Genomic DNA, 144179 nt, shown 5'->3' on the forward strand with positions numbered 1-144179 from the left:
TTTCCTCCCCCCTCCATTTCCTTTATCTTTCCCTTTATTATTATAAAAGTTGAATAAAAATTTATTGGAAAAAGAAATATAGATTGTTGTAATAATTGCTATTAGCTTTTTTTTTTCCAATAATTGACGGAATTTTTTAAAATTTTTTTTATCTTTAGGCAACTAATATATCCACACATATCTTATAACTAATTGTTTATATGAACAGTTCTACACAGTTTTACCTTTTTAAATGTAGATAAGTAAATTTTATATTTTTACACACCCAATATTATATCACAGGTGAAATCACAGCAGACTAGAATACTTTATTTCCTGTTCATGCCCATGTTCCGGCTTCTTTCTTCGTCCTCCAAACACTGTGCTTCTTCTTGCTCAATTACCAGGCATAGACAGGGGCTCTCTGACCTAGGTACCACGTATGCATCATCGCGGACCTACAATCTCTCTCAGCGATGGGGGAATTCCAGCGCTGAGATCACTGTACTATAATGAAAGAGACTTTCAGACTGACCTACTTTCTCACATATTCGCCACACATTCATTCTTTTCATATCTTCTCATTCAGAAAATCCCAAACTCCTGAACAACTATCATTTCTTCTCTTTAAATAAAGTTTTCTTTCTCATATTGTATATATATATATATATATATATATATATATATATATATATATATATATACAGTCATATGAAAAAGTTTGGGCACCCCTATTAATCTTAAGCTTAATGTTTTATAAAAATTGGTGTTTTTGCAACAGCTATTTCAGTTTGATATATGTAATAACTGTTGGACACAGTAATGTTTCTGCCTTGAAATGAGGTTTATTGTGCTAACAGAAAATGTGCAATCTGCATTCAAACAAAATTTAACCGGTGCATAAGTATGGGCACCCTTATCATTTTCTTGTTTTAAATACTCCTGCCTACTTTTTACTGACTTACTAAAGCACTTTTTTTGGTTTTGTAACCTCATTGAGCTTTGAACTTTATAGCCAGGTGTATGCAATCATGAGAAAAGCTACTTAAAGTGGCCTCTTGCAAGTTGTTCTCCTGTTTGAATCTCCTCTGAAGAGTGGCATCATGGGCTCCTCAAAACAACTGTCAAATGATCTGAAAACAAAGATTATTCAACATAGTTGTTCAGGGGAAGGATACAAAAAGCTGTCTCAGAGATTTAACCTGTCAGTTTCCACTGTGAGGAACATAGTAAGGAAATGGAAGAACATAGGGACAGTTCTTGTTAAGGCCAGAAGTGTCAGGACAAGAAAAACATCAGAAAGGCAGAGAAGAAGAATGGTGAGATCAGTCAAGGACAATCCTCAGACCACCTCCAGAGAGCTGCAGCATCAACTTGCTGCAGATGGTGTCACTGTGCATCGGTCAACTATACAACGCACTTTGCACAAGGAGAAGCTGTATGGGAGAGTGATGCGAAAGAAGCCGTTTCTGCAAGTACGCACAAACAGAGTCGGCTGAGGTATGCAAAAGCACATTTGAAGAAGCCTATTTATTTTTGGAAGAAGGTCCTGTGGACTGATGAAACCAAGATTGAGTTGTTTGGTCATACAAAAAGGCGTTATGCATGGTGGCAAAAAAACACAGCATTCCAAGAAAAACACTTGCTACCCACAGTAAAATTTGGTGGAGGTTCCATCATGCTTTGGGGCTGTGTGGTCAATGCCGGCACTGGGAATCTTGTTAAAGTTGAGGGACGCATGGATTCCACTCAGTATCAGCAGATTCTTGGCAATAGTGTTCAAGAATCAGTGATAAAGTTGAAGTTACGCAGTGGATGGATCTTTCAGCAAGACAATGATCCAAAACACCGCTCCAAATCTACTCAGGCATTCATGCAGAGGAACAATTACAATGTTCTGGAATGGCCATCCCAGTCCCCAGACCTGAATATCATTGAACATCTGTGGGATCATTTGAAGAGGCTGTCCATGCTCGGCGACCATCAAACTTAACTGAACTGGAATTGTTTTGTAAAGAGGAATGGTCAAAAATACCTTCATCCAGGATCCAGGAACTCATTAAAAGCTACAGGAAGCGACTAGAGGCTGTTATTTTTGCAAAAGGAGGATCTACTAAATATTAATGTCACTTTTCTGGTGAGGTGCCCATACTTATGCACCTGTCAAATTTTGTTTGAATGCAGATTGCACATTTTCTGTTAGTACAATAAACCTCATTTCAAGGCAGAAACATTACTGTATCCAACAGTTATTATATATATCAAACTGAAATAGCTGTTGCAAAAACACCAATTTTTATAAAACATTAAGCTTAAGATTAATAGGGGTGCCCAAACTTTTTCATATGACTGTATATATATATATATCATGTTTGAACGGGTTTTTTTTGGAGTTTTATATACCACCGTAATGTAACACTAATGTAATATATATATATATTATTGAATTAAATTAATTATCTTTAATATATAATTCAATATATTAATATTATTTTATACCACAAAATATATTATCCACAATCCTTTTTCCTTTAGAAATTCCTTTGACATTCATTCTATATGGCTCATTCAATAAGCTCACTCTCTGACACTAATACACGAAAAGCACAGGTCCAAATCCAATTCCATATATTTTTTTAAAAAAACAAACGTATTTTTTTTAAATTTATTTAAACACATTTATTTATTTATATATAATAATGATTTACAACGTCTGCAAATGTCAAGCATATTTCTTTACATCTTTCTTTTGGTTGGTTTTATTGTGTTCATATAATGAAAACGTTTTTTTCACCGTGGTTTGTCCTCATGAATAAGTTGCATACTTTAAAACATATTAAAAACTAATAAACCGCATATCTTTGGAATCTGTGCTTCTCATCATCATTTGACAGCAGTGCAGGTTAACCCATTCCTTGCCAGTTTCTCTTGATTTCTCCTTGTGGGTCTGCAGCACCCTAAGCCTCATTAGTAGTGTTGAGCGATACCTTCCGATATTGGGAAATATCGTATCGGATTGGATCGGACCGATACCGAAAAAGTATCGGATATCGCCGATTCCGATACCGGAAACCAATGCAAGTCAATGGGACAGAAATATCAGAATGAAAATAAACCCTTTCTTTCCTTGTAGGTTAATTCTACATGAAGGAAAACAACTAAGAATAATGTAGAATGTATTGGGGGAGGTGGGGGAGACAATAAAGGCATAGAGGTTTAGCCCAATCAAATGGAATAGCAGGAATTTATATTTTTTTTTAAGACGTTCTGAGTTACGGAAATATTGACTATGTTAAGTATTTTTAGATATTTATGTTTCACTACTTCCATGCTCTTCACCTTCTTTTTTACTTCTCCCACACTTTCTCTTTCATCATCTTCAGCATCTTTTTCATCCACTTCTTCTTCACCTTCTTCATCTTCTTCTTCTTTACCTTCTTCGTATTATTCTTTTTTTTTACATTCTTCATATTCTACTTCTTCATCTTCTTCATCTTCTTCTTCATCATATTCTTATTTGTGGCAGGCATTCCTGTAGTTGTTATCTATAAAAGGTTGGACATTACACCTTTCGTTCTGCCCGTCACAAAAGATTTACAACAGGATTTGTCCGCGTTCAGTTTGGCCTGCAGCAGCAGGTCTTTTCCAGGGGCACCACGAGGAGGAACGGACTCACCCCTATACACTGCTTAGTCATCTTCTGCTTATAATTTAGATATTATCTTTTGCTCTGATTTTTAGTCTTATGCTTAATGTTCTTCCGCTTTTTGTTCTGCAGCTTCTTGTATTTCTGCTTCTTGGCTTTCTGTCTCTTGTTCTTCTGTATCTTGGTGCTTGTCTTCTCTTCTTTGTCCTCTTGGTCAACTTCTTCAGGGTCATCTTCTTGGTCTTCTTCGGGGTGGTCTTAAGGGTCGTCTTCTTCAGGGGTCCTCGTCTTCGGGGTCCTCGTCTTCTTCGGGTTGGTCTTCTGGGTCCTCGTCTTCGGGGTCCTCGTCTTCTTCGGGGTGGTCTTCAGGGTCTTCGTATTCAGGGTCGTCGTCTTCGGGGTCCTCGTCTTCTTAGGGTTGGTCTTCAGGGTCCTCGTATTCAGGGTCATCGTCTTCGGGGGTCCTCGTCTTCGGGGTCCTCGTCTTCTTCGGGTTGGTCTTCTGGGTCCTCGTCTTCGGGATCCTCGTCTTCTTCGGGGTGGTCTTCAGGGTCCTCGTCTTCTTCGGGGTGGTCTTCAGGGTCCTCATCTTCTTCGGGGTGGTCTTCAGGGTCCTCATATTCAGGGTCATCGTCTTCGGGGTCCTCGTCTTCTTAGGGTTGGTCTTCGGGGTCCTCGTCTTCAGGGTCCTCGTCAGGGAGATCTAGAGTGATTACCAAGAACCATTTCAAAAAGCTTGAACTTGGAAATGTAGCAGAAGCTACAAGAAAGCTGAGGAACTACCGAGAACCAGCTGACGGTACTGGAACCCGGATGGGTAGCAGAAGGTACAAGAGCCAATGGAACTGCCGAAGACCAGCTGACGGTACTGGAACTCGGTTACTAAGCAGGAGGTACCTGTGCCAGAAAGCACTACCAAGGACCAGCAGACGTTGGTGGAACTTGGATACCGAGAAGGAGGCACCTAATCCAAAGGCACTGCCGAGAACCAGCTGACGGTACTGGAACCCGGATGGGTAGCAGAAGGTACCCATGTAAAAAAAAGTTCAAGGCCGCGAGCCGGCCGCAGTTACCAAAACCCACAGTCCTACAGGGGGTGCTTGTCCTATTGGCACTATGGAACCAGCCTTCATTGCCAGATCCCGCAGCCCACATAGGAGTCACCTAAACTGCAGGCACCATAGAGTCGGCTAACCCGACCGCAACACGACAGGACAACGCATTGGAGGCAAAGTGACGTTGACACTACCCGGAAACAGCTGGCGTGCTGGAACCAGGCTGGGCAGGAGGGAGTACCCGTGCCAAAGTCACTGCCGAGAACCAGCTGACGGTACTGGAACCCGGATGGGTAGCAGAAGGTACAAGAGCCAATGGAACTGCCGAAGACCAGCTGACGGTACTGGAACTCGGTTACTAAGCAGGAGGTACCTGTGCCAGAAAGCACTACCAAGGACCAGCAGACGTTGGTGGAACTTGGATACCGAGAAGGAGGCACCTAATCCAAAGGCACTGCCGAGAACCAGCTGACGGTACTGGAACCTGGATGGGTAGCAGAAGGTACCCATGTAAAAAAAAGTTCAAGGCCGCGAGCCGGCCGCAGTTACCAAAACCCACAGTCCTACAGGGGGTGCTTGTCCTATTGGCACTATGGAACCAGCCTTCATTGCCAGATCCCGCAGCCCACATAGGAGTCACCTAAACTGCAGGCACCATAGAGTCGGCTAACCCGACCGCAACACGACAGGACAACGCATTGGAGGCAAAGTGACGTTGACACTACCCGGAAACAGCTGGCGTGCTGGAACCAGGCTGGGCAGGAGGGAGTACCCGTGCCAAAGTCACTGCCGAGAACCAGCTGACGGTACTGGAACCCGGATGGGTAGCAGAAGGTACAAGAGCCAATGGAACTGCCGAAGACCAGCTGACGGTACTGGAACTCGGTTATTAAGCAGGAGGTACCTGTGCCAGAAAGCACTACCAAGGACCAGCAGACGTTGGTGGAACTTGGATACCGAGAAGGAGGCACCTAATCCAAAGGCACTGCCGAGAACCAGCTGACGGTACTGGAACCCGGATGGGTAGCAGAAGGTACCCATGTAAAAAAAAGTTCAAGGCCGCGAGCCGACCGCAGTTACCAAAACCCACAGTCCTACAGGGGGTGCTTGTCCTATTGGCACTATGGAACCAGCCTTCATTGCCAGATCCCGCAGCCCACATAGGAGTCACCTAAACTGCAGGCACCATAGAGTCGGCTAACCCGACCGCAACACGACAGGACAACGCATTGGAGGCAAAGTGACGTTGACACTACCCGGAAACAGCTGGCGTGCTGGAACCAGGCTGGGCAGGAGGGAGTACCCGTGCCAAAGTCACTGCCGAGAACCAGCTGACGGTACTGGAACCCGGATGGGTAGCAGAAGGTACAAGAGCCAATGGAACTGCCGAAGACCAGCTGACGGCACTGGAACTCGGTTACTAAGCAGGAGGTACCTGTGCCAGAAAGCACTACCAAGGACCAGCAGACGTTGGTGGAACTTGGATACCGAGAAGGAGGCACCTAATCCAAAGGCACTGCCGAGAACCAGCTGACGGTACTGGAACCTGGATGGGTAGCAGAAGGTACCCATGTAAAAAAAAGTTCAAGGCCGCGAGCCGGCCGCAGTTACCAAAACCCACAGTCCTACAGGGGGTGCTTGTCCTATTGGCACTATGGAACCAGCCTTCATTGCCAGATCCCGCAGCCCACATAGGAGTCACCTAAACTGCAGGCACCATAGAGTCGGCTAACCCGACCGCAACACGACAGGACAACGCATTGGAGGCAAAGTGACGTTGACACTACCCGGAAACAGCTGGCGTGCTGGAACCAGGCTGGGCAGGAGGGAGTACCCGTGCCAATGTCACTGCCGAGAACCAGCTGACGGTACTGGAACCCGGATGGGTAGCAGAAGGTACAAGAGCCAATGGAACTGCCGAAGACCAGCTGACGGTACTGGAACTCGGTTACTAAGCAGGAGGTACCTGTGCCAGAAAGCACTACCAAGGACCAGCAGACGTAGGTGGAACTTGGATACCAAGAAGGAGGCACCTAATCCAAAGGCACTGCCGAGAACCAGCTGACGGTACTGGAACCCGGATGGGTAGCAGAAGGTACCCATGTAAAAAAAAGTTCAAGGCCGCGAGCCGGCCGCAGTTACCAAAACCCACAGTCCTACAGGGGGTGCTTGTCCTATTGGCACTATGGAACCAGCCTTCATTGCCAGATCCCGCAGCCCACATAGGAGTCACCTAAACTGCAGGCACCATAGAGTTGGCTAACCCGACCGCAACACGACAGGACAATGCATTGGAGGCAAAGTGACGTTGACACTACCCGGAAACAGCTGGCGTGCTGGAACCAAGCTGGGCAGGAGGGAGTACCCATGCCAAAGTCACTGCCGAGAACCAGCTGACGGTACTGGAACCCGGATGGGTAGTAGAAGGTACAAGAGCAAATGGAACTACCGAGAACCAGCTGGCGGTGCTGGAACCCAGGGTAAATACTAAAAACAGAGTGGAGCCAGAGGTGTAATTGGAGCAAGTTTTAAATCCGTAGTACAGTGGATGTGGACAAAGCAGGAGAATTTGCCGGACACACAGCTGGGGATCAGCTGACGTTACTGAACCCCAATAACACTGGAGCAAGCGTTGACTGTGCAGACAGCACTTCTGAGCAGCAACTAGCGGTATTGGAGCCCAGGGTAAATACTAAAAACGGAGGAGCCAGAGGTGTATTTGGAGGAGGTTTTAAATCCGTAGTACAGTGGATGTGGACAAAGCAGGAGAATTTGCCGGACACAGAGCTGGGGATCAGCTGACGTTACTGAACCCCAATAACACTGGAGCAAGCGTTGACTGTGCAGACAGCACTTTTGAGCAGCAACTAGCGGTATTGGAGCCCAGGGTAAATACTAAAAACGGAGGAGCCAGAGGTGTATTTGGAGGAGGTTTTAAATCCGTAGTACAGTGGAGGTGGACAAAGCAGGAGAATTTGCTGGACACACAGCTGGGGATCAGCTGACGTTACTGAACCCCAATAACACTGGAGCAAGCGTTGACTGTGCAGACAGCACTTCTGAGCAGCAACTAGCGGTATTGGAGCCCAGGGTAAATACTAAAAATGGAGGAGCCAGAGGTGTATTTGGAGGAGGTTTAAATCCGTAGTACAGTGGATGTGGACAAAGCAGGAGAATTTGCCGAACACACAGCTGGGGATCAGCTGACGTTACTGAACCCCAATAACACGGCAGCAAGCGTTGACTGTGCAGACGGCACTTCCGAGCGCCAACTGGCGGTGTTGGAGCTCAGGGATAATACTGAAAACAGAGGAGCCAGAGGTGTAATTGGAGAAACTTTCAAATCTGTAGTAGTGAGAATGTGGACAGAGCAGGAGAAATTGCCGTCCGCACAGCAGGGGAACAGCTGACGTTACTGAACCCCAATAACACGGCAGCAAGTGTTGACTGTGCAGACGGCACTTCCGAGTGCCAACTGGCGGTGTTGGAGCTCAGGGATAATACTGAAAACAGAGGAGCCAGAGGTGTAATTGGAGAAACTTTCAAATCTGTAGTAGTGAGAATGTGGACAGGGCAGGAGAAATTGCCGTCCGCACAGCAAGGGAACAGCTGACGTTACTGAACCCCAATAACACGGCAGCAAGTGTTGACTGTGCAGACGGCACTTCCGAGCGCCAACTGGCGGTGTTGGAGCTCAGGGATAATACTGAAAACAGAGGAGCCAGAGGTGTAATTGGAGAAACTTTCAAATCTGTAGTAGTGAGAATGTGGACAGAGCAGGAGAAATTGCCGCCCGCACAGCAGGGGAACAGCTGACGTTACTGAACCCCAATAACACGGCAGCAAGTGTTGACTGTGCAGACGGCACTTCCGAGCGCCAACTGGCGGTGTTGGAGCTCAGGGATAATACTGAAAACAGAGGAGCCAGAGGTGTAATTGGAGAAACTTTCAAATCTGTAGTAGTGAGAATGTGGACAGAGCAGGAGAAATTGCCGTCCGCACAGCAGGGGAACAGCTGACGTTACTGAACCCCAAAAACACGGCAGCAAGTGTTGACTGTGCAGACGGCACTTCCGAGCACCAACTGGCGGTGTTGGAGCTCAGGGATAATACTGAAAACAGAGGAACCAGAGGTGTAATTGGAGAAACTTTCAAATCTGTAGTAGTGAGAATGTGGACAGAGCAGGAGAAATTGCCGTCCGCACAGCAGGGGAACAGCTGACGTTACTGAACCCCAATAACACGGCAGCAAGTGTTGACTGTGCAGACGGCACTTCCGAGTGCCAACTGGCGGTGTTGGAGCTCAGGGATAATACTGAAAACAGAGGAGCCAGAGGTGTAATTGGAGAAACTTTCAAATCTGTAGTAGTGAGAATGTGGACAGGGCAGGAGAAATTGCCGTCCGCACAGCAAGGGAACAGCTGACGTTACTGAACCCCAATAACACGGCAGCAAGTGTTGACTGTGCAGACGGCACTTCCGAGCGCCAACTGGCGGTGTTGCAGCTCAGGGATAATACTGAAAACAGAGGAGCCAGAGGTGTAATTGGAGAAACTTTCAAATCTGTAGTAGTGAGAATGTGGACAGAGCAGGAGAAATTGCCGTCCGCACAGCAGGGGAACAGCTGACGTTACTGAACCCCAATAACACGGCAGCAAGTGTTGACTGTGCAGACGGCACTTCCGAGCGCCAACTGGCGGTGTTGGAGCTCAGGGATAATACTGAAAATAGAGGAGCCAGAGGTGTAATTGGAGAAACTTTCAAATCTGTAGTAGTGAGAATGTGGACAGAGCAGGAGAAATTGCCGTCCGCACAGCAGGGGAACAGCTGACGTTACTGAACCCCAATAACACGGCAGCAAGTGTTGACTGTGCAGACGGCACTTCCGAGCGCCAACTGGCGGTGTTGGAGCTCAGGGATAATACTGAAAACAGAGGAGCCAGAGGTGTAATTGGAGAAACTTTCAAATCTGTAGTAGTGAGAATGTGGACAGAGCAGGAGAAATTGCCGTCCGCACAGCAGGGGAACAGCTGACGTTACTGAACCCCAATAACACGGCAGCAAGTGTTGACTGTGCAGACGGCACTTCCGAGCGCCAACTGGCGGTGTTGGAGCTCAGGGATAATACTGAAAACAGAGGAGCCAGAGGTGTAATTGGAGAAACTTTCAAATCTGTAGTAGTGAGAATGTGGACAGAGCAGGAGAAATTGCCGTCCGCACAGCAGGGGAACAGCTGACGTTACTGAACCCCAAAAACACGGCAGCAAGTGTTGACTGTGCAGACGGCACTTCCGAGCGCCAACTGGCGGTGTTGGAGCTCAGGGATAATACTGAAAACAGAGGAACCAGAGGTGTAATTGGAGAAACTTTCAAATCTGTAGTAGTGAGAATGTGGACAGAGCAGGAGAAATTGCCGTCCGCACAGCAGGGGAACAGCTGACGTTACTGAACCCCAATAACACGGCAGCAAGTGTTGACTGTGCAGACGGCACTTCCGAGCGCCAACTGGCGGTGTTGGAGCTCAGGGATAATACTGAAAACAGAGGAGCCAGAGGTGTAATTGGAGAAACTTTCAAATCTGTAGTAGTGAGAATGTGGACAGAGCAGGAGAAATTGCCGTCCGCACAGCAGGGGAACAGCTGACGTTACTGAACCCCAATAACACGGCAGCAAGTGTTGACTGTGCAGACGGCACTTCCGAGCGCCAACTGGCGGTGTTGGAGCTCAGGGATAATACTGAAAACAGAGGAGCCAGAGGTGTAATTGGAGAAACTTTCAAATCTGTAGTAGTGAGAATGTGGACAGAGCAGGAGAAATTGCCGTCCGCACAGCAGGGGAACAGCTGACGTTACTGAACCCCAATAACACGGCAGCAAGTGTTGACTGTGCAGACGGCACTTCCGAGCGCCAACTGGCGGTGTTGGAGCTCAGGGATAATACTGAAAACAGAGGAGCCAGAGGTGTAATTGGAGAAACTTTCAAATCTGTAGTAGTGAGAATGTGGACAGAGCAGGAGAAATTGCCGTCCGCACAGCAGGGGAACAGCTGACGTTACTGAACCCCAATAACACGGCAGCAAGTGTTGACTGTGCAGACGGCACTTCCGAGCGCCAACTGGCGGTGTTGGAGCTCAGGGATTACAGTTCAGGTGGTAGAAACATGAACAGAACAGGAGACCTGGATACTGTTGCTGTTATGCACACGCCCGGGCTAAGCGGCGTGTGCGTGTGATTGGTAGTGATTCCACTGGACCGTGCCGGAGAGTGAATGCCTGGAGGGGCGTGACTAAGTATTCACCCGATCCGACCAGGGTCGCACGACGGCATACGACGCCAGTGCACCAAGGAGGAACCGAGCAGAGGGACCAGGTGCTACTCCAGGACAGACCCCAGACACGGCTGTTGACCCACACAGGGGAATACAGGAACAGGCTGGTAGGCTGGCACACAGACTGGTGGGTATAGGCAGGCACGACTGGTTTGCAGGCAGGCGGGTATGCAGGCAGGGGGGTAAAGGCAAGCACAGCTAGAGTGCAGACAGGGAGGCACTAGCAGGTAGGAACACAGGCGGGATAGGACCCAGTACACACCGGGACTCAGGAACAATACAGGCAGAGGGTTACAGGCTAGCACAGCTAGAGTGCAGACAAGGCTGAGCAGGGAGGACAGGGCTCTGTTCACACGGAACAGACAGGAAGGGAAAGACAGAGCCAGATACTCACACAGTACTTGCAGAGACAACAAGCAGGAGTTAGGTACGAGTTCAGACTCTGCAGAAAAAGGAAGGGAACGGACATAGAGGCAAAACAGGTAAAGGACAGGAGAGAGTTCAGACTGGAACTGAGTGTACGGAGGAGACCGACACTGCAGAGGGATACAGGAGCGGGTCTGGGAATACGGCCCCCAGAGAGGCGGAACGAACAGGCAAGGAGCGTGTTCAGACAGGACAGACCAGACACAGGAGCGGGTCTAGGAAATCGGCCACTAGAAGGCGAGAGGAACAGGCTAGGAGCGTGTTCAGACAGGACAGACAAGAGAACACAGAAAGGAGTCAGTTCAGACACGGGAGCTGATACCGCAAAGCAGGAGACATACAGGACTCAGTTCAGACACGGGAGCTGATACCGCAAAGCAGGAGACATACAGGACTCAGTTCAGACACGGGAGCTGATACCGCAAAGCAGGAGACATACAGGACACAGTTCAGACACGGGAGCTGATACCGCAAAGCAGGAGACATACAGGACTCAGTTCAGACACGGGAACTGATACAAAAAGCAGGAGACAAGAGACGGGACCTGGCACCTTCAGAGTGCAAGCACACACTGAAGGAAACACTATGCTCAGGCAGGGATAGAAGGGAGCTGCTGAGCTATATACCAAGTGACAGACAGCAATAGGCTGAGGACGCACAAGGGGTGTGACCCACAGCAGGTACAAAAGGCAGGAAGTGATCGGGCGCCGCCCTTAAGCAGCAGAAACAGACACAAACAGACAGCATGGAGGGAAGCCAGAGAGACATTCTGGACAGGAGATCAAGTGCGCCCTCTTGCACAGTGGGAGATGGACCACCATGCAAGGACGCCGCCAGGTATGTTACAGTACCTCCCCCCTTACGCCCCCTCTTCTTCAGGCCTGCCAGAATCTTCCGCAGGGAATTCGAGGGCCAGTCGTTCACTGGGTTGGAGGGGGACAGAGACTTAAGGGTAATCTCTGCTTCGAGGTACATCTTGTCAAGCTCACAGGAAGAAATAGACGGGTTATCAGGTACATAATGAGGAAAAGTCACTGTCTCTTTGTTATCTGGTGGTATCCCGGAGGATTCAGGAAACAACTGGAGGTCCTCCGCCGGGTCAGAAGAGTGCAGAGGCTCAGAGAAAACAACTGCTTCAGAGTACACTAGGTCGGACTCACTGGAGGAAGCAGGCGAGGTATCGGGTACCGAGTATAGGAAAGTCTCTGTCCATTCACCACCAGGTGGCACCCCGAAGGGTTCTGGAGACAGCTGGCGGTCCTCCGCCTGGTCAGAGGGGTGTAGAGACTCACGGGTAACCTCTGCTTCAGAGTACACTAGGTCGGACTCACTGGAGGAAGCAGGCGAGGTATCGGGTACCGAGTATAGGAAAGTCTCTGTCCATTCACCGCCAGGTGGCACCCCGAAGGGTTCTGGAGACAGCTGGCGGTCCTCCGCCTGGTCAGAGGGGTGTAGAGACTCACGGGTAACCTCTGCTTCAGAGTACACTAGGTCGGACTCACTGGACGAAGCAAGCGAGGTATCAGATCCAGGATATAGGAAAGTCTCTGTCCATTCACCACCAGGTGGCACCCCGAAGGATTCTGAACACAACTGGAGGTCCTCCGCCTGGTCGGAGGGGTGTAGAGACTCAGGAGTAACCTCTGCTTCGGAGTACACTAAGTTGGACTCACTGGACGAAGCGAGCGAGGTATCAGGTACAGAGTATAGGAGAGTCTCTGTCCTTTCGCTACCAGGTAGCACCCCGAAGGGTTCAGGAGACAACTGGAGATCCTCCGCCTGGTCGGAGGGGTGTAGAGACTCGGAGGTAACTACCACTTTGGGGTACCCATTGTCAGGCTCACAGGACGAAGCGGACAAAGTATTGAGTACCGGGTGTAGAGAAGTCTCTCTCCATTTGTCATCGAGTGGTATCCCGGAGGGTTCAGGAGGCAACAGGGGATCCTCCGCCAGGTAGTAGAGGTGCACAGACTCTGAGGTAACCACAGCTTTGGAGCATCCTTGGACATGCACACCGGTTAAAGAGAAAGAAGCATCTGATGCCGGGTGCAGGAAGTTCTCCTGTGTGGAGTCTGGATGGGCAGAAGTCTCTTCGGCCAGGAGAACTGGTGCACTACCCACGCACATTACCCATTGGGGTTTCTCCGGGATACAGGGAGATGAAGCTTCAGTAGGGACTTCAAGGTTGGGGTCAGGAGGTCTCAGGGAGGACAGACCCTGGCGTGACGGCTTGCCTCTAAGTCTAGCACGTCTGGGCTGCCTCTTGAGGTTGAGAGAAGTATTCCGGAAAGCGTAGTCACCCTGTGAGGATTCTGGGTGGGCAGTAGTCTCATTGGGCTGGAGGACTATTGCGCTACCCACACACATTACCCGTCGGGGCTGCTCCGGGATATTGGGAAGTGAAGCTTCAGCAGGGGCTTCAGAGTTAGGGTCCTCGAAGACCATACGAAAGGCCACCAGGAAGGCCTGCAGGTCAAGGATGACAGGATCCCATGCTTCCCATAGGGGGGTGACCCATTTCAAGGCATCACCCGCTAGGTAGTCAATCATAAAGGCCACTTTAGCCCAATCGGAAGGAAAATAGAGAGGGTAGGCCTTAAAGTGTAGCATGCATTGCTCCACAAATGCACGACACTGTCTTGGATCCCCATAGTAACGTGGCGGATCCGCAGGAACGAGGGCTGATAGATCCATCTGGACGGGTGCGTAATTCACCTGGAACTCAGCTAAAGGGGGAAAAAAATTTATTTATTTTATTTTAATGCATGTATTCGCTGGAAAAACTTCTCAAAGAGCGAAGGCCGTGGGGCTCAACGGGAACCATCGCCTGAGCATGCTGTTATGCACACGCCCGGGCTAAGCGGCGTGTGCGTGTGATTGGTAGTGATTCCACTGGACCGTGCCGGAGAGTGAATGCCTGGAGGGGCGTGACTAAGTATTCACCCGATCCGACCAGGGTCGCACGACGGCATACGACGCCAGTGCACCAAGGAGGAACCGAGCAGAGGGACCAGGTGCTACTCCAGGACAGACCCCAGACACGGCTGTTGACCCACACAGGGGAATACAGGAACAGGCTGGTAGGCTGGCACACAGACTGGTGGGTATAGGCAGGCACGACTGGTATGCAGGCAGGCGGGTATGCAGGCAGGGGGGTAAAGGCAAGCACAGCTAGAGTGCAGACAGGGAGGCACTAGCAGGTAGGAACACAGGCGGGATAGGACCCAGTACACACCGGGACTCAGGAACAATACAGGCAGAGGGTTACAGGCTAGCACAGCTAGAGTGCAGACAAGGCTGAGCAGGGAGGACAGGGCTCTGTTCACACGGAACAGACAGGAAGGGAAAGACAGAGCCAGATACTCACACAGTACTTGCAGAGACAACAAGCAGGAGTTAGGTACGAGTTCAGACTCTGCAGAAAAAGGAAGGGAACGGACATAGAGGCAAAACAGGTAAAGGACAGGAGAGAGTTCAGACTGGAACTGAGTGTACGGAGGAGACCGACACTGCAGAGGGATACAGGAGCGGGTCTGGGAATACGGCCCCCAGAGAGGCGGAACGAACAGGCAAGGAGCGTGTTCAGACAGGACAGACCAGACACAGGAGCGGGTCTAGGAAATCGGCCACTAGAAGGCGAGAGGAACAGGCTAGGAGCGTGTTCAGACAGGACAGACAAGAGAACACAGAAAGGAGTCAGTTCAGACACGGGAGCTGATACCGCAAAGCAGGAGACATACAGGACTCAGTTCAGACACGGGAGCTGATACCGCAAAGCAGGAGACATACAGGACTCAGTTCAGACACGGGAGCTGATACCGCAAAGCAGGAGACATACAGGACACAGTTCAGACACGGGAGCTGATACCGCAAAGCAGGAGACATACAGGACTCAGTTCAGACACGGGAACTGATACAAAAAGCAGGAGACAAGAGACGGGACCTGGCACCTTCAGAGTGCAAGCACACACTGAAGGAAACACTATGCTCAGGCAGGGATAGAAGGGAGCTGCTGAGCTATATACCAAGTGACAGACAGCAATAGGCTGAGGACGCACAAGGGGTGTGACCCACAGCAGGTACAAAAGGCAGGAAGTGATCGGGCGCCGCCCTTAAGCAGCAGAAACAGACACAAACAGACAGCATGGAGGGAAGCCAGAGAGACATTCTGGACAGGAGATCAAGTGCGCCCTCTTGCACAGTGGGAGATGGACCACCATGCAAGGACGCCGCCAGGTATGTTACAGTTGCCAACCAATTATTTATTCTGGAAGAGGACTGGCAAATTCATGAGAGATCCAGGCCTTGTTCATTTTGAGAAAAGTAAGCCGGTCAACGTTATCGGAGGATAGTCGCATGCGACGGTCTTTTAGTACACCACCTGCGGCACTAAAGACGCGTTCCGATAATACACTAGCAGCAGGGCAAGCTAGCACCTCCAATGCATACTGACTAAGCTCTGGCCATGTATCCAGCTTACAGACCCAAAACTTGAAGGGAGAAGAGCCGTCTGGGAGTACACTAAGAGGGCAAGACATGTAGTCTGTCACCATCTGACGGAAACGTTGCCTCCTGCTGACTGGAGCCGTCTGTGATGGTGTAGACATTTGTGGCGGCGGGGACACAAAACTTTGCCACATTTCGGCCATACTGGTCTTGCCTTGTGCTGAGGCGCTGCTTCTGCTCCCTCTTTGTGCAGAGCTTCCTCCACTGCCTCGACGCACTGAGCTGCTTTGTAAAGCACTAGCAGCACTGCTCTCGGTTGGAATGGAGAACATGATGGAATGCACCAGTGCGTCTTGGTACTCCCGCATTTTACGCTCTCGGTTCAACGGTGTTATGAGGCTTTGTAAGTTGTCCCGGTAGCGAGGATCTAGGAGGGTGGACACCCAATAATCAGCCGTGTTGAGAATGTGGGCGATGCGGCGGTCGTTTCTCAGGCGCTGCAGCATGAAATCAACCATGTGCTTCAGACTGCCAACTGGCCAAGAAACGCTGTCCCCTGCTTGAGGCGTGATCTCTGCCTGCTCTGCATCACCCCACCCTCGCTCTAGATACTGACTACTAGAGCATTGTGTACCTCCCTCCTCTGGACAGATGTCTTCCTCATCCATTGACTCCTCCTCATCCTCCTCACAAAGTGTCCCCTGCCTAGGCCTTTGTGAGGAACCACGTAGCGCAGACTGTAGAGAAGCAGATGGCATTTGTGACTCCTCATCCTCCACCTCTTCCAAAACCTCGTCCCTTAGTGCTTGCAGTGTTTTTTCAAGCAGGCAGATAAGAGGGATAGTCATGCTGACTAGTGCATCATCTGCACTCGCCATCCGCGTGGAATAATCGAAGGCACGCAAAACGTGGCAAATGTCCTTCATAGAGGCCCACTCAGTGGTGGTGAAGTGTGAACGGCGCGCACTGCGACTTGTTTGCGCCTGCTGCAGCTGGTACTCCATTACTGCTGCCTGCTGCTCACACAACCTCTCCAACATATGTAACGTTGAATTCCACCTGGTGGGTAGGTCACATATGATGCGATGTTCCGGAAGACGTAATCGGCGCTGCAGTGCTGCAATGCGTGATCTTGCATTGCTGGAACGCCGCAAGTGAGCGCACTCTATGCGGACCTTGTGAAGCAGTGCATCAAGATCCGGATAGTCCCTCAAAAAACTCTGCACGACCAAGTTGAGCACATGTGCCAGACATGGGATGTGAGTGAGGTTGCCTAGGCCCAGAACTGCCACCAGATTTCGGCCATTGTCACACACTACCATGCCTGGCTGGAGATTCGCTGGCACAAACCACACGTCGCTCTGCTGCTTGATGGCATTCCAGAGCTCCTGCGCTGTGTGGCTTCGATTCCCCAAAGAAATTAATTTTAATACGGCCTGTTGACGTTTGGCCACGGCTGTGCTCATATCGGTCATCATAACAGGTAACCGTTCACGGGTCGATGTGGAGGTAGACCGTGACGGCTCCTGCAGCGCTGATTCAGAGGAACTGGAGTATGAGGAGGAGTCAATGTGTACAGACTGGATTCCTGCAATCCTTGGAGTTGGCAGAACACGTACAGCGCCACTCTCAAGATTTGTACCCGGCTCCACAACATTTACCCAATGGGCAGTGAGGGAAAGGTATCGTCCCTGTCCATGCTTACTGGTCCACGCATCGGTGGTCAGGTGGACCTTGTTACTGACGGCGTTTTGTAGCGCATGTTTAATTTTTCCCTCCACATGATGTTGCAGGGCAGGGACGGCTTGCCTGCTGAAATAAAAGCGGCTGGGCACGTTGTATTGTGGGACTGCCAATGCCATAAAGTTACGGAATGTGTCAGTCTCCACCAGCCTGAATGATAGCATTTCAAGGGCCAGTAGTTTAGCAATGCCAGCATTCAGAGCCTGTGCTCGGGGGTGGTTTGCCGAGTATGGGCGCCTTTTCTCCCATGCCTGTGCTAACGATGGCTGTAGACTGGCCTGGGAGTGTGAGGATGACTGGGAAAGTGGTGCTGTGGGTGGAATTACACTGTGTCTCTGTACAACAGTGCCAGAGATTCTTCCATGGCGATCCTGTGAGGAAGCCGAACCAGCTGTGTGTGAGCTGGAGGAAGAGGCTACAACACGAGCTGAAGATGTGGTAGGTGGCGCTGTAGGTTGGCCTAGGTCTTCAGTGTGTTTTTGTAACTCCACCACGTGCTTGGTCCGCACATGTTTCCACATATTTGTGGTATTGAGGTTGCTGACACTTTTCCCTCTTTTCACCTTCTGATTACACAGCTTGCATTTGACAAAGCAAATGTCATCTGCAACTGTGTCAAAAAAGGACCAGGCACTGCAAGTCTTGGGAGCGCCCGCTTTGGATTTTGGAAGAGCCATGCTCCTAATGGGTGCCGAAGTGGAGGCTACAGGCAACCAAGTCTGCCCCCTCCCTCTCCCTCCTTTTTGGGCCGTTCGGGGAATCTCTTCCTCAGAGCTGCTCCCACCACCTTCCTGTCCCTCACGCCATGATGGGTCAAGGAGCTCATCATCTACACCACCCTCTTCAAACAACTGCTTCTCCTGGGTAGTCTCGACAGCACAGTACGCACCAGAAAGTGGCACCTGAGTCTCATCATCAGATGCGTACTGAGGTGTGCTGCTGACCATAGGCACTGGCCCACCCGCCTCTTCAGATTCAGAGAGACAAAACGGTTGCGCATCACTGCATACTACCTCTTCTTCAAATTCTCGAATTCTGCTTGGCTGGCCCCCTCTTTCCAAGCCAAGAGATTCAGAGAACAGAAGTAGAGATGGCTCCTGTCCAGGGCTCTCTGACTGCCTGGGCAATTTGGCAGGTGGTGAAGAGACAGATGGGTGCTCTTCAGTGCTCAGGACCTGAGAGGATCTGGAACTAATTGAAGTCGATGCGTTAGCTGCCATCCATCCGACAACGGCTTAAATTTTGTCCTCGCGCAGCAGTGGGGTACGGCTAGCTCCTACAAAGCTGCGCATAAAGGACTGTTCCCTGGTAAAACTGGGGGATGCTGAGTCACTGGTGCCCGCAGCAGGCACAGAATCCCCACGTCCTCTCCCTGCAGGCACAGAATCCTCACGTCCTCTCCCTGCAGAAACTCCACGCCCACGCCCACGTCCACGAGCACATGCCTTACTCCCTGCCTTCTTCATCTTGGTAGACTGATAAAGATAGGCAGAAAAGTACTAAGGGCTTAGTGTGCTTATTCCTGAACAGCTGCTAACAGGTATAAGAAACACTAATTTTATAAAGTGTGGACTAGACTTTAATATGAGCTAATGTGGCCTACACAACTGTAAAGTGGAGTGTTTGGTGAACTTTATTTAGGTTTTTTTTGTCACAAAAAGACACTGGATGTGCCTAAAGATGTAATAACGATAGTATCACAAACTTTTTGTAGCTATTACAATGTAGGAAGGTAACCTACAATGCAATAGATGAGGCTGCAAAAAATAGGCTAATACTAATCTGGCTGGGGCTGCAGGGCCCAATGCTGCAGAAAGGCTCCTCTAACTACTCCTATATAGTGTGTTTGGAACCAATTTAGCTAAATACGGATGGAACCACCACACTAATAGGAGAAATCAGGAAAAATTATGAATTGGCAATAAAGGACAATGTATGAGGCAGTGACACACACTGAGTGCACTACAACCAGACGGGGTTGAAGCACCCACTACAGGGTGAGCTGCACTCACACACCAGACCTTGCAGACAGCGGTGAACAGTACAGATGCAGAGCACTATGCACTAGCGCTGCAAGACCAAAAAAATTTCTCTATCTACTCCTATATAGTGTGTTTGGAACCAATTTAGCTGAATACGGATGGAACCACCACACTAATAGGAGATATCAGGAAAAATTATGAATTGGCAATAAAGGACAATGTATGAGGCAGTGACACACACTGAGTGCACTACAACCAGACGGGGTTGAAGCACACACTACAGGGTGAGCTGCACTCACACACCAGACCTTGCAGACAGCGGTGAACAGTACAGATGCAGAGCACTGTGCACTAGCGCTGCAAGACCCAAAAAATTTCTCTATCTACTCCTATATAGTGTGTTTGGAACCAATTTAGCTGAATACAGATGGAACCACCACACTAATAGGAGATATCAGGAAAAATTATGAATTGCCAAAAAAGGACAATGTATGAGGCAGTGACACACACTGAGCGCACTACAACCAGACGTGGTTGAAGCACACACTACAGGGTGAGCTGCACTCACACACCAGACCTTGCAGACAGCGGTGAACAGCACAGAGAACTGTGCACTAGCGCTGCAAGGCACAGCGATTTATAAAGTAGCTTGGGTAAAGCAGAATAGAGCAAATAGGTAGCTAAAACTGTCCCTCAGAACAACAGCGTCCTATCCCTAACTGAATTCACAGCAGAGTGAGCTCAAAATGGCGGCGGCGGCTTTTATAGTGCATCATGACATCATTTCAGCAGCCAATCACAGCCATGCTATTAGTTAAGATGCCTACATGCCTAACAGGATGTGCCCACACTTCTTAGGATCCTCATTGGCTGAATAAAATGAAAATGGCTCATTGCATTATGGGAACTTCCGATTCCGGTATACGATATTGCAAAAGTATCGGAATTAAGTATCGGAATTCCATACCGCGAATATCGGCCGATACCCGATATTTCAGTATCGGAATGCTCAACACTACTCATTAGTGGTTGTGTAGACACATCCTATCAGGTGAGCACAATTGTGTATCACCTGATAGGGATTTATCCCAATTTTTTTAACCTAGATAAGACCCTATTGCGCTATTTATCATTTCCAGTTTTTCCTTACTAAAGTTTTATTTAGAACGACAATGAGTGAACATTGACATACCATGTGCCTTCTTGGCGCCATTATATGAATATGTCTGACTGTTTCATGTATCTACATGTGGTTATATCCTAAAGAAGTAGTTTGTGAACTTCGAAATGCGTCGATTAAAAACCATATTAAATACAGTTACTGTATCTAAACCTTATCATCCATCAGCAGAGCGGAAAATCCACAAATCCTACTGCGCTTTTTCTTCTCCGCAGCTCCTGTATAAAAGTGCCTTAAAATGGCACCTTATAGCACAAGCATGGGACGGCTGTGATGTGAGCAGGCGTGAGATTTTCTGCCCAATGCCTGACATCAGCAAGACAGCCAGATATCAATCAAAAAAGGGAGGCAGGCGCTAAAGATGTAAATGACCCAGGCAGATAGTTTTTTGTTAGGTGCTCTGGGTGGGACAAAGCATCTAATGCTTACTTTGCATATTTAAAAAATCACGGATTTCACCAGATCAACCAAAAGGAGAGCAAATAAAAAGGTATCAATGCATTTATCTTTAAAACAGTTAAAAAGGAGTAAACCTGCTGACAGAATCCCTTTAAAGAAGTTACTATGTATTGTAAATGTGTGGATTTTCCACAACATAAAATATGTGGGCTGATATTTACTGATCCATTATTACAGTGGGCAGGTGTCTGTACTGTTAATGGATAATTAATGTAAAATGACCTTGGTTAATTTCATAATTAATTACTACATTGCAACACACCTTCAGCTATAAAGCATGAGCAGTGCAGGCTGTGTACTCTGACTGCCACCATGATGCAAGTACATTGCGTGGTCCTGCTTTCACTGTGTTGTTGCGCTCTTGCCATGCCAAGACCCCAATACAACTCTGGCATCAGTTCTTCTGAACAGAATTTAGCAGAGGTATGTTTCTGTAAAAAAAAAAAATAACATAAAACTAAAAGGGGTAATATAGATTCATGAATTCAGAGGATTTATTGTATAATGAAAAGTTACAAAATGTACTAATATATACATTCATTTGTCACAGTTTTCAAGATTTCTGCTTGCTGTTGTACAATAGAAACCTTCATTGTTTACTTCTAGGAATGAAAATCTTGACTTATTTAAAAACACAGTTGTAATGACTGTACTGTAAGTGTAACCAGTCCTGCATCTGTGTATCCATCACATGAGTAATGTAAATATTTTATATTCTTTAGTTGTAAACAATGAAGGTTGAATCACAGAAAGTAGAGTTGAAAAATGTGAGGAATTTATACAGATAGTAAAATGGAAAATTGTGTAGATTTTGATCAACAAATACTACTCCTGTGAGCTAATAATAATGTCACTCAGATGGGTTTTCCAGTTGATTTAAAAGTTCTAAAACTTTGTAATCTGCCTTGCTTTAATTTACCAGCATTATCAATATAGGTTTTATGTCAGTAAATAGGAACACTCTTGTTTAATTCAGAGGCTGAAAATGTGCATTGCTAGTCTTGGATATACAGTATTTGCAAGCAGTCTAAGCAATGCTCTTAGAGCTAAAAATATTAGCAAATGTAAATTAGTAAGATATAAGGAGCAGATAGCATAAAGTATAATTGCTTAGTCAGTGTAAAAGAATGTTTGAATTCTGATAAACAATTAAGTCTGCCTAAGGTGCTGTACACAAAATTACTTTGAAATTGTTCAAGGGAATCCGTCATAATATCAATCCTCCCAAACAGCATACAGTAATACCTTCACTTATGAGTGTAATTTGTTTTGTGACCGAGGTCTTAACTCAATTTGCTTTTATATCAAATTAAATTTCACCATAAAAATGAATTGAAATGCTATTAATCCATTCCAGCCCCCCAAAAACCACACCAATTTATTTTGTTAGATGCTTTTAAATAAAAAAAATTAACTTTATTAATAACAAATACAGTAATGTACAGTATGAAAAACTATTAAGCATGTAATAAACTATTTACTGTACTTTTTTTTAATTTATTATTATTTATTTATTTATTTTTTAATAACTTCACTGCAGCGCCGGTGTCTCTGCCTCCTGCCTCCCTCCCTCGGCAGAGATGCCGACTCACTCACCACCGCGGGCCCCGTCCTGCATGCTCTCATCCTTCCTCCTCCATTCCCGCAGTTGCCCGTGATGCGATCCTCGGGCACAGTGCTTAGGGGGCATGCATGCGTGGTCCCATCCTCTTAAAGGGCCGTCCTACAATGTCCCCAGCCAATGGCTGGGAAACATTAATTATTAAAGGCACCTCCACCTGAGGGGAGGAACCTGTGCAAAGTTGTTCATATGTTTCCTAAAACACATTTGCTAGTTCTAGGGTCCCAGTGCTTGCATCCAGTATACCTGCCTATCCGTCAGCCGTACCTGCCTGCCTGTCTGTCAGCCATGCCAGCCTGCCTGTCCATTAGCTATGCCAGCCTGCCTCTCTGTCATCTGTGCCAGCCTGCTCATTCATTTTCTGTGCCACCCTGCCTGTCTATCAGTCGTGCCAGCCTGCTCGTCCGTCTGCCGTGCCAGCCTGCTTTTCCATGTGCCGTGCTACCTTGCCTGTCTGTCTGCCATGCCAGCCTGCTTGCTCATCTGCTGTGCCAACCTGTCTTTCTAACTGCCGTGCCTGCCAGCACCAGCCTGCCTGTGTCGTGCCAATCTACCATTCCTGGCCGCTCCTGCCTCCTGTCCCTTGGGGGTCAGCTGCCATCCACCCGAGGTCAGTCCTGGATTAGCACCTAGTTCCGCCTCCCTCGTCTCTCCTCGGATCATGGTGTCGTCAGCCACCGTGCAACTGAGGTCGGACCTGGTCAGGTACCTAGTTACACCCCTCTGAGCTCTCCTTGGATTACGGCACAGTACTTCCACCACACGGTTCGTAACATTCACTTAAGGGGAATCTGTCACCCCCTGGCACTTATCTGACCTGTAATATGGGCATACAGGTGATAGAAATGTGAATCTATACTTACCTGTATGCCTCACATTAGAGGTCTTGTTGCTGTGAAATATCATTTTATTCAATCAAGTTTCTGATGCTTGCAGGCCGGGGCCGGCAAGAAATCCCTGCGTTCTGTGGTAATTATAATGTTTCCCCCCTCCACTGCAGGTCACAGTACACTGTGATGTGCAGTTGCAGCAGGCAAATCCAGGCACTGTGACGTGCAGGGGAGGGGGTAAACATTATAATTACCACAGGAGGCAGGGATTTCTTCCAGTCCCAGGACTGGAGCAAATCAGAAACTTGTAGGAATAAAAAGACATTTCATTGCAACAAGACCTCTAATATGAGGGAGATGACTCGCCCAGGGGGATATGGGGGACTCGGTACACGGGCCTTTACCTTCTTGGGATGTCACAGCGGTCGGCTCCCAGGCCCATACCCTGGGGTCACTCTTAAAAGGGGTTGTTGCTTGAAGGGATGATAAACGGTTTTGTCTCGTGACGCCACCTGTGGTTCCTGGCAATAGGTACCAGCGCTGCTGCAGACCTCCAGGGGTGATGGGATGGCAGCTGAGATGTTTCTGCTCTCCACAGGCGGAGCGGGCCCTCAGGGCAGGGTTGATGGAAGGGATGCAGGTGAGAGGTGGCCCAGCCGGGTCAGGGGAGAATAACAGACACGCACACAGGGGATTCGCTTCAGTACCTTTACTGGTGTAGACGGCAGGTACGGTCCAGGGTACTTGGTAGGAAGGGTGCACTTCTGGACTGTCCCCAGTGAGCGGGTATAAGGCCTCCTTGTCTGTTTCTTCCTTTCTCTCTCTGAAGCTCCTGACCTGCTTGGAACTAGGCCTAGCTTCTGTACTCTTTCTCACTCTCTCACCTGTCTGCTTGGTGGTAAGAAATTTCCTCTGGCTACCACTATCTCTGGACGCTGGGGCCTTCGTGGTTCCTAGTTCTTTGGATGGTTGCAGCTTCAGGTTGACCAGGGGTCTAGAATCCCCTTGGCATACCGGTTATTCCTACTGGGCGTAGAGGACCCTGTAGGCGCAGACCCGGTGTCCGGATTGTGTTCTGGGGTGAGCCTAAGGTGCTCCTCTGCCCCCCAACACTTCTCTCTCCTCTCCTTGCCTCCGGCCACGCTCTAGACCCTAGGCTTCAGCACGTGCTTTTGGCCTTAACTTGCCCTCAGCACAGCAGCTAACATGTGCTGCTTCTTCGATGCTCTAAAGTGTCAGCACACTCTGCCTACTTAACTCCACCCTCCAGTATATATATCCCTAACAGGGCTCCCTCTGGTGGTATGAGGTGGAAGGGTGGAGGTGTCTGTGTGTACTGAGGGCCTCTTGTGGAGAAGTCCGTCCATGCACCCTTTTGGGTCCTGTGGTACCTGTGGGTAGCAGGGTGCCACACATACAGGTAAGTATAGATTTACATTTCTATCATCTGTATGTCCATATTAGAGGTCAGATAAGTGCCAGGGGGGTGACAGGATCCCTTTAATCATCTTCACATATAAATATAGCAAATATTGAACCCTAAAGCCAACACTCCAAAGAGTCAGTGAATACACATAGTAGTGCAGTATACTGTACCTTGCAGCACATCTGAAATAACGTACTGCCACAAAAATGGGCAAAAGCTTAAACCGAAAGATAACCATTATCTTATGTACAGCCCCATGTCAAATAACTGCAGCATGCAGTGCTACAAATAGAGTCCATCCGAGGAAAATGATTCACAAGAAAAGGTCAAAAGTGCAACAGCAACAACGGAGATGCTTGCACAGCAGGAAAACCACTTGGTGAGTGTCCAAAGCTCGCTAGCTCGTAACTCAGATCTCAACTCACATCATAAAACAATAAATCAAGGCAGTGATGGCTCGTATCTTAGAAAATATGTAAGTAGATGCACTCATTAGTCAAGGTATTGCTATATATGGGCATACAGGTCTTTAAAATGTAAATCAATTAACTCCTTTATATCTTGTGTCTGTTGCTGCATTCCTGAGTTTTTAGCATGTTCACCCATATGCAAAGCAAGACTTTAAGTGCAGTACATGTGACAGAGCACTTCCCGGGTCTTGGCCTCCAGAGGTTGTTGTTAGAACTCTCCTGTTAGGTTTTTTTCTATCTTGCTGGTCACATGACCTTTTTTGCCTATTTAATCCTGCTCCGCCCTTCTGGCCTTGCTGGACTTCATTGTAATTTCTACACTTAAGTTAGCCTGGTGCTTAGTTACCTTTCTCAGTCAGTTTAGCTAGGTCTTCGGACCTTTATGTTCTATGTTGTGTGTTTGTCTTTTACTGCTACAATTTCTGCTAGGAGGTGTCCAACTTTATCCCAGTCCCTAGTTCTTGTAGGGATCCCTCCCTTGCATCTAAAGGTCTTCGTACAGACTAGCCGAGGACTTTAGCGGGTCTGATCGCAGATTCAGGTTCCCCGTTACATCGTAGGGCTCTAGCTTAGTTCTATTGTAGGGACAGATCTCCTTTCTTTCCTTAGTGCTTGTAGCAGATCATAACAGTAAGTCCAACCCAAAAATATCTCTAAGGAAAGACTTCCAGTTTCCATCATGGTTTCGGTTCAGGATTTGGCTCAACGCCTGCAGGGACTCTCTCTGGAGGTGGCCGAGCTCCAACAACATGTGAGTAGCTGTTCTGGAGCACATTTTGTGAAGCCAAAGGTATGTTTGCCTGATTTATTTTTTGGTGACCAAGAAGAATTTTTTTCCTTTAAAAATGCTTGTTTGTTGTATTTTCATTTGAGACCCAGATCCTCTGTTGATGAATCACAGCGCATAGGGTTCATAATGTCACTTTTTCGCAAAGAACCTCAGGGATGGGCCTTTTCTCTCCAACCTAGTGATCCATGCTTTAGATCAGTGGATAGTTTTTTTTCTGCTTTGGGTTTGCTGTATGATGATCCTGATCATGTCTCATCAGCTGAGACTGAATTGAGACGTTTGAGGCAGGGATCAGGTAATGTGAAAAAATATTGTTCTCACTTCCGTCGGTGGTCTGCCCAGGTGGGGTGGAACGATTCAGCTTTGAAAAGTTTGTTTCTTGCGGGGCTACGTAAAAGGGTTAAGGATTTGCTGATTGCTTATCCCACACCTGGAAACTTGCAGGAGGCAATGCAATTAGCTATACGGGTGGACAGGAGACTGCGTGCAAGGGTTAATGAGAGTGGATCCTCTGCCATGTCAGCTCCGAGTCTTGAGAGGGTCTGTACTGACATTGGAGAGCCGATGGAGATTGGGGCGAAGGCACCCCGCTCTCAGGAAAAAGAACGCAGATCTTCTGAAGGTTTGTGCTTTTATTGCGGGAAATCTGACCATTTTATTAAGAACTGTGTGCTTCGTATGAACAAAGAAAAAAAAAAGGTCAGTTACGCCCTTATTGCCTGTTTAAATACTAAGGGGGTATTTCTTTCTGCTACTACTGCTGCTCAGGAAGAATTAATTGAATTTCGGATATTTGTGGATTGTGGTTCTACTCTGAATGTGATTGATGGGGGATTCTTGGAAAAACTTAAATTAAAACCCAAACCTTTGTCATCCCCTATTGCTGTGGTTTCTGTCGATGACTCCTCCTTGAAGAGTGTTACTCACAAGGTCTGTGAATTTCCCCTCACTATTAATGGTATTCACCAAGAAAATTTGGATTTGGTGGTATTAAATAATTTGCCTTCTCCAGTAATTTTGGGGTTACCCTGGTTAAAATTGCACAATCCTGTACTGGATTGGTCTACCAATGAAATTAAGTCCTGGAGCCCTAAGTGTTATGACAAGTGTTGTAACGGACGTATTGCTGCGGTGGAAAAAGGGGAATTACCTGTACCTATTCAGGATTTTTGGAGAGTTTTTTCTGAGGAGGAGTCACAAATTTTGCCTCCCCATAGAGACTATGATTGTACCATTGAATTTGTCCCTGGAGCGACTCTTCCTAAAAGTCGTTTATTTAATCTTACTATTCCTGAGAGAAAGGCTTTGGAGGAATACATACAGACAAGCTTGGCTGCCGGTCACATTAGGCCTTCCAAGTCTCCTGTTGGATTTTTTTTTGTTAAAAAAAAGGACGGCGGTTTACGTCCTTGTCTGGATTTTCGTGAGATTAATAAGATTACTGTACGCAATCCTTACCCACTGCCATTGATTCCTGATTTGTTTAACCAGTTAGTGGGGGCCAAGTGGTTCTCGAAAATTGATCTCCGGGGGGCATACAATTTGTTGCGCATGAAGGAGGGTGATGAATGGAAGACTGCTTTTAACACTCCTGTGGGTCATTTTGAGAACCTGGTTATGCCTTTTGGCCTTACCAATGCTCCAGCATTTTTTCAGAATCTTATTAATGACATCCTTAGACCTTTGATCGGCAAAAATGTGGTTGTGTATTTGGATGACATTTTGATTTATTCACCGGATCTGGAGTCTCATTGGCGGAGCTTAAGTGAGGTATTACAGTTATTAATTGACAATTCGCTTTTTGCTAAGCTGGAGAAATGTGAGTTCGCTGTACAGAGAATTAGTTTTTTGGGCTACATTATCTCCAGCAAGGGCTTTGAGATGGACCCTGTGAAGGTTCAGGCGGTTCAGGAATGGCCTAGGCCTATTGGTTTGAAATCGATACAGAGGTTTTTGGGTTTCGCCAATTATTACAGAAAATTCATTAAAAATGTTTCTATTATTGTCAAACCACTGACCGATCTCACCAGGAAAGGTGCTAATGCGGTTCAGTGGACTACTGAGGCCATTGAAGCTTTTGTGTTTCTAAAGGAGAGGTTCAGCTCTCCTCCCATCCTTATGCAGCCTGATGTGACTAAGCCGTTTTTGGTTGAGGTTGATGCTTCTTCGGTGGGGGTCGGTGCGGTGTTGTCTCAGAAAAACAAGGATGGAGTACATCCCTGTGCTTTTTTTTCAAAAAAATTTTCTGAGACTGAACTTAATTACGATATTGGTAATCAGGAATTGCTGGCTATTAAACTTGCATTTGAACACTGGCGTCATCTCTTGGAAGGTGCTGAATTTCCCATTCAGGTTTTCACTGATCATAAAAATCTGATCTATCTTGATGCTGCCAAGCGCTTGAATGCCCGTCAGGCTAGGTGGGCACTTTTTTTCTCGCTGTTTAATTTTTCCATTACTTACATCCCGGGTACCAAGAATGTTAAAGCTGATGCTTTGTCTCGCAGCTTTTCTCCCATGGTCGGTGCTGAGGAGGAGGAGAGCATTTTACAAGAAGGTGTTGTGATTGCTGCTTTGGACTCCGTTTTGGAAGATGAGATTCTTAAAGCACAGGAGAATGCCCCATCTAACACTCCCCATGGGAGGTTGTTTGTGCCAGGACCTTTAGGAGAGATTTGTTTGTTGAGTGTCATGAGTCTCGGTTGGCAGGTCATCCAGGAATTTCTGAGACCAAGAGACTTGTGAGTCGCAGTTTTTGGTGGCCTGGATGGCAGAAGGAAGTCATTAAGTGGGTGCGTCAATGTACTGTGTGTGCTAGATCTAAGTCTTCTCATACTCCTGCGGCGGGATTGCTTTGCCCTCTGGAGGTTCCTAGTGCACCTTGGACACATCTGGCTATGGACTTTATTACTGACCTTCCCCCCCTCTGAGGGTTTCACAGTCATCTGGGTGGTCGTGGACCGTTTTAGCAAGATGTGTCACTTGGTTCCTTTCATCAAACTGCCCTGCGCTAAGACACTCGCTAAGGCCTTTGTCAAGGAAATTGTCAGACTACTTGGCGTTCCTACTGACATTGTTTCGGATATTGGACCTCAGTTCGTGGATCGTTTTTGGCGTGCCTTTTGTGACAGGTTGAGAGTTCATTTGTCGTTTTCATCTGGATATCATCCTGAGTCTAATGGCCAGACAGAAAGGAAGAATCAGGATGTTGAGCAGCTCTTGCGTTGTTTTGTGGCGGACAATCAGGAGGGGTGGTCTGAGTTTCTGCCACTTGCAGAGTTTGCTCTTAACAACCATACATCCTCTTCTGCTGGTTGTTCGCCTTTTTTTTTGTTGTTCTGGGAGACATCCGTCTTTTGGGTCATTCTCCAAATTGGTATCGGCTGTGCCTGAGGAGGAGAGTTTTTCCGGTGATTTGGAGAGAGTTTGGACGGATGTGCGTGGTAATCTTCAGGAGGCTAACAAAAAATCTAAGAGGTACTTTGATAGGAAACGGCAAGAGGTTTTGTTTGCTATTGGTGACATGGTTTGGTTGTCCTCTAAGAATCTGCGGTTGAGGATTCCTTCTAAAAAATTGGGTCCCAAGTTTGTAGGGCCCTTTAAGGTGCTTCAGGTAGTTAACCAATCTGCTGTTAGGTTGGAGGTTCCTACCTCCTGGAAGATTAATCCGGTGTTTCATGTTTCTCTGTTGAAAAGAGCTTATGTGTCGGATGGAGACGCCTCTGCCACTGTTCCTCCGGTGGTGGAGGACAGGGAATACGAAATTTCCCGCATCCTAAATTCTAGACGGTATAGAGGGAGTTTGCAGTATCTCGTCGCTTGGAAGGGTTTCGGTCCCGAGGATAACTCATGGGTGAGGGCGGATGATGTTTCTGCTTCCAGACTTGTCAGAGCGTTTCACAAGAGGTTTCCTGATAAGCCTGGGCCTAGGGGATCCGGAGGATCCTCATAGAAGAGGGGGTACTGTTAGAACTCTCCTGTTAGGTTTTTTCTATCTTGCTGGTCACATTACCTTTTTTGCCTATTTAATCCTGCTCCGCCCTTCTGGCCTTGCTGGACTTCATTGTAATTTCTACTGTTAAGTTAGCCTGGTGCTTAGTTACCTTTCTCAGTCAGTTTAGCTAGGTCTTCGGACCTTTATGTTCTATGTTGTGTGTTTGTCTTTTACTGCTACAATTTCTGCTTGGAGGTGTCCAACTTTATCCCAGTCCCTAGTTCTTGTAGGGATCCCTCCCTTGCATCTATAGATCTTCGTACAGACTAGCCAAGGACTTTAGCGGGTCTGATCGCAGGATCAGGTTCCCCGTTACATCGTAGGGATCTAGCTTGGTTCTATTGTAGGGACAGATCTCCTTTCTTTCCTTAGTGCTTGTAGCAGATCATAACAATTGTTTCCTCGCCCTGTACCTGCCTCTTTAGCTGATTGGTAGCTCACTGTCTGATTTCCTTGCCTGTCTCCTGACAGTGAGTTATCAACCAATCTAAAGAGACTGGTGCTGGGCGGGGAATCAACCTCAGAAGGTAGAATCTCAGGAAATCCTCTGTCACGTCAAGAGCGCTTAACGCCTCATTCGCATATGGATGAAAGTACTAGTAGTGCAACAACAGATAGCAGATATAAAGGTGTAGATGGATTCACATTTCTAAGACCTGAATGCCCATATAGGCGATTTAGGGGTTGATTTTACTATGAGATTCCCATGAAGACTTTTTCCAAAATGGCTTCATTTTATAAGTAAAATACTCTGTGACAAAAAGGTTGCAAAGGTGAGCTACTGTCACACTCAATTTTTGTTACTATTATAAAGGAACACTAAATATAGAAATGTATGTTTACATGAAACAATAAATCTACTCACTTACTGTTCTTACTATTTATTAGGTTCTAGCACTTTTTTGCACAATCCTGAAACAGCCAATCTTTTAGTAATCATGTGGTGAACAGTATCATCTTTAGCTAGTGGCCAGTTTTAAGCCCCACCCAATTAGCAAATGAGTGGGACTTACCAATATTTTTTTGCTGCAGACGTGGCAAGTTGGGAAGGCAGAAGGCATCTGATGCCGTGAGTTGTGTTACAGCAACACACATGACATTGAAGAGAAGGAGGAGGCACATAGAAGATTTATGTATTTCTCAGTTCTTATTGTGATGTGAGGGAAAATGATACTAAAGACAAGGAAGAGATTAAAAGAGGAAATACTGAGATATAATATACACAGTATATATATACACACACATATATATATATATATATATATATAATATATATGCACATAGACACTGTGGGAATGCTACTCACTTGGGTGCGTGGTGAGGTAACAAAAGAATCGTTTCCATTTAAATGTCCAGGTTGGTTTATTGTTGCTTCATAAGCCATGCCACAAGCAAAGGAAAATAAAAGGCCTTTCAGTGCAGGCAAAACAAAGTAAACACTTCCAATAAAGTCACTTTAGAGACAGTCCAGGACACACAGGCTGGAGCATCCAGCATACGGGCTCAGTCTGGAGACATCACCCAGGAACTCAACTTACCTCCACACACAGGCCATATGTCAAACAAACAGACTCCATTTTATCATGTAAACCACACCCAGGGGTGGGGTATGTGGGCAGCCCTATCTCTCAGGCTGCCCATAAACCTAAGGGGAACCAAAAACAAGGTATTCAATGAAAGGGGCAAAGACAGTAATATCAAATATATATAATAATCACTTTATTAGGAAAATGAATGACATAAAAACAACACAAAAACAAGGTGTGAAGACCCTGGGTCTCCTGTGGGCATAATACTATTCAGACAACGCAGGGTGAGGGTAAAACAGTGGCAATATTTCATTGAACCACCAAACAAACAATAAACATATAGAACTGTCCCAGCAAATACCCAAGATGGCACAAAATTACACAGTCTCACCCTTCCTCTTGCCCGCCGGAAATAGATCAGCTACAACTTTGGGACTTCCAGGGCCAAGTACCTCAACCAGTGGCACCCACTTTGGGTGTATACCCACAGAGAGGAGGTAGCGGCAAGTTTAGGAAGCTGACAGTCCATTGAGGTGCAAGACCAGGAGACCGGGGGTTCCATCCTGGCATCTCCGAACAAATCCATGGGTTCCAGGTGACCTCATTGTCCCAACCTGGCTTTCTCTGAGTGTCTCCATGTGTTCCAGGTGATCAGATGGTCCCAACCTGGCAACCCCAAACAACATATCCATGGGGCCAGGTGACCCCATTGTCCCAACCTGGTTTCCCCAAATGTATCCATGGATTCTCTGATGGTCAATTGAGCAGATCTGCATACTTCCAGTCAGGGCCATGTACCTTTAGGCTGGAGTCCTGTAGAATCCAAATCTGTGTCTCTCTGGATGTAGCCATGTTACCAAACTACTGTCCTGAAGAGTCTCTCTGATTCTCTTTGTAAAGTCTGTCTGCTATAAAGGCATTTGTCCCTTAAATAGTTCACAATTGTCCTTTCAATCACACATCCCCCTGTCAAGCAGGGAAGGTGCAAGGCTAATTTCTCATTGTTTGAGCATTTAATCAATTTGCAAAACTTATACTCCTCTCCTCTGCGAGTCACCAAGCAACAGGGTCCACTCAATGGTTAATCAACATGTTTAGCAAACTTTCATTGTTCACAGACCAAGAGAAGCCAACATTCAGACTTATACAAATAGTAGTTTGTCCTTCTTGATCCACCAAAGAAAAACACATAAGTTCAAAAGTCAACATAATAGTGTATTTCTTCTGGCCAAACAAATCTAGACGTCTGGCTAATTAAGATTAGAAGCTGTGTAGCGACATAGTAAAAAATCTATATAAAAAACAGCTCAGGAGGGAGAGGGGTATGCCCAGAATAATATTGGTTCAAATCTCTCCAATTATATATACCACCAGAATAAACTGGTTGCATCAATAGCTATTCACATTTACATTACAAATTTCATATAATTATAATACTTGTGCAATGAAAATATATTAAGTGATTGCTGTTGTGCATATCAGTAATTAACTGCAATATAGTACACAATCAATCATAAAAATATACATGACTAAGATGCAAAGACTGCTGTAAAATGTAACACACCTAAAGTGCTATAAGTGTAATAGTAGAATACATTTACAAACCTAAGTGCTCATTTCAGTAAATCAGATCATAATATTGGAAGGTACGTGGATAAATAACATTGACAATGTATATGAGGACACAGAGGTGTATCTAGCACTCAGAGCAAGAATTCAGTTTGGTGACCCCCCCCCCCCCCTCCTCAAGCACATATGCGATTTGCACGCTTAGTCACATGCCGACAAGCTGCTCTCCCTAATTCTCTCAACGTTCAGTGAAACACTGATGAGACACTGAGGAAAGCAGGAAGAAAAGATAGTTGTTACGTGACCGTAAATATGAAAATCGCATATGAGTGAAGTGGCCATGTGATGACTGCTGGAACCTGCAAGCAGAGCTGAATCCTGACTTTATGTGACTGCACATTCCTGAATTCTCACAGAACATACATCGGCACACTTTTAAGCTTTTCCCTTGCAGATGGCAAGAGTGGACGGTCATGTCAATACAAGTATGTGATTTGTATACTTCTGGCCACATTCCGACTAGACATATCTAGCCCTACTCAATTAATTTTCATTGGAGTGAGGCCACACATGTCTAGTCGGCATGTGACTGCATTTATGTAAATTGCCGGCACGAGAGAATCCTGGCAGCATGCAGTGCTCACTGTGAGAATTCACATGGAATGACTGCAGACTCACCACAAACTTGGACAAGCCCTTAAATGCCCTTTAATGCTCCTAACATAAATAAAAACATAAGCATTAGTCAGTATCACAAATAACATTTACATCCAGGTACCTTATAGATGACGTTGTCTCTGGAGTCGTTCTTTTTCTTTTCATCTTCTTCTTGTCCAGACACCATGATGATTTTTCTCATCCACAGCTCGTCTCTGCAGGCTTCCACCTTCTCCAGTCTTCTGTAGCACATCCCCACACAATGCCATTAAAGATAGCAGTCATTATAATGCTCCTGAATAAAAATATCTGCTCGATACTAAGCCCCTCAATAAATAATTGCCTCTCACTATATTCCCTTCACAAAATATGACCTACACACGGCTTATGGTACATGCTCTCTCAACATTGCCCTCTCTTGTCTATATTGGGCCCCCTCTTCTCACTATCCTCTCAAACTGGGTCCTGCCAATAGGGGCCAGTCTCTATACTGTGCCCCCTCCTTAGCATACTGTCCCCTCATGGCTGTGCCCTTACACTGTCCCCCTCCCTCCTCATGCTCTCTCCTCTCACGCCCCTCCTGCTAACAAAACTGTCTCATCACATATTTACCCCCTCATTCTCTATACTTCCTCCTCACACATCCCCCTGACTTCGCATACTATGTCCACACACATCCCATCACCCCTCGCTCCACATACTATTTACGCACAAATCCCATCACCCTCGCTTCCCATACTGTGTCCGCATACATTTTTCCCCTCGCTACTCATAATGTGTCCGCACCCATCTCCCCAATCACCATACTGTGTCTGCACCCAACCCCCCACTCGCTCCCCACACAATAAATCTCCTCCTCTACACAGAATAAATCTCCCTCAACCACACAGAATAAATCTCCCTCTCCACGCAGAATAAATCTCCCTCTCCATGCAGAAAAAATTCCCCCATCCACACAAAATAAATTTCCCTCTCCACGCAGAATAAATTCCCCCCTCCACACAGAATAAATCCTCCTTCCACACAGAATTAATACTACCCCAACAAAGAATAAGAATCCTGCTCTTGGATTCCTCAATGACTCCGAGATTCAGCATACGCTTTACTTCCTTGGAAATAAGCTCTTGCCAGGCCTCTTGAATTCGATAGGGCATCTGAAATGCTAGTCATTACTCACGGGCAGGTCGTGAGGCAGAGAAGTTGGTCAGTACCAAGAGAGCACGTAGTAAACTAAGGGAAAAAACAAAGGCGTAAGTCAGGCAGGGGTAGATTAAGAGTAGCAAGGACCCCGGGCAGTTTAGAAGGCGCGCCCCCCCCCCACACACACACACACCTTATGTATCACGTGACATATCACATGATCCCCGTTGATAGATCATGTGATAGTTCACGTGAAATTAATTTGGCACAATATTAATATATTAATTATAATAATTTTTTTACATTAATTGTGTGACTTAATATTGAGCACAATTAAGTATGCTGACATCCCCTATATACAGTATGAGACCCTACACACAATTTGAGCTGCCACAATCCTCCTATACACAGCAGGAGGCCACACGTAGCCATCTATTCACAGCGGGAGGCCGCACGGCGCCATCTATACACAGCGGGAGGCTGCACATAGCCATCTATACGCAGTAGGAGGCCACACGTAGCCATCTATACACAGCGGGAGACCGCACGGTGCCATCTATACACAGCAGGAGGCCACACGTAGCCATCTACACACAGCGGGGAGGCCGCACGGCGCCATCTATACACAGCGGGAGGCCGCACGTAGCCATCTATACACAGCGGGAGGCCGCACGGCGCCATCTATACACAGCAGGAGGCCGCACGGTGCCATCTAGACACAGAAGGAGGCTGTACGGTGCCATCTATACACAGTAGGAGGCCGCACGTAGCCATCTATACACAGCAGGAGGCCGCACATAGCCATCTATACACAGCAGGAGGCCGCACATAGCCATCTATACACGGTAGGAGGCCGCACATAGCCATCTATACACAGCAGGAGGCCGCACATAGCCATCTATACACAGTAGGAGGCCGCACATAGCCATCTATACACAGCAGGAGGCCGCACATAGGCATCTATACACAGCAGGGGGCCGCACGTAGCCATCTATACACAGCAGGAGGCCGAACGGTGCCATTTAGGCACAGCAGGAGGCCGTACGGTGCCATCTATACACAGCAGGAGGCCGCACGTAGCCATCTATACACAGCAGGAGGCCGCACATAGCCATCTATACACAGCAGGAGGCCGCACATAGCCATCTATACACAGTAGGAGGCCGCACATAGCCATCTATACACAGCAGGAGGCCGCACATAGCCATCTATACACAGTAGGAGGCCGCACATAGCCATCTATACACAGCAGGAGGCCGCACATAGCCATCTATACACAGCAGGGGGCCGCACGTAGCCATCTATACACAGCAGGAGGCCACACGTAGCCATCTATACACAGCAGGAGGCCGCACGTAGCCATCTATAAACAGCAGGAGGCCGCACGTAGCCATCTATAAACAGCAGGAGGCAGCACGCAGCCATCTATACACAGCAGGAGGCCACACGTAGCCATCTATACACAGCAGGAGGCCACACGTAGCCATCTATACACAGCGGGAGGCCGCATGTAGCCATCTATAAACAGCAGGAGGCAGCACGGCGCCATCTATACACAGAGGGAGATAGCACGGCGCCCCCCATATACAGCGGGAGGCCGCACCTATCCATCTATACACAGAAGGGGGCCGCACGTAGCCATCTATACAGAGCAGGAGGCAGCAAGTAGTCATCTATACACAGCAGGAGGCCGCACATAGCCATCTATACACTGCAAGAGGCCTCACGTTGCCATCTATACACCGCAGGAGGCCACACGTAGCCATCCATACACAGCGGGAGGCCGAATGTAGCCATCTATAAACAGCAGGAGGCAGCACGGCGCCATCTATACACAGGAGGAGGCAGCACGGCGCCCCCCAGATACAGCGGGAGGCCGCAGGTAGCCATCTATACACAGCAGGAGGCCACACATAGCCATCTATACACAGCAGGAGGCCGCATGTGGCCATCTATATACTGCAGGAGGCCGCACGTAGCCATCTATACACAGCGGGAGGCTGCATGTAGCCATCTATACCCTGCATGAGGCCAGACATAGCCATCTATACACAGCAGGAGGCCGCACATAGCCATCTATACACAGTAGGAGGCCGCACATAGCCATCTATACACAGCAGGAGGCCGCACATAGCCATCTATACACAGTAGGAGGCCGCACATAGCCATCTATACACAGCAGGAGGCCGCACATAGCCATCTATACACAGCAGGGGGCCGCACGTAGCCATCTATACACAGCAGGAGGCCGCACGTAGCCATCTATACACAGCAGGAGGCCGCACGTAGCCATCTATAAACAGCAGGAGGCCGCACGTAGCCATCTATAAACAGCAGGAGGCAGCACGCAGCCATCTATACACAGCAGGAGGCCAAACGTAGCCATCTATACACAGCAGGAGGCCACACGTAGCCATCTATACACAGCGGGAGGCCGCATGTAGCCATCTATAAACAGCAGGAGGCAGCACGGCGCCATCTATACACAGAGGGAGACAGCACGGCGCCCCCCATATACAGCGGGAGGCCGCACCTATCCATCTATACACAGAAGGGGGCAGCACGTAGCCATCTATACAGAGCAGGAGGCAGCAAGTAGTCATCTATACACAGCAGGAGGCCGCACGTAGCCATCTATACACTGCAAGAGGCCTCACGTTGCCATCTATTCACCGCAGGAGGCCGCACGTAGCCATCCATACACAGCGGGAGGCCGAATGTAGCCATCTATAAACAGCAGGAGGCAGCACGGCGCCATCTATACACAGGAGGAGGCAGCACGGCGCCCCCCAGATACAGCGGGAGGCCGCAGGTAGCCATCTATACACAGCAGGAGGCCACACATAGCCATCTATACACAGCAGGAGGCCGCATGTGGCCATCTATATACTGCAGGAGGCCGCACGTAGCCATCTATACACAGCGGGAGGCTGCATGTAGCCATCTATACCCTGCATGAGGCCAGACATAGCCATCTATACACAGCAGGAGGCCGCACATAGCCATCTATACACAGTAGGAGGCCGCACATAGCCATCTATACACAGCAGGAGGCCGCACATAGCCATCTATACACAGTAGGAGGCCGCACATAGCCATCTATACACAGCAGGAGGCCGCACATAGCCATCTATACACAGCAGGGGGCCGCATGTAGCCATCTATACACAGCAGGAGGCCGCACGTAGCCATCTATACACAGCAGGAGGCCGCACGTAGCCATCTATAAACAGCAGGAGGCCGCACGTAGCCATCTATAAACAGCAGGAGGCAGCACGCAGCCATCTATACACAGCAGGAGGCAAAACGTAGCCATCTATACACAGCAGGAGGCCACACGTAGCCATCTATACACAGCGGGAGGCCGCATGTAGCCATCTATAAACAGCAGGAGGCAGCACGGCGCCATCTATACACAGAGGGAGACAGCACGGCGCCCCCCATATACAGCGGGAGGCCGCACCTATCCATCTATACACAGAAGGGGGCAGCACGTAGCCATCTATACAGAGCAGGAGGCAGCAAGTAGTCATCTATACACAGCAGGAGGCCGCACGTAGCCATCTATACACTGCAAGAGGCCTCACGTTGCCATCTATTCACCGCAGGAGGCCGCACGTAGCCATCCATACACAGCGGGAGGCCGCATGTAGCCATCTATAAACAGCAGGAGGCAGCACGGCGCCATCTATACACAGGAGGAGGCAGCACGGCGCCCCCCAGATACAGCAGGAGGCCGCAGGTAGCCATCTATACACAGCAGGAGGCCACACATAGCCATCTATACACAGCAGGAGGCCGCATGTGGCCATCTATACACTGCAGGAGGCCACACGTAGCCATCTATACACAGCGGGAGGCTGCATGTAGCCATCTATACCCTGCGTGAGGCCAGACATAGCCATCTATAAACAGCAGGAGGCAGCACGGCGCCATCTATACACAGGAGGAGGCAGCACGGCGCCCCCCAGATACAGCAGGAGGCCGCAGGTAGCCATCTATACACAGCAGGAGGCCACACATAGCCATCTATACACAGCAGGAGGCCGCATGTGGCCATCTATACACTGCAGGAGGCCACACGTAGCCATCTATACACAGCGGGAGGCCGCACGTAGCCATCTATACACAGCGGGAGGCCGCACGTAGCCCCCCAGATACAGCGGGAGGCCGCACATAGCCATCTATACACAGCGGGAGGCCGCACGGCACCCCCCAGATACAGAGGGAGGCTGCACCCAGTCACGCCATCACAAACATATACAGACATATACATACACGTATAAACACATTTGAAACACAAAAATACATATAAACAGACATCACACAATGATATCTGCCTGCACACACACACACTCACTCAATCACACACTCACTCACTCACACACTCAATCACCATCCCCTGGCTCGGCTCCAGTCGTCCAGCTCTTCTCTGGTGCAGTAGTGCTGGGCACACTGCGTGACATCATGCTAGCAGACACGGCCACGCACAGGGCTGTGTCTCCTAGCTGTGACGCGGCCGGGCCAGCACACATGGAAGTTAACAGGTGCAGTGCTGGCCCGGCCGAAGAAGAAGCAGCGGCCATGCGAAGCTGCTGGGTGAGTGGTCTGGGGCCCCCCCGCCTTTGCCTGCCACCGGTATGTGCCACATTGGCGCCCACATATTATAATGAGGGCAATCTGGCCATGGGCCCCCCAGAGTCCCGGGCCCCGGGCGGTAGCCCAGATTGCCCTCATTATAATCCGCCTATGAAGTCAGGTCACAGTCTCGGGTCAGAATACCAGAGAAATAGGGGATCTAAGCAAAGGGCAAAACAAACAGGTAGTCATAGCACAGTCCAAAGGTCAGGCAGCAGAAGATCAAAACTCACAGCACAGGAAACATGAAACACACACCAGAGAGCAAAAGTTTTGACTGGCAGTGATCTGGGTCAGGCAGCTCACTAAAGTAGCAGGGCAATTACTAAGAACAGGGAGAAACTGGAGAAATCTCTGCACCTCCCAGTCTCAGATAGGTTAATTGAGCTGTCAATTAATGCACAGACAGCTCAGCATGCCCCAGCACTGGATAGGATGACAGAGGTGTCCATCATTGAGTCCCAGACACACTGGGCAGAGGAAATGTGACAGTACCCCCTCTTCTAGGTGGGGCCACCGGCCCCCAGGGTTCAGATGAAAATATTAGTGACACAAAGGGACTGCGGAAGCTTTAATTTAAAGGCAGCCAGATGGACTAGCTCCAGAAGCTCGTACGGATCAATAAATTTAGGACTCAACTTTGCCGAAGGTACCTTGAGCCTAATATTCTTCGACAATAACCAAACTTTACCACCAACTTTGAAAGTGGAACCCACCGAACGTTTCTTAATGGCCTTACGTTTTTGATGAAGTTGAGCCACCCTAATATTCCTCTGAACCGCCCTCCAGACATCCCCAAGTTTCTTTATGGCCACCTCTACTCCAGGACACCCAGAACTCATCCTAGAAAATTCACGAAAATGAGGATGAAAACTATAATTTCAAAAGAAGGCGAGGCTCCAGTAGACTGATTGACCCGACTCTTAAAGGTGAACTCAGCAAGAGAGAAAAAGGAGAACCAGTCACAACAAAACATCTTAAAATTTGTTGTAATTATTGATTCGTCCCCTCTCTCTGATTGTTGGTTTCAGGGTGGTAAGCAGAAGAAAACAAATCAATCCCCAATTTTCTACAAAACGCTCTCTAGAATTTAGAGACAACTTGCACCCCCTGTGACGACACAGCATTTAATCTTAATTATACAGACATAAATTCAGTCTGCCAGTAGCCATATGCTTTTATCTTTATGTTAACTTTTGAATTTATGTGTTTTTCTTTGGTTTATAAACACAGACTATTGTTTGAATAAGACTGGATGTTGACACTTGAGTTTATATTTACTGCAACTTATTGTCTATTATCTCTGGAGGACAAGGACTCAAGTTCATGGGACAATGATATTTGCTAATATGCTGATTACATATTGTACCATCTAGTTTGTTAACCTGAAGGGTAATGGAGGACAAATTATGCAAATTGATTAAATGCTCAAACAATGAGACATGAGCCCCTGCCACCTTTCATCCTGACCTGTGGATGATGACCTGAGCCACATATGTAAATATAGAAAAGGGATTTCTATCATTCTGCAAGTAGAATCAGAGTGACTTGATAGAGGAACAGCTAGAACAACATGGCTCCATCAAGAGAGACACAAATTTGGATTATACAAGATGCCAGCCTAAGGGACCACATCCCTGGCTGGAGGAATACAGATCTGCTCCATTGACTATAACAGAACCCATGGATACATTTGGAGAAGCCAGGTTGGGACCCTCGGGTCTCCTGGTCACATACCTCAATTGACTGTCAGCTTCCTAAGGTTGTCGTTACCTCCTCTCTGTGGGTGCCCGCCAAAAGCTGGGTCCCACTGGTGGGGGTAGTCAGCTCTGGAAGCCCCTCGGTGTCACAGCAGCTTTAATCCTGGAGAGTCAGCAGAATGTTGAAACTCTGTAATCTTGGGTATTTACTGGGACTGTTCTATATGTTTATTGTATGTTTGGTGGTTCAATAAAGTATTGCCATACTGTTTTACCCTCATCCTGTGTTGTCTGAGTAGTATTATGCCCATGTGAGACCCTCGTGTCTTCTCACCCCCTATCATGCAATGCAATCTCTCCATATGATTGATAAATAACCTGGAAAGCATTTCAGCATTGCGTAATCCCAATAAAGGAGCAAAGTAAGCTTGCTGACTGAATCAGTCAACTACCGCCCAAATAACAGTTTTTCATTTTTTTCCAGACAAAGGCAAATCAGTAACAAAATCCATGGACAAATTAGTCCACAATTTTTCTGGATTAGGCAATGGAGCCATTTCCCCAGCTGGCCAATTATAACAGACTTTAGTGCATGCGCAAACCTCACAGGCGGATACAAAATCCTTAATATCATTAAGCATGGATGGCCAATAAAAGTCTGTGTAGCAGTGACCCCCAGGTGTCCACTCAAGAGTAGCGGATGGGGTCAATGAATAGACTTCACGAATTTCAGCTTCCAATTCCAAGGATACCATAGAAATCACAATTCCTTGAGGAAGAATGGAGGATGGAGGTTCTGGAGGAGAAACAGAATCAAGGCTGCGTGACAAAGCGTCAGCCCTAACATTCTTAGATCCCGGCCTGAATGGGATGGAAAAATTTAATTTAGAAAAAAGTAAGAACCATCTGACCTGTCTAGGGGTTTAACATTTAGCAGATTCAATATAAGCTAAAATTTTAAGATCTGTCACCACAGTAACCAGATGAATAGCTGTCACGGGTGTGTCAGAGGTCACACACAGTGGTTTGCAGAAGATCTCCACGTTTGGCAATGCAGACAGCTGCCTAGATAGGAGGCTGTGTTTAGGACCCAGCGACTACCTCCCTTTAGTCTGGGTGTATATATACCTGATGTGTCTAGGTGGGCGTCACCGGTTATTCTCATTTCTACTTGGAACTTGGCTGAAGCAGCATCCTCTCTGGAGTCTTGAGGCCGTGTGCCCTGTTGGAGTTCTTCTAAAGCTAAGTTGTTATTCTCCTGTGTTGTCTTCCTCTTTTGTCTTTAGAGTGCTAGCGGAGGTAGACTAGTGCTCATCTTCTTTCACCCCCAGCTATAGCCTTGCGCCAGGGATAGTAGGGCGAGGGACGTGATCGGCGACAGCTGCGGAGGCTGTATAGGGACGTTAGGGGGAGACAGGGTGACGCTAGTCCAGATTAGGAGGTCACCTCTTCCCCCTTTCCCTAGTGTCTGGGCTCCCTTTCCCTTTCCCCTCTGTGTTGCACTCACACCTTGCGTGACTCTGTGTGTTGCACTCACTCCATTCTTCAAAAGATAACTTGACAGTGAACAGCTCTCGATTCCCAACATCATAATTTCCCTCAGCAGATGAAAATTTCCTAGAGAACAATGCACAGGGTCACAAGTTGGTTAGAGTTTTGGAACCTTGAGACAAAACAGCCCCTACCACAACCCCTGAGGCATCCACCTCTATGATGAATGCTTTCTCGAAATCAGGTTGGATCAAAACTGGAGCGGACATGAAGCACTCCTTTAATTTATCAAAGGTGCCAATGGCATCCAATGACCAAACCTTAAGATCCGCCCCGTTATGTGTGAGATCAGAAAGAGGTTTAACGATCTGAGAAAAACCCCTAATAAATTTTCTATAGTAATTGGCGAATTCTAAAAATCGTTGCAATGATTTCAGGTTACGAGGTTGAACCCAATCAATTGTAGCCTCCACCTGCCCAGGATCCATCTTAAATCCTTCAGCTGATACAATGAACTCTAGGAAAGATATTCCTTGAACAGAAAAAGTACATTTTTCCAATTTGCAAGCAAAGAATTTTCCCTGAGTTTCTGTAAAACAAACCTAACGTGTTCGTTGTGTGAATCCAGATCAGCTGAAAAAATTAGAATGTATAGAAGGTATACAACAATAAACCTTTCAATAATATCAGAAAAAATGTCATTCATAAAGTTTTGAAAGACTGCATGTTCATTGGTTAAGCCAAAGGGCATGACAAGATTTTCAAATAGACCATCAGACTTTAAACACGCTGTTTTCCACTCCTCACTCTTTCGGATACGTATCAAAGTATAAGCCCCTCTAAGGTCAAGTTTAGAAAACCATTTAGCCCAAGTAAGCTAATTATATATGTCGGGGATGAGTGGAAGTTGGTAAGTATTCATAACCGTGATCTTGTTTATTTCATGTTTATCGAGGCAATTGCTAAGAACAGGGAGCACCAGGAGAAATCTCCCAGTCTTAGATAAGTCAATTGAGCGGTCAATCAAAGCACTCCCCAGCACTGGATAGAATAACAGAGCTGTCCATCACTGAGCCCCAGACACCTGGGCTGAGGAATCGTGAAAGCTTCAAGTTCACCCACACATGTGATTCCATGAAAATCTTGTGTTCTATGACCTCCCAACCCCTCTCTTCCTGGCCATTGGAGGCAATCAAGAGAATGCCAAGAGTGTGCAAAGCAGTCATCAAAGCAAAAGGTGGCTACTTTGAAGAACCTAGAATATAAGACATATTTTCAGTAGTTTCACACTTTTTTGTTATGCATATAATTCCACATGTGTTAATTCATAGTTTTGATGCCTTCAGTATGAATGTACAATTTTCATAGTCATGAAAATTCTGAAAAATCTTTAAACGAGAAGGTGTGTCCAAACTTTTGGTCTGTACTGTATGTGACAAGAAAAATGTGCCAAACTATTGTATCTAATACTTATTTCATGCTATAAAATGCAAATTAATTATGTAAAAATCATACAATGTGATTTTCTGGATTTTGTTTAAGTTTCTGTCTCTCACAGTTTAAGTGTACTTACGATAAAAATTGCAGACCTCTCCACTCTTTGTAGGTGGGAAAACTTGCCAAATCGGCAATGTATAGAATATCTATTTTCCTCACTCTATATATACTATGTATATTGACTCATTACAGATGGGCTAATTTATTCAAGTGAAATTGAATTCTTCTTTAATTTTACAAAAGTTGTAATTTTCTCCACACAACTTCAGCAAAATGCCATTCCGCTTGCCACCATTTTGCTGAATCGTAGAGGGCAGCAAAGGGTAAAAAAAACATATAATACCCCACTGCTCACTGTCAAGGTCCTCCACGGTGCTTCTTTACACCATTGCACACTGCATCTCCGGCGTCTTCACTTTGTAAAAGGACTTCCGGGCACGAGCAGACCTCGAAGGTCACATGTTGTGACATTGCAGCGTGTGCCACATCGGCACAGAACGCAGGTACATCCAAGGCTTGGTTGTTCCTGGAAGTCCCATCCTAGAGTAAAGATGTTGACGATACTGTGCTAGACAGCGGAAAGAAAAGTCAAGGAGGACCAGATAGCGGGCAGAGAGCAGAGAGGACAGCTGAAAAGGTGAGCTGTGGTGAGTATTAGGTTTAGGGGTTTTTTAGCTTTTTTTTACATCTTATGGAACATTCAATTATCAACTTTATTGCAAATCGAATTTCCAAGATCTAGCAAATTATCAATGTCGCTAGATCCGCTCATATCGTATTCGTCTATACCGTGTTTCCCTGAAAATAAGTCAGTGTCTGATATAGTTTTTTAGGGTCAAAATATGGGTTAGGGTAGGGATTATTTTGAGGGGATGTAATTTTTTTTCCATGAACAACAATCCACATTTCTTCTTGAACAAAGAAAAATCAACATTTATTCAAATATAAACATGTCATCATGCATACACATTGCACATACACATGAATGCGCACACACACGCACTGCGCATACACATGAATATACACACAAATGCACTGCACACACACATGCATACACAAACACACACACACACCACACATACACATGTATATTGTAGGGGTTAGGTACTCACTCAGCCGCTTTTGAGGTAGTCACAGGAGTCAGTTTCTTTAAAATGTCCAAGGCAAGTTTATTCGAACTTCATAAACCGCACTTTCAAAGTAAATGAAGAATAGCCTTGTCTGGCACAAAGTAACAAAACAGGAAAATAAACAGTCCATACAGTGCTGCGGGTTCGCCCGCTCACAGTCAGTGTTCTGTAGCACAGACACGCTGGAGGTCTCCACACCTCCCGCCACAGACACTAAATGAGACACTCGATCTCCATTTTATATCCACGCCCTGGGGATATGTGAGCAGCCAATCCCCCCCTATCTCTTATGACTGCTCGTAAAAACCAGCCGTGATACACCTAATTAAACCTCTCAGCACTACTTCTGCTGGAGCATGCTTTCCTGGTTTTACATCACTGAAGTTACCAACCGCAGCGATACATATCTTCCCTCAAGGACATGTCCGGTGGCCATTAGTGATGAGTGAACGTGCTCGCCACTACTCGGTATTCACTTGAGCATCATGGTGCTCGAAAAGCTCCGCGCTCGGCGAGTTTTTCCGGGTTGCTCGGGTGGGAACTCGGGTCCCCTCCCTGCATGTTTGGCGCTCTTTAGAGAGGATTGCCTGCCATGCACTGTAATGCCGTAGCCATGTTGGTTGTGGGCATTACAGTGATTGGCTGGCCACACAGCGTCATCAGGTGTATATCAGACCTGTCGCCGCCATGCTCGTCACAGTCACTCCGGATCAGACAGTGTAGGGAGAGCTGCTGCTGTGTCAGGGAGAGATTTGATTGTGTATTAGGTAGTGTAGGGAGAAAAACCGTACATTACACATATCCATCTTAACAAACAGTCTTTCTGAGGACTAATCCATCTGCAGAGATATCAGGCAGGCAGGGTGTATAGGCAGACAGGCAGTGTATATAGCAGACTACAGTGCACATAGCACAAGAGGCTCCATTCCAGTTCTGCCTTCTGCTGCTGTTAGATATTTCTATACAAAGGCCCAGGTCTCAGGGGCCAGGAATAATTTTTTTTTGCATCTTAATCCTCATTATTTGCTTAAAAAGCAATCTAGAGAACACGTTTTTTCTGTGCCATTTGCTTGTTGGCACTGCCGAATACAGCCAGGTCCTTTCCATATTACAACGCTAAAAATCCATCTATTTAAAACTGCGTTTTCTCCGTCACACGGATCACATATACGTTTTCAGAAAATACTGCCATTTCTGGCCTCCATTAAAAAAAAATTTTCAGTGTGTCAGTGAAACAATTGACACCAGATTGCTGTTCAAAATAGTTACCTACAAGCCAGGTATTTAAAACTGTGTTTTCTCCGTCACACGGCTCACATATAGTAACATAGTAACATAGTTTTTAAGGTTGAAGGAAGACTAAGTCCATCTAGTCCAACCCATAGCCTAACATGTTGATCCAGATGAAGGCAAAAAACCCATGTGGCAAACACTAAGCTCCACATTGGGGAAAAAAATTCCTTCCCGACTCCATACGACAATCAGACTAGTTCCCTGGATCAACGCCCTATCAAGGAATCTAGTATATATAACCCGTAATATTATACTTTTCAAGAAAGGCATCCAGGCCCTTCTTAAATTTTAACAGTGAATCACTCATTACAACATCATGCGGCAGAGACTTCCATAGTCTCACTGTTCTTACTGTAAAGAATCCCCGTCTGTGATTATGTTTAAACCTTCTTTCCTCCAGTCGTAGAAGATGCCCCCTTGTCCCAGTCTCAGGCCTCAGAGTAAAAAGATCAGTAGAAAGGTCTTTGTACTGTCCCCTCATATACTTGTACATAGTAATAAGATCACCCCTAAGCCTTCTTTTTTCCACAGTAAATAACCCCAAGTGTAATAACCTGTCTTGGTATTGCAGACCCCCCAGTCCTCTAATAACCTTGGTCGCTCTTCTCTGCACCCGCTCTAGTTCAGCTATGTCTTTCTTATACACCGGAGACCAGAACTGTACACAGTATTCGAAGTGTGGTCGCACTAATGACTTGTATAGAGGTAAAATTATGTTCTCCTCATGAGCATCTATGCCTCTTTTAATGCATCCCATTATTTTATTTGCCTTTGCAGCAGCAGCCTGACACTGGCCACTAAACGTGAGCTTGTCGTCCACCAATACACCCAGGTCTTTTTCAGTTACAGTTTTGCCCAGTGTTTTACAATTAAGCATATAATTATACATTTTATTTCCTCTGCCCAAGTGCATTACCTTACATTTATCCCCATTAAAGCTCATTTGCCATTTATAAGCCCAAGCTTCTAGTTTACATAGATCCTCCTGTAATATAAAATTGTCCTCCTCTGTATTGATTACCCTGCAGAGTTTAGTGTCATCTGCAAATATTGAAATATTACTCTGTATGCCCCCTACAAGGTCATTAATAAATATGTTAAAAAGAAGGGGGCTCAATACTGACCCCTGTGGTACCCCACTGTTAACTGAGACCCAGTCTGAGTGTTTTCCATTAATAACCACCCTTTGTTTCCTATCACTGAGCCAAGTCTTAACCCACATACATATATTTTCCCCTATCCCCATTGTTCTCATTTTATGTATCAACCTTTTGTGTGGAACCGTATCAAAAGCTTTTGAAAAGTCCATATACACAACATCCACTGCATTTCCTTTGTCCAGTCCAGAACTTGCCTCCTCATAAAAGCTGATCAGATTAGTCTGACAGGAACGGTCCCATCGTAAACCCATGTTGATATTGGGTCATGAGGTTATTCTTCTTCAGATACTCTAGTATAGCATCTCTTAGGAAACCCTCCAGGATTTTACCCACAGTAGAGGTTAAGCTTACCGGCCTATAATTTCCAAGTTCAGTTTTTGTCCCCTTTTTGAATATTGGCACCACATTTGCTATACGCCAGTCCTGTGGTACAGACCCTGTTATTATGGAATCTTTAAAGATTAAAAATAATGGTCTATCTATGACTTTACTTAATTCCTGCAGTACTCGCGGGTGTATCCCATCCGGGCCCAGGGATTTGTCAACTTTAGTGATTTTTAGACGCCGCCGTACTTCCTGCTGGGTTAAGCAAGTGACATTTACTGGAGAATTTTTTTTATCACTAATCATGTTTTCTGTCATGCGATTTTCTTGTGTAAATACGGTTGAAAAAAAATCATTTAGCATATTGGCTTTTTCCTCATCCTCATCCACCATTTCACCCAGACTATTTTTAAGGGGGCCAACACTATCATTTTTTAGTTTTTTACTATTTATGTAGTTAAAGAATATTTTGGGGTTATTTTTACTTTCTCTGGCAATGATTCTCTCTGCCTCAATCTTTGCTGCCTTGATTTGGTTTTTACATAATTTATTTAATTTTCTATATTTATTTAATGCCTCATCACTACCTACTTGCTTTAGTTCTCTAAATGCTTTCTTTTTGTCACTTATTGCGCCCCTTACAGCTTTATTTAGCCATAGTGGTTTCCTCCTATTTCTAGCATGTTTATTCCCATAGGGTATATATTGTGCACAGGTCCTATTCAGGATGTTAATAAATGTCTCCCATTTGCTTTGTGTAGTTTTATGTCTCAGGATATCGTCCCAGTTTATTGCACTAAGATCATCCCTTAACCGTTGGAAATTTTCCTTCCTGAAGTTTAGTGTCCTTGTAACCCCCCTACTACACATCTTATTAAAGGTTACATGAAAACGTATTATTTTGTGATCACTATTACCCAAGTGACCCCCAACTCGTATATTTGATATGCGGTCTGGCCTATTGGTTAATATTAGGTCTAGCAGTGCCCCCCTTCTTGTTGGGTCATGAACCAGTTGTGAAAGGTAATTGTCTCTCATAGTAGTCAAAAACCTATTTCCTTTGCTTGAACTACATGTTTCTGTCCCCCAATGTATTTCAGGGTAGTTGAAGTCTCCCATAATAATGACTTCTCCTTGAGTCGCTGCTTCATCTATTTGCTTCATGAGGACATTCTCCGCTACTTCCATTATTTTTGGAGACTTCTAAAAAACTCCTATCAGTATTTTATTATTTTTTTCCCCTCCCCTTATCTCCACCCACAGGGACTCTACATTTTCACTAGATTCACATATATCCTCCCGCAAGACAGGTTTTAAGGATGATTTTACATATAAACACCCCCCCCCCCTCGCTTGTTTGTACGGTCATTTCTGAACAGACTATAGCCCTGTAAATTAACTGCCCAGTCATGGCTCTCGCCCAGCCACGTCTCAGATATCCCTACCATGTCATAATTATTTTCCAACAAAATTAATTCTAATTCCTCCATTTTGTTGGTGAGGCTTCTGGCATTAGTGTACATGCATTTTATGCATCTCTCTGTACCTCTATTCCTTCTTACTTTATTGACTGTTCTAACCCCACCCCCAATTTCTTTATTTGTGCCCAGATCACTATCTGCACTATCTTCCCCACCTATAAAATGAATACCCTCCCCCCCAATCCCTAGTTTAAACACTCCTCCAACCTTCTAGCCATTTTCTCCCCCCGCACAGCTGCACCCTCCCCATTAAGGTGCAACCGGTCCCTAGCGTAGAGTCTGTAGCCAACTGAGAAGTCGGCCCAGTTCTCCAGGAACCCAAATCCCTCCTTCCTACACCAGTTCTTGAGCCACTTATTTATCTCCCTAATCTCCTGTTGCCTCTCTGGCGTGGCACGTGGTACCGGTAGTATTTCAGAGAATACCACCTTGGAGGTCCTTGCTTTCAGCTTGCAGTCTAATTCCCTGAAATCATCTGTAAGGACCTTCCACCTACCTCTAACTTTGTCATTTGTGCCAATGTGCACCATGACCGCTGGGTCCTCACCAGCCCCTCCCAGTAATCTGTCAACCCGATCAGCGATGTGCCAGACTCGAGCGCCAGGTAGGCAGCACACTGTTCGACGATCCCTGTCTTTGTGACAGATTGCCCTATCTGTTCCTCTAATAATTGAGTCCCCCACTACCAGCACCTGCCTGGCCTGCCCTACTCTCCTATTTCCCTCTTTACTGGAGCTGACACTCCTCCGGCTTTCAGGGGACATGCCTTGCTGCAGTAGTGCTACCCCTGTACCGTCACTCCCCTCATCTGCCAACTTTGCAAACTTATTGGGGTGTGCCAGATCAGGACTAGCCTCCCTGGCACTCTTCCCTCTACCACCCCTTCTAACCGTCACCCAACTAGTGACCTCACTGTCCTGCAGCTCCCGACTACCACCCTCCCCCACATCTACCCCAGTGAGCTGCTGCTCAGTGAGCAGCAGACTCCTTTCCATGTTGTCAATGGATCTCAGTATTGCCAGCTGCTCATTTAGATCCAGTATCTGGGCTTCCAAACGCACAACGTGCACACATCTCGCGCAGCAGTAAGCAACCTCGACCGGCTGTTCAAGGAATACATACATGTGGCAAGATGTACACTGGATAGCATTGTCAATAATGGAGCTCATTTCCTAATGGGGATTGCAATATACAGAATGTTAAGTAAAAAGTAAAGAAATTAATGAAAAACAGTCAGCAATTCAGTCCAAAGTCCTCCCTTCCAAACTCCCTGAATACAAAGTCACTGAAAACCATGTCACACACTTACTTTCGTTCGCACTTACGCTCCGGAAACACGCAGCTCATTCACACTCGCAAACTAAGAGATTTAAAGAGGTTTTTTTTGTTTTTTTTTTCCCTTTTCCAGCAATGCACCCTTCACCTCAATGCACAGAAAATACTGACATTTCTGGCCTCCATTAAAAAAAAATTTCAGTGTGTCAGCAACGTTTTTGACACTGGTTTGCTGTTCAAAACAGTTACCTACAGGCCAGGTATTTAAAACTGTGTTTTCTCTGTCACACGGATTACATATACGTTTTCAGAAAATACTGCCATTTCTGGCCTCCATTAAAAATTTCTTTCAGTGTGTCAGTGAAGCAATTCACAGCAGTTTGCTGGTCAAACTACTTACCTACAGGCCAGGTATTTAAAACTCTGTTTACTCCGTCACACGGATCACATAAAATTTCGCTCCAAACTCAGTCATTTGTAGTGAGCATGGAAGATACTGTCCTCCATTTAAAATGACCAAGGCACGTGGTAAGGGACGGGGAACTGGACGTGATGGTAATGGTGCATGCAGAGGCCGAGGACAAGGCCGTGGGCAAGCCGAAATTGTGCCACAACAAACACCCACATCTTCTCGCCTGACCTTCCTGTCCCAATTTCTAGGGGACCGCAGCACACCACTATTGAACCCAGAGTAGTGTCAAAAGGTTGTTGGTAGGATAGCGGATAATGCTTCCAGTCATCACCACCACTACCCTGTCTTCCACACGGTCAAGTCTCAGTAGCCGTGAGTCTGGACCGCATATTCCTCACCCTAATCCTCCTTCCTCCCACCATGCCGAGTGCCCAGAGACAACTGATCCCACACTTGGACACTCTGAAGAGCTGTTCACTTTTCCATTTATAGATTCGGGCCTCTCGCCCGGTCCACTTGAAGCGGGGCAGGAGGAGATCGCGTGTAGCGATGCCCAAATATTTGAGCAGCCACGGTCACATGAAGGCGACGGTGGGAAAGTGTCACAAGAGGTGGACGATGATGAGACACAATTGCCAGAAAGTCAGAAGGAGGACCAGGGTGCGGAAGTGGAAGAAGAGGTGGTGGATGATATAGTAACTAACCCAACCTGGCAGGAGGACATGCAGAGCGAGGACAGCAGCACACAGGGGGAGGGAGGCAGAGCACCCCAACAGGCAGGAAGAAGCAGTGTGGTGGCCACAGACAGAAGGCAGGCAACCATTCCCCGTAACACCAACACGAAGGAAGTTGCCAGTACAACTGTTAGGTCTTCCCGAGTCTGGTTGTTTTTTAAAGACTCTGCCGATAACCCCAAAAAGGCCATTTGCAACACCTGCCAGGCCAGCATCAGCAGGGGTGGCAAAACGACCAGCCTGACCACCACCAGCATGATCAGGCATATGGCAGCAAAGCACCCGACTTTGTGGGCCGAACCCCAGGGTCCAGGAACAGTGTCTGCGGGTGGCACCATTGCTTCCTCCGCTGTTGTGGATGAAAGCCAATCCCCTGTCCATGGTGCATGCGAAGATGCCTCCTGCCCTGCACCTATCATTGCACACTCTCAAGTAGCAGCATCAGGAAGCACGTCCATGTCCTTGTCCCAGCGCAGCGTTCAGTTGTCCATACCCCAGTCCTTGGAACGCAAGCGCAAATATGCAGCCAACGCCCCACAGGCCACACTACTAAATTCTCACATTTCACGACTGCTTGCGCTCGAAATGTTGCCTTTTAGGCTCGTGAAGATGGAAGCATTCCGCAACCTGATGGCGGCAGCCATCCCTTGGTACTCGGTCCCCAGCCGCCAATATTTCTCACCGGGTGCCGTCCCCGCATTACACAAGCACGTGTCGCAAAACATTAGCCGTGCTGTCAACACCGCAGTTACCGGTAAAGTCCACCTAACCATGGATACGTGGACAAGTGCTTGTGGGCAGGGACGGTACATCTCGCTGACGGCATACTAGGTTAACATAGTGGAAGCCGGGACCCAGTGTAACGGGTCTGGGAGGCAGAACCTCTGAGCAACTATACAAGGGGGCGGTCCTTGTAAGGAAGCGGGTGGCTCCCAGGGAAGACGGGCAGGTAATCACGGCAAGTGACAGGGACAGTCTCTGGGTAGAAGGGCAGGTAGTCACGGAAAGTGACAGGGACAGTCTCTGGGTAGAAGGGCAGGTAGTCACGGCAAGTGACAGGGACAGTCTCAGGGTAGAAGGACGGGTACTCACGGCAAGTGACAGGGACAGTCTCTGGGTAGAAGGACAGCAGGCAGGTGACTGGTGAGCGCTCCCAGGTGAGCGGGCGAGAGTCTCTGGACAGGCAGGTGGTCACGGCAAGTGACGGCGGAGCCTCCAGGTAGGCTAGCAGGCAGGTAGCAGGTGAGCGCTCCTAGGTGAGCAGGCGAGAGTCTCTGGACAGGCAGGTGGTCACGGCAAGTGACGGCGGAGCCTCCAGGTAGGCTAGCAGGCAGGTAGCAGGTGAGCGCTCCTAGGTGAGCAGGCGAGAGTCTCTGGACAGGCAGGTGGTCACGGCAAGTGACGGCGGAGCCTCCAGGTAGGCTAGCAGGCAGGTAGCAGATGAGCACTCCCAGGTGAGCAGACAAGAGTCTCTGGACAGGCAGGTGGTCACGACAAGTGACGGCGGAGCCTCCAGGTAGGCTAGCAGGCAGGTAGCAGATGAGCGCTCCCAGGTGAGCGGGCAGGCTGGTCCATAGACAGACTGACAGGTGTCGGAAGGCAGACCGTCGGACCGCAGGCTTGCAAGCAGGTAAACGGATATCTGGCAGGTATCAAGCAGGAATCTGGCAGGTGACTGGCAGGTAACAGGCAGGAATCTGGCAGGTGACTGGCAGGTAACAGGCAGGAATCTGGCAGGTAACTGGCAGGTAACTGGAAACGGGACCTGAGGGCTGAAGCAGAGTGAAAGCTTTGCAACAACATTGCTCGGGCACCTCCATTTTGGAGGAGGTGCCTTATATATGGTGAAGTCCTCCGGCCATTGGCCGGGGACTCCTTAGGACGGCGCGCGCGGCCCCTTTAAGAGAGGAGGAGCGCGCGCGCGCCCTAAGCACCGTGGCCGGGAAGCAGCGCGCGCTGCCAGCAGAGCGGGAGGAAGATGCCGGGCACAGAGCGGAGAGGTGAGGGGAACAGCGTCCCTGCCTAGCAGGAGGCAGGGACGTCGACGCTACAGTACCCCCCCCCTTTAGGCCCCCCCTTTTTTAGGCCAGAGAGAAATTTATCAAGGATGAGAGGGGCATGGATGTTCTCCCGGGGCTCCCACGTTCTCTCCTCAGGACCAAACCCCTTCCAATCTACCAGAATAAAGGTTTTTCCTCTTACCGTTTTGGTGGCCAGAATGTTCTCTACCTCAAACTCGTTCTCAGCGGAAACCGGAGCAGGAGGCGTACCTGTAGACTTGGAAAAAGAGTTAAGTACCACGGGTTTGAGGAGAGATACATGGAAGGAGTTAGGGATCCGTAAGTTGGCCGGGAGTTTTAATTTATAGGCCACCGGGTTGATCTGTTTGATAACTTCCAGTGGGCCGATGAACCGAGGCCCTAACTTGTAGGAGGGAATCTTGAGCCGGACATATTTGGACGAGAGCCAGACTTTATCTCCAGGACGGAATTGTGGAGGATCCAGGCGTTTCTTGTCAGCGTATTTTTTCATCCGTTCGGACGACTGAAGGAGTGCGGATGGGGTACTCTCCCAAATGGAGGAGAATTCGCGAACGAGAGATTCCGCAGCCGGATTGTCCACCGAGGTGGAGACGGGAAATGGGATCCGAGGATGCTGACCGAAGACTACAAAAAACGGGGATTTGGAGGAAGATTCGCTCTCGTGATTATTGTAAGAGAACTCGGCCCATGGTAGGAGATCCACCCAGTCCGAATGGTGGGCATTAATGAAGTGCCGGAGGTAACTGGTCAGGTTCTGATTGATCCGCTCCACTTGACCATTGGACTGTGGATGGTAAGCGGAGGAGAAGTCCAGAGTGACGTCAAGCAACTTACATGTGGCTCTCCAGAAGCGTGAGGTGAACTGAACCCCACGATCTGACATGATGTGGAGGGGCAGGCCATGGAGACGGAAGATGTGGCGGATAAAGTCTTTAGCCAGTTCGGGTGCAGACGGGAGACCCGGCAGGGGAATGAAGTGCGCCATCTTGGAGAAGCGATCAGCAACCACCCAAATGACCGTACAACCGGCAGAGACAGGAAGATCCGTTATAAAGTCCATAGCAATATGCTGCCACGGGGCAGCAGGTACTGGAAGAGGAAGAAGGCGACCGGCTGGCAGGTGTCTCGGAACTTTGTTGCGGGCGCAGGACACACAGGCAGAAACAAAGTCTATTACATCCTTGTGCAGGGTAGGCCACCAGTAATGCCGGGTAATGAGCTGGAGGGTCTTTTTCTGACCGGCGTGGCCAGCTAGCTTAGACGAGTGACCCCAGTGTAGGACCTTCTTCCGATCAGGTACAGTTACAAACGTCTTACCGGGAGGGAGACGATTTAGATTCACGGGAGCCACTTGCATTACTCTGGCGGGATCAATGATGTGCTTAGGTTCCTCCTCTAGATCAGATACCAGGAAGGATCGGGACAAGGCGTCAGCTTTGATGTTTTTGTCTGCCGGGCGAAAATGAAGAACAAAATCAAAGCGGGCAAAAAGCAAGGACCACCGGGCTTGGCGCGGGTTAAGTCTCTGGGCGCTCTGAAGGTAAGCCAAGTTCTTGTGGTCCGTGTAAATTATTACCGGGTGAAGAGCCCCCTCGAGCAGGTAACGCCACTCCTCCAGTGCCAGCTTAATGGCTAACAATTCACGGTCTCCAATAGAATAGTTGCGCTCAGAAGAGGAGAAGAGTTTGGAGAAAAAACCGCAGGTTACCATTCTTCCGGAAGATGACTTTTGGGTAAGTACCGCCCCGGCTCCGGAGGAGGAAGCGTCAACTTCTAGGAAGAATTGTTTGTTGCCGTCCGGACGATGCAGCACCGGGGCGGAGGAGAAGGCCTGTTTTAAGGAGAGAAAGGCCTCCTCAGCTTCGGGCGGCCATCTTCTGGGATTAGTACCCTTACGGGTGAGCGCAGAGATAGGGGCAGTCCGGGAAGAGAAGTGTGGTATGAAGAGGCGGTAATAGTTGGTGAAGCCCAGGAACCGCTGAAAAGCCTTCAACCCCTCTGGTCGGGGCCACTTCTGGATGGCAGACAGTTTCTCAGGATCCATTTGTAGGCCGGTCTGAGAGATTATGTAGCCCAGAAATGGAAGAGAGGTCTGCTCAAAGATGCACTTCTCATATTTAGCGTAGAGGTGGTTCTGCCTGAGCCTGAGCAGGACCTGACGAACATCCCTCCGGTGAGTAGGAAGGTCTGGAGAGAAGACCAAGATGTCGTCCAGGTACACCACCACGCAGGAGTAGAGAAGGTCATGGAAGATGTCATTGACCAACTCTTGAAAGACAGCAGGAGCGTTACAGAGACCGAAGGGCATTACAAGGTACTCATAGTGGCCGTCCCGGGTGTTAAATGCCGTCTTCCACTCATCCCCCTGACGGATACGGACCAGGTTATACGCCCCACGGAGATCCAGTTTGGTGAAGATTCTAGCTCCCCTCAGGCGGTCAAATAATTCAGGAATGAGCGGGAGGGGGTATTTATTCTTCACTATAATCTGGTTAAGGCCTCTATAATCTATACATGGACGGAGTGAGCCGTCCTTCTTTTTGACGAAGAAGAAGCCTGCTCCCTCCGGGGAGGTAGATTTCTGGATAAATCCCCGGGCCAGATTCTCCTCAATATATTCTGACATGGACCGGGTCTCCGCTGCGGACAAAGGGTAGATACGCCCACGGGGAGGAGTAGAGCCGGGTATCAGGTCGATTGGACAATCGTATGGTCTATGAGGGGGTAATGTCTCTGCTTCTTTTTTATTGAAGACATCCGCATAGGACCAATAGGGAACCGGTAGACCGGGTAGACTGACTGGGGTAGGAGAAGGACGAGCAGGATGAACGGGAACTAGACAAGTCCTATGGCAGTCCTGTCCCCAGCGAAGGACTTCTCCGGTCTGCCAGTCAAGCACGGGTGCATGTTTCTGGAGCCAAGGTAGGCCTAACAAGAGTGCGTGAGAGAGTCCAGGCAGAACATGAAAGGAGATGCTCTCAGAATGCAGCATTCCCACCTGCAGAGTTATGGATTCGGTGATGAGTTGGATGGGATGTGGTAAGAGGCCCCCATCCACGGCGGCGACAGATAAAGGTACAGCCAGAGGTTTGGTGGGAATGCGGTATTTCTCTACCAGAGACTGAGAAATGAGATTTCCAGCAGCTACTGAGCCAAGTTGAGCCAGTTCGAAATAGCGGTTCTCTCCGCAGGTGATAGAGACTGACAGCATCAGAGATGGAGAGGGTTTACTTTTGTCTAGGGCGACCTCTCTGAGCGATCCTAGACACAGGCGTTTCCCGACCTCTCTGGGCAGGAACGGATCCGGTGCTCCTTACTGCCACAGTAGAAGCAGCTCCCCTCGGCACGGCGTAAGTCTTGACGGGTTTTGATCATCTTGGTCTGGTCGACCTGCATAGGCTCAGGTGAGTGTGCCTGGGGAGTAACGGAGGGAGTGACGGGTTTCTGGAAGGTGGGGGCTAGACGTGGAAACCTCCTCTCATGGGTGACCTCTTTGGCGCGCTCCTGGAATCAGATGTCAATCCGGATGGCAAGTGTTATTAAGTCGTCGAGAGTGGTAGGAATGTCCCGACCGGCGAGTTCATCTTTAATACGGCCGGACAGACCCTCCCAGAAGACAGACACCAGAGCGTCGTTATCCCAGGCCAGCTCCGAAGCAAGGGTACGGAACCGTATGGCATATTGGCCCACGGTGGGATCTCCTTGACGGAGGCGTAGCAGAGACGATGAGGATGAGGTCTTCCGTCCGGGTTCGTCGAAGACTTTCCGGAAAGCCGTGAGAAAGGCTGGCAGGTCGGACACCAGGGGATCTCCTCTCTCCCACAGAGGATTTAGCCAAGCCAGAGCCTCCCCCGTGAGGTGGGACATGATAAAGGCTACTTTGGACCGGTCGGAGATAAACTGGTGGGACAAGAGTTCAAAGTGCAGGGTGCACTGGTTTATGAAGCCCCGAGCTTGAGCGGAGTCACCTCCGAAACGAGGAGGTGCAGAAAACCGGGGTCCGGGACAGGATACCATGGTATTGGTGGGCAGCGAGTCATGACACTAGCGGTGGTTGCAGGTGGAGCAGACAGAGTGTCCAGGCGAGAGTTGACACTCCGCAGGTGACTCAGGATGGACTCCTGTTGGGACCTCTGACGGGACAGTTCATGACATAGGTCCGAGAGCGAGGGAGCTTGGGTGCCACCGGATTCCATGGCCCGAGCAAACTGTAACGGGTCTGGGAGGCGGAACCTCTGAGCAACTATACAAGGGGGCGGTCCTTGTAAGGAAGCGGGTGGCTCCCAGGGAAGACGGGCAGGTAGTCACGGCAAGTGACAGTGACAGTCTCTGGGTAGAAGGGCAGGTAGTCACGGAAAGTGACAGGGACAGTCTCTGGGTAGAAGGGCAGGTAGTCACGGCAAGTGACAGGGACAGTCTCAGGGTAGAAGGATGGGTACTCACGGCAAGTGACAGGGACAGTCTCTGGGTAGAAGGACAGCAGGCAGGTGACTGGTGAGTGCTCCCAGGTGAGCGGGCGAGAGTCTCTGGACAGGCAGGTGGTCACAGCTAGTGACGGCAGAGCCTCCAGGTAGGCTAGCAGGCAGGTAGCAGGTGAGCGCTCCTAGGTGAGCAGGCGAGAGTCTCTGGACAGGCAGGTGGTCACGGCAAGTGACGGCGGAGCCTCCAGGTAGGCTAGCAGGCAGGTAGCAGGTGAGCGCTCCTAGGTGAGCAGGCGAGAGTCTCTGGACAGGCAGGTGGTCACGGCAAGTGACGGCGGAGCCTCCAGGTAGGCTAGCAGGCAGGTAGCAGATGAGCGCTCCCAGGTGAGCAGACAAGAGTCTCTGGACAGGCAGGTGGTCACGGCAAGTGACGGCGGAGCCTCCAGGTAGGCTAGCAGGCAGGTAGCAGATGAGCGCTCCCAGGTGAGAGGGCAGGCTGGTCCATAGACAGACTGACAGGTGTCGGAAGGCAGACCGTCGGACCGCAGGCTTGCAAGCAGGTAAACGGATATCTGGCAGGTATCAAGCAGGAATCTGGCAGGTGACTGGCAGGTAACAGGCAGGAATCTGGCAGGTGACTGGCAGGTAACAGGCAGGAATCTGGCAGGTAACTGGCAGGTAACTGGAAACGGGACCTGAGGGCTGAAGCAGAGTGAAGGCTTTGCAACAACATTGCTCGGGCACCTCCATTTTGGAGGAGGTGCCTTATATATGGTGAAGTCCTCCGGCCATTGGCCGGGGACTCTTTAGGACGGCGCGCGCGGCCCCTTTAAGTGAGGGGGAGCGCGCGCGCCCTGAGCACCGTGGCCGGGAAGCAGCGCGCGCTGCCAGCAGAGCGGGAGGAAGACGCCGGGCACAGAGCGGAGAGGTGAGGGGAACAGCGTCCCTGCCTAGCAGGAGGCAGGGACGCCGACGCTACACCCAGTCGGGCCTTGGGACGTAACACGTCCTCCCAACGCCAAGGATTGCGGGCCCTAGGTCAACCAGGGTTGCCCCCACGGTCTACAGCTTCTGCACCTCATCCTCCTCAGCCTCCTCCTCCTCTTCAGCCTCCATCTCTGAAATGACCACATCAGTCACAAGCTGGAAGCACTGCAGCACTGCCTCGGCCAAGCGGCAACAGGCTGTGCTGAAGCTAATATGCTTAGGTGAAAAAGCGCACAAAGCTGAAGAGTTGTGGACAGCTCTAAAAGAGCAGGCAGATCTGTGGCTCACACCGCTGAACCTACAGCCAGGCATGGTCGTGTGTGACAATGGCCGGAACCTGGTGGCGGCTCTGAGGCGAGGCAAGCTCACACACGTACCATGCCTGGCCCGTGTGCTTAACCTCGTAGTTCAGCGGTTTCTCAAATCCTACTGCCGGATCTGCTTGTTAAAGTATGCCGCCTGTGTGCCCATTTTAGAAAGTCAGCTACAGCTTCCGTCCCCCTTGCAGTGTTTCAGCAGCGTTTGCAGCTTTCGGCTCACAGACTGGTGTGTGATGTCCCCACGCATTGGAACTCTACACTGCAGATGTTGGGAAGGATTTGTGAGCAGAAGAGGGCAGTTGTTGAGTACCAGCATCAACAAGGCCGTCGGTATTCATTTCAGACTCCACACATAAGACCTCAGGAGTGGACATGGATGTCAGACATATGTACCATCCTCCAAATCTTTCAACAGAACACTGTCAAAGTTCTGGGAGAGTTTTCTCAGACCCTCCCATCGGACAGGCCCTGAGGCGCGGGGTACTCTCACAAGGAGTGCAAACTTTGGGAAGATGCTGAGGGAGTACCTTGCTGACCATACCAACGTCCTCCATGATTCCGCTGTGCCTTATAATTATTGGATATCCAAGCTGGATACGTGGAATGAACATGCTCTCTATGCCTTGGAGGTCCTGGCCTGCCCTGCCGCCAGCATTTTATCAGAGCGGGTTTTTAGTGCCGCTGGTGGACTTATAAATGATAAGTGCATCCGCCTGTCAACTGAAAATGCTGACATGCTGACTCTTAGAAAAATGAGCAAGGGCTGGATTGGGCCAGACTTCTCAACACCACCGAATGAAAGTTGACGCGCCCCTGGGCCTGTGTCGCGCTGCGTTGCGCACGCGGGAGCCTACCCGGAGCCGAATCAGGGGAGGGTTGTAGTCTTGTGGCGGTGACCCGGTCCGTGCCCAGGGAGTCAAACTAGACGGCAGTCTATTAGTAGTAAATAGTTGATGACTACGCCACCCGTTTAGTGCAGCCAGGAAGCTGCTGCTGCAGGGCAGACCGCTGAGGCCGGTGGTAGGATTGTGCAGCGTGATAGTATAACCCCCAACGGGAGGGGTATGGCCTCAGGGCAGCCGACGTGGATGATGGGGGTAGCAGGAACCACTCAGAGACGGTACGGTGTAGTTCAGGGTCTTTACTGGTAACAACGACAGACCCTCCCGGAGTACTTGCTAGCAAACGGGGCCTGGTCAGTCTTTGAGCAGATGGGATCTCCCCTGGCCAGGCGTAGTTGTAGGCCTCCCAAACTGACTGTACTCTTCTGGCTACCTTGCTAGAAGCTGATGTAAGTAGCCCACGTCCCTGAGTGTACCGTGTGGTGCTCACCCGTATGGCCGGTGACTCGGGGCCTTCTAATGGCTTCCGCTCCACGATGGCGGTGCTGGTCCCACGCGTGTGACCGTGCCTTCGGGCTTCTGGGCCAGAGGACCTGAAATCCCCTGCCTGACGGATTCTGCTGCTGGGTAGGAGTTAGTCCCCACAGCCTCGGACTCCGGGTCCAGTAAAGAATCTTCTTAGTCAGGGCGAGCTCTGCAGCTGCCAGCCCCTGACTCCTTGTAACTCTGCTGTTTCCTATGCTGCTTCTTGTCTCCACTCTCCTTGTCTGACTCACCCTGCCTCAGCCCCGGGTTTATACAGGGGAAGTTCTTCCCCTCCCAAGACTGGGCAGGAGGTGTGGCATGCACAGGATCCCTGACCAAAGGACCTCCCACCTGCTCTCAGACATAACATTACATTACTGTGGAAAACCAGACCCCTGGGGTGCCACATTCCCCCCTAGTGAAATTTAGTACTCCGGGACTAAACACATTTAGAAAAACATAACAAAGTATAACAATAACAATACTATAAGAAAAACACATAAGATGGTTACGGCGTGTCCGCAACCGGATGCAGTCTTTGAAGAAAAGCAAAGGTGTCCATTTCACCAACACAGGGAGACGTAACCAGGTAGGGGTCTGTCCTACCCCGAGTCCTTAACAGTCTCTAGTCCATCCTGGGTTACGCTCCAACTATATACAAGGATTCCCGGTAAATCCACCAAGGTTTCCTAAAAACAACTGGAAACACAAAATTATACACAAGCAACAATACACAGATAAACATAAATAAAACTATTTTTACACTTCAAATTCTCCAGCGTGCGGGTAACTGGCCTCTAGTGGCCCTAGTGGACCTACGGAGCTGACTGTTTGGCCCTGAACTACAGGGTGTAGGAGCTGTCAAGGGTAAACTGGGCAGCTGTCTACCGGCTCTTTGTCTCACTAGGGGTACGGCAGGCTCACTATAAGCAGAGGGTTGATTCTCCTGTTCTACTCGTGTGGAGTCTTCTGCCTCCTGGACCGGCTGTTCTTCCAGCTCTACCCGTTGCTCCGTAGGTTCTTGGGATGATGGTTGGAGGAAGGTGAGTACGGGTACCACAACTGCACCATTGACTTGAGTCCAAGACCGAGGGAAGTCCCCGAGCACGGTACTAACCATATCTTCCCTTTCCTCTACGGGTCGATGGTCTTCTTGTTCTTCTTCAGGGTTCCTCAGTTGTTCGGGACACTTCTTCAGGTGGTCCCGGGATACAATGGCTGTGGTTTCCCCTCCGTCTTTACTGATAGTACAGACCTTCGGGTTCTCGTGGCTTGAGGGCAGTACGGTGTACGGGTCCTTCTCCCACTGGTCATCCAACTTGTGGAGCCGTCTTTTCCTCTTCAAGACCTGCTCTCCGGGTACCAGGGGAACAGCGGGAGCATACTGGTTGTAAGTCTTCTCTTGTCTTTCCCTAGCCTGACAGAGACTTCGCTCCACGCTCTCTTGTACTCTCCGGTACTGCTGCTGCCTCTCTGTGTCCCAGTCTGTTTCTGGTGAAGTGTCCTCAGGTGTCAGGACTCCCAATTCCAGGTCAACAGGTAACTTACCAGGTCTCGCCCTCATTAGGTAAGCCGGGGTACAGTTGGTGGAACCTACCGGGATGTGGTTGTATAGGTCCACCAGATCGGGCAACTTCTCAGGCCACAGACTGCGTTCTTCCAGGGGCAATGTTTTTAGAAGATCCATTACCACCTGGTTCATTTTTTCACAAAGTCCATTAGTTTGCGGATGGTAGGGTGTCGTCCTTATCTTCCGGCAGCCATACAGATTGCAGAATTCCTGGAAGACCTCCGCTTCAAAGGCAGGTCCCTGGTCCGTCAGCACTTGGTCCGGGTACCCATGTGGACGGCAGAAGTGCTGCTGGAAGGCTCTAGCTGCTGTTTGAGCCGTTAAGTCCTTGACGGGGACGACAACCAAGAACCGGGAGTAATGATCCACGATGGTTAACGCGTAGACGTAGCCACTTCTGCTTGGGGTCAGTTTTACATGATCCAAGGCTACCAGTTCCAACGGTTGCCGGGTGACGATGGACTGCAGGGGAGTCTTCTGGCTGGCCCGGTCCTTCCTTCTCAGATTGCACGGGCCACAGTCTCTGCACCACTTCTCGATGGTTCCCCTCATGCCTACCCAGTGGAACCGCTCGCGCAGCAGGAACTCCAGCTTTTTCCACCCGAAGTGTCCAGCTCCGTCGTGGTATGCCTCCATCACCATGGCTGCGTCTCTTCGTGGCACCACTACTTGCCAGAGTAGTTCATGCGTCCGGGAGTTGACCATTCTGCGGCACAACTTCCCCTTGTAAAGGAATAGTCGACTCTTCTCCGCCCATAGTTGTTTGGCTTCCTCCGGAGCGTCTGGTTCAAGGCGAGCCTCCGGCCGAGTCAGCATCTCCTTCACCAGTCGGACGGCAGGGTCGCTGTCTTGCGTTTCCGCCCAGTTGTAGTGGGGTAAGGGGTTCAACGTAGCAGCCTGCTTACCCCTTACCCGGTGGGAATACTGGATAGTCCCATGACGGTGGAACGCAGGGAGTTCAACTTCTTCCAGTCCCTCCGGATCTTCTCCTTCGTCCGGCAGGTTGGGCATCCTGGACAGGGCATCCGCGTTAGTATTGGAGCGTCCTGCCCGGTATTTGATTGTGAACTCGTAGTTGGACAGACGGGCCATCCACCTCTGCTCCAGGGCACCGAGTCTTGCCGTGTCCAGGTGTGTCAACGGGTTGTTATCCGTGTATACGGTGAACCGGGAAGAAGCGAGGTAATGCCTAAAGCGCTCGGTGACTGCCCATACCACGGCCAGGAACTCTAGCTTAAATGAGCTGTAATTCTCGGGGTTCCTTTCGGTGGGTCGCAGTTTTCGGCTGGCATAGGAGATTACTCGTTCTCTCCCCTGCTGAATCTGGGACAGTACGGCTCCTAGCCCGATGTTACTGGCGTCGGTGTAGAGGATGAAGGGCTGGCTATAGTCCGGGTACGCCAAGATTTCATCCCCCGTGAGGGCCATCTTCAGCTGGCGGAAGGACTCTTCTTCTAGCTCTTCCCATTTGAAGGGCGGCTTCTGGTTCTTGGCCTTTCGGGACTGGCCTATCAGGAGGTCCTGCATAGGCGCTGCCTTTTTGGTGAAACCGGGAATAAACCTTCGGTAGTAGCCTACCAACCCTAGGAACTGCCGCACTTCTTTTACGCTGGAGGGGCTTGGCCATCCCTTAATTGCGGTGATCTTATCGGGGTCGGGAGCCACTCCGCCAGCGCTCACCACGTGTCCCAGGTATTGCACCTTTGGTTTCAGGAGGTGACACTTGGAGGGTTTCACCTTTAGGCCGTAACTCGCCAGAGCTTCGAACACCTCCGCCAGGTGTTTCAGGTGGTCCTCATAAGTTTTGGAGTATACGATGACATCGTCCAGGTACAACAGGACCGTCTCGAAGTTTCTGTGGCCCAGACAGCACTCCATTAATCGTTGGAAGGTTCCTGGGGCGTTGCAGAGTCCGAACGGCATGCAGGTGAACTCGCTAAGTCCCATCGGGGTGGTGAATGCGGTCTTCTCCCGGTCCGCCTCTGCTACAGGAACCTGCCAGTACCCGCTAGTGAGATCCAAGGTAGAGAAGAAGTTAGCAGATCTTAAAGCAGCCAATGACTCCTCTATCCTTGGTAAGGGGTACGCATCCTTGTGTGTGATACGGTTGATTTTCCGGTAATCTACACACATCCTCATGGTGTTGTCTTTCTTTTTGACTAAAACTAGTGGGGCTGCCCAGGGGCTACAGCTATCCCGGATTACCCCAGCCTCCTTCATGTCTCTAAGCATCCCCTTGGCGTGTTGGTAATGTGCAGGGGGTACGGGTCGATACCTCTCTTTTATGGGAGGATGATCTCCCGTGGGGATGCGGTGTTCTACCCCCTTGACTCGCCCGAAGTCTAACGGGTGTTTACTAAACACTCTCTCATACTCTTGAACCACCCGATAGACTCCTTGTTTCTGATGTGAGGGAGTGGAATCAGTACCCAAATGTAGTTGCTGACACCAGTCCTCCATGTCTTTCTTAGAGCCGTTACCTTCCTCCGGGTGAGATGGAGGCAAGGGTTCCACAGATTGTATAGAATTTTGATTAGTGGTATATAATTTGGCTAGCGTGGCATACCGGGGCAGGTACACTTCCCTCTCCCCGATATTTATTATGCGAATGGGCACCCTCCCATGGCGTACATTGACCACCCCCCGTGCTGTCAAAATGGTGGGCCTACTGTCTGAGTAAACTGGTTCTACCATTGCCTGGTAATCTCTACCTCTCAGACCAATAGCTGCCCGGCACCAAATCATCATTTCACTTTTTGGGGGCATGGCAATAGGAAAAGGGTCACACATTCTTACGCTACCAATCTCACCGCCGGAGAGTTCCACTTGTTGCCGTTGCATCAGTGCCCGGATCTCTTTCTGGAGCACCCGCTGCTCGCCGGAGCTGGCGTTCTTGGCAACCTGCTGTAAAAGGAAAATCACCTCTGCAAGACAATTTTCAATTACGTTAGTTCCTAGAGTTATTTTTGGGTGACTCTCATGTTTATCAATATCTACAATGATCAGTCCCTGTGCGGCCAGTTCGACTCTACCGATTTTGAGGGTCACCTCTTTAAATCCGATCTGTGGCACGGGCTGGCCATTGCTGGCGATGATACTCAAGTCGTCGTCAGGGTAGCGGGTAATATCCGAGTCATTCCAGTACTGCTTGAAGAGCACGTACGGGATGGTGGTGACCTGTGACCCGGTATCCAGTAGGGCACTCATGGGAATGCCATCCAGTACCACAGGCAAGACTGGACGTCCTCCCACATATCTGTCGCGCCAGTTCGATGGGCCTGGTGATCTTTTTCCTGGGGGTTGGCCCTCTACCCCAGGTTGTGCCCGTTTAAAGAACAGTACCTTTCCATATGTCCGGGTTGATTGCAGCGGCGGCAGATGGGTCGTCCGTCCTCGCTGTATCGGTCACTGGGTCTTCCTCTGGCCGGTGGGGTCCTCCTTGGTCGACGCCACGGGATGTCCTCCGGTCCGGATGCCAGCTGGATCTTCCCTGGGGTGGAAACCTGTAAAGACTGCACAGTTCGGGTTAGCGCAGCAACGCTCTTAGCTAGCTCTTGGACCTGATGGTGTAGGTCTGGAGCCGGGTCATTGTCCAAAGCCTGCGCATCAGCTCCCACAGGCCCTGCCGACAAGGGCGCCGCCTCCTGGTGGTAAGTGATAGCTGGGCGCCTGTGGGTAACAACGCCACCCGGTGCTGGTTCTCGGAGCACCCGGATAGCTCTATCCTTGAACTGTGCAAAGTCCAGATGGGGATCCTGTAAGGCCATTGCCCGCAACTGGGTTCGGTGGGCATTGCAATATAAACCCTCTATAAATTGTTCAGTCAATAGCCTGTCCTCGTTTCCCACCCCATCAGGGTCGGTCTGCTTTATGGCCCTCAGGGCCTCTTGTAGGTTTAGTGCATAGTCCCTTATACTCTCATGCGCTCGCTGCTTGCACCCGTAGAATCTAAGCTTAATCTCGGCTGAGGTGCGGGTATCAAAGGTGTCCTTCAGCCGGGTTAGTATCCCTGCGACAGTCTTCCTCCCAGGTGGCCAGGATTTTACTTCCCTTTTGGCTGCCCCGGTTAGTTGGGCCACCAGGATGCTCACTTTTTGCTCTTCTGTGAGGGGGTACACCTGGAAGAGGCTATCCAGCTTTTCTCTAAAGTCATGCAGGGTATGTGACTCCCCTGAGTACTGGGGTAGCCAAGCTGCTCCCGGGATATAGGGCATGGTGAAGGGCATAACTGCAGCAGCGGTAGCGCTGGCGGGGCTTGAGGCAGTGAAGCTCTCCTCCGTATCCGACATCTTCCTCCCCCCTAGTGGACCGTGGCCTACCTTGCGATGATCCTCTTCCGTAGGCCGCGGCTCCGCAGTGGATCGTCAGGGTTGAGGACCTTCCGTCGCGCTCCTGTGACGTCGGCGTCTGCTGGGCTCCTTCCAGGACCTTACGCAACGTCCGGACGTGAGGCGGGGCTTCAGTTCTCGCGCGCTTTCGGAGTCCACGCCCCTCTTCTTCCCGCGCGGCGTCCTCAAGATGGCGTCCAATGGCGGGAAAACTCCACGGATGGCGGGAAAAAGGTCGAAGATGGCGCCGGATGGCGGGAAACCTTCACCACTGGTAAGTTTGAACAGTCTTTGCTTTTCAGGCACGCAGTACCCGGTGGTTGCGGGCACGAAATCCTGCCGACTACGCCAAAAGTTGACGCGCCCCTGGGCCTGTGTCGCGCTGCGTTGCGCACGCGGGAGCCTACCCGGAGCCGAATCAGGGGAGGGTTGTAGTCTTGTGGCGGTGACCCGGTCCGTGCCCAGGGAGTCAAACTAGACGGCAGTCTATTAGTAGTAAATAGTTGATGACTACGCCACCCGTTGAGTGCAGCCAGGAAGCTGCTGCTGCAGGGCAGACCGCTGAGGCCGGTGGTAGGATTGTGCAGCGTGATAGTATAACCCCCAACGGGAGGGGTATGGCCTCAGGGCAGCCGACGTGGATGATGGGGGTAGCAGGAACCACTCAGAGACGGTACGGTGTAGTTCAGGGTCTTTACTGGTAACAACGACAGACCCTCCCGGAGTACTTGCTAGCAAACGGGGCCTGGTCAGTCTTTGAGCAGATGGGATCTCCCCTGGCCAGGCGTAGTTGTAGGCCTCCCAAACTGACTGTACTCTTCTGGCTACCTTGCTAGAAGCTGATGTAAGTAGCCCACGTCCCTGAGTGTACCGTGTGGTGCTCACCCGTATGGCCGGTGACTCGGGGCCTTCTAATGGCTTCCGCTCCACGATGGCGGTGCTGGTCCCACGCGTGTGACCGTGCCTTCGGGCTTCTGGGCCAGAGGACCTGAAATCCCCTGCCTGACGGATTCTGCTGCTGGGTAGGAGTTAGTCCCCACAGCCTCGGACTCCGGGTCCGGTAAAGAATCTTCTTAGTCAGGGCGAGCTCTGCAGCTGCCAGCCCCTGACTCCTTGTAACTCTGCTGTTTCCTATGCTGCTTCTTGTCTCCACTCTCCTTGTCTGACTCACCCTGCCTCAGCCCCGGGTTTATACAGGGGAAGTTCTTCCCCTCCCAAGACTGGGCAGGAGGTGTGGCATGCACAGGATCCCTGACCAAAGGACCTCCCACCTGCTCTCAGACATAACATTACATTACTGTGGAAAACCAGACCCCTGGGGTGCCACAATAGCAGCGTAACATAAACTCCAATCCAGTGTCTTTTCTTGGGAGGTGTATTCCCATGCACCTTTTCACACCCACACATGGGTATACGCTTCCTGATTTTGGCTATTTGCTCTTGTCCTCCTCCTTCTCCTCATCCTCCACCACCATATCACCAGGGTGACCGTGGTCCGTGATGCAACACCCACCTAATTTTTTTAAAGGGTGTTTATGATGCCCGTAAAAAAAAAAAAAATTCTACAGTATGTTCATGTATACCCCCCAGGGGTAAATGTTTGTCAGCCCATACACTTAGTGCATGGGCATTACAAGTATAGGAGGCCCGCTCCTTTCTAATGGGAACATTTTTTTATGAGGCCCTCCTCCACGTCTCTTCCAAGGGGCATTGAAGTGCCTCCAAATTTTTGGCAGCCCTTGCATTCACTGCATAGGAAAACACTATGGGAGACTCTCTCCTTTCTAATGGGAATTTGTTGTTACTGTGGCCCTGCTCTGTGTGTCTTTAAATTCTTAGTGGGGTTTTTCCTAAAGTTGTCAACCGTTGGACTCACTGCATACCCTATAACTGTATAGCAGACTCTCTCCTTTCTAATGGGAACATGTCGTATCTTGTTACTGTGGCCCTGCTCCATGAGTCTTTAAATTCTTAGTGGTGTTTTTACTAAAATTGGTCAGCCGTTGGACTCACTGCATACCCTATAACTGTATAGCAGACCCTCTCCTTTCTAATGGGAACATGTCGTACCTTGTTACTGTGGCCCTGCTCCATGTGTCTTTAAATTCTTAGTGGGGTTTTTACTAAAATTGGTCAGCCGTTGGACTCACTGCATACCCTATAACTGTATAGCAGACCCTCTCCTTTCTAATGGGAACATGTCGTACCTTGTTACTGCGGCCCTGCTCCGTGTGTCTTTAAATTCTTAGTGGGGTTTTTCCTAAAATTGTCAGCCGTTGGGCTCACTGCATACCCTATAACTGTATAGCAGACCCTCTCCTTTCTAATGGGAACATGTCGTACCTTCTTACTGTGACCATGCTCTATGTGCCTTTAAATTCTTAGTGGTGTTTTTCCCAATTTTTGGCAGCCCTTGCACTCACAGCATGGGCATTACCACTATAGGAGACCCGCTGCTTTATAATGGGAACATTTTTTTTACTGAGACCCTCCTCTATGTCTCTTCAAAGGGGTATTGGGTTGCATCCACATTTTTGGCAGCCCTTGCAGTCACTGGATACGCAATAACAGTATAGGAGACCCACTTGTTAATAATGGGAGCAATAAAGCATATAAGGCTGATGGTTCTCTAACAATAGCTAGGGCCGACTGCTGGCCTTTTAAGAATAGTAAGGGCCGTCTGATGTCCCTATAAAAATAGGCTTTATGACTTTCAGAGTCTCTCCATCATAAATAAAACAGGATGTGTCTGATGATGTGTCACACACCACATTGCCAGATAAGGTCGTAAAATGTTAAAATGACATTTCCCGGTGAATGCATTTGTCTTAAAAAAAACATAAAAAAGACCAAAATAATAGGATCTTTCTTTAGTATGAAAAACAGTGTCACCAATTTAACAACAATGTAATCACATTGTTCAGCTCATGCACCTCCTCCTCCACCTCCAAAATGACCGCATCACTCACAAGCTGACAGGACTGCAGCACTGCCTTGGCCAAGCGGCAACAGGCTGTGCTGAAGATAACATGGTTAATGCTTAATTGACAAACCGCCCAGCGCTGTAAAGCTTGTTGAAAGCTGTAACACAGCAGCCTGATCTGTGGCTCTCACCACTGAACATACAGCCAAGCATGGTCGTGTGTGACAATGGGCGGAACCTGGTGACGGAGAAATGACAGCCGGGGTAGATACAGTTTCACTCTATGCCAGTCCTTTCACCGAGCTAAAGAATATGGCTGTGGTGAAATACAACTCCCATTGAGAAGCAGTTTCAGATTGAAAAACATTGTGCCCACCAGAGGATTTGATTCCGAGAGCTAACCTTTCTCCCCCGCTCAAGAGCCCCATAGTAGCTGCATAGTTAGCATGAACTCTCCTGAGGTAGAAGCCAAGGCACACCAGAGGATTCTCTGGTGGGACCGTCCAACCCTGCATAGTTAGCATGAACTCTCCTGAGGTAGAAGCCAAGGCACACCAGAGGATTCTCTGGTGGGACCGTCCAACCCTGCCAAGAAGCAGTCCTGGCTAAGAAAAGTGTGTGGAAAGGGAACCGGACACTCTATGGCTGCTTTTTTACTGAGGAGGAAACTGAGGAGGAAACACACGCAAACACGGGGAGAACATACAAAGTCCTTGCAGATGTTACCCTTGCTGGGATTTGAACCCAGGATCCCAGCACTGCAAGTCTTCAGTGCTAACCACTGATCAAATGTGCTTCCGTTCACCCTCTAATATCTAACAGGCTGGAGAAACTTGCACCTACTGCCACTCTATCTTCAGCTCCTTCGTGAGAAAATGTATTTGGGCAGCCACTCAGTCTACCAAATAAAATTCCTGTGAAGGAAATTGGGGATGGCTTCGCTACTGTTACTGGGGGCATTGCTAATACCATGGCGTCGTACCATAGTTTGCTGGAAATATTCCAGGCTGGTAGGAGGCAAGCAAATTCCCACAGAAAAGTACCAGCAGTAATGTTCAGGGACCCGTGCTTGTAGAAGATGGAGACAACACCAGGAGAAATAGTGACGGCTGGGGACCGAGTAAGGACACGAGGCATGAGGCCTGTGGTTGTGAAAAGCTTCCACCTCCACGAGCCTCAAAGGCCACATTTCAAGTGAAAGTAGCTTTACAGGACTTCCTGTGAGAAATGACATGCAAGGTAGATAGGGTTTCCCTCTATGCCAGTCCTTTCACCGAGCTAAATACAACTGTCAGCAAAAAAAGTTGTGGACTGGCTCCGTACCATCCCTGGCCACATTCACCTGTCCACTTGTTTGTGGTTAGGCGGTCCTTCCCAGTAAGTGCACTGGGGAGGGCACGGGTAATGTTGTGGGACCCGTGCTTGTGGAAGGCAGAGGCGATACAAGGCCACATTTCAACTGCAAGCAGCTGTCAAAAATTTGGCAGTATAGTATTGCAGCCTGTGGGTGGGTGGCTGGCTGGCTGCCTGCATACTTGCGCTTGTATTCCAAGGAATGAGGTAGGGACAACTGAACGCTGCAGTGGGACAAGGACGTGGACGGTGATTGTTGCAAGTCTGCAACGACAGGTTCATGGCGGGAGGCATCTTCGCATGCACCAAGGATCACTTATGATGGGCACTAGTGTTGAGCGATACCTTCCGATATCAGGAAATATCGGTTCGGATTGGATCGGGCCGATACACAAAATGTATCGGATATCGCCGATTCCGATACCGGAAACCAATGCAAGTCAATGGGACACAAATATCGGAATGAAAATAAACCCTTTCTTTCCTTGTAGGTTAATTCTACATGAATGAAAACAACTAACAATAATGTAGAATGTATTGGGGGAGGTGGTTGCCCAAATCGATCGGAACAGTGCTCACAGTGAAACATGAAAAGCCGGCAATTCAGCGGCGGCATACACCGGTACCCGACAATTTATAACAGAAAGAATAGAGCTTCACACATAGATTAGATAGATAGAAACATGTCAGTCACATATATATGAAGTACAGTGACAGTGTTGCTTACTGTACTTGTCATTTAGTGTAAAGGATTTATTAAAAAAAATATTAGTGTTTTCATGCACCGTCTCTTTAAAAAAGCCGGCCGGCAATTCAACATCTGTACCCGACAATTTAGAATAGAAAGAATAGAGAATCACACATAGATTAGATAGATAGAAACATGTCAGTCACATATATATGAAGTACAGTGACAGTGTTGCTTACTGTACTTGTCATTTAGTGTAAAGGATTTATTTAAAAATATATTAGTGTTTTCATGCACCGTCTCTTTAAAAAAGCCGGCCGGCAATTCAGCGTCTGTACCCGACAATTTAGAATAGAAAGAATAGAGAATCACACATAGATTAGATAGATAGAAACATGTCAGTCACATATATATGAAGTACAGTGACAGTGTTGCTTACTGTACTTGTCATTTACTGTAAAGGATTTATTTAAAAAAATATTAGTGTTTTCATGCACAGTCTCTTTAAAAAAGCCGGCCGGCAATTCAGCATCTGTACCCGACAATTTAGAATAGAAAGAATAGAGAATCACACATAGATTAGATACATAGAAACATGTCAGTCACATATATAAGAAGTACAGTGATAGTGTTGATTACTGTACTTGTCATTTAGTGTTAAAATAAAGGATTCATTAAAAAAAAAATTGGCGTGGGGTTCCCCCTAATTTTAGTCTCTAGCAGAGGGTAAGCAGACGGCTGGGGCAGATGTTTGAAGCCTGGGAAGGGGGTAATACCCACGGAGCTTCCCAGGCTACTAATATCAGCCCCCAGCTGAATACCCAGCCTTTACTAGCTATTAAAATGGGGGACCCCCAAAAAAATGACGTGGGGTCCCCCCTATTTTAATAGCTAGCAAAGGCTAGGCAGACAGCTGGGGGCTGATATTAATAGCCCAGGAAGGGTGCCCTGAATATTGGCCCCCTCCCAGGCTAGAAACACTAGCCGTCAGCTGCCCCAGAAATGGCGCATGCATAGGATGCGCCAATTCTGGCACTTAGCCTCGCTCTTCCCACTGCCCTGTAGCGGTGGCAGGGGGTAATAGGGCTGGGGTTGATGTCAGCTTGTAATGCCAGCTGACATCAAGCCCAGGTTAGTAATGGAGAGGAATCTATAAGACACCCCCATTACTAACCCCATAGTCAAAGTTAAAAAAAACACAAACACCCAGAATAAAATCCTTTAATTGAAATAAACACACAATTCTTTATTGTTCTAAATTAAACCATACTTACGTGAAGCCAACGATCTCCTGCAATAAAAATAAAATAATAAAGCAACATCATCCTTACCTCTCGATGGTTCCCAGGACAGCTTCAGCTCTGCTACATCGAGATGACAGGCTGGACCGCAGCAGAACGCTGCCATCCAGCCTGTCATCCCGCGGACACTGAGAAGCGCAGGCATGCTTGCGCTCCACAGTGTCTGGCTGTGACGGCATCCAGATGAGCCGACAATGAACTCAGCTCACCTCATGCACGTCACTGACAGCGTGGGAGAATTCTCCTGCGCATGCGGTGAGCGTGAGAGACTCAGCTCATCTGGATGCCGTCACAGCCTGACACTGAGGAGCGCAAGCATGCCTGCGCTTCTCAGTGTCTGTGGGATGACAGGCTGGATGGCAGCGTTCTGCTGCGGTCCAGCCTGTCATCTCGATGTAGCAGAGCTGAAGCTGTCCTGGGAACCATGGAAAGGTAAGGATGAGGTTGGTTTATTATTTTTCATTTATTGCAGGAGATCGTTGGCTTCAGCCGGAATGGGCGTGATGGTAAGTATGGTTTAATTTAGAACAATAAAGAATTGTGTGTTTATTTCAATTAAAGGACTTTATTCTGGGTGTTGTGTTTTTTTTTAAATACTTTACTAGAAATTCATGGCGGTCATGTCTAATATTGGCGTGACCCCATGAAGTTCGGGCTTAGGGCCAGCTGATAATGCCAAGCTGGCCCTAACCCCTTTATTACCCAGTGAGCCACCGCACCAGGGCCCTGGATGAGTTGGGTACAGCGCCAGAAGATGGCGCTTCTATGAACGCGCCATTTTCCGGGGTGGCTGCGGACTGCAATTTGCAGCGGGTGGGGCCCAGAAAGCTTGGGCCTCCCTGCGCTGCGGATTCCAGCCCCCAGCTGCCTAGTTGTACCTGGCTGGACACAAAAATAGGGCGAAGCCCCACGTATTTTTTTTTTTTAATTATTTCATGAAATTCATGAAATAATTAAGAAAAAAAGGGCTTCCCTATATTGTTGTGTCCGGCCAGGTCCAAATAGGCAGCTGGTGGTTGGGGGCAGCCCGTTCCTGCCTGCTGTACCTGGCTGGACACAAATATAGGGCGAAGCCCCACATCAATTTTTTTAAAATTATTTCATGAATTTCCTGAAATAATTTAAAAAAAATTGACGTGGGGCTTCGCACTATATTTGTGTCCAGCCAGGTACAGCAGGCAGGAACGGGCTGCCCCCAACCACCAGCTGCCTATTTGCCCCTGGTTGGACACAACAATATAGGGAAGCCCTTTTTTTCTTTATTATTTCATGAATTTCATGAAATAATTAAAAAAAAAAAAATACGTGGGGCTTCGCCCTATTTTTGTGTCCAGCCAGGTACAACTAGGCAGCTGGGGGCTGGAATCTGCAGCGTAGGGAGGCCCAAGCTTTCTGCCCCCCCCCCGCTGCAAATTGCAATCCGCAGCCACCCCGGAAAATGGCGCGTTCATAGAGGCTGGATGATGTACCTGGCTGGCATACAAAAATATGGCAAAGCCCACGTCAAAATTTTTGGGAAAAATTAATTAAAAAATAAATAATAATTTAGGGACTGCATCTTTATTAACTCCTCAAATGTCATTTAGTGTTAAAATAAAGGATTTATTTTAAAAAAAATTGGCGTGGGATCCCCCATAATTTTAGTCTCTAGCGGAGGTTAAGCAGATGGCTGGGGCAGATGTTTGAAGCCTGGGAAGGGGTAATACCCACGGAGCTTCCCAGGCTACTAATATCAGCCCCAGCTGAATATCTAGCCTTTACTAGCTATTAAAATGGGAGACCCCCCCAAAAAAATGATATGGGGTCCCCCCTATTTTAATAGCTAGCAAAGGCTAGGCAGACAGCTGGGGGCTGATATTAATAGCCCAGGAAGGGTGCCATGAATATTGGCCCCCTCCCAGTCTTGAAACACCAGCCGTCAGCCGCCCCAGAAATGGCGCATCCATAGGATGCGACAATTCTGGCACTTAGCCTCGCTCTTCCACGCTGCCCTGGTGCGGTGGCAGTGGGGTAATAGGGTTGGAGTTCATGTCAGCGCCAGCTGCCATGAAGCCCAGGTTAGTAATGATGGGCGTCTATAAGACACCCCCATTACTAACCTACAAAGTGTTAAAAAGAAAAAACACACACTACACCCAGAAAAAAATAATTTATTTGAAATAAAACACACCATTTTATTTAATTCTTAGTTTACTAAAAAAAAATAGTTACCTGTCCATGTTCCTGCGCTGATCTCCCATGCACAACTGTCACATCTGGAGATGATGACAGCTGTGCATGGCTGCTGTAAGCTCACGCTGCCGGGAACACGTCCGCTCCCGGCAGCGGGAGCCACTGACTGAGGTCACCGGAGTGCATTCAGTCAGCGCAGCTCCGGAGACCTCCTTTACGGCACTGCTGTACCGTGGGAATTTCTCACGGTACAGCAGGGCCGTAAAGGAGCTGACCGGAGCAGCGCTGCCTGAACTCCGGCGAACCCGCTTATGCAATGACGGGGGCGCTTTACGGCCCCATCATTCTAGCGGCGGCAGCGGTTCAGAGCGGTCACATTCTATGTGGCTGCTCTAAACTGGAGATCATCGTGGGACACTCGTGGACTACTATGGAGGGGTAAGGATAAGGTTGTGGTTTATTATTTTATATTTTATTACAGGAGATCGATGGCTTCGGGGAATTAGGTGTCTAGGTGAGTATAGGTGTAGTTTTTTATTTTTCACTTTATTTTAGGTGGCGATCGGCGGGGACAGGTAATGTATAAACTAATTTATTGTAGGTAACCACTAGCCACCAATGACATGTATTTAAAATTTATTGGGGACACAGTAGGGCAATTTAAATAGCAGGATCAGGCTGATGGGAACTACTGCTCCCATCGAGCTGATCCTGCTGGCACGAGTGGACGGGGGACAGACATAGGCCAATGGGAGTAGTAGTGTCACATCGGCCTATGTCTGCCTGCATGCGCACACCCCCAGACATCGCACAGACACCGCGCACACACTAATCATGACCGGTCTGATGGTCTGGGAGGTGAGGCTGACCTGTGCGGCCGTGGGAAAGTTCATGTGAGTTCATGCAGTCAAGCATGAACTAACATGAACCCTCTGAGGGCACCGCGGCGACTTCAAATGAACAGCTGATCAGCATCAGCTGATACCTCAGCTGTTCATTTGAAATAACCGGCGGGAAAACGCAGCACAGAACGGGAAAGCCGGCGGTGAAGTCTTTTCACTGCCGGCTTCCCCGCCCGGGTCCTTCGCTCCCCGCTCCCTGGTGCTGTGCTCTCCGCCCGGTCCTAACTTACGATCGGGATGGGAGGTGGCGAGGGGAGTGGAGGATTGGGGTGGGAGGCTGCGGGGAAGCAGTATGGGGCTGTGTGATTGTTTAAAAGCCGGCGGCTTTTTACCGCCCGCCGGCTTTTAAACAATCAGGAGAATTCTCCCACACTGGGATGGCATTCTGATGACAGGCTGGATCGCAGCTGAGCTCTGCCATCCAGCTTGTCATCCTTCAGAGACACTGCAGAGCGCAGGCATTATGGGAACTTCCGATTCCGGTATTCGATATTGTAAAAGTATCGGAATTAAGTATCGGAATTCCGATACCGCGAATATCGGCCGATACCCGATATTTCAGTATCGGAATGCTCAACACTAATGGGCACACTTTTAGGCACTGACCTGGGTGTCAGAGATGCTTCCAGAGGTCTTCCCCATGCTGTTCCCATGACTTTTCAGCACTGTATGCATGTGTCTGATGATGTGTCATACACGATATGACCAGATAAGGTTGTAAAATGTTAAAATGAAATTTCCTGGTGAATGCATTTGTCTTGGTTGAAAACAATGCAAAAGCGCAAAAACGCATCAAAAACGCTATGTGTGAACATAGCCCAAGGTGTGGAGGAGTATTTTTGTTTTTGGTTATTTATTTTGCTTTATATACATTGTGCATGTTATGGAAAAGATGTTCCTTAACATATTTCCCAGGAAAATCCATTTTGGTTTCGATTTGGTATGTTTTATTGTGAGTCCGTAAAAGTGGCGTAATACCTCTGACAACATTGTTGACAGAAGTGAGCTGGGAGTCAGAAATGCTTCCAAGGGTCTTCCCCATTCTGTCCCCATGTCATTTGAGCACTGTTCCCACCGACTTGGGCAATTTTTAGGCCCTCTGCAGACCGCAGGGGGGAGCTGCCTGAAAAATGCTTGAGTTTCCCATAGACTTACATTGGGCTCGTTGCTCGGGTCGAGCACCCAAGTATTCCAATTTGCTCGACCTGAGCAACGAGTACCCGAGCATTTTAGGGCTCGCTCATCACTAGTGGCCATCTTACATACCCACCCTCCCGCCCAAAGCCGAGGGGCTTGGCACCTTCCGCTAACAGTGATATTGACAATGCATCAGCATTGCCATAAAGTTTCCCAGGCCTATGTTCTACATGGAAACTAAAGTCCTGAAGGGCTAGGAACCATCTGGTCACTCGAGCATTATTCCCCTTTTTCTCACTGATTCACCTTAGTGGGGCATGGTCTCATACCAGCCTAAACGTCCTGCCTAAGGGGTAGTACATTAAAGTGTCTAACGCCCACTTGATGGCCAAATATTCCTTCTCCACTATGGAGTAATTTTTCTCACAGGATGTCAGCTTACGGCTTAAGTACATTATGGGATGCTCTTCACCATTCAGCTTTTGTGATAGGACAGCCCCCAGACCGACATCTGACGCGTCCGTCTGGACCACAAACTCCTTTGAGAAATCCGGTGCCACCAGCACTGGCTGTTTACACAGAGCCTGCTTGAGTGCCTGCAAAGCCGTCTCAGCTTCTGGAGACCACTTAGCCATAGCCGTTATTGTCCCTTTAAGGAGGTCTGTCAAAGGGGCAGTTATCATGGCGAAGTTAGGAATGAACCGGTGGTAGTAGCCCACGATGCCCAGGAACGCTCTGACCTGCTTTTTTGAGAGAGGTTGTGGCCAACCCTGGATCGCGTCAATTTTATTTATTTGGGGCTTTATCACGTCCCTGCCTACGACATAGCCCAAATATCTGGCCTCCTCCATGCCCATGGCACATTTCTTTGGGTTGATGGAAAACCCCGCCTTCTGAAGAGCATCTAATATTGCCTGGATTTTGCTCTGATGGCTGCCCCAATCCTGGCTGTAGATCACAATATCATCCAGGTAGGCCGCTGCATACTTCCTGTGGGGAGCTAGGATCCGATCCATGGCTCTCTGAAATGTAGCTGTTGCTCCATGCAACAAAAACGGCATTCTGGTGTATTGGAAACACCCATCTGGTGTTGAAAAGGCCGTCTTCTCCTTGGCCTCTTGGGACATAGGGAACTGCCAATACCCTTTTGTGAGGTCAAGGGTGGTGATGTACCCGGCCGGCCCTAGCCTCTCAATTAGTTCATCTACCCTGAGCATTGGGTACGAATCAAACTTAGAGACCTCATTCAGTTTCCTATAGTCATTGCAGAAGCGCCACTCTCCATCTGGTTTCGGCACTAAGACTATGGGACTGGACCAGCCACTCTTGGACTCTTCGATGACCCCCAGATTCAGCATGCGCTTCACCTCCTTCGAGATCACCTCTCGGCGTGCTTCAGGAATCCGATATGGCTTCATATTCACTCGGACATGTGGCTCCGTAAGTACCTCATGCTCTATGACCTGAGTACAGCCTGGTAGATCCGAGAATAGGTCCTTGTTCTGCTGTAGCAACTCCCGGCATTGTTGCTTCTGGGCACGTGACAGCGACTCTGCCACCTTGACTTTCTAAACATTGGTTTCAGTCTTTGCTATCAAATACGGAGCTTCTACAGGCTCCCTGTCTCGCCACGGTTTGATGAGGTTGACGTAGTACACCAGGTAGGGCTTCAAATCCCTGGTTGGTGGACCCTATAGTTGATGTCGCCAACCTTTTCAACCACTTCATAGGGGCCCTGCCACTTGGCCAGGAACTTGCTCTCCACCGTAGGTACCAGCACTAGTACCCAATCGCTAGGGTTGAAGTGTCACACCCTCGCTGATCTATTGTACACTCTCGACTGTGCCTCTTGTGCTCTGAGGGGGTGTTCTTTCACAATGGGCATCACCTCTGCAATCCTCTCTTGCATCTGGGCCACATGTTAGATTACACTCTTGTAGGGTGTAAACTCCGCCTCCCAGGTCTCCTTTGCCACGTCCAGGAGTCCGCGGGGGTGTCGGTCATACAGCAGTTCAAAAGGGGAGAACCCAGTAGAGGCCTGCGGGACTTCTCTAATAGAGAACAGAAGGTACGGCAGTAGACAGTCCCAGTCCCGGCCATCTTTCTCTATGACCTTCTTTAACATGGCCTTCAGGGTTTTATTAAACCTCTCCACTAAGCCATCTGTCTGGGGGTGGTAGACTGAGGTCCTGAGTTGTGTTATTTGCAGGGTTTTGCACAACCCCCTAATCACCCGTGACAAAAATGGGGTCCTTTGGTCTGTGAGGATCTCCTTAGGCAACCCTGTTCTAGAAAAGAAGTGGACCAACTCCCGGGCTATACATTTGGCAGAGGCGTTACGTAGTGGCACGGCCTCCGGATACCCCGTAGCATAGTCCAGTACCACCAGAATATATTTATGTCCTCTGGCGGACTTGACCAGGGGTCCCACTAGATCCATTGCTATGCGATCAAATGGCACCTCAATGATTGGCAACGGCAGTAAGGGGCTACGGAAGTGGGCCATCAGAGAGGTCAGCTTGCAGGTGGGACATGACCTGCAAAAATTTACAACTTCTCGGTGACAACCAGGCCAATAGAACCTCTGGGTTTGCTCTAAGCCCCAGAAAGACCACCTAACACATGTGTATGGGCCATATCTAACACCCTGCGCCTGTACGGCCCTGGCACAAGTAACTGCTCGATTACCTTCCCTCTGAGCTTGGTGACCTGATATAGTAACTCCCCATTTACGGCGAAGTGTGCATATCGGGTGTCAGCCCACGGCTCCTGAGCAACCCCATTAAGGACAGTGTCATTATCAAACGCCCCTTTTAGAGTCAAGTCTATGAGCTGGGCGGTTCCAAAGTTTCCCCCAGACACCTCCAGCTCATCAGGGATGTTGGCCTCCGGGGATGCTGCTTCATCCTCATTCCCAACAAGCACACAAAAAGGAAAGCCGGCGGCGGCCTGTGACGAGGTTTCTTATGGAGCGACCTGGTTGTTGTCCGGACAACCTGGCTTCCTCCTTTTCTCCCACAAGTCCCTAAATAATGCAAAGTCCCACCCTATTATAACAGGGTGCAACAGGTCCTTGACTACGCCCACCTGATGGGCCTCGGCGCCACAGTTTGTGTCTATGACCACTCGGGCCACGGGGTAATCCTTAGTGTCCCCATGGATACAACGGACGCCGACCTTTTGCTACGGAACCAGTTGATGAGGAACTGCGGTCCGCACTAGACTCCCCGAGTCTAAAAGAGCAGTCACTTGCACTCCGTTCACCGATACGGAGCATACCTGCGGTCCCTCGCCTGGTTGAGGAACAGCACTGCAGACAGGATATGCAAAGTACGAGCAGCGCCGTCCTGCGCTGCAGTCCATTGGCCATGGGACAACGGGCGGCTATGTGACCTGGGATATGACATCTCCAACATACTACATTATTGGGCGAGATCTTTGGCAGCAACTTCGACCCCTCCTGGGCTCTAGGACGCCCCCCAGATGTGGCTCTAGTTCCCCTCTTTTGTCCACCCCTTTTGGGAACCCCAGTAAGGAGATGCTATAACCCCTGGCTTCCTCAAGGCACTCTCTACCGCCTGGTACCTTTCCACCAACCCCACCAGGTCATCGGCATTGCGGGGATCCCCCTGGGCAACCCAGGATTCCATCGACCTCGGAAGGGAGTGTATGAACCTGTCTATGACAATTTTTGGACCAGGTGTAGGAGGTCGAACATTTGGGACCGCGGAGGTTTGTCACTGCAATAGGTCCCGTTGCGCCCTGACAGTCAGAGTCACTCCCAAGCGCGCCAAGATTTCCGTTTTTAGTTTGGCCTATTCCTTTGCGTCCTACAAAGCCAAGTCATAATAGACCGTCTGCGGCTTGCCTGTCAAATATGGTGCCAAAACCTCCGCCCACTGCTCCGGAGGCAATTTCTCCCGCTCTGCCATCCTCTCAAAGACAGTCTGGAATGCCTCAACGTCATCACCCAGAGTCATCTTTTTCAATGATCTTCTTACCGTCTTCCTTTCGCGAGAGTCATCACCTGGAGTTGGGGGTGGGGCGGTTGCCCTGCCATGGATCACCTCGACTAGGAGCTCCATCTGCTGCTTGTGCTGAAGTTGTTTCATCTGCTGCTGTTGCCACTGCTGCTAATGCTGCTGGAGGTTAGCCTGCACCAGTTGCTTTATCAGCTCCTCGATTTTGCTGGACATCCCTTGCTGGCTGGCGGCCTTCACCCAGGACATATACGGTTTTCTGTGGCAGTCACACTGCCTCTTGGGATTCGTGCCCACATTCTCCACCAATTGTACGGGTTAGGTACTCACTCAGCCGCTTTTGAGGTAGTCATAGGAGTCAGTTACTTTAAAATGTCCAAGGCAGGTTTATTCGGACTTCATAAACCGCACTTTCAAAGTAAATAAAGAATAGCCTTGTCTGGCACAAAGTAACAAAACACAGCCTTGTTGGCACATATAACGAAACAGGAAAATAAACAGTCCATACAGTGCTGCGGGTTTGCCCGTTCGCAGTCAGTGTTCTGTAGCCACAGACACTAAATGAGACACTCGGTCTCCATTTTATACACACACACTGGAGTCGGGATATGTGAGCAGCCAATCCCCCCCCCATCTCTTGTGACTGCTTGTAAAAAACAGCCCTGATACACCTAATTAACCCTCTCAGCACTACTTGTGCTGGAGCATGCTTTCCTGGTTTTACATCACTGAAGTTACCAACCGCAGCGATACATATCTCCCCTCAAGGACATGTCCGGTGGCCATCTTACAATATACACACACACACAGCACATACACATGTATATACACATACCAGCCTGTCTCCTCTTCACTTCCTCTAGACTCTTGCAGTTAAAGAACGTCTGGTGACATCATGGTCACATAACCATGATGTCACCAAAGGTGCTTAAGCAATCTAAACATCAGAATAGAAACAGTGGGGACTATAAGAGAGTTTGGATGCTGAGAAATTGCCCAGTTTGCCTTCATTCTTCCCCAGCACCGTCCCTGACTGTAACTGGGGCTTATTTTGGAGTAGGGTTTATATTTCAAGTATACTCGAGACGTTTTGTAAAATCATGCTTGCGCTTATTTTCAGAGTAGGTCTTATTTTGGGGGAAAATATATACAATATATACATGGGGCAGACATACCATTGATGCAACCTGTGCAGCTGTACAGGGACCCGAGAGGTATAGGGTCCATGTGCAATTGTGCATTATGATGAGCTATTGGACTGCAAAGGGGCCCTCTTCTGTCTGTGTCTACTGCTGTGTAAATATATATATTTGCAAAACAAATAATATCAAGTAGTATACTCTTTTTTTATTAACCAGTCTCTTTATCTTTGACATTTCTCCCAGGAATATTTAAACAAATTTTACTCCTTCACCGCTACAGAAAATAATTCATTTATCAAAAGGCTTGAGGCAATGCAAAGATTCTTGAGAATAAAATTAACAGGAATGCTTGACCCACACACAATCAATATGATGAAAGCACCAAGATGTGGCGTGCCTGATGTGACAGAGCTCTCTACACGCAGTGAAAGACCAAAATGGCAGAAAAATTCTATTACCTACAGGTAGGTTTCATGGATCAGGGCAAATTAGAAAAATCAGGGGCCCAATTTTTTTTAATTCAAACCAAAATAGGCAATACAATTTTGGCCACTTTGGCCTTTTTTCCTGTTAATTTTTTTTTATCCCCTCTTTTTACCACCTCCATGCATTCGTCCTGCAGCCGTTGAGCCCTGATTAATGATGCACATCACTGATCGGCATCCGGTTGTTTTGTTGGTTGTGTGAAAAAATAATTGAATAACAATTTAGATTAGTTGATAGGGCTAGATTAGGGACAGTAAAAACATACTGTACTAATTCGCTTCTTCTACAGTATTTTTTTAGTAAAATATAATCACAATCTGCGTCAGATAGATGCGGGCGCTCAGTAATTTGTTGTTACTGACGTCCGTCTAGAAGTAATAGTTTCAGAATTTTAGTGGAAAACTATTGTAGTACTTATACTACAGGTTTTTTTCTACTAATATATGGAATAAAAATTAGCATCAGATAGTCGCGGGCACTCAGTTATTTTTCTGATGTCCATTTAGTAAATGTAGTTTCAGAATTTTAGTGGAAAAATCTTGCATGTATTATGAGCCACAGGTTTTTGATTTTATGGTGCAATCAGAAATCAAATTTGACACTGCTGGCCTCACAGAGATCGACTTTTACAAAGTCTTTTTCTCTGACAATTTTTGTAGATCTCATGGTGGTCCACACAAATGTATATGCCCAACAATTTTTATTCCAAAATCTCACTTTATCATTTGCTAACTGGACCCCCATAGACGCAGTAGAAATGGTGACGTTTTGGGGCCTTGTCCTTCGCATGGGGTTAGTGAAAAAAACTAAAGTTCGGCAATATTGGACTTTTGATGTTTTATGTAATACTCATGTTTTCTATATGGCTATGCCCCGGAAACGCTTTGCACAACTTATTTATGGGGTTCATTTTCTCCTGTTACCCTTGTGAAAATAAAAAAATTTGAGGGCAAAACATTTTGCTGGGAAAAATTAGTTTATTTATTTTCACAGCTCAATGTTATAAATTTCTGTGAAGCACCTGGGGGGTGCAAGGTGCTCACCACACATCTAGACAAAATCCTTGAGGGGTCTAGTTTTCAAAATGAGGTCATTTGTGGAGGCTTTCCACTGTTTAGGCATATCAGGGGCTCTCCAAATGCGACATGGCATCTGCTATCGATTCCATCCAATTTTGCATTCAAAAAGTCAAACGGTGTTACTCCACTTACGAGCCCAGACATGTGCCCAAACAGTAGTTTTCCACCACATATGGGGTATCGGCGTACTCAGGAGAAATTGCACAACAAATTTTGGGATCCATTTTTTCCTGTTACCCTTGTGAAAATGAAAAAATTGAGGCTAAAAGAACATTTTTGTGGGACAAATGTGATTTTTCATTTTCACAGATCAACCTTGGAAAATTCTGTGAAGCACCTGTGGGTTCAAGATGCTCACCATACATTTATATAAATTCCTCGAGGGGTCTAGTATCCAAAATGGAGTCACTTGTGGGGGGTTTCAACTCTTTAGGCACATCAGGGGCTCTCCAAACACGACATGACACCTGCAGATCAGTCCATCAAAGTCTGCGTTCCAAAACATCACTCCTTCCTCTCTGAGCCCTGTCGTGCACTCAAACAGTAGTTTACCCCCACATATGGGGTATCTGCATAGTCAGGAGAAATTGCACAACAAATTTTGGGATCCATTTTTCCTGTTACCCTTGTAAAAAAAAAAATAAAAAAAAAATTGGGGCTAAAAGAACATTTTTGTGGGACAAATGTGATATTTTATTTTCACGACTCAACATTATAAAACTCTGTGAAGCACCTGGGGGTTCAATGTGCTCACCACACATCTAGATAAATTCCTCGAGGGGTATAGTTTCCAAAATGTGGTCCATTGTGGGGGCTTTCCACTGTTTAGTCACATCAGGGGCTCTTCAAATAAGACATGGCATCTGCTATCAATTGCAGCCAATTTTGTATTCAAAAATTCCAACAGTGCTCCTTCCCCCTTCCGAGCACTGCCGTGCACCCAAACAGTAGTTTTTCCCCATATATAGGGTATCACCTCACTCCGGAGAAAGTGCACAACAAATTTGTGGGTCCATTTTCCCCTGTTACCCTGTTTTGAGTACTTTGAGGGAGTGCAGATTTTAGAATAGCGTCATTTTGGGGTATTTTCTGGCATAAAGGCCCCTCAAAGTCACTTCAAATGTGATAAGGTCCCTAAAAATGGTTTTGTAAATTTTGTTGGAAAAATCAGAAATTGCTGATAAACTTTTAAACACTCTAACAAAAAAAAAAATATGTTTCAAAAATGATGCAGATATAAAGTAGACATATGGTAAATGGTATTTATTAATTATTTTGAGTAACATAACTCTCTGGTTTAAGGGCATAAAAATTTTAAGTTTCAAAATTGTGAAATTGCCAGAATTGTAAAATTTGGCCTGGTCAGGAGGGCGAAAAAAGGTTCAGAGACAAAGGGGTTAAAGGTTTGCCCCACCCAAAACACAAAATGAGTATTTATTAATAAATTACAAATTTAACATACATTTCTTTACAGAGATTGTGACTTTATGACTTTTTTTAAAGAAAATTTTAGAAAATGATGAAGGTGCAAAAGGCGTCTAAAACATACAAAACAAAATGGCCAGTATTCATCTTTTTTGGCACAGCTTGAATCAGCATTCTGAGTAAACCTCCTACCCTGAGCAGATCACATTTTTAACTGTCAAGTACGGTATTTATATTTTAAATTAAATTAAAGAGATATATCGTCTTCTTGCACAGAATTGAGAATTACACCCCAGATCTTCCCACCAGTGTGGTTGACGATTTGATCAAGAAGGCATTCAGTGTCTGGAGCCAAGTCACTCCCCTGAGGTTCATTAAAGTGAACAAAGAAGAAGCAGATATCCTCATCCAGTTCAGTGCAGGAGGTAAGTGCTTTATGATACTTTTAAATAAAAGTAAAGTAGAATATATTACAGCATGTTAAAATTTAATAGATTTTTTTCTGTGCTCCCATTGAATTTTTTGGTATGTGGCATTTGTTCCATAAAAATACCAGAACCTCAATACGCACCATCAAAGTCATAGACTTAGTTATGTTAATTCATACAGTAAGGTTTTGTACTCACTCAGCCGCTAGAGGTAGGCACAGGATACTGTTTCTTTAAAAACATCCAAGGCAGGTTTATTATACCTTCATAAACCGCACTTTTATAAGTAAACAAAAGACAGCCTTGTCCCGCACAGAGTAACAAAAACAGAAAATAAGCAGTTCATACAATGTGGCAGGTTCGCCCGCTCACGGACAGTGTCCTTTAGCACAAAAACTCTGGTGGTCTCCACACCTCCAGCCACAGACACTGAATGAGACACTCGGTCTCTATTTTAATTACAGGCTCTGAGGTCGGAATATATGAGCAGCCAATCCCTCCCAACTCTTATGACTGCTCGTAAAAACCGGCCCTCTCTCAGCAATATGTGTGCTGGAGCATGCTTCCCTGGTTTACATCACCAAAGCTACTAATCTCGGTGACATATATCTCCCCTCAAGGACCTGTCCAGCGGCTATTTTACATACCCCCCCTCTGCCCAAAGCCGGGGGGCTTGGAACCTTCCACTAACAAACAGTGGACCCTCGACAATGTGTCAGCATTGCTATGCAGTTTCCCAGGCCTATGCTCTACCTGGAAGCTAAAATCCTGAAAGGGGCTAGGAATCACCTGGTCACTCGGGCATTGTTCCCCTTCTTCTCGCTCATCTACCTTAGTGGGGCATGGTCTGATACCAGCCTGAACTTCCTGCCTAAGAGGTGGTATCTTAGAGTGTCTAACGCCCACTTGGTGGCCAAGCATTCCTTCTCCACTATGGCGTAATTTTTCTCACAGGATGTCAGCTTCTGGCTTAAATACATTATGGGGTGCTCTTTCCCGTTTACCTCTTCTGGTAGGACAGCACCCAGTCCTACATCTGACACGTCCATCTGGACCACAAACTCCTGTGAGAAATCGGGTGCCACCAGCACTGGCTGTTTACATAGAGCCTGCTTTAGTTCCTGGAAAACTGTCTCAGCTTCTGGAGACCACTTAGCCATAGCCGACTTTGTCCCTTTAATGAGGTCTGTCAAAGGGGCAGCTATCATGGCCAAATTAGGGATGAACCGGTGGTAGTAGCCCATGATGCCCAGGAACGCTCTGACCTGCTTTTTTGAGAGAGGTTATGGCCAACCCTGGATCGCGTCAATTTTATTTATTTGGAGCTTTATCACGCCTCAGCCTAAGACATAGCCCAAATATCTGGCTTCCTCCATGCTCATGGCACATTTCTTTGGGTTGATTTAAAACCCCGCCTTCTGTAGAACATCGAATATCGCTTGGACTTTGCTCAGATGGTTTCCCCAATCCTGGCTGTAGATCACGATATCATCCAGGTAGGAAGCTGCATACTTGTTGTGGGGAGCTAGGATCCGGTCCATGGCTCTCTGGAAGGTAGTTGGAGCTCCTTGCAACCTAAACAGTATCCTGGTGAATTGGAAACACCAATCTGGCGTTGCAAAGGCCGTCTTCTCCTTGGCTTCTTGGGACATAAAAATTTGTCAACACCTTTTTGTAAGGTCAAGAGTGGTTATGTACCTGGCCGGCCCTAGTCTTTCAATTAGTTTATCTACCCTGGGAATTGGGTATGAATCAAACTTAGAGACCTCATTTAGTTTCCTATATTCATTGGAGAATCGCCATTCTCCATTTGGTTTCAGTACCAAGACTATGTGTCACGCAAGGTGTGGGAAAGTCTTAGTGCAACACAGAGGGAAGAGGGAAAGTGTGCCCAGACACTAGGGAAAGGGGAGTGGAGACCTCCTAGTCTGGTCTAGTGTCACCCTGTCTCATCTATCGACCCTATATTGCCTATTAACCAATCGCCGTACGCGTTCCTCGCCCTCTCTTTCCCTGGCGTTAGACTCAGGCTTGGGAAGGAAGGAGATGAGCACTAGTCGATCTCCACTGAACTCTAAAGACAAAAAGGAAGGACAAACAGGGAAAATCGCTTAGCTTTTAGACAACTCCAGACAAATGCGCACACGTCCTCAAACACCAGAGAGGAGGAAGTACTGCTCTTGCTGAAGTCTCACAAGGAATAATGAATATCGCCGGCACCTCCCTCTTTACACAGCAGGTATTTATACACCCAGACCAGGGAGTTAATTAGCCAGAGGAAGGTAGCTGCTAGGTCCTAGAGGCAGCCTCTAAGAAGATGTCTGTATGCCAAACGTAGAGATCTCCTGCAACCAACTGCAGAGTGACTGTTTGTCACTTATGACACACCCGTGACACTATGGGACTGGAACAGCCACTCTTGGACTCTTCAATGACACCTAGATTCAGCATGCGCTTCACTTCCTTCGAGATTACCTCTTGGCGGGCTTTGTCAATCTGATATGGCTTCATGTTCACTCGGACATGAGGCTCCGTAAGCACCTCATGTTCTATGATCTGAGTACACTCCGGTAGATTCGAGAACAGGTCCTTGTTCCGCTGCAGCAACTCTCAGCATTGTTGCTTCATGGCACGTGACAATGATTCTGCCACCTTGACCTCTCCTACGTCAGCTTCAAACTTCTCCACTGAACACGGAGCTTCCACGGGCTCCCTATCATGCCATGGCTTTATCAAGTTGACGTGGTACACCTGGTAGGGCTTTCTTCTCCCTGGTTGGTTGACTTTATAGGGGCTTCATAGGGGCCCTGCCACTTAGCCATGAATTTGCTCTCCACCGTAGGTACCAGCACCAGTACCCGATCCCCAGGGTTATAGTGTCTCACCCTCACCAACGTATTGTACACTCTCGACTGTGCCTCTTTTGCTTTCAGGAGGTGTTCTTTCACAATGATTATCACCTCTGCAATCCTCTCTTGCATCTGGGCCACATGTTCGATTACACTCCTGCAGGGTGTAGATTCCGCGTCCCAGGTCTCCTTTGCCACATCCAGGTGTCCACGGGGGTATCGGTCATACAACAGCTTAAAAGGGGAGAATCCAGTAGAGGCCTGTGGGACTTCTCTGATGGGGAATAGAAGGTATGGCAATAGACAGTCCCAGTCCCGGCTGTCTTTCTCTATGACCTTCTTCAACATGGCCTTCAAGGTTTTATTAAACCTCTCTACCAAGCCATCCGTCTGTGGCTGGTAGACTGAGGTCCTGAGTTGTGTGATTTTCAGGGTCTTGCACAACTCTCTCATCAACTTCCATATAAATGGAGTCCCTTGGTCCGTTAGGATCTCTTTAGGTAACCCCGTCCTGGAAAATATATGGACCAACTCCTGTTATACACTTAGAGGAGGAGTTTCGTAGTGGTACGGCCTCCGGATACCGTGTAGCATAGTCAAGTACCACCATGATGTACTGATGTCCACTAGATCCATGGTAATGCAATCGAACGAGACCTCAAAGATAGGCAGAGGCATTAAAGGGCTATGGAAGTGAGCCACCGGGGAGGTCAGCTGACAGGTGGGACAGGAACTAATAATTCACTATCTCTCGGTGACACTCGGGCCAGTACAACCTCTGGAGGATCCTTTCTTGGGTTTTTTCTAACCCCAGATGACCATCTAAGACATGTGCATGGGCCATATCTAGCACCCTGCGTCTGTACGGCCCTGGCACTAGTAACTGCTCGATTAACTTCCCTCTGAGCTTGGTGACCCGATTTAATAACTCCCCATTTACGGCAAAGTACAGATATCAGGAGTCAGCCCTTGGCTCTTGAGCAACACCATTAAGAACAGTTACATTATCAAACGCCCCTTTTAGAGTTAAGTCCCTGACCTGGGCGGTTCCAAAGTTTCCCCCGGACACCTCCAGGTCAGGAATGTTGTTCTCTGGGAATGCTGCCTCATCTTCATCCCCAACAAGCACATAAAAAGGAAACTTGGCGGCGGCGGCCTGCGGATAGGTTTCTTTAGGAGCGACCTGATTGTTGTCTGGATAACCTGGCTTCCTCCCTTTCTTCCACAAGTCCCAAAACAAGGCAAAGTCCTGCCCTATTATAACAGGCTGCAACAGGTCCTTGACTACGTCCACCTCATGGGACTTGGCGCTAGAGTTTGTGTGACACCCGGGGTGGAGGAGAGATGAAGGAGATGTTGTTGCGCCTCTCCTCCCCCCTTCTCGCTAGCCCACCCTGAGAGTTGGGGTACTCGGATCCGGGCCACTGTGCAAAGGTGGATGTAGTCGTAGCCTAGGCCCGGTCCGTGCCCAGGGTTGTCACATAAAAATAAGGGCTAGGAGGGTCGGAGACGGGTGACAGTGATTCGAGTGGTTTTGTGACTACGCCACCTGTGGTGTCTGGTGATGGCCACCAGCACTGCAGCAGTCCTCTGAGGTGGGATGTAGTGGCAGCAGGCGATGGTATAACTCCCCACAGGCGGAGCTGGGCCTCAGGGCAGAGGAGCGGATGGAGGGAGTAGTAGTGAGGAAGTTCTGGTGTTGTGCGGTGCTGTGCAACAATAAGAGTCCGGAGGCCATAGGGGTAGTCTTCCAGGTCTTTACTCACGGTTTTGTAAGCAGCGGCAAGGCTTCTTCCTGCTCCTCACGGCGCTCTGCGGCCACCAGGTCCGGGGGTCAGGCAACCTCCGGATAGTTCAGGTGCTTTGGTCAGGACCCCGCACCAGAGTGTTCCTAGACTTTTAACTAAGTCCTCTACTGTCCGTGTGTATAGATAGGCTGGGCCTCCCTCTGGACTATGCACAGAACAAGGGTACGGGAGCCGACTCCGCTCCGGAAGTTACCCAATGGGATTCCTCTTAGCCTTCCGGGCTTTACTGACTGAGACTTGGAGTTACAGAGTCAGGTATCGGGGGTCGGTACCCCTTTTGCAGCAGGAGTTCCTCTGACTGGGCCAGAATGAAGGTAGTAGATGGCGTAAGCCGCTCCGTCCACTTCCCCCTGGGATCCTTTTGCCTGTGGAGCTCTTCCACTTTGCTCCCCTCCTGGCCTTCTTAAGCAGGGACCTTGACCGGGTAGAGACAGCCATTAACTCTTGCCCGCTCCTCGTCTCAAGGCCAGAGCATGAGGACCGTGTCCCCATCAACTGCAGGTTCACACAGAAAGCCACGTTCAGTGATGAAGATCACAATCAAAGACCTTGAGCTTAAGATGGCTGACTATTTTATATGAATTTAGTACGTGTAACCTTTAAGTGTGTCCTCCACCCTCACCCACTACTAGGTTCCCCCTATCTTTGGCTCCCCCATCTCCTCTTATCCCAGCTGAGGCAGCACACTAGTGCATATTAGCCCCCCTACAGGTGGGAGAGGTGTAGTGTTGGATGTAGAGGTGTGGTCCTGACAGCTGCACCATCCTTACCTCGAAGGGAGATACCACACCTCATTAAAGAGATGCAATACCTCTGTGGGGACCGAACCCTCAGGGGCGCCACATTTGTGTTTATGACCACTCAGGCCACAGGGAAGTCCTTAGCGTCCCCATGGATACAACGGACACCAAACTTTTTCCCCGGAACCAGCTGATGAGGAAAGTGGCCCTCAATAGGGTCGCCAAACTCCCCGAGTCTAACAAAGCAGTCACTTGCACTCCATTCACTGACACGAGGCATGTCTGCTGTCCCTTGCTTAGTTAAGGGACAGCACTGCAGGCAGGATATGCAAAGTATAAGCAGCTCCGTCCTGTGCTGCAGTTTATTGGCTCATTTGTAATGCGGCAACGGGCGGCTATGTGACCTGGGGTGTGACATCTCCAACATACTATGTTATTGGATGGGATCTTTGGCAGCAACTCAGACCCCTCCTGGGCTCTAGGACGCCCCCAGATGTGGCTCTAGTTCCCCTCTTTTGGGTGTCTGCCCCCTTTTGGGAACTCCAGTATGGAGACGCTATGACCCCTGGCTTCCCCAAGGAACTCTCTACCTTGCACCACCTGGTACCTTTCCACCAACCCCACCAGGTTATCGGCATTACGGGGATCTCCAGGGGCAACCCAGGATTGCACTGACCTTGGAAGGGAGTGTATGAACCTGTCCATGATAACTTTCTCCACCATCTGTGCTGAGGAGGAAGATTCAGGTTGCAACCACTTTTGGACCAGGTGTAGGAGGTCGAACATTGGGACCGGGGAGGTTTGTCACTGCAATAGGCCCAGTGGTGCACACGTTGCACCCTTACAGTCAGAATCACTCCCAAGTGCTCCAAAATCTCCATTTTTAATTTGGTGTACTCTTTTGTGTCCTGCAAGGTCAAGTCATAATAGGCTTTCTGCGGCTCACCTGTCAAATATGGGGCCAGAACCTCCGCCCACTGCTCTGGAGGCAATTTCTCCTGCTCCGCCACCCTCTCATAGACCTCAGGAACGCCTTAACGTCATCACCCGGGGTCATTTTTTGCAACGCTCTTCTTAATGTCTTCCTGATATGTGAGACATCAACTGCTGCAGATCTCCCCTGCCAGGAGTTCCATCTGCTGTTGTTGCTGCTGAATCTGCTGCATTATTTGTCTCCTGCTGTACCAACTGCTGCTCCTGGTGTTCCTGCTGCAGATTCTGTTGCTGCTCTCATTGCTGCTGTGGCAGCTCCAGGTGCTGCTGCTGCATGTGCTGCTGGCTTTGCAGGTGCTGCTGTTGTTGGCTTTGGAGCAGGTGCTTGAGGAGTTCCTCCATGCTGCTGGACATCTCTGGCTGTCTGGCGGCCTTTACCCAGGACATCCACCGATCTCTGTGGCAGGTACACGTGTTCCTGGAATCTTGTTTGCACTTCTAGTACCAATTGTAGGGTTTTGTACTCACTCAGTTGCGTTAGAGGTAGGCACAGGATACTGTCTCCATACTCAGTCTCCATTTTATTTACAGGCCCTAGGGTGGGGATATATGAGCAGCCAATCCCTCCCAACTCTTATGACTGCTCGTAAAAACTGGCCCTGATATGCCCTATTAACTCTCTCAGCACTATGTGTGCTGGAGCATGCTTCCCTGGTTTACATCACCGAAGCTACTAACCTCGGTGACACATATCTCCCCTCAAGGACCTGTCTCGCGGCCATCTTACAATACATTATTTTGCAGCACATGGTGATTGGAGTCCATTTGATGGTACCGGTCGTGAATTTGCTCATGCCTTTGCTCCTGGTCCTGAAATTGGTGGTGATGTCCACTTTGATGAAGATGAAAGATGGACAAATAACCAAGAAGGTATGCTACTGCACAGTTACAATGTCTTACCTCCAAATACATTTCTTTGAAATAATGCAAAAATGCAGATTTTTTTCTCTCAATAGCCTAAAGGGACTTTATCATGTATTTAACTTTAGTTTTATGAATTAGAAGAGAAATATTTTATTTATTTATTTTTTAATTTAAATAAAAATCTTGGTGGTGGCCATATTGGAGGCATATGCTTTCTTACTGTATTCCCTGCATAAACAGTTCAGCAGCATGTGTGCGCTTCAAGTCAGTTAAAAGAAAAGAAATTTATTTCAAGAATGGGCCCAGTATGGTCGAAATATGGAAAAAAAAGTATATACTGATTGGTTAAAATGGTCACATATTGTTCTTGTTGAAAGAGGAAGTGAAGAGAACGGTGGTGGTTGGTTGGGGAAGACCATGTTTGGCTCATTTTTAACTAGAAAAAAGGTGGGCAACCCTTTTAATTGACAAAGTAACATTATTAATTATTGTGCCCATGAGATTATGGGGCACAGCCCCTCCCCCAGTGACCAAGTATTAATATAGCAGCTTCATACATAATGTTTTTATCCTTCCTTAGTTCGGTATCCACTGCCACCACAATATAAAATGTATTAAAATCTGTTGATTCTGTCCCAGTCTACACAGGAAAGTTGTCAGGTGAGCTGCAGAAAATCAGAAATGTCAGCCTATTATTTACTCCAGCGTGAAAACTGGAATCTCTCAAGATTTTGTAAAATTCATAGTCTGATTAAGAAAAAAAACTTCAAAGGGGTTTGCCACTCTAGTTTTAATTGTAAAAGCAGACCAGCATAAATTAAAAAATCATTGTAAGGTGTCCTACCGATCCTTCGCTGTTCTTCTCCTTGAATGGCTCAGGTGCACGGTCTTCTTGCTTCCTCTTCCAATTGGCACGTGACCAGTTTGAATTGGATGAACATGTAACTGCTGCGGCTAATCACTGGCAGCAGTGATGTGTAGGTCACTGCTTCGAAAAGTTATCGGCTGCAGCATTCACACACAAATTTCTTTTGAAGAGGAAACAAAGAGACTGGTGATGACCTGGGTGGTACTTGGAGAGGAATAGTGTGGTCAGTAGGTGCATATGCTAGATTTTTTACTTTTTAGATGATGTTAGGCCGCTTTTTAAAAATAAAAAAAAGAAGTGGACATGTCCTAAGTGGATACAGTTTTTCATATGCGCATTATTTAGTAAAATAAGACAATTACAAAAAGTCAAACATCTGTCTATGATAATACAAGAAGCCACGTACAACTGCTTAATATATCACATTTTAACCTACATAAACCTTTTCTTTAGACATCAATCTGTTTCTGGTGGCTGCACATGAGTTTGGGCATTCCTTGGGACTCTATCACTCAGAAGATCCGCAGGCCCTGATGTATCCAAACTACCGCTATACTAACACAGACAATTACCGCTTGCCACAAGATGACGTCAATAAAATACAGTCACTGTATGGTCGAAGGGTGAATTAGCTCCTTAAGAAAGCAGCCAGAGGGCATTTTATCCAAGTGCGAAAAATGCTATGTGTTGCTATAAACGTGCAATAAATATATAAATATAAGACTATCTGAAAGTACAATATACAGTAGATTACAGCAACTTTAACGTGCTGCATTTGCAATATAACAATACTTATTCTGCTAATGATTTGTATAAGGTGGTTCTCTACTTATGTTGTATCTAGAAGACTTGAAAATGGAAGTTCAGCAACTTTGTATCACATGTGTATTGTCGGCTCAAGAGAAAGATCTTTTAAATAAATGATGCGTTGTCGAAAAAGCTATGTCAAAATGTATATAATAGCAAATAAACCCCTAATTAAGGGAATTGTGGGATTGTTCCAAGAAAACCAGCAAACATGGGACTGTAATCTTTAATATAAATAATTAAAAGGTCTATACATAGACCAACATATAGAAATGCATTAAAACAATAGTGAACAAACAAACATACCCTCCACGGGTGCTGTGTTTACCAACAAATGTATATAGAATTTCACAATACCAATCACAGTCTATGTATGGTCTACCCTACCTGAAATTCTATAAGTCAAAAATTGTGGAAGTACCATAATCGAATTGTTCAATCGAAAACACATTATCCATATCAAGAAATCAGATTGATCACAGCCAAATTGTCGATTACTCCGTATTATGTTCAGGGTTACGGAGCATAATAAGATCCAAATGAAGAAATCAAATTGATCCCACCTAAATTTTCGATTACTCCGGATTATGTTCAGGGTAATGGAGCATCATAAGATTGAGATACTGGCCATGAATATTCACCCACGCGTTTCTTCCTATATTAGGGTTCATCAGGGCAATTCAGAATACTTCATCGAATAAATAAAGGGTCCAGCAGTTGCATACGGTTAAAGGGACATATTGTATCTCCTTTTAAATATTTATATTAAAGGTTAAGTGTTAGGTCTCATATTTGCTGGTTTTCTTTATGCCAAAATGTACCAATAACATGACAAAAATACATGTCCCTTGTGGTTGTCCAGAAACAGAATAAAACTATGTGCACACAGAGTTTTTCGAACAGTTTTTGGAATGGTATTTGAACTCCTTGCTTGACATTTCATCTGCTCCTTCAGTTATTTCTTGGCCTCCTGATGAACCTTTATGGGGAAACGCGTCGGGACATACTGGCAAAATGATAGTAACCATGATGTATCTTGATTTGAATTAATAGAGGAACTATTGCAATGCTACCTACTGTTTTAACTGTTATCTGTCTTTTTCTCGGTTTCTGTGGTTACAGTACATTAGTGGACCCACACTTGGGCAATTATGCTAAACACTACAGAACACATGGAACCAACTCGCTTCTCTTCCCTCTGCCCTTCTCCCCTTTCCTCTCCACCCCCTGTCTTCTCTTCCTCCACCCACTCCCCCTTTCCCCATATACATAATTCCCGTTTTCAAACACTCTGGGTCCCTCACAAAACAATTCATTACGGATCCATGAAAACCCTATTTTTATACCTTACTTCACATGTACATCCATTACAGCCTTCACACCATCCTCTAATCCAAGGCACCACCTGGTCCTGACCCTAGTAACTTCAGCGATTCCTCCCATTATACATGATAACATTGCCTGTTAAGATTCATGGCTACCCTGCCTGACAAGACACCTTTCCGCATAGTCTCTTTATTAAAAACACTACAGTGTACATCACAGCACACAAGCATTAACACAAGTCCAATGCCTTCTATAGCACAGGCGTGGGCTTTCTCCCGTTCTCCTGGTTAAACTTAAGCCTCAGCTTCACGTGACACAACCCTACAGGGGGCGGGCCTGTCCCATTAGTCTCACTCACATCTTGCCATGTCATGCACCCGTGATGCAACTTCAGGGGGTAATAGTGTCACCACACTCACACTTCCTGTCTGGCGGTAATTGCGGCAACCTACTTAGCCTAAAGCCTAAAGGCAAAATGCCCTCCTCCATCCACATGCCACAAAGCTGGTACAACACAACCTATGGTTAATCCAACACTTTTCACTTTGAGAAACAGACTGTTCAGGGTGGCAAGTTACTAGGTAAATTAAACACCACACTTGATAGATTAAACTGCATATTAGGGCAATTTGTTTGGGGGACTCATATAACTCTGTTGGACATCCACCTCTTTGACCCCCTCCTATACCACCTAAATCTTACCATTTTGCTGCTTCTTGGTTTTCTTCTGTTTTTCTTTTGTTTTTGCTTCTTTTGCTTTTATCTCCTCCTAATCTACTGGCCGACATAGGCCACTCTATTAGCTCTACACCAATTGTGAAGACCTGGGGTCTTCCGTGGGCATAATACTACTCAGACAACACAGTGTGAGGGTAAAACAGTGTGGCAATACCTAAGATGGTACATTACACTGTCTCACCCTTCCGCTAGCCAGCCCAGAAAAGATCAGCTGCAACTTTGGAACTTCCAAGCCCAACTACCTCAACCAGTGGCCCCCAGCTTTTGGTGGGCCCCCACAGAGAGGAGGTAGCAGCAAGCTTAGGAAGCTGACAGTCCATCGAGGTACAAGACCAGAAGATCTGAGGGTCCCACCCTGGCCTCTCCGAGAGTTTCCATGGGGCCAGATGACCGGCTGGTCACAATCTGGCTTCTCTGAATGTCTCCATGGCTTCAAGGAGACCGGAGGGTCCAACTTGGCAACCCCAAACAACATATCCATGGGGCCAGGTGACCTCATTGTCTCAACCTGGTTTCCCCAAATGTATCCATGGGTTCTCTGATGGTCAGTGAAGCAGATCCATATCCTTCCAGTCAGGGCCATGTACCATTAGGCCGGAATCATGTAGAATCAAAATCTGTGTCTCTCTGGGTGGACCCATGCTACCAAGACTAGCGGTTCTGAAGAATCTGTCTAATCTTTGATTCTACTTGTAAAGTATCTCTTTCAATTCTGTTTGCAGCAGGATAGTGTGACGCCCAGCTGCGCTTGGTATCACAGATCCTGGAAGGGTGTATTGATGGATTCCTCCACAAGAGGCCCCCATAACCATTCACACATCTCCACCTTCCACCTCAGACCACCAGAGGGAGCCCGTTAGGGATAGATAAATAGGGAAAGTGGAGCCAGGCAGCGAGTAGTTTGGTCTAGACTGGAGTCGACAGAGAGCCAAACCTGTTGAGAGAGTTCCTGCAGTAGAGAAGCCTGAGAGAGGTTAGCCTGCAGTGGAGCACAGTCCAGACTCAGTTGTAGCTCAGAATAGTGAGCTTTAGGTGTGCCGGCGCCATAAGATCGGTGAAGCGTGGCATGCTGCCGTTAGTGTGTATAGCCTAGTGAGGGCCCGAGTAGGCCGAAGGCGAGTGGAGAGTTAGTACATAGGGGGCAGAGGAGCTTAACTAGCTCACCCAGAAGAATTTACCGGACACCGGGTCCGAAGCTTACCGGGATCTCTATGACCCAGTAAGGCATAACCGGAATCCCTGGAGAACTACAAGTCCCAGGATCGCTAAAGTTCTGATACGTAACAGAGCCGGGAGACAAATAGGCCTCGCAAGCTGAGGAGCATGTACTCCAAGAAAAGGCCCTACCACAAGGTCAGCCAGCGCAGGACCGAGACAAAGTTAGGCCTAGCTCCAGGCAGGTCAGAAACGTACTACGCAGAGCCAAGTAACAGGAGGCCCTACACCTGCTCATTGGGGAGGATCCTGACATGCACCCTTCACCCTACAGTGCTCCGGGACGTGCCTGAATTTCCATCAGTAAAAGGTACTGAAGTGACTATCGTGTCTGTCCCTGTTCTTGCTCTGACCCGGCTGGGTTTCGCCTGTCCTGCATTCCCCTCTCCGTACGCTGCCCTGAGGCCCAGCTCCACCTGTGAGGAGCTATACCATCGAGCTGCCTTATCATCGGCCTCAGCGGACAGCGCAGCGCTGGTGATCCTCACCAGAAGCTACAGGTGGCATCACGAACTTTTAACAAAACTAATAAACCAACCAATCCCTTTTTAAAGAGTGAGCCCAGAGTACGGGCCCGGGAGCCGACCACCGCGACATCCCAAAGGTACAGGCCCGGGTACCGAGTCATCCCCATCCCCCTGGGCGAGTCACCTCTTTCCTGGCGTCACGAACAGGATCGCGTGCCCGCTGCAACGACGGAGTGTTATGCCCGTTGCCACCGGGTACTGTGCGCCTTTATTCAAAACTGTGTACGTTAAACTGTGGTGAAGATTGCCGCCATTGTTGGGCCGCCAAGCGAGAAGAAGGGTGTAACCGCGGGAAACTGAGGGGCGCACCTGCAAAAGCGAGCGAAGCCCCGGACACGCCCCACGACTCGACGTTAAACCAGGAAGCGCCAGGTCCTGTAAGGAGCGTCGCTAAACGATCTGACGTAGGACGCAGGTGACGCAAGGTCTGGACGACGACCGTCACCTGCGGAGCTGCGGCCTACCGGAAGAAAAACTAGAAGGTAGGCCACGGTTAAATATGGGGGCGCCAAGATGTCCGATGAACAACAGAACGCCGGAATACCGGTTAACAGCCCCGATGTTCAACCCGCACCCGACGATGAGTAGGCTGAAGCGGCTGCTCCACCAGCAGCGCCTGTAACACCTGTCATTCCTATGACTTTACCGTACATTCCTGGAGCAAAGTGGCTCCCTCAGTACAACGGCAAACCAGATACCCTGTCTGGATTCAAACGGAAGATATGTGGTATCTTGGACATGTACTCCATGACAGGTAAACAAAGAGCCGCCGTTGTATTAGGACAGCTGACCGATGCTGGGGAACGGGAAGTGGAAACATGGTCGGCCGCAGACCAGGAGTCAGTGTCCGCAATCTTTCAAAAACTACAGACTGTCTTTGAGGATTTTACTGAGGCGGACCTCCGGATGAGGTTCTACAGCTGTTCCCAACAACCGGAGGACAATGTTCGGGACTACGCCTGGCGTCTACAAGGGGCCCTGCGGGCTCTGAACCAGGTTAGTCCAACCAGCATCGAAAATGAGAACAAAATGCTGAATGAACAGTTTGTCCGGGGACTGAGGTCTCCAGAGGAGAGCAGGACTGTGCGTTGGTGGTCCCTGGATCATTCAGATGCCACCTTTGACAATCTTAAGGACATGGCTATAAAAGGACTGCAGCCCCTGGAAAAAAATGCCATCCAATGTTACCAGGGTGGGGCTACCCCAGTACCTGCTTTACCCAGTTGCTGCTGAAGCCAAGGTTTCAGCAACGTCCCCTAGAGAGCTGGATAGCCTGCGCTCTGAGGTGCGTCAGTTGAGCAAAACCCTGACCACTGTGCTGAGTGCCCTGCAGCTGCGGACGGAGCCCGAGGAAGGAGGGAAGATCCTGTTAGCCGATAGCCCTGTGGATGTCCCCTGGATGAGGTGGAGGAGGAGACCAACACCACCCTCGCCGAGGACCAGTGACCAGCACCGTCCACCGAAGGACCCTACCTGCTACCACTGCCGCAAGACTGGACATATCACCTAGAATTGTCCTTTAAACGAGAAAACCCTGGGTCCGAGGGCTGACACCCAGGAGTAAACTCACCAGGCCCATCAGACTGGTACAATAGGTTCGTCGGAGGAAGACCTTTCCTGTCCATCGTATTGGACGGGATCCCAACGCACGCCCTGCTGGACACAGGATCTCAGGTAACTATCATGCCTGATGTCCTCTACAAGAGGTTCTGGTCCATGGACTCCCCCTTAACCTAATCGAGGTTAAGAATGTGACTGTAAAGGTGGGGAGAGTGGAGCTGAAGGACCAGGGGCTAATTGTAGTAGAGACTAATCCTGATGACACCAATCTCCGTATATGGTACTAGGCACTAACATTGTTGGTAACTGTTTGGGAGAAGTTGTGTTCTTGCTCCAACAGATAACCGACACTGCCGGACCAAGACAGAGGAGGGCGCTGCAGAAGGAGATCCGAGTCCTGATGTACCAACAGCAAGTAAGGTTAACAGATGGTGAAATCGGTAACGTGCGGGTGACAGACCCCATACCCATTGTAATCCACCCAATGAGTGAAATGCTTATCTGGTGTAGAACTGCTATAGGTCTTAGAGGACAGAGCTACCAGGCAGTAGTAGAACCCCTTTGCTCCGAGCACAGACCCATGCTCTTAACCACCAGAGGGGTGGTAGATATATGCAATGGGAGGGTGCTGTGGCTGAGGAGGATCGGGAGAAGACGGCCTTCACAACCCCGATGGGACTCTGCGAGTTCAACAGTATGCCGTTTGGACTCTGCAATGCCCCCGGAATGTTCCAGAGATTGATGGAGTGCTGCCTGGGACACCGCAACTTCGAGACTGTGTTACTTTACCTGGACGATGTAATAGTGTACTCCAGAATGTACGAGGACCACTTGAAACACCTGGCAGAGGTATTTGAGTCACTGTCCCGGTACGGGATGAAGCTGAAGCCCTCAAAGTGCCACCTGCTCAAGAGAAAGGTACAGTACCTGGGGCACATTGTCAGTCCGGAAGGGGTAGCACCAAACCCTGAGAAGGTCACAGCCATCCAGAAGTGTCCGGAGCCGAAGAACCTCAAGGGGGTGCGTCAGTTCCCGGGACTAGTAGGATACTACCGGAGGTTCGTAAAGGACTACACTAAGAAAGCAGCTCCTCTGCAAGACCTCCTGGTAGGGCAGTCCCCCAAAGGCAGAAATCCCCCATTCCATTGGGGTAAGGAGCAAGCCGAGTCGTTTCAGGAGATGAAGGAGATCCTGACAGGTGATGAGATCCTAGCCTACCCTGACTACAGCCAACCGTTCCTGCTGTATACAGATGCCAGCAACGAAGGACTGGGCGCTGTCTTAAGTCAGAAGCAGAATGGCCAAGAGAAAGTGATTGCATACGCAAGCAGGAAGCTCCGCCCGACTGAGAGGAACCCAGAGAACTATAGCAGCTTTAAGTTAGAGTTCCTGGCCTTGGTCTGGGCCATCACTGAAAGATTTAAGCACTACCTGGCCTCCAGCAAGTTCACTGCCTTCACTGATAACAACCCCTTGACCCATCTTGAAACAGCTAAGTTGGGAGCACTGGAACAATGATGGATGGCTCGGCTGTCAAACTACCAATTTACAATTAAATACCGGGCGGGTCGCAAGAACGCCAACGCCGATGCTCTGTCCAGGATGCCTCACCAGTCAGACACAGAAGAAGAAGTGGATGACCTGGAAGAGATAGAGCTACCTGCCTTTCATCGGAATGGGATGATCCACGAGCAACGAGCCTCCAGGAGGCAGCGTGAAAAGACGTTAAACCCCCTGCCTCACCACAGCTGAAAAGAGACCCAGGACAGTGACCCGGTTGTCAGCCGCATCAAGGAGCTGATAACCCAAGAGGGTGCCTCCCTGGAGAAGGAAGCGTCTCTGCAAGCAAAGCAGCTGTGGAACGAGAGAAGCCGGCTGTTTATCTACCGTGAGAAGCTGTGCCGGAGGTACGTCAATCCAAAAACCCATGAGATGGTATGGCTGATAGTGGTCCCCAAGACAGACATCCAAATATTGTTGGAGGCCTGCCACGATCAGGCGGGGGCACTTTGGCTGGAAAAAGCTAGAGACACTGCTGAAGTGTCGATTCTACTGGGTTGGAATGCGCAGCTCCATTGAACGGTGATGCCGAGACTGTGTACCCTGTGGCCTTAGAAGAAAAGACTACAGCAGCCAGAAGACACCCCTGCAACCCATCAAGACGACTCGACCTCTGGAGATCGTGGCCCTGGACTATGTCAAGTTGTCTCCCAGTAGGTCAGGGTACTCCTATGCTTTGACCATGGTGGATCACTACTCACGTTTCCTGGTGGTCGCCACCGTCAAAGACCTGACAGCAGAGACAGCAGCAAAGACGTTCCAAGCGTATTTCTGTAGACCCCATGGTTATCCTGAGCAGGTGCTGATGGACCAAGGCCCGGCCTTTGAGGCTTAGTTGTTTAAGGAGTTCTGCCATTTGTACAGTTGTAAAAAGATCAGAACTACACCGTACCACCCACAAACCAACGGTCTCTGCGAAAAGATGAACAACATCATCATCGACCTGCTAAAGGCCATACCACTTGAGAAGAGAAACCAGTGGCCAGACCTACTGCCTGATTTAGTAGATCTGTATAATCATATACCAGTAAGTTCCACCAATTGCACTCCGGCATATCTCATGCGGGCAAGGCCAGGAAAGCTGCCCATGGACCTGGAGCTTGGTGTTGTTGAGCCTGAAGCTGATATGACCACTGAGGACTGGGACAAGACCAGACAAGAGCAGTACAGAAGGGTACAAGCCTGTGTCGAGGACAGTCTCACTCGGGTGAGAGAAAAGCAGGAGGCGCACTACAACAAAAACGCGCCCGCAGAACCCTTCACACCTGGTGAAACAGTATTGAAAAGAAAAAGACGAAACCACAAACTTGATGACCAGTGGGAAAAAGAACCCTACACTGTGTTACCATCAAGGTTTGATAACAAGAAGACTTGCATAATCAGTCGAGATGGAGGAAGAACGTCTGCAACAGTGTCCAGGGACCACCTAAAGTTGTGTCCAGACTTACTGAAACCTCAAGATAAAGTGCCTCTCACAATCCCGGAAGAACCCAAAGAGGAAATGATCCACACTGACCTAGGAGATTTCCCGGCGGATTGGCCTCAAATAGGAGGAGCAATAATCATCCCAGTACTCCAATTCTACGAACAGCCAGAAAACCCTCCACAGCAAGTTGAACCTGTAAGTGCTGCAGAAGAGCCAGCTCAAGAAGTGTCCCCAGATGAAGGATCCCCGGTAGGAGCAGAGCAAGAGGGCCCAGCCAATGGTGAACTTGCCAGTCTAAGAGAGAGGTTAAGGCAGTTTTACAACTTAGTCACACGTACAACTGGTAGGGTACCTGACAATACAGACTCTAGTACCACACAGACCACCGCACTACGCAGATCAACACGTAGCACGAGAGGTAAAACCCCTGATAGGTACACTCAGTAAATAGTCAAATTTCTGAAAGTGTAGATAGTTACCCCTGGGGTATCAAATTGTATTGTATTACATTGTGTATCAAATTGTAATGTACTGTATTGTTGTATATTTGTATGCATATGTTTATTAATTTGTGCTTTGCCTACTTACTTTCTTAACCTTAGAATGCATACCTGGGGCCTCGCAGGCCTGCCCTGTTAATTGTTTTCTATTTTCTGCAAGATTACTTTAGTTAGAATTTTGAAACTCTAGGTATTCCTCAGGTATATAGTTGTTTGTCATTTTTGTTTGAGTTATTCCATGTTATTTGCACACGGGCCAAAAAGGCCCCAGGTATGTGAAAGTGTAGATTTTTATGGTCATGCATTCTAGGGTTAATTACCTAAGAACTGCGTGGCTGAGGACTATGTGCAACCCAAAAACTGCTTTTGTATATAATTGCGCTCCCTGGAGTGCCCCTTTTAGGTGACCTCAGAAGAAAAACCTGTTGGAGTGGCTCTATTGGAGGTCCAACTCGGGATCTTCAAGCCCTGCAGCCACCCCAGGGCCTACGTTGAGGGTTTGGGACAGGTCCCTCAAAAACCACCAAGTACTCTACCCTGTGAGATGGACATCCTGTCTGGGAACCTCACCACAAGAGACTTGAATTCTGAGGACAATTTGTGTTTGTTATTGTTAAGCAACATTTAAGCTTGGTGCCTCCCATAAAGGGAAGATTGTTCTTATTGTTATTGCATTGTTCATGTTTCCTATTATTGTTGTTATAAAATGTTCTTCAGCCCGGGAGTGCTGAGCTTAACTAGAGGGGAATGTGACGCCCAGCTGAGCTTGGTATCACAGATCCTGGAAGGGTGTATTGATGGATTCCTCCACAAGAGGCCCCCATAACCATTCACACATCTCCACCTTCCACCTCAGACCACCAGAGGGAGCCTGCTAGGGATAGATAAATAGGGAAGGTGGAGCCAGGCAGCGAGTAGTTTGGTCTAGACTGGAGTCGACAGAGAGCCAAACCTGTTGAGAGAGTTCCTGCAGTAGAGAAGCCTGAGAGAGGTTAGCCTGCAGTGGAGCACAGTCCAGACTCAGTTGTAGCTCAGAATAGTGAGCTTTAGGTGTGCCGGCGCCATAAGATCGGTGAAGCGCGGCATGCTACCGTTAGTGTGTATAGCCTAGTGAGGGCCCGAATAGGCCGAAGGCGAGTGGAGAGTTAGTACATAGGGGGCAGAGGAGCTTAACTAGCTCACCCCGAAGAATTTACCGGACACCAGGTCCGAAGCTTACCGGGATCTCTATGACCCAGTAAGGCATAACCGTAATCCCTGGAGAACTACAAGTCCCAGGATCGCTAAAGTTCTGATATGTAACAGAGTCGGGAGACACATAGGCCCCGCAAGCTGAGGAGCGTGTACTCCAAGAAAAGGCCCTACCACAAGGTCAGCCAGCACAGGACCGAGACAAAGTTAGGCCTAGCTCCAGGCAGGTCAGAAACTTACTACGCAGAGGTAAGTAACAGGAGGCCCTACACTTGCTCATTGGGGAGAATCCTGACGTGCACCCTTCACTCTGCAGTGCTCCGGGACGTGCCTGAATTTCCATCAGTAAAAGGTACTGAAGTGACTATCGTGTCTGTCCCTGTTCTTGCTCTGACCCGGCTGGGTCTCGCCTGTCCTGCATTCCCCTCTCCGTACGCTGCCCTGAGACCCAGCTCCACCTGTGGGGAGCTATACCATCGAGCTGCCTTATCATCGGCCTCAGAGGACAGCGCAGCGCTGGTGATCCTCACCAGAAGCCACAGGTGGCGTCACAAGCTTTTAATAAAACTAATAAACCAACCAATCCCTTTTTAAAGAGTGAGCCCAGAGTACGGGCCCCTGGAGCCGGCCACCGCGACATCCCAAAGGTACAGGCCCGGGTACCGAGTCATCCCCATCCCCCTGGGCGAGTCAATAGAAAACCCTTTTTATATTTACATATGTGGCTAAGGTCATCAGTCTCAGGTAGGGGCGGGAAAGGTGCATGTATCAGGCCTCATTGTTTGAGCTAATCCCCCTGCTCTTGTAAATAAACTAGCTAGCTTAGTACAATATGCAATTAGCATAGTAACAAACATCATTGTTTGTTAACTGTCCTACTTGACCAGCCAAAGCAAAACACAAACACAATAGTGTATTTCTCTTGGCTTAACAAATCTAGACATCATAAGAAGCTGTTTCGTCACACCAATGTTATACCCTTGCCTGCTAACAATGCTTACCTGAAGGACGGATGTCCTATATGCCGCTTGAAGTTATACTTGTAGTAGCTGTCTTTTGTCCACTATGAACATGGAAATGGCTTATATACTTATATTGTATGTATATAGTGTACATATGTGTATATATGTAGATGTATTTTGATGTTTACATAATGTTTTTCCTTACTTCACAGCGACATTATGAATAAGACCCTGGCAGGGTAGAAACATTAAATTACTTATGTCGCATATTCCTGCACCTTTTTATGTCTGTGCTAACGTCTGAGTCACTATATGTGAAATAAATTGTTTGTATATCTAAAGGAGTGTGCGGTGAATTACTACCTACAATACATTACATATAACACATTGGGGGCCAATTACTAATCCTGTCTATTATTTAGACACTAACGTACAACAAATTTATCACAGTGATTCAGGCTGGATAACACATTTTGTCTAACTTTATACCGCCTCTTGGCTTACCTTGTGCTAACCTTTTGCATCTATATTTTCTCACAGATTTGCACATGTTGGACTTTTCGAATAAACTGAATATTATATAAACCCTTGAGAGCTAGTTTCCACTGCCAGTCAATAGTTTACTCTCCAGGTTTGTGACTTTGTCCAGTGCTCCTGAGGTTTTACCTTATTATTTATTGTCCTCGACTTGACATTCGACTACTCTCTTGTTTTTTGATTCTGTTCCTGACTTGACTTCCTGGATCACTCTTGCCAGCTTGTACCACAAAAACCACCAAACAGCAGCTGACTCAGTGGCCCTTACCCACTGACCCCTGTTTAAATCCAGATCCCTGTACAGGGGTTAAAGGGTAAAGGCCAGGGTAGCCCTTCGGTTCAGGGAAACAGAGTAGCTTGCCCCAAGTCTGTTTGTGGTAGCCATTTTGGAGCTGCCAGATGACTACTTACAGTTCGCGTGTGACAGATTGATTGGCTCCATTAATAATGGATCACCTCCATACTGTGGCAGATCAGATGCAAGACATTGCCAATTTAGTCCAGGGTCTTGCAGGGCAGTTTCAGCATTATGAAACCTCTCAGGCCGAAGCCACTGCAACACCTCCTATGGTCGTTTCTGAACCCAAGGTTAACCTGCCAACTGATTTTCTGGTGACAGTAGAATTTTTTTTTCCTTTAGGGAAAGTTGTCGCCTGTATGTCAAGCTCTGCCCACTTTCATCTGGTTTTGAAACCCAGCATATGGGACTCATTATTTCCCTGCTGCAGGGTGACCCTCAGGTTTGGGCCTTTTCTCTACCCCCTGACACTCCAGAACTCTCCACAGTCGATTCACTTTTTGAAGCTCTAGGGATCCTGTATGACGACCCAGATAGGAACGCACTGCTTACTCTGCACCTTTACCCATGGTTGGTAAACCTATTACTGTTAATGACATATTCAGAAATATAACTGGTCAATATGTGGTTATTTATCTGGATGACATCTTTGTTTATTCACATGATATTAAATGATATTAAATCACACGTTCTACATGGAAGTACTGTACTCCAGACTCAGAGACATTTTTTTATTTGCTAAACTTGAAAAATGTGTTTTTCTGGTTCAAAAAGTAAATTTCCTGTGGTACGTCTTATCAAATAAAGGTTTCCAAATGGACCCTCTAAGGTCCAAGCTGTTAAGAAGTGGGTGCAAGCCAAATTTTAGAAAACCTTACAGCTTTTCCTAGGGTTTGCCAACTACTATCTTAAATTTATTTAAAACATTTCCAAAATTGCCAAACCACTTACTGACTTAAACAAGAAGGGGGCAGACATAACTAATTGAAACCTTGAGGCCATCTGCGTCTTCACTGAGTTAAAAGAGCTTTTCTCATCTGACCTTCTATTGGTCCAACCTAATCTTGAACATCCTTTTGTAATGGAGGTTGATGCCTCAGAGACTGAAGTGGGAGCGGTGTTGTCACATGGTAAACCATCTCTCACTCAACTCTGTTTGTATGCCTTCTTTTCACAGAAATTTTCATTTGCTGAACAAAATTATGATACCGACTATTGTGTATTGTTGGCATTCAAATGGACTTTCGAGGAATGGTGCCACTTCCTCAAAGGTGCCAAACATAAAGTCAATTGTTATCACAGACCACAAAAATCTTATGTATCCTGAATCAGCCAAAAGACTAAATCCTAAGCAAGCTAGATGAGCTTTATTCTTCTCTAGATTTGATTTTGTGGTAACATTTAAACCTGTTACGAAAAACAATAAAGCCGATGCTCTCTCCCAAAGTTTCTACCCATCCCAAACTGAGGAGCCAGAATAAGTCCCCATTCTAGCTGAGGATATAGTTGTGTCCTCGGTTTCTCTAGATCTTATTGAAGAGATACACAAGTCTCAAGAGCTAGCCCCAGACAATACTCCCTTCCAGAAATTATTTGTTTCTCCCAGTTTCGTATACGAGTACTCCAGGAGTCTCATGACTCTGTCCTTGCAGGCTACCCTGGTATTAGCAACGCTATTCGACTAATAACCAAGAATTTTTGGTGGCTAACTATCATTCAGGCTTATAGTGAATATGTAAAAGCCTGCAAAATTTGTGCCCTAACGAAAACACCCCGAATTTGTCCTGCCAGACTTTTACTCACTCCAAAAATTCCTTGGAACCACCTTTCCATGGACTTTTGTTACTGATCTCCCACCCTCAGAAGAGAAGTCTATGTTTTTGGTAGTGGTAAGTAGATTCAGCAAACAGTGTCATTTTGTTCCTTTGTCTGGGTTCCCTAACTCCCAAACCTTAAGTAAGTTGTTTATCAAACACATTGTGTATCTACATGAGATTCTCAAAAATATTGTTTCCAATAGATGAACTCAGTTTGTTTCCAAATTCTGGAGTGCATTCTGTAGTTAGATTAATAGTTAATTGTCCTTTTCATCTGCTTATCACCCAGTGACCAATGGTCAATCTGAACATGCCAACCAAACACTCGAGCAGTATCTTCTAACCATGAGTCTGACTGAGTGGAACACCTACCATTAGCTGAGTTTGCCATCAATAATCCATATCATGAATCCATTAAGACATCTCCTTTTTCTTGTAATCTTGGGTATCATCCTCATTTTGGTTCCTTTGCAAACTCTGAAGTTGATACTCCAAAGGCTGGTAAATCTGTAGACAAGTTGAAGCTTGTCTGGTCTGAAGTCAGAGAGAATCTACAAAGGGCACAGGATAGATATGTCGCGCCCCTGAGGGTTCAGTCACCACAGGGGTACTGCACCTCAGAACGAGGTGTGGTATCTCCTCTCCAAGGTAAGGAAGGAGTACCACACAGGACCCCAACCACACACTCAACACTACACCACTCCAGTTCTGAAGGGGGCCTAAAGCACCATAGTGCAGCCCCGGGCCGGAATGGAGGAGTTGAGGGGAACCAAAGTTAGGGGGAACCATGTAGTGTGTGAGGGTGGAGGAAGCACTTTACCTAAGCACTTAATAGAATCATATATAGCTGGAGGCCATTTTAGAACTGGGTCTTTGGTCGTGGGTCTTTGGGACAACAAGTCAGGACAAAGCTGCAGCCAGCTGAGGGGTCCACGGTTCCCGGTCTCAGGCCTCGAGATGGGGGATTGGGGCAGAGTTGAAACCGGCTCTGTCCCCGGTCTTAGTCCAACCAAGAAGGCCCAGGAGGGGAGCAGAGGAGATAGGCTGCACAGGTGAAAGGATCTCAGGGGGTGCAGACGGAGCGGAGTCGCCACCTGCATACCTTATTCTGGCCCAGCCAGAGAGACCCTGCCGCAAGAGGGGGTACCGGTACCCGATTATCTGACTTTGCACTTCACGTCTCTGTCGGAAAAGTCTGGAGGCTTATGTGGATCCCAGGGGGATACGGATGGAGCGGAGTCGCCACCTGTATGTGTAGCACCCTGAGGATTCGGCTGCTACAGGGGTATTGCACCTCAACCCAGAGGTGTGGTATTCCACTCCCGGGTAAGGATGGAGTATGGAACTGAGCTTGGTAGGCTGCATGCACTACATACATCCCATTTCCGGGGGACAGAACAACGGTACTCCCACCAGTATATGTGCAGGTACGACAGCGTCTGTCCCTGGCTGGAGTGGGAGGGGGGTGGAACATCCCAGTAGTGTAGGGGCAGATAGGGGGAGTAGTCTGGGTAAATGTAGGAGCTCATTGGGTGCTGGTCACCTGAGCTCACACATAGAGGGAGTATATAAGGTGGGCACCATCTTAGATCAGGGTCAGTCAGTCAGTCAGCCTGTGAGTCAGTCAGACAGTCTGTCTGAGAGCCTGAGAAGCAGAGCAGAGGAGAAGGAAGAGAGACCCAGAGGCGCAGGGCGAGATGGGACCCCAAGATCCCAGAATAAGGACAAAAGGGTGAAGGGTCGGCAAAAGGGTACCGGATCCCAAGCTGGCGGAGGCTACAGCACACCTTAGCCAGGAACCGGAGGTCGTGGGCAGGATCTGCCACGACCCTCACCAAATCCACTAGAAAGGCATACCAAGCATAGGGTCAGGGAGCCCAAAGGAGGCTTGACCACCAAGAGACCCGAGGGAGCCGGCCAAAAGTGGATCCCTGGTGGGAACGGCCAGAGGAAGGGAGAGTCAGAAAGGAGCTCAGGACCACGCTCCGGAATTGCCCGGGAGTTGACCGAGTCCCGCACCTGGTGGACGCAGCACGGCTTGGGTGGTCACTGCTGTACACAGTGACCCGAGCAACACCAGTAAGTAAAACCCTGGAACTGCATTTTATGCCTCTGAGTCTCCTTGCTGCACCTTCACAACCACCATCCTCCACGTCTGACCCCCTGAGGCTATACCCCTCCCGTTGGGGGTTATACTACCACAGCTGCACACACACCACCAGCCTCAGCGGACCATCCTGCAGCGGCGGCCTTTTGACCGCAAATCAACGGGTGGCGTAGTCGACACTAAAACATCTACAAGGACTGCCGCACACTGAGTTTGACACCCTGGGCACGGACCGGGTCACAGCCACTCGGAGACTACAACCCCCATCTGATCCGGCTCCGGGTATCCCTAACAACATGGCCCAGGGGGCGCGTCAACTTTTGGCGTAGTCGGCAGGATCACGTGCCCGCAACCACCGGGTACTGCGTGCCTGAAGAAAAGTTCACATTTACCTCAAAAAGAAGTCTCCCGCCGATTCCAGAGGGTCCCCGCCATCGGACGCCATCTCGGATCAGTTCCCGCCATTTGCCCGTCATCTGCAGTCTTTTCCCGCCATCCACAGAGTTTCCCGCCACTGGGAAGCGATTCCCGCCATCAGAAAAGATTTCCCGCCTTGGCAGAGCGGACGCCATTATGGGCGTGCCAAAGGATGGCAAGAGGCCACCTCCCATCGTGGGCCAGGACCGAAAATGGCGCCAAAAGTGGAAACCGCCCCCACCAGCAGAGACTGTGATGATTGATATGTCCATCAGCGTGAGAGAACTGCCCCTGGAACTGGCAATCACAAAGTTGCCCCAGGACCGCCCTCAGGGTGGGCGTATACAGAACAAAAGAAATAAGATGGGAGCAGCTTGGAGGAGTCTGGAGGAGAGTCCAGAGAGAACACACCCGGAGATGGAGGGAGAGGCAGGCAGCACCGACCCTGTGGTCAGGAGCCTGTTGCAGGTCGCCACTCCAGAAGGCCTGCTGGAGATCCTGGCGCAGCTCCCCGGAGATCGGGAGCGTGCACAGACCGCGCTGGAGGGCCTAGCACGAAGGATGGCCCGGGTGCAGCAGGAAACACTGGCGGAGTGGAGCAGAGAGATGGCCCAGCAGGCTGGAGCCCGCCAGCGAAGCATGCCACCCGCAGCAAGGAGCAAGTCCACCTCTGAGGACGGCGAAGGAAGGACGACGGCCGGAGACGACGCCGCGGAGGGAGCCGAAGAGATGAAGGCAGGTAATGGGGACGACAGCATCCCGTGCCCAGAAGCCGCAAACCTGCCCCAGCTCCCCGTCGCAGAGCCCGAAGCCCCACTCACCGTTCCCGTATCCGCTGCGTCATCGCTCCAAGCTAGGCCTCAAGCGGCCGGAGCCGCGGCCACGCCCCCTGCTACGTCACGCGCCTCGATCCAGAGCGCGGCCAAGCAGGAGACGCCACCGGCCTGGTCGCAAGGCCGAGTGCCCCCGGGCGCCGCAGTACCAACAGCGCCCTCTACCTCTGCCGAGCCACCGGCCTGGTCGCAAGGCCAGGAACACCCGGGCGCCGCCGTCTTCACGGTGCCCTTCACCTTCAGGGTGCCCCAAGCCTGGTCGCAAGGCCTGGTAAACCTGGGCGCCGCTACCACCTCCGCGCCCTCAACATCCACAGCGCCACACCTGGGTGAAGACTTGTTTGCCCAGCACACTTGCCCGGATGGGCAGCCCTTAGAGTGGCCACCGGAGTACCACCATCCCCGACTCCGGAAAGAAAGACCCCTGGATGAGCCCCTGATACCGCCTCCGGCGCCTGTCAAGATGACCCCGCTCTCGTTGGAGGAGGCGCAGTTTGAGTGGGACCCCACTGGAGGAGACCTCATGGGGTTCACCCAAGAAACACGGGCGGCCGCAGCCCAGCGTGCAGAGTGCTGCCGGCAGCAGCTGGAGGTCTTTGACAGGGAAAGGAGAGAGAGGCGGGTCCGTGAGCAGCGGCTGCAAATACAGAGCGCTGAACAGAAGAGCCGGACCCGGAGGAACCCCCGTGCAGCTCATTGTCCCCGTGCCACCGGGACTGTGATTAAATTCCAACTGCAGCACGGTTGGGGTTTCATCAGGGATCATCAGACCCCCGGCGACGTCTTTGTCACCCGCAGAGACGTTGAAAGTCATCTGCCGGAGGGACACAGAGGACGTGACCTATATGTAGGGGACGAGGTCACATTCACCCGGCACAAATGTGCCAAAGGACCGTACGCCCTTCATGTACACCGGCTGACAGAGGAGGAGCTGCGGTGTGAGGAGGAGCAAGAGGACCCAGACGGGTCTGAAGTTTGGCCGCGAGAAGGAACAGGAGGACGCCGTCATTAGAGTACGGTATCGTGAAACTGTAAAATAGTTACCCATCAGGGTACAAGAACAGTTAATAGTTTAAAATATAGTCCCCGTTGGGACCAGTGAACTGTACCCGTGTGTCCCTATCCCCCAACAGGCTGAGGACTGTGAACAGCCATTCCTCTTCCCCATTGGCCGAGGACTGAGAGCGGCCATACTCCCCTTGTACATAGTTGCGCTTTCTAAGGCGCCCCCTACCGGTTTTATAGGAAACTGTTTTTCTTCCAGAAGAGACTGTGGCACTTACCTGGTCACAATTTGCACCGTGGCCGGAGGAACAAGAATGTTTAATATGAAAAGTTTTATATGAAAAGTTTTATGATATATATAATGTTCTATATGTTTATGTTTTGAAAAAATTGTATGTTTTTGGATGTTTATTCTTTTACAGCCCGAGGACGTGCTGTGATTTACCAGGGGGGAATGTAGCACCCTGAGGATTCGGCTGCTGCAGGGGTATTGCACCTCAACCCAGAGGTGTGGTATTCCACTCCCGGGTAAGGATGGAGTATGGAACTGAGCTTGGTAGGCTGCATGCACTACATACATCCCATTTCCGGGGGACAGAACAACGGTACTCCCACCAGTATATGTGCAGGTACGACAGCGTCTGTCCCTGGCTGGAGTGGGAGGGGGGTGGAACATCCCAGTAGTGTAGGGGCAGATAGGGGGAGTAGTCTGGGTAAATGTAGGAGCTCATTGGGTGCTGGTCACCTGAGCTCACACATAGAGGGAGTATATAAGGTGGGCACCATCTTAGATCAGGGTCAGTCAGTCAGTCAGCCTGTGAGTCAGTCAGACAGTCTGTCTGAGAGCCTGAGAAGCAGAGCATAGGAGAAGGAAGAGAGACCCAGAGGCGCAGGACGAGAGGGGACCCCAAGATCCCAGAATAAGGACAAAAGGGTGAAGGGTCGGCAAAAGGGTACCGGATCCCAAGCTGGCGGAGGCTACAGCACACCTTAGCCAGGAACCGGAGGTCGTGGGCAGGATCTGCCACGACCCTCACCAAATCCACTAGAAAGGCATACCAAGCATAGGGTCAGGGAGCCCAAAGGAGGCTTGACCACCAAGAGACCCGAGGGAGCCGGCCAAAAGTGGATCCCTGGTGGGAACGGCCAGAGGAAGGGAGAGTCAGAAAGGAGCTCAGGACCACGCTCCGGAATTGCCCGGGAGTTGACCGAGTCCCGCACCTGGTGGACGCAGCACGGCTTGGGTGGTCACTGCTGTACACAGTGACCCGAGCAACACCAGTAAGTAAAACCCTGGAACTGCATTTTATGCCTCTGAGTCTCCTTGCTGCACCTTCACAACCACCATCCTCCACATCTGACCCCCTGAGGCTATACCCCTCCCGTTGGGGGTTATACTACCACAGCTGCACACACACCACCAGCCTCAGCGGACCATCCTGCAGCGGCGGCCTTTTGACCGCAAATCAACGGGTGGCGTAGTCGACACTAAAACATCTACAAGGACTGCCGCACACTGAGTTTGACACCCTGGGCACGGACCGGGTCACAGCCACTCGGAGACTACAACCCCCATCTGATCCGGCTCCGGGTATCCCTAACAACATGGCCCAGGGGGCGCGTCATATGCCCTAATCTGAGTTTATCCAGAGGGACCCGGCCTTACGCCACGTTCTCACCACAAGTCACCAATAAGGGCACCCAGTCAGTCCGGGAACTACACGTTACCCACAAAGGACATCGCAGTACCCGTACGGGACTCAGTGGGGAACACAAGGCGGGAGAAGTTCAACTAGAGAGGAACACACTAGAGCGGGGGTCCTGTCAAGCACTCCTGAACTACCTGGAGTGTGCTGAACCCCACCCTGGCGGCTGCAGCTCGCCGTGTGACAGCAGAGAGAAACTCTGAGCTGAGAAAACACTACCGTGAGTAAAAGACTTGGATGACTTCAACTACTGACTCTGTTCTTTCTTCCGTGGCCCTGCATCCGCCAACGCTCTACTCTGCATCCCTCGCTACGCTGCCCTGAGGCCCCGCTCCACCTGTGGGGAGCCGCACCAACTAAGCTGCCTAAAACACCGGCCTCAGAGGACTGTAGCAGCGCTGGTGATCCTCACCAGACACCACGGGTGGCGTCATGAACATTCCCCTATCCCATGCACCTTTTCCCCCATTCCCTTGCTTTTAAGAGTGACCCCAGGGTACGGGCCCGGGAGCCGGCCACCGCGACATCCCAAAAGCCAAGTCGTCCTCCCCCATCATCCCCTGGGCGCGTCAGATAGACCTGTCCCACTAAAAAGAAGCACATGGAGGGGCCAGGCTTTATCTTGGGGACAATGTGTGGTTATCCACCAGAAATGTCAAGCTCAAGGTCCCCTCCGCTAAGCTAGGACCAAAATTGATTGGTCCTTATTAGTGTTGATCGAGCACTAAAATGCTTGGGTGCTCGAAGCTCGGGCCGAGCTCACCGTGATACTCGGGTGCTCGACCCGAGCAACGAGCCCAATGTTAGTCTATGGAAAACCCGAGCATTTTTGCGGCGGCACCCCCGGCAGTCTGTAGAAAGCCTAAAAAGTGCCCAAAACAATAGTGACAGTGCTCAAATGACATGGGGAACGTCCCAGGAAGCATTTCTGACCCCCAAGTTACTGCTGTCAACAGCGTGGTCAGAGGTATTAAGCCACTTTTACTGGCTCACAATAAAACATTCAAAAACGAAACTGAAACTGTTTTCCTGTGAAATATGTTAAGAAACATCCTTTCCAGGGTAAAGACTTGTGTATAAGGTAAAATAAATAACCAAAAACAAAAATACTCCTCCACACCTTGGGCTATGTTCACAAGTAGCATTTTTTATGGGGAAGATCCCTGGAAGCATCTCTGACACCCAGGTCACTGCCCAAAAGGTTAATAAGACGGGTATTTGTACAGTCTGACTGAGGGAAAAAAAAAAAAAGAGGATTTAGATGAAAAAAAAGGATTTTTCCTGGCCCCTGAGACCTGGGGCTAAGTCTAGCAATTTGAGCAGCAGCAGCACACAGGACTGTAATGCAGTGTTTGTTAGTATAACCACTGTGTCTCCTATACAGCCTGCCTGCCTGCCTGATATCTGGGATGGATATTAGTCATGAGAAAGACTGTTTGTTTGATTTGGCAGGCTTTAGAGACCCTACACTACCTATTTTGCAGTATAAATCTCTCCCTAGCTCAGCAGCACTCTCACTACACTGTCTAATCCGGAGCGACTGTGTCCAAGATGGCGGCGCCCGGTTTTAAATACTCGAGGTGACGCTGTGCGGCCAGCCAATCACTGTAATGCCCACAACCAACATGGCTGCGGCATTACAGTGACTGGCTGGCAATCCCTGCATGTTCATTGGCTCTGTAAAGAGCGCCAAACATGCAGGGCGGAGACCCGAGCTCCCGCCCGAGTAACCCGAAAATGCTCGGTGCTCGCCGAACATCCCGAGTAGTGAGATGCTCGGGCGAGTACCGAGCAGTGTCGAGCATGCTCCCTCAACACTAGTCCTTATGAAATATTGAAGGGTGTCAACCCAGTGGCCTTCCGACTAAAACTTCCCCCTTCCTTCCGGATTCCTTATGTGTTCCACAAATCTTTGCTAAAGGCAAACCATTCCTCAATGCACCCAGTTAAGCACCCTCCCCACTCATGTTGGTTAGGGGTAACCTTGAGTTTGAACTAAAAAAGATCCTTGATTCCCGGATAGTAAGAAACTCTGTCCAATACCTAGTACATTGGAAGGGCTATGGTCTGGAGCAGTGTTTCCCAAACTCCAGTCCTCATGGCCCCAAACACCTCATGTTTTCAATATTTCCTTGGTATTGGACAGGTGATGAAAATATTATTAAGGCATTAGAAACTGACACAGGTTCTCTCACCTGTGGAATACTAAGGAAATCTTGACAACATGATGTGTTGGGGGACCATGAGGACAGGGTTTCGGAAACTCTGGTCTAGGGGAAAGATTTTGGGTGTTGGCTAACAACTTCAATGCCGACAATCTCATTAGAAGGTTCCATCAATCTTTCCCTGACAAGCCCCTGTTCCAAGGGTCCGGAGGCCCCTTGTAAGAGAAGGCATACTGTGACATTAGCACCTGTTCCATCTACTTCTGCTTTAGTCATCGGTTGAGAGCAATCAGTAGTCCTGTATTATTCCTTGGACTTGTGGCTCCGGTCAGTCCAGAAGCTACAGAGTTAATCCTGTTGGGTTTCTATCACCTGTCAGCCCAGGGTGGGGCTGTTACTATATAAACCCTTTAGAGCTACTGTAGTTTCTACTGCCAGTCAATAGTTTGCCCGGCTGACTTGGCTTCATAACTATCCTTCTTGCTAGCTTGCACCACCGCACAGCAGCTGAATCTGTGGCCCTTACCTAGGGTAACCTGTTTAAGTCCAGATCCCTGTACAGGGCTTAAAGGGTGAAGGCCAGGGCAACCCCTGGGTTCTGGGAAACAGAGTAGCACCAAGCCTGTTTGTGGTAGCCATGACTTTTGGATATCGGACTGACCCCCACTCTACCATAAAAAAAACATAACTACAGTAAACCTAGACACCGAAATAAAAATGCAAAAAACATTTTGGTTGTCAAAATGGCCACAGCATTATTTAACCCTACTGGTCTGTTCGGTCAAAAATGACCAAATTTGAAATTTGATATTTTTTAGCATATTCATTATGCGGTTCTGAAACTTGTGGTTAATTTACTTTTCCTCATTTGAGGGGTTCTTACTATGGGTAGTTTTGTTTTTTTTTGTTTACTTTTTGCTCCACGTTTTTTTTTACACTTGTACTGTTCGGTCAAAAATGACCGATAGCCTTTATACTAATTTCCAGCCATTTTTTTTAGTAAAATTAAAGGAGTTATAATCTCTACTACTATTTATCAATTTATCTAGGTCCTTTTGGTCCGTGCAGATTTACACATACATACATTTTCAAATTATGATACAGCAGATGGATCCACTTCCAGTATAGTTATGTACAAAAAATTTTCACTTTATCTTATTTACCCTGCTGTTCAATTCCTATTAGAGATTTGTGGAATAAATGGGTAGAGATTCTACCAACATTTTATAATACTGGTGAAAATGTGACTGTAGATGAACAACTGGTGTCATTCAGAGGTAGGTTCCCTTTCAGACAGTATATTCCAAGTAAGCCTGCAAAGTGCGGCATCAAAATATGGACTCTGCGATAGCAAAAGTTCATACGCTGTAAACGCGCAGGTATACATAAGAAAAAACACTGGAGAAAGAGCTGAAAAAAATCAAGGTATGCGAGTAGCTTTGGATTTGACACATGGACTTAAAGGACAAAATGTTACATGCGACAATTTTTTCACATCCTACCAACTGGGGCAGATGTTGCTGAAAAGAAAAATGACCATGCTGGGTACTGTTAGAAAAAATAATCCAGAACTGCCGCAAGGTATCCTCAGTAAGAGAGACGTTTATAGTTCTATGTTTTATTTTACTAAGGAAGGATACAACAGTAGTTTCTTACGTTCCCAAAAAACACAAACAGGTCATTCTGATGAGCACAATGCACCATGATAGTGCAATCAGTAATCGAGACCACAGAAAGCCGGACATGATTTTACATTACAATGCCTCAAAAGTGGCAGTTGATGCTCTAGAACAACTCATAGGCACTTACACCTGTAAACTCAAAACAAATCGGTGGCCAATGGTTGTTTTTTACAACATTCTTGATGTGTCGGCATTAGAGATGAGCGTTGTTCTACTCGAACTGTTCGCCAATCTCAAATTCGAGCTGTTTTGGGCGGTGTTCGAGCCGATCGGCGAACACGAACAATTTGAGAAAAATTCGGCAGTTCGAGGTTATGTTCGATAACTGTTCGTGCACCAAAATCATAACTGGATTTTTTCTCAGTAATGATGAAAATTAATGTTAATACGCAGTTTGAGTGTACAGCGGGGCGGGGGGAGGGGCAGGGGATGGATCTCTGCAGGAACAATGAAGATCTCCATTTTTTTTTCTCTTTCCCGCATTTACAGTGGGGAGGTGCAATCTGTCAGCCTATCAGCAGCGCACACACGGAGCGAAGTGCTTTTTTTCACACAAGCAAGGGCATGTGTCATTGGCAGTGTATGTCACATGTCCTTGCCCTATAAGACCAAGCCATTTTCCCCGTCGCCACCATTTTCTCACTGCTGCAGCTGCGTGTTAGACGGCACCGCTGTTGCTGTGTGCGCTATACCTTGTTAATTTCAAGCCAATTTTCGCACAAATATACAAATAGCTTGGGAGTAGGGAATAGTTGTGATTGCAGTCCTTTTAAGGACTAGGTTACAGCATTTCCTACGACTTTTATCAGGCAGGTCTGTGCTCTTAAATAGATAGGTTGTGGGAGTAAAGACTAATTGTAATTGGAGTCCTTTTCAGGACTAGGTTACATCAGTTCCTATCAGTTTTTGCCAGGCAGGTCTGTGCCAGTGCTGTGCAAGTTTTTTTCACAGCATTTGGCTGAATCTAGCAAAGCTAATCCTTTTTGGCCTATTGCAGAGTGTGTTAGTCAGTGGAGTAGCCTATCTGTTGCAAGATATACCACCTGTGTATAGAATACCAATTTTTTTACTGCACCTAGTGAAGTAAAATCTTTTGGGCATAGCATCATTCTATTAGTCCATCTATACTGACCTCCATCAGGTTGCAAACTGAATCTAATTTTTTTCTGCATCTAGCTCTGAAAAAATATTGGGCTTCTAGCTGTGTGTGGGTCTTGTTCTATTAATCCATCTATACTGACCTCCATCAGGTTGCAAACTGAATATAATTTTTTTCTGCATCTAGCTCTGAAAAAATATTGGGCTTCTAGCTGTGTGTGGGTCTTGTTCTATTAATCCATCTATACTGACCTCCATCAGGTTGCAAACTGAATATAATTTTTTTCTGCATCTAGCTCTGAAAAAATATTGGGCCTTCTAGCAGTGTGTGGGACTTGTTCTATTAGTCCACCTATACTGACCTCCATCAGGTTGCAAACTGAATATATATTTTTCTGCATCTACCTCTGAAAAAATATTGGGCTTCTAGCTGTGTGTGGGACTTGTTGTATTAGTCCATCTATACTGACCTCCATCAGGTTGCAAATTGAATATAATTTTTTTCTGCATCTAACCCAGCCAATAGTTTTGGCCTAATACCACAGTTTGGCCACTCAGCTCTGCTCGGTTACCATCCATTGTTTTTTTGTGCAAACAACTCCAGAGTTGTGAATTAGTTAACCACCAAAATGAGTGGAAAAAGGCCTGCTGCTGGTTGAAAGGGGAATAGGCGTGTTGGGAAGGGGAAAAAAGGTTGTGTCCGTGGGGTAGGTGTTAAAGCAACAGTAACATCTGCAGAAGAAAGACCATCTTCCAGCCAAACTAAAATGTCTACTTCTTTTAGCGGACAATGTGATAAGATCCCTTTCTTACGGCCACGCCAATCGCTACAAATTCCAGATGAGGCACAAAAACAGCAGGTGCTTCAACGGATATCAAGTGCTCCTTTAAGTGGGCTCTCCTCCACATCAACTTCAACATCACAAATACTCCAGTCCTCAAAGGTGTCACCCAAATCGCACTTGCTTCCTCACAGCTCCCAAATCTCCAGCTGCCCATCTGAGTATGAGGTAGAACAGATGGTTGAGTCTGCAGAGCTGTTTACTCATACTATAGCCTGGGAATCAGAGGTCGACTCCAGCGCTTCTGTGAATCCAGACGAGGAAATGATCTGCACTGATGCCCAGAATCTTTATGAGTCAGATCCAGGACCAGACGCAGAAGGTTCTGACCATAATGTAGACCCTCATTCCCAAACTGTAACTCCTGTTGGTGGAGACAATGAGGAAGACGATGATAAGACTCAAATACCTGATTGGAGCGACAACTTTAGTTTTTTGTCAGGGCAGGAACAGGTTGGCTCTGAGGACGACGGGTGTGATAACACACAGGGTGATGATGATGAGGTTGGAGATCCCACTTACTGTCAACCCACAGTCAGCCAAGAGATGAGGTCAGCAGAGGAGGTGGAGGAAGATGCTAGTGACGACGAGGTCAGGTTGCGCCTTCCTGGACAGAGACGTAGTACTGGAAGCACGTCAACAGCTGCATCCTCAAACACAACTCTGCCTCTCACCACAAGTCGTGGTGGCTCTTCAGGTCGCATGGGTGCTAAGCCTTGCATAGCCTGGGCATTTTTTCAGATCGATAAAGATGACCCAACTCGTGTTATCTGTAACATTTGTCAGCAAAAGCTAAGTAGAGGCCAAAAAATACAGAGTTTGAGTACTTCATGCATCAACCGGCACATGGACATGAAGCATAAGTTGCAGTGGGAAGCTCAGTGTGCTACAATGCGGCCTAGCCGGCCGGGCCAACCACCGTCTGCCATATCTTGTGCATCCGCGGCCTCTTCATCCTCTGTGACTGGGGGGACAGCAGTCACACCTGTTTTGGGGCGCAGACCTGCCACCTCTTTACCCGCAACAGCCAGCGTGATTGGCAGGTCATCATTTTCTTTGGAGGTGGGAACACCAGCTGGTGTTGAGCGCTGTCCGACATCGATAGCACCACCTTTGGATCAAGGCAACCTAACATGTCCGCCTGCATCTTCCTCACAGACCGGCAGTTTGCCGGGGACACCCTTATCAACCCCGTCTAAGCACAATAGCCAGCCCTCGGTCCCTCAGATGTGGACAAGTAAAAGACCATTTCCTCCTAGCCATGAGAAAGCTAAGAGGTTGAATTTCACCATCTGCAAGCTCTTGGCTACAGAAATGCTGCCTTTCCGCCTGGTGGACACAGAGGATTTTCGAGACCTTATGTCCGTCGCAGTGCCCCAGTACCAGATGCCCAGTCGGCACTACTTCTCAAAGAAAGGTGTGCCTGCGCTCCACCAGCATGTCGCACACAACATCACCGCTTCTTTGAGAAACTCTGTGTGTGACAGGGTGCATTTCACCACAGACACTTGGACGAGTAGGCATGGACAGGGTCGTTACATGTCGCTGACTGGGCACTGGGTAACTATGGTGACAGCAGGACAAGGGGCTGCTGTCCAAGTCTTGCCGTCCCCACGAGTTGTGTGTCAATCCTCTTTATGTCAAAGTTCCTCCACTGCTTCTGCCTCCTCAACCTCCTCTCGGTCTTCCACCTGCACCCAAAGCCTGTCTGGTCATGCCACAAGCTTTCTAACTGCGCAGAAGGGATCCTGCACACCTCCTTACTATGCTGGCAGTAGGGCTCAACGTTATCAGGCGGTTTTTACATTGAAATGTCTGGGAAATGGGAGTCACACAGCTGAGGAGTTGTGGTCAGCTCTGGAGAACCAATTTCATGAATGGTTGTCTCCACTGGACCTGAAACCAGGGAAGGCCGTGTGCGACAATGCTGCAAACCTGGGTGCGGCCCTTCGCCGGGGCAATGTCACACACGTGCCTTGTATGGCTCACGTGTTGAACCTGGTTGTCCAGCAATTTTTAGCCCACTATCCCAGACTAGATGGCCTTCTGCAGAGGGCACGGTCACTGTGTGCTCACTTCCGCCGTTCGCATCCCGCAGCTCAGCGACTTACATCTCTACAGAAGTCGTTGGGCCTGCCACTTCACCGGCTAAAATGCGATGTGCCTACCCGGTGGAATTCAACTCTGCACATGTTGCAGCGACTGTGGCAGCACCGACAAGCCCTGGTGCAATACGTTCTGACGTATAGCCTGGGCCAACGAGATTCAGAGGTGGGGCAAATCACGCTGGAGGAGTGGTCTCAGATCAGGGACCTATGCACCCTTCTGCACAGTTTTGAAATGGCGACGAAGATGTTTAGTGCTGACGATGCCATTATCAGCATGACTATTCCGGTGATTTACATGCTGGAGCACATGTTAAACAGAATTCGGAGTCAGGTGGTGGCACAAGAGGAGGTGGAGGAAGTAGAGGAGGAGGAGTTCTATGCGGAAGGGCTAACATCTGCAAGGTCCAGACGGTCGGCAGCACCAAGGCGGCAGGCATGTGAGGGTGCGGGAGATGGTTTTACCAGGGCGCATGGTAGCAGCCAAACTAGTGAGGAAGGTGCAGGAGCCCAGGAAGAAGTGGAGGACGAACTGATGGAAGACTCATCAGATGAGGGAGACCTTGATCACATTTCTGTTGTGCGAGGTTGGGGGGAGAAGACAGAGGAAGGAAGCATGATTGTTACCTCGCCACCAACACAACAGGGACTTGGTGCTCCTGGATGCGCAACACACATGAGTGCCTTCTTGCTGCACTACCTGCAACATGACCCTCGAATTGTGAGAATTAGAAATAATCCTGACTACTGGGTTGCCACACTGTTAGATCCCCGGTACAAAAGTAAATTTGCAGAAATTATTCCTGCCATAGAAAGGGATGCACGCATGCAGGAGTATCAGCAGAGACTGTTGCAGAATCTTACATGTGCTTTTCCACAAAATACCAGTGGTGCACGTAGTGAATCTCACAGTTCCAACTTGCCAACCGTGGGACCGTCAAGTGTTCAGCACTCAAACCGTAACAGAACCACAGTATCTGCTGGTAACATCAATTTTGCGGAATCATTTCACCACTTTTTTAGCCCATCCTTTGCAAGGCCACAGGAGACAAGAAGTCTGACACATAGTCAACGCCTAGAGACGATGGTACAGGAGTATCTCCAAGTAAACATTGAAGCCACGACTGTGTCACTGGACCCTTGCTCTTTTTGGGCTTCCAATCTGGATAAATGGCCGGAGCTAGCCACTTACGCCTTGGAGATCTTGTCATGCCCCGCAGCCAGCGTTCTGTCTGAACGTGTGTTCAGCGCTGCTGGTGGTGTGCTGACAGATAACGCACGCGGCTCTCCACTGATAATGTAGACAGACTCACGTTCATAAAGATGAACAAATCATGGATCCGAAACGACTTTTCTACCCCTGTGTCATCCTGGGGAGAGTAAAAGCTTGATGATTGGTTAAAATCACCCTACCAACCGTTTTAAGCTTTCAAATTACTAATCATGTTTATCTGTATCTTGACTGGAAAATAATTTGGGCTTTGTAGCAGTGTGCAGCACTGATCCTATTAGGCCATCTATACTAAAGCTTCACCAGATTTAAAATTAAAAATAATTTTTAGCTGCATCTAGCCCGGAAAATAATTTTGGGGCTCCGAGATGCGCAAGACACATAAGTGCCTTCTTGCTGCACTACCTGCAGCATGACCCTCATATTGTCAGAATTCGAAGTAATCATGACTACTGGGTTGCCACACTCTTAGATCCCCCAAACTTTTCGATCAACCTTTTCATTTTAATAAAGACCAAAAAAATGGTCATTTTTGAAATTATAAGCATTAGCAGGTTGTTAGAAACTGAAATCAAACAGTTTTCAACTCAAAACTTTATTCTAGGTGATGTTACATTTTCACATAGGACCCCTTGTTCGAAAGGAGCTTCTGAACTCTCTCGTCCATTGAATTTGTCAGGTTTTGGATGGTTTCTGCTTCAATTGTTTTGCATGAGGACAGAATACCCTCCCAGAGCTGTTGCTTAGATGTGAACTGCCTCCCGCCATCATAGACACTCCTTTTAATGATGCTCCAAAGGTTCTGAATGGGGTAGAGGTTAGGGGAGCATGGGGGTCACACCATAAGTTTGTCCCCTTTTATGCCCATATCAGCCAGAGATGCAGATGTTTTATGTGCAGCATGAGATGGTGCATTATCATGCAGAAAAATGATCTTGCTGTGAAATACACGGTTCTTCTTCTTGAACCATGGCAGGAAGTGCTGTTTGAGAAAATCCACATACATTATGGAGTTCATCTTTAGCGCCTTCAGGGATCCTAAAGGGGCCGACAATCTCTCTCCCCATGATTCCAGCCCAAAACATTACTCCACCTCCTCCTTGTTGGCGCTGTAGCCGTGTTTGCGTGGGGTGTCCATCAACCAGCCATCCTCCACTCCATCCATCTGGACCATCGAGCGCTGCACGGCACTCATCCGTGAACAAAACTGTTTTGAAATCAGTCTTCATGTAATGTTTGGCCCACTGGAGCCGTTTCTGCTTGTGTGAAGTGGATAGAGGAGGTCGACAGGATGGCGTATGCACAGCTGCAAACCTCTGAAGGACCCTGCATCTTGTTGTTCGGGGGACGTTGGAGGCACAAGCAGCTTCAAAAACTTGTCTGCTGCTATGACAAGGCTTTTTTGCCGCTGCTCTTTCAACCTGACGTAATTGCCTGTAGGAAAGAGTCCTCAATTTGCCCTTATCAGCACGCACACGTGTGTACTGTGAATCAGCTACATACTTCTTGATTGCCAAGACACTTCATCCTGATCATCGCACAATGTTGATTGTAGTCATGCCTTGACCTAAACACTACACAATTTGTTGCTTCTCAGCAGCCGACACATCCTTTTTCTTTCCCATTTTGGCAGAAAATGTAGGCTGCTTAATAATGTGAGAGCCTTCTTAAGTAGTCTTGCCTTTCATTGGACACACCTGCCAAACTAATTAGCACAGGTGTCTGCAATTGCTTACAGTGATATAAAGAGTAGAGATGAGCGTTGTTCTACTCGAACTGTTCGCCAATCTCAAATTCGAGCTGTTTTGGGCGGTGTTCGAGCCGGTCGGCGAACACGAACAATTTGAGAAAAATTCGGCTGTTCGAGGTTATGTTCGATAACTGTTCGTGCACCAAAATCATAACTGGATTTTTTCTCAGTAATGATGAAAATTAATGTTAATACGCAGTTTGAGTGTACAGCGGGGCGGGGGGAGGGGCAGGGGATGGATCTCTGCAGGAACAATGAAGATCTCCATTTTTTTTTCTCTTTCCCGCATTTGCAGTGGGGAGGTGCAATCTGTCAGCCTATCAGCAGCGCACACACGGAGCGAAGTGCTTTTTTTCACACAAGCAAGGGCATGTGTGATTGGCAGTGTATGTCACATGTCCTTGCCCTATAAGACCAAGCCATTTTCCCCGTCGCCACCATTTTCTCACTGCTGCAGCTGCGTGTTAGACGGCACCGCTGTTGCTGTGTGCGCTATACCTTGTTAATTTCAAGCCAATTTTCGCACAAATATACAGATAGCTTGGGAGTAGGGAATAGTTGTGATTGCAGTCCTTTTAAGGACTAGGTTACAGCATTTCCTACGACTTTTATCAGGAAGGTCTGTGCTCTTAAATAGATAGATTGTGGGAGTAAAGACTAATTGTAATTGGAGTCCTTTTCAGGACTAGGTTACATCAGTTCCTCTCAGTTTTTGCCAGGCAGGTCTGTGCCAGTGCTGTGCAAGTTTTTTTCACAGCATTTGGCTGAATCTAGCAAAGCTAATCCTTTTTGGCCTATTGCAGAGTGTGTTAGTCAGTGGAGTAGCCTATCTGTGTTGCAAGATATACCACCTGTGTATAGAATACCAATTTTTTTACTGCACCTAGTGAAGTAAAATCTTTTGGGCATAGCATCATTCTATTAGTCCATCTATACTGACCTCCATCAGGTTGCAAACTGAATATAATTTTTTTCTGCATCTAGCTCTGAAAAAATATTTGGGCTTCTAGCGGTGTGTGGGACTTGGTCTATTAGTCCATCTATACTGACCTCCATCAGGTTGCAAATTAAAAATAATTTTTTTCTGCATCTAGCTCTGAAAAAATATTTGGGCTTCTAGCAGTGTGTGGGACTTGGTCTATTAGTCCATCTATACTGACCTCCATCAGGTTGCAAATTAAAAATAATTTTTTTCTGCATCTAGCTCTGAAAAAATATTTGGGCTTCTAGCAGTGTGTGGGACTTGGTCTATTAGTCCATCTATACTGACCTCCATCAGGTTGCAAATTAAAAATAATTTTTTTCTTCATTTATCTCTGAAAAAATATTTGGGCTTCTAGCAGCGTGTGGGACTTGTTCTATTAGTCCATCTATACTGACCTCCATCAGTTTGCAAATTAAAAATAATTTTTTTCTGCATCTAGCTCTGAAAAAATATTTGGGCTTCTAGCAGTGTGTGGGACTTGGTCTATTAGTCCATCTATACTGACCTCCATCAGGTTGCAAATTAAAAATAATTTTTTTCTGCATCTAGCTCTGAAAAAATATTTGGGCTTCTAGCAGTGTGTGGGACTTGGTCTATTAGTCCATCTATACTGACCTCCATCAGGTTGCAAATTGAATAAAAAAATTTTCTGCATCTAGCTCTGAAAAAATATTTGGGCTTCTAGCGGTGTGTGGGACTTGGTCTATTAGTCCATCTATACTGACCTCCATCAGGTTGCAAATTAAAAATAATTTTTTTCTGCATCTAGCTCTGAAAAAATATTTGGGCTTCTAGCAGTGTGTGGGACTTGGTCTATTAGTCCATCTATACTGACCTCCATCAGGTTGCAAATTAAAAATAATTTTTTTCTTCATTTAGCTCTGAAAAAATATTTGGGCTTCTAGCAGTGTGTGGGACTTGTTCTATTAGTCCTTCTATACTGACGTCCAGCAGGTTGCAAATTGAATATAATTTTTTTCTGCATCTAGCTCTGAAAAAATATTTGGGCTTCTAGCGGTGTGTGGGACTTGGTCTATTAGTCCATCTATACTGACCTCCATCAGGTTGCAAATTAAAAATAATTTTTTTCTGCATCTAGCTCTGAAAAAATATTTGGGCTTCTAGCAGTGTGTGGGACTTGGTCTATTAGTCCATCTATACTGACCTCCATCAGGTTGCAAATTGAATAAAAAAATTTTCTGCATCTAGCTCTGAAAAAATATTTGGGCTTCTAGCGGTGTGTGGGACTTGGTCTATTAGTCCATCTATACTGACCTCCATCAGGTTGCAAATTAAAAATAATTTTTTTCTGCATCTAGCTCTGAAAAAATATTTGGGCTTCTAGCAGTGTGTGGGACTTGGTCTATTAGTCCATCTATACTGACCTCCATCAGGTTGCAAATTAAAAATATTTTTTTTCTTCATTTAGCTCTGAAAAAATATTTGGGCTTCTAGCAGTGTGTGGGACTTGTTCTATTAGTCCTTCTGTACTGACGTCCAGCAGGTTGCAAATTGAATATAATTTTTTTCTGCATCTAGCTCTGAAAAAATATTTGGGCTTCTAGCGGTGTGTGGGACTTGGTCTATTAGTCCATCTATACTGACCTCCATCAGGTTGCAAATTAAAAATAATTTTTTTCTGCATCTAGCTCTGAAAAAATATTTGGGCTTCTAGCAGTGTGTGGGACTTGGTCTATTAGTCCATCTATACTGACCTCCATCAGGTTGCAAATTGAATAAAAAAAATTTCTGCATCTAGCTCTGAAAAAATATTTGGGCTTCTAGCGGTGTGTGGGACTTGGTCTATTAGTCCATCTATACTGACCTCCATCAGGTTGCAAATTAAAAATAATTTTTTTCTGCATCTAGCTCTGAAAAAATATTTGGGCTTCTAGCAGTGTGTGGGACTTGGTCTATTAGTCCATCTATACTGACCTCCATCAGGTTGCAAATTAAAAATAATTTTTTTCTGCATCTAGCTCTGAAAAAATATTTGGGCTTCTAGCAGTGTGTGGGACTTGGTCTATTAGTCCATCTATACTGACCTCCATCAGGTTGCAAATTAAAAATATTTTTTTTCTGCATCTAGCTCTGAAAAAATATTTGGGCTTCTAGCAGTGTGTGGGACTTGGTCTATTAGTCCATCTATACTGACCTCCATCAGGTTGCAAATTGAATAAAAAAAATTTCTGCATCTAGCTCTGAAAAAATATTTGGGCTTCTAGCGGTGTGTGGGACTTGGTCTATTAGTCCATCTATACTGACCTCCATCAGGTTGCAAATTAAAAATAATTTTTTTCTGCATCTAACCCAGCCAATAGTTTTGGCCTAATACCACAGTTTGGCCACTCAGCTCTGCTCGGTTACCATCCATTGTTTTTTTGTGCAAACAACTCCAGAGTTGTGAATTAGTTAACCACCAAAATGAGTGGAAAAAGGCCTGCTGCTGGTGGAAAGGGGAATAGGCGAATTGGGAAGGGGAAAAAAGGTTGTGTCCGTGGGGTAGGTGCAGAAGAAAGACCATCTTCCAGCCAAACTAAAATGTCTACTTCTTTTAGCGGACAATGTGATAAGATCCCTTTCTTACGGCCACGCCAATCGCTACAAATTCCAGATGAGGCACAAAAACAGCAGGTGCTTCAACGGATATCAAGTGCTCCTTTAAGTGGGCTCTCCTCCACATCAACTTCAACATCACAAATACTCCAGTCCTCAAAGGTGTCACCCAAATCGCACTTGCTTCCTCACAGCTCCCAAATCTCCAGCTGCCCGTCTGAGTATGAGGTAGAACAGATGGTTGAGTCTGCAGAGCTGTTTACTCATACTATAGCCTGGGAATCAGAGGTCGACTCCAGCGCTTCTGTGAATCCAGACGAGGAAATGATCTGCACTGATGCCCAGAATCTTTATGAGTCGGATCCAGGACCAGACGCAGAAGGTTCTGACCATAATGTAGACCCTCATTCCCAAACTGTAACTCCTGTTGGTGGAGACAATGAGGAAGACGATGATAAGACTCAAATACCTGATTGGAGCGACAACTTTAGTTTTTTGTCAGGGCAGGAACAGGTTGGCTCTGAGGACGACGGGTGTGATAACGCACAGGGTGATGATGATGAGGTCGGAGATCCCACTTACTGTCAACCCACAGTCAGCCAAGAGATGAGGTCAGCAGAGGAGGTGGAGGAAGATGCTAGTGACGACGAGGTCAGGTTGCGCCTTCCTGGACAGAGACGTAGTACTGGAAGCACGTCAACAACTGCATCCTCAAACACAACTCTGCCTCTCACCACAAGTCGTGGTGGCTCTTCAGGTCGCATGGGTGCTAAGCCTTGCATAGCCTGGGCATTTTTTCAGATCGATAAAGATGACCCAACTCGTGTTATCTGTAACATTTGTCAGCAAAAGCTAAGTAGAGGCCAAAAAATACATAGTTTGAGTACTTCATGCATGAACCGGCACATGGACATGAAGCATAAGTTGCAGTGGGAAGCTCAGTGTGCTACAATGCGGTCTAGCCGGCCGGGCCAACCACCGTCTGCCATATCTTGTGCATCCGCGGCCTCTTCATCCTCTGTGACTGGGGGGACAGCAGTCACACCTGTTTTGGGGCGCAGACCTGCCACCTCTTTACCCGCAACAGCCAGCGTGATTGGCAGGTCATCATTTTCTTTGGAGGTGGTAACACCAGCTGGTCTTGAGCGCTGTCCGACATCGATAGCACCACCTTTGGATCAAGGCAACCTAACATGTCCGCCTGCATCTTCCTCACAGACCGGCAGTTTGCCGGGGACACCCTTATCAACCCCGTCTAAGCACAATAGCCAGCCCTCGGTCCCTCAGATGTGGACAAGTAAAAGACCATTTCCTCCTAGCCATGAGAAAGCTAAGAGGTTGAATTTCACCATCTGCAAGCTCTTAGCTACAGAAATGCTGCCTTTCCGCCTGGTGGACACAGAGGATTTTCGAGACCTTATGTCCGTCGCAGTGCCCCAGTACCAGATGCCCAGTCGGCACTACTTCTCAAAGAAAGGTGTGCCTGCGCTCCACCAGCATGTCGCACACAACATCACCGCTTCTTTGAGAAACTCTGTGTGTGACAGGGTGCATTTCACCACAGACACTTGGACGAGTAGGCATGGACAGGGACGTTACATGTCGCTGACTGGGCACTGGGTAACTATGGTGACAGCAGGACAAGGGGCTGCTGTCCAAGTCTTGCCGTCCCCACGAGTTGTGCGTCAATCCTCTTTATGTCATTTTTCCTCCACTGCTTCTGCCTCCTCAACCTCCTCTCGGTCTTCCACCTGCACCCAAAGCCTGTCTGGTCATGCCACAAGCTTTCTAACTGCGCAGAAGGGATCCTGCACACCTCCTTACTATGCTGGCAGTAGGGCTCAACGTCATCAGGCGGTTTTTACATTGAAATGTCTGGGAAATGTGAGTCACACAGCTGAGGAGTTGTGGTCAGCTCTGGAGAACCAATTTCATGAATGGTTGTCTCCACTGGACCTGAAACCAGAAAAGGCCGTGTGCGACAATGCTGCAAACCTGGGTGCGGCCCTTCGCCGGGGCAATGTCACACACGTGCCTTGTATGGCTCACGTGTTGAACCTGGTTGTCCAGCAATTTTTAGCCCACTATCCCAGACTAGATGGCCTTCTGCAGAGGGCACGGTCGCTGTGTGCTCACTTCCGCCGTTCGCATCCCGCAGCTCAGCGACTTACATCTCTACAGAAGTCGTTGGGCCTGCCACTTCACCGGCTAAAATGCGATGTGCCTACCCGGTGGAATTCAACTCTGCACATGTTGCAGCGACTGTGGCAGCACCGACAAGCCCTGGTGCAATACGTTCTGACGTATAGCCTGGGCCAACGAGATTCAGAGGTGGGGCAAATCACGCTGGAGGAGTGGTCTCAGATCAGGGACCTATGCACCCTTCTGCACAGTTTTGAAATGGCGACGAAGATGTTTAGTGCTGACGATGCCATTATCAGCATGACTATTCCGGTGATTTACATGCTGGAGCACATGTTAAACAGAATTCGGAGTCAGGTGGTGGCACAAGAGGAGGTGGAGGAAGTAGAGGAGGAGGAGTTGTATGCGGAAGGGCTAACATCTGCAAGGTCCAGACGGTCGGCAGCACCAAGGCAGCAGGCATGTGAGGGTGGGGGAGATGGTTTAACCAGGGCGCATGGTAGCAGCCAAACTAGTGAGGAAGGTGCAGGAGCCCAGGAAGAAGTGGAGGACGAACTGATGGAAGACTCATCAGATGAGGGAGACCTTGATCACATTTCTTTTGTGCGAGGTTGGGGGGAGAGGACAGAGGAAGGAAGCATGATTGTTACCTCGCCACCAACACAACAGGGACTTGGTGCTCCTGGATGCGCAACACACATGAGTGTCTTCTTGCTGCACTACCTGCAACATGACCCTCGAATTGTGAGAATTAGAAATAATCCTGACTACTGGGTTGCCACACTGTTAGATCCCCGGTACAAAAGTAAATTTGCAGAAATTATTCCTGCCATAGAAAGGGATGCACGCATGCAGGAGTATCAGCAGAGACTGTTGCAGAATCTTACATGTGCTTTTCCACAAAATACCAGTGGTGCACGTAGTGAATCTCACAGTTCCAACTTGCCAACCGTGGGACCGTCAAGTGTTCAGCACTCAAACCGTAACAGAACCACAGTATCTGCTGGTAACATCAATTTTGCGGAATCATTTCACCACTTTTTTAGCCCATCCTTTGCAAGGCCACAGGAGACAAGAAGTCTGACACATAGTCAACGCCTAGAGACGATGGTACAGGAGTATCTCCAAGTAAACATTGAAGCCACGACTGTGTCACTGGACCCTTGCTCTTTTTGGGCTTCCAATCTGGATAAATGGCCGGAGCTAGCCACTTACGCCTTGGAGATCTTGTCATGCCCCGCAGCCAGCGTTCTGTCTGAACGTGTGTTCAGCGCTGCTGGTGGTGTGCTGACAGATAACGCACGCGGCTCTCCACTGATAATGTAGACAGACTCACGTTCATAAAGATGAACAAATCATGGATCCGAAACGACTTTTCTACCCCTGTGTCATCCTGGAGAGAGTAAAAGCTTGATGATTGGTTAAAATCACCCTACCAACCGTTTTAAGCTTTCAAATTACTAATCATGTTTATCTGTATCTTGACTGGAAAATAATTTGGGCTTTGTAGCAGTGTGCAGCACTGATCCTATTAGGCCATCTATAATAAGCTTCACCAGATTTAAAATTAAAAATAATTTTTAGCTGCATCTAGCCCGGAAAATAATTTTGGGGCTCCGAGATGCGCAAGACACATAAGTGCCTTCTTGCTGCACTACCTGCAGCATGACCCTCATATTGTCAGAATTCGAAGTAATCATGACTACTGGGTTGCCACACTCTTAGATCCCCCAAACTTTTCGATCAACCTTTTCATTTTAATAAAGACCAAAAAAATGGTCATTTTTGAAATTATAAGCATTAGCAGGTTGTTAGAAACTGAAATCAAACAGTTTTCAACTCAAAACTTTATTCTAGGTGATGTTACATTTTCACATAGGACCCCTTGTTCGAAAGGAGCTTCTGAACTCTCTCGTCCATTGAATTTGTCAGGTTTTGGATGGTTTCTGCTTCAATTGTTTTGCATGAGGACAGAATACCCTCCCAGAGCTGTTACTTAGATGTGAACTGCCTCCCGCCATCATAGACACTCCTTTTAATGATGCTCCAAAGGTTCTGAATGGGGTAGAGGTCAGGGGAGCATGGGGGTCACACCATAAGTTTGTCCCCTTTTATGCCCATATCAGCCAGAGATGCAGATGTTTTATGTGCAGCATGAGATGGTGCATTATCATGCAGAAAAATGATCTTGCTGTGAAATACACGGTTCTTCTTCTTGAACCATGGCAGGAAGTGCTGTTTGAGAAAATCCACATACATTATGGAGTTCATCTTTAGCGCCTTCAGGGATCCTAAAGGGGCCGACAATCTCTCTCCCCATGATTCCAGCCCAAAACATTACTCCACCTCCTCCTTGTTGGCGCTGTAGCCGTGTTTGCGTGGGGTGTCCATCAACCAGCCATCCTCCACTCCATTCATCTGGACCATCGAGCGCTGCACGGCACTCATCCGTGAACAAAACAGTTTTGAAATCAGTCTTCATGTAATGTTTGGCCCACTGGAGCCGTTTCTGCTTGTGTGAAGTGGATAGAGGAGGTCGACAGGATGGCGTATGCACAGCTGCAAACCTCTGAAGGACCCTGCATCTTGTTGTTCGGGGGACGTTGGAGGCACAAGCAGCTTCAAAAACTTGTCTGCTGCTATGACAAGGCTTTTTTGCCGCTGCTCTTTCAACCTGACGTAATTGCCTGTAGGAAAGAGTCCTCAATTTGCCCTTATCAGCACGCACACGTGTGTACTGTGAATCAGCTACATACTTCTTGATTGTCAAGACACTTCATCCTGATCATCGCACAATGTTGATTGTAGTCATGCCTTGACCTAAACACTCCACAATTTGTTGCTTCTCAGCAGCCGACACATCCTTTTTCTTTCCCATTTTGGCAGAAAATGTAGGCTACTTAATAATGTGAGAGAGCCTTCTTAAGTAGTCTTGCCTTTATTGGACACACCTGCCAAACTAATTAGCACAGGTGTCTGCAATTGCTTACAGTGATATAAAGAGCCCTGACACACATCACCATCAATGAGTTTAACTGACAAACAAACAAATTCTTCCCTTATCACTCCTAAACACTTTTTGCATAATAATTTGGAACGCGGTGTACATGTACTTTTCCACAAAACACCAGTGGTTCACGTAGTGAATCTTACAGTTCTAACTTGCCAACCGTGGTCTGTATGGAATTGTTCAATAAAGGGCCCAAAATTAAGATAACATAGATGGGAGAGGTCTCTATGAATAGGAATTCCTAAGTATTTGATACCCTGTGAGGGCCAGGCAAAGGGAAAGTTGGACTGGATGGAATCCTATATGGATTTAGGGAGGGAGACATCGAGGGCCTCAGACTTCGCTGCATTGATTTTAAAATTTTACCATGTAACAAAGTGATCTATTTCAGCCATAACAGCAGGGATGGATATATGTGATTGAGTGATATATACTAGGACATCATCAGCAAATAGAGAGCACTTGTACTCGGTGCCTCCCACCTCAATCCACCTAATATTGGGGTTATGGCGAATTGATGAGAGCAGGTGCTCCGTCACTAGGATGTATAAGAGAGGGGACAGAGGACATCCCTGCCTTGTCCCATTGGTGATTGTGAAAGGTGATGAAAATGTTCTGACGCACCCCCTGGGCCTTGGGACACCCGGAGCCGGACCCTTTTTGGTGGATGCTGGTGGTTGTAGTCTTCGTGGCGGCGATCCGGTTCCGTGGCTCAGGGCGGTCAAACCAGTGGCGGAACTATTTATGTGGTTTTGATGTTTAAATGTCCGACTACGCTACCCGTGGATTGCGGTCAGAGTGAACCGCCGCTACAGGGCAGACCGCTAAGGCTGGTGTTGTGGGTGCAGCAGAGCGTAGCATAACTCCCCACGGGAGGAGTATAGCCTCAGGGCAGTGTATGCGGAGGATGGGGGTGATGGTGCAGGGCAGCAGCAGTAACGACACGGAGTCAGTGATGCAGTTCAGGGCCTTTACTCACAGTTCTTATTATCCAGACCACGTCTGCAGGTAACGGCTGCCCACGTCGTACTGTGCTCACCAGGTGAGGGGCTCAGACAACTCCCAGATAACTTTGGAGCGCTTCACAGGACCCCCTTTGTGTGTCCTTTGTCTGGCCTTTCTTACCAACACTTCTGTCCGGCTGCCTCGGGCCTCCTCTTGGTAAACTTGGCGCCAGTTTCCCTGACCCTATGTGGTGCCTTCCTAGCGGGTGGAGCAAGGGGCTGCGCCACATAAAATGTCAGAGCCTCCGGTTTCTAGCTGAGGGTCGTTTCCTGCCTCCACTAGTTCGGGGACCGGTCTCCCCCTTTGGCCTGACCCCTCCACGCAGGTGGATTCGGGCGTGCGGTGGCGACTCGCCCGTCCGCACCCCTGGGATCCCTTCATTCCTCGTTCCTGGAGCCTTCTCCGCTCCTCTTCCTTCCTTCTCCCTCTTGCAGGCCTGGGCCTCTGTTACTAGGCCCGCCTCCGGAGCAGAGCTCATGCAGAGCCCCTGCTCCCTGCCACTTCTGCTCAGACTTCTCTGCACTGAACTAAGATGGTGCCCACCTTTTATACTCCCTTCTCAATGCACCCAGGAACTGCTTCCTCCCTGCTCCTGCACTGCAGGGTTCCCCTTCCTCAGTGTTCCCTCCCCCCACTCCAGCCAGGGACAGGGACTGTCGTGCCCATCTCAGGGGCATATTGGTCGCCCTGCCCCACGGCAATGTGGTGTAATGCATGCAGGTGTCGGGTCCTGATCCACACTCCATCCTTATCTGAGAGTGAGATATCACACCTCTGGGTGAGGTGCAATACGTCTGTAGCAACCGAGCCCTCGGTGCTACAGTTCCATTTATCTTCAGCCTAGGTGACGTATTGTGATACAGGGCCGTGATTTTGGCTATAAAAGGGTCCCCTAGACCCCTACCCCAAGCTTTTTAAGAGAATCATATATGGCGTGCCAGGAGACTCTATGGAATGCTTTCTCAGCATCCAACGAGAGTATCTACTTACAAATTTTTAACTGCATCTAGCCCAGGAAATACTTTGTGCCTAGTAGCAGTGTCTGCTAGTCAGCGGATTATCCCGGCTGTTAAGCAAGCTACACCACCTGTAGTTTGGACACTTAATTTTTTCAAAGGAAATGCTTCGGGACCACGGGATACTTAGTGAAGAGCATCAGGAGGCACCCCAAGGCATAGGGGCTGGGACTGGCACTAGGATGCCTTGCGGTGGACAGCCGAGCTCGATCCTTATAAAAGCTTTTTAACTGCAGCAGCTTTAGTGGACGCTACTGGAGCTGGAATTACGCGGCTGCTGGCATGAGACTTGCCCTCCAATAGATCCTTGTAAATGGATTTAAAGTGTATTCATTCAAATTAGAGGGACAATTTAAATTAAAAAGCTTAGAGCTGCCTCCACCACAGGGGGGCTCTCTCGACCCACCAGCGGACAGGCACCAGTATTGGGAGAGGGGGGCTGGCCGTCAGGGTTCACCGCGGCTCTGGCACAAACCCGGCGACACGGAGGTGGCACGGGCAGGAGCGGACTGGCCGTCTCGGCTTCTCACTTTTTGGATTTTAGAAGGGCATGACATGCCTATATCTGTGTCTCCCCCTCCTTTTACTCCTCCACCTCTTTTCTTTTCGCATGACTATATGTACTTGTCACTTTTCCATGTGTTAGTTGTGTCTTCTGAGCAGTTTGTCAGCTTTTGGACACCTTTGAAGGTGTTTTCTATGTGTTTCTATGTGTTTTTGTTTGCCTGCCATTGGTTTTAACGGTGTTCGAAGGTGTTCGACGAACAGTTCGACGAACTGTTCGGCGAACACACGGGTGTTCGACGAACCGAACCGAACTCGAACACTACGGGGGTGGCTCAACACTAATAAAGAGCCCTGACACACTTCACCATCAATGAGTTTAACTGACAAACAAACAAATTCTTCCCTTATCACTCCTAAACACTTTTTGCATAATAATTTGGAACGCAGTGTACATGTGCTTTTCCACAAAACACCAGCGGTTCACGTAGTGAATCTTACAGTTCTAACTTGCCAACCGTGGTCTGTATGGAGTTGCTCAATAAAGGGCCCAAAATTAAGATAACATAGATGGGAGAGGTCTCTATGAATAGGAATTCCTAAGTATTTGATACCCTGTGAGGGACAGGCAAAGGGAAAGTTGGACTGGATGGAATCCTATATGGATTTGGGGAGGTAGACATCGAGGGCCTCAGACTTCGCTGCATTGATTTTAAAATTTGACCATGTAACAAAGTGATCTATTTCAGCCATAACAGCAGGGATGGATATATGTGATTGAGTGATATATACTAGGACTTGTACTCGGTGCCTCCCACCTCAATCCACCTAATATTGGGGTTATGGCGAATTGATGAGAGCAGGTGCTCCGTCACTAGGATGTATAAGAGAGGGGACAGAGGACATCCCTGCCTTGTCCCATTGGTGATTGTGAAAGGTGATGAAAATGTTCTGACGCACCCCCTGGGCCTTGGGACACCCGGAGCCGGACCCTTTTTGGTGGATGCTGGTGGTTGTAGTCTTCGTGGCGGCGACCCGGTTCCGTGGCTCAGGGCGGTCAAACCAGTGGCGGAACTATTTATGTGGTTTTGATGTTTAAATGTTCGACTACGCCACCCGTGGATTGCGGTCAGAGTGAACCGCTGCTACAGGGCAGACCGCTGAGGCTGGTGTTGTGGGTGCAGCAGAGCGTAGCATAACTCCCCACGGGAGGAGTATAGCCTCAGGGCAGTGTATGCGGAGGATGGGGGTGATGGTGCAGGGCAGCAGCAGTAACGACACGGAGTCAGTGATGCAGTCCAGGGCCTTTACTCACAGTTCTTATTATCCAGACCACGTCTGCAGGTAACGGCTGCCCACGTCGTACTGTGCTCACCAGGTGAGGGGCTCAGACAACTCCCAGATAACTTTGGAGCACTTCACAGGACCCCCTTTGTGTGTCCTTTGTCTGGCCTTTCTTACCAACACTTCTGTCCGGCTGCCTCGGGCCTCCTCTTGGTAAACTTGGCGCCAGTTTCCCTGACCCTATGTGGTGCCTTCCTAGCGGGTGTAGCGAGGGGCTGCGCCACATAAAATGTCAGAGCCTCCGGTTTCTAGCTGAGGGTCGTTTCCTGCCTCCACTAGTTCGGGGACCGGTCTCCCCCTTTGGCCTGACCCCTCCACGCAGGTGGATTCGGACGTGCGGTGGCGACTCGCCCGTCCGCACCCCTGGGATCCCTTCATTCCTCGTTCCTGGAGCCTTCTCCGCTCCTCTTCCTTCCTTCTCCCTCTTCCAGGCCTGGGCCTCTGTTACTAGGCCCGCCTCCAGAGCAGAGCTCATGCAGAGCCCCTGCTCCCTGCCACTTCTGCTCAGACTTCTCTGCACTGAACTAAGATGGTGCCCACCTTTTATACTCCCTTCTCAATGCACCCAGGAACTGCTTCCTCCCTGCTCCTGCACTACAGGGTTCCCCTTCCTCAGTGTTCCCTCCCCCCACTCCAGCCAGGGACAGGGACTGTCGTGCCCATCTCAGGGGCATATTGGTCGCCCTGCCCCACGGCAATGTGGTGTAATGCATGCAGGTGTCGGGTCCTGATCCACACTCCATCCTTACCTGAGAGTGAGATATCACACCTCTGGGTGAGGTGCAATACGTCTGTAGCAACCGAGCCCTCAGGGTGCTACAGTTCCATTTATCTTCAGCCTAGGTGACGTATTGCGATACAGGGCTGTGATTTTGGCTATAAAAGGGTCCCCTAGACCCCTACCCCAAGCTTTTTAAGAGAATCATATATGGCGTGCCAGGAGACTCTATGGAATGCTTTCTCAGCATCCAACGAGAGTATCTAATTACAAATTTTTAACTGCATGTAGCCCAGGAAATACTTTGTGCCTAGTAGCAGTGTCTGCTAGTCAGCGGATTATCCCGGCTGTTAAGCAAGCTACACCACCTGTAGTTTAGACACTTAATTTTTTGAAAGGAAATGATTCGGGACCATGGGATACCTAGTGAAGAGCATCAGGAGGCAGCCCAAGGCATAGGGGCTGGGACTGGCATTAGGATGCCTTGCGGTGGACAGCCGAGCTCGATCCTTGTAAAAGCTTTTTAACTGCAGCAGCTTTAGTGGACGCTACTGGAGCTGGAATTACGCGGCTGCTGGCATGAGACTTGCCCTCCAATAGATCCTTGTAAATGGATTTAAAGTGTATTCATTCAAATTAGAGAGACAATTTAAATTAAAAAGCTTAGAGCTGCCTCCACCACAGGGGGGCTCGCTCGACCCACCAGCGGACAGGCACCAGTATTGGGAGAGGGGGGCTGGCCGTCAGGGTTCACCGCGGCTCTGGCACAAACCCGGCGACACGGAGGTGGCACGGGCAGGAGCGGACTGGCCGTGTCGGCTTCTCACTTTTTGGATTTTAGAAGGGCATGACATGCCTATATCTGTGTCTCCCCCTCCTTTTACTCCTCCACCTCTTTTATTTTCGCATGACTATATGTACTTGTCACTTTTCCATGTGTTAGTTATGTCTTCTGAGCAGTTTGTCAGCTTTTGGACACCTTTGAAGGTGTTTTCTATGTGTTTCTATGTGTTTTTGTTTGCCTGCCATTGTTTTTAACGGTGTTCGAAGGTGTTCGACGAACAGTTCGACGAACAGTTCGGCGAACACAAGGGTGTTCGACGAACCGAACCGAACTCGAAGACTACGGGGGTGGCTCAACACTTGTCGGCATACAATGCATTCATGTTATGGTGTGAAATACACCCAAATTGGAACAAAAATAAACTATATAAAAGAAGAATTTTTATAGAGGAGTTGGGAAAATCACTGGTTAGCCCATATATCGAAGAAAGAAAAGTAACACCCAGAGAGATGATGGAGCAGCAGCCATTGTCCACAGGATCCAACAACATGCTAAAGAAAGTGAACCAATGGCTTCCACCGGTACTGCTACGATACCCACGGCCTCCACCAGAAACGCAACCAGCGTAAAACGGAAATAATGCGCCTTCTGTCCAACATCAAGTAATCACAAAACAAATGTAATATGTTTCAGTTGTGCAAAGTACTTATGCAAAAGACATGTAAATTATACTTGTGACGAATGCAAACAGTAAATTTAGCACCGTGAACCTTATTTACCATTTTATATAGAAAAAAACAGAACTTTTTATTATTTTTTATTTTTTGAAAAAATATATTTACATACTGTTTGATGTTATTAGTTATAGTTTACAGTTATATAAAGAATATTTTTATATGCAAATGTGCAATATGCATGAATATTGCAATAAGGCCATGTAACATTTTTTGATACAAAAAAAATAAAAATTAAGTTTTTGATTTAATTTTTCATTTGTTTATGAACAACCATGTTCACATACAGTATAAGACTGCAACAGGTATTCAAATAAAACACTTAAATTAGCTAAAAATCAAGACTTTAATAGGTCCGGTCAAAAATGACCAGAACATTATAGTATATAGTAGACTCAAACAGAACAGCAGGGTTAAATCACGGGATTAAAACAATCACAGTAGGAGTCAGGTGAAGTGCTAGTACATTGGGATTCACAAGTACTGTGATATCCCCAGCTGTCTGACATACAGCATCAGGCCAGACAGCCATAAAGGAGCGGCACGCACTGGCTTGCCATTCTAGCAGAGCCAATAAACTTTCAGTGCACCAATGACCCTGTTATCCTCACTCCTGTGCTTAACCACCGTGCCCACCCCTGATTGGCATTACCATTATGACATCCTTCTGGCTGGCCCCCAATGCTGAGCCTGTTCACCACCATGAGGGTTTACATCCTCTATTAGTTAAAATTAGTCCACCTTAACATGTCTGCAACTTCCTCCTGACTCCTAAACCACAAGGCTATGAAGGGTTATAAATTCCAAGCCACAAATGACACTGTTTCGCCTTTTTTATGTAAATTAAACATCTATTTCAGTTTGGTAAACTTAGGCTATGTGCCCACATAGCGTTCTTGTAGCATTTTTGCGGCGTTTTTACGGCCGCGAAAACGCTGCGAAAACGCTTGTAAAACCATCTGCCATGCAAAGCAATGTAAATTCAGATGTGCTGTGCACATGATGCGCAGCATGACCATTTCTACTGCGATTACGCCGCAAATTCGTGGCCATTGAGGAACATTGAAATGTAGCAAGCCCGCAGGTATATGTGGATTTGCTGCGTTTCAATTAAATTCAATTGCCGCAAATTTGCAGTGTAATCGCGGTGCGTGTGGTACCTGGGATAAAGAGGAGACTACAACTCCTCTTCATCCTGGCTACAAGGCGGTGAAAAAAAGAAATAAAAAAGTAAAAAATAAAAAAAACCTGTATACTCACCTCTCTGGTCTTCTCCCGGCCGCGTCCTCTCTCCTCGGCATCCCGCGGAGTACTTGCAGGACCTGCGGTGACGTCATTTGGTCAGCTGATGATCACGTGACCGCTGACGTCAGCGGTCAGGTGATGGTCGCGTGACCATCAGCTGACTAAATGATGTCACTGCAGGTCCTGCTAGTACTCCGCGGGACGCCTAGGAGAGAGGATCGCTGCCGGGAGCAGACCAGAGAAGTGAGTATACAGTTTTTTTTTATTTTTAACTTTTTAATTCTTTTTTTTTACTATAGATGCAGCATTTAAAGCATCTAAGTTGGTCACACAATATAAATCCATGCCAGTTGCATGGATTTATATTGTGTGACCAACTTGTCAAGTACTTTTCCAAGTGATGCTCAAAATCGCTTGGAAAAGTGCTTGAAAAAACGTTTGCGTTTTTGCATGTAAAAACGCTGAAAAAACGCTTCTCTCTGGCAGAAAAAACACATGGAAATCTGCATGCTTTTTTTTCTGCCAGAGAGAGGCAAAAACGCTCTGCATCAAATCTGCTACATGGGCACATAGCCTTATAATGTAGATGCCCTTGTAAAAGTATTGGGGACTTAGCTTGGCAAACCTTTGATTCACATAGTGTCATCCTTCAGCACACAGGAGAGGAAAAACTCCCTGTGGAGGAGGAAACCTCTAGGGAACCATTGCTAAAGGATTGTCCTTCCCTTTGGTTTAGAAGGTTAATGCTAACGTTAACTCTTTATAGCCATTATGGAATTGGCTATGGTACGAGATAAATGAAGGCTACTTCCACAAATACAATAAGGCATTCATCACTGTAAAAAGAATGGTTAAATAAAGAGTTGTAGAATAGTGATTATAAAAGGCGAGAGGTTGGGCAATGTTTCCTCCAGTTCTTCTGGTGAGAAACAGAGGGAGAGAGAGATAAGAAAAGATTTTACATCCTTTGTGTAAGCCCCACCCTCCTCACAGTAAGACGCCAGGCACTGACATACTATGCTCCTGCCTCCTAAAGCATAATCCACATGACAGCTTATTCTGAAATTGAATTGAAATTGTAGGTATCTTTTAAACACAAATTTTAAGAACTCCTTACCCGTACAAAGATTTTTCCAAAAGCAGTTCATGAAATGCATGGTATGTGGGATAAGTGAGGATGAAACACTATTTACATACATATAAGTTAGAGTTTACAGCCAAGGTATACAACATGTTAATAATGGTAAATAACCCATCATATGGTGGAATAGTCAGTGATGGGAAATGCTGTATTAAATTGTGTAACAATAAATGAGAAGAAGTCGCTTGTTCCTCTGGATACAGACAGGAAATGTCTAATCACCAGCTGTATACATAACATGATCAGCATATAGCACAGAGGTCATTGGATTCCCTAAATTGGAAGGGGGGCTAATAATCAGCACACAGCAGAGTCATTATAGACTGCACTGACATGAAGTGCAGCCTCTCAACATGCTCCTCCCTCACCAGTGTCTCTAGTACATGTGATTGCCCAGTGCCACCATAGAGAGCATAGTAATGGCAGACACTGTAGATGCCCATGCTCTGTCCGCCCACTATTACACAGTAATGGCAGGTATCTGCACACAGCCCTTGTTCCCCAGTCACCAGCAGCCCAGAACTCATGAATAATCAGTATAATACAGCAGTAATGTGTGATATATCAGCCATGTCTGCACTGAGGTCACACAGGAGCAGCATCTGCAGTGCGTGAGGTGAGTAGTAGCAGAAACATGAGGGAACATGGTGGATACATGAATTTCTAAGGTAATAATGATCAAATATATAATAGAGGATTAGATACTACACTAGTACATGATGCCTGAGGTGAATGTGCTCACATAATTTGTAATGTGAGGTAATAAACCTAGTATTATACTCCCTGACACTGCAGACATGTTTCCTCCAGTTCATCTGACAGAGGGAGAGAGAGATAAGATGGAGAGTAACATCCTCTTTATAAGCTCCACCCCTCAGACCATAAGACACCAGGCACAGACATACTGTGCTCCTTCCTTTTAACCCCTTAGTGACGGAGCCAATTATGTCTTTAATGACCTGGCCAAATTTTACAATTCTAACCACTTTATGAGGTAATAACTTTGAAATGCT

General features: G+C 48.1%; 1 protein-coding gene across 3 annotated transcripts; it reads left to right on the forward strand.

The window, feature by feature from the left end:
* Positions 1-21494: 21494 nt before the first annotated feature.
* Positions 21495-96272, forward strand: LOC141249555 (stromelysin-1-like). Of its 3 annotated transcripts, none has more exons than XM_073669680.1 (6): positions 21495-21666; positions 83281-83501; positions 86304-86452; positions 93590-93715; positions 94089-94156; positions 95031-96272. In XM_073669680.1, exons 1-6 carry the CDS (start codon positions 21556-21558, stop codon positions 95109-95111), a joined length of 756 nt encoding a protein of 251 aa, XP_073525781.1. In that variant the 5' UTR covers positions 21495-21555; the 3' UTR covers positions 95112-96272. The 3 variants fall into 3 exon arrangements, with proteins under 3 accessions (XP_073525781.1, XP_073525787.1, XP_073525777.1); XM_073669686.1 differs by lacking the exon at positions 94089-94156 and adding an exon at positions 42092-42502 and having other exon boundaries at positions 21496-21666; XM_073669676.1 differs by lacking the exon at positions 94089-94156 and having other exon boundaries at positions 21498-21666.
* The last annotated feature ends 47907 nt before the right edge of the window (positions 96273-144179 follow it).

The sequence above is a fragment of the Phyllobates terribilis genome, unplaced genomic scaffold (assembly GCF_046119375.1).
Source record: "Phyllobates terribilis strain yellow unplaced genomic scaffold, ASM4611937v1 Scaffold_2__4_contigs__length_985480577, whole genome shotgun sequence".
Lineage (NCBI taxonomy): Eukaryota > Metazoa > Chordata > Amphibia > Anura > Dendrobatidae > Phyllobates > Phyllobates terribilis.

Excerpts from the sequence above, each read along its gene's own strand:
- LOC141249555 (XM_073669676.1), top strand. The coding sequence starts at position 21,556 with ATGATGCAAGTACATTGCGTGGTCCTGCTTTCACTGTGTTGTTGCGCT. Across the intron at positions 21,667-83,280 it reads CTGAACAGAATTTAGCAGAG|GAATATTTAAACAAATTTTA; the intron begins GTATGTTTCTGT and ends CATTTCTCCCAG. Across the intron at positions 83,502-86,303 it reads AAAAATTCTATTACCTACAG|AATTGAGAATTACACCCCAG; the intron begins GTAGGTTTCATG and ends CTTCTTGCACAG.